The following is a 144,179-nucleotide window of genomic DNA, read 5'->3' as shown; positions in this document are numbered from 1 at the left end:
CCAGAAAAAGGACTCTATAAATCCTATATATCCTTTAAAAAAAAAGTAAAAAATTTCTGAAGTTTTTGAAAAATTGGCTCTTTGGTTATATAAACTTTTATTTTTATAAAGTAGGAGCAAGGAAGCACTTCAATCCTGTAAAAACACCTAAAATTTAAACCAAAAAAAATACAATTTCATATTTTTGTAATTAATTGTTTTTACAAATATTTTAAATGCCTTATATTTGTACTTATATACTTCTATATTCATAAAGTTCTCAATGGTTTATTTAATAAACTATCATTTGTCAATCATTTATGAATATTTTTCCTTTAATCAGTTAAACTAAAAATCAATTAAAGTATTAAACTCGGAAATTAATAAAACCAATCATCGGAACTCAAATCAGAATCAGAATAAGCAATTTGAGTTTTCCTATCAGCACGTAACTCATCATTTTGTATATATTGGCTTATATCTTCTATATTAAACTTTGACTTGTCTTTTATTATTGTTCTATTTGCTGATAGTACAGGATCAGATGATAATAAAAGATGTGTCATAAGATCTTTATTTGTATTTAATCTCGACGATTTTCTTGTGTGCATTAAACGAGCCTTTCTTACATTTTGTATGTGATGTTTCTAATGCTTCTTCAGATAAACAACCTGAAACAATATTATATGTAATGAACTAATATGAAAATATTGAATAAAGTCGCAACCATGTATCAATGTTTTGTGTGCACTACTAGGCATATAGAACCAATTAGAGTTGGACAAATAAATATCTCTCGTGGAATTCAACAACATTTAAAAAGTTTCAACATTAATTAATCTTCCGCAGGACAAAACCCTAAGTATTGTATAAAAATTCTCAATTAACAGTTCATTGTCACCAGTTATTTCAGATGCAATTTTGCTATTTGAAAAAAAATCTGAGCGCGGTATTGCCATCATTTGTAGTATCAAATGCCGTTTTAACCTGATCTATTAATAGTCCTGTTTTGGCTTTAAATTCGTCCTGAATTCCTTTTTTAATAAACAAGTACACTGTTTTGTTATCTTGGTTCACTCGCTATTTTTTAAAAGTTAGCCTATAGCTAATATGTAATATACACTCCAGAAACCGGATCCAACAGTGTAATGTCGAGAGTCCAAATTTGTAATTGTCAACACAAAATACTCCAAAATTTAATAATATTTAAATACTCGTTCAGAATCTCAAGTTATTTGAACATCTGAAAGTGAGTAAAATGAATTAAACATGATGTAACAAATAAACAGCGTTAGTGAAACCAATATAAAAGTGGCATTTTTAGGGGTTCAAAAGAAATCAAAAAAAATACAGTTCTGATCAAAATGTGGTGGATCTGTTTTTTTTATTTTTATAGAGCAGGAGACAAGGTAATAAAAAAAGGAAAACAAAATATACTCTTTTTGGCTATTTTTAGTCAAACTTAGGTAAAATCAATAAAATATAGCTAAACAAAATAATTATAGCTATTTATGTAAAGCAATATATTTCAAAGTTAAAAAAAATGCCATTTAGTCCTATTTATACCCTACACCACCATAGTGGGGAGGGTATTATGCGGTTGTGCAGATGTTTGTAACGACCAAAAATATTAGTCTAACACCCACCTTAAAGTATACCGATCGACTTAGAATCTTTCTGAGTCGATTAAACGATGTCCGTCCATCCGTCCATCTGGTCGGCTGGCTGGCTGTCCATGTAAACCTTGTGCGCAGAGTACAGGTCGCAATTTTGAAGATATTTCGATGAAATTTGGTACATATTTTTTTTCGGCTCAAGGACCAAGCCTATTGAAACTGTCTGAAATCGGTCTATTATTTCACCTAGCCCCCATACAAATGTCCCCACGAAATTGGACTTTATCGGTCATAAATGTTTAATTTATCTATGTATCTCCACAAATTCCGCTCCAAATAAGTTTTATATACACAAAATTCATGTCACCAAATTTTGTTACGATCGGTCCATAATTAGTCATAGCTCCCATATAGACCCGCTTCCGAAAATCACTTTAACGTGCATAAATCCTTTAAAAATGTTGGTATACACACAAAATTCAACATAGTTAACTTTAATATAGACATAAATCACACGACCTGATTTCATGGTGATCGGACCATAATTGGTCATAGCCCCCATATAAGGCCCACTTCCGAAAATCACTCAAAAATATAAATTAATGAAATTTTAAAAGATAATTTTTTTTTGTTCTTTTACTTAGTGTAGGATATTACATGGTCGCGCTTGACCGACCATACTTTCTTACTTGTTTTAAATGAGTATATATGTATATTATACTCAAAATGTGGTGGATTTCTTTTTTATTCTTTAAAGGTAGTATCATTAGGTACTCCAAAAATAAAAAAAAATAAAAAATCGGAGGATACTTTTTTTGGGTATATTCCATCAAAGTTAAAAAAAAAATTTAACCCACAGAAATAATACGTGTATTTTTAATATTTTCTCTAGACCACAATTAAACATCGATACCAAAAATTTTATACTTAAAATATAGCCTATCAAATGCAAAAAAAAATAATAAAATTTTTGGCAACTATTTTTCTAAAACTTAAAAAAACACTTTTTTATCTTAGAGTTTTTATCAATATATTTGTGTTAAATTTGTGTTAGTTATTTAGTTACGAATCTTACACTATAACCTTTTTCTTTTTGGAATAACTTATTTTTCTGGTATTTTTGTACATGTAACGAAGCACCGTGTTTGGGGCCTACGGTGCACACTGGTCGATCCCATAGGCCAAAAATAAAAAAAACAAAGTGAAAAGTTTGCCACCAAATGTGTCATCAATATTTCTTATAAAAACAAGGTTTTAAAATTTATAGTTGTCTTTGTTTTATTCCAACTATACTCTTCAGGAATAGCTTCAAAAGTGAGAGCATGTTGACAGTTGGTTTTTGCAGAGTGCAAAAGTGGAAAATTAAGCGCAACTTTAAATTAATTAAAACCATATAAAAAAATGTTTTTTTGAAATAAATCAAAATAAATATTGAATTGGAAGGTATTAACTTAATTTTAAGATAATTACAATGTGTTTAGCTTCTTGTGTATTTTTTATAAAATTAATATTTGCCCAGTGTCATTTTTAGTGTTCGTTCGACCATATATTTCAATTTCAACTAGAGTTTTAGTTGTGTTTCCCCCTGATGTCTCCAATGGGATTTTTTCTGGTTTATTAGTTAATATTCCAAGATTCTAAAATTGGAAATTTCAGCTGCAGCCTTTTGCATCTCTTTGATTTATGTCCCATACACCAAAGCGGCCTCGTTGTTTTCGATGTCCAACTTTGAATTTTTGTGAGGTGTTTTGTTAGTTTATGTTCGCGTTGCTTTGTTATTGTTATGCATGTAAAGAATTGTGTTTGTTTTTTTCTTTTCCACGGACTTTTAATATTTTTACTTTATGAATTTGGTTCTTATTATAAATTGTTTTTGCAGTAGTCACATCTTCTAATTGCAAACTTTCGCGCTCACATATTTTTGATATTTGGTGCTTAAAATGCTGAAAAAGCTCGAAAAGTGAAGGATGTCGTGAAAAACTATATTAAAAATGAGGGCTACACATTTGAAGAAAGTAATTTAGAAACACGCTCAAATTATAATTGCAAAAAAATTTCAAAATTTTGGCAAAAATGCAATCGTATAAAAACAAAAGTTCAAAATACATATTCTGATTGGCTTGCCTAAAAGGAGTCGATTTTATTAAACTCACATGAGCGGGCGGACCACACCCAGATTTAGTTTGCAATTTTTTTAGTAAGAATTCTTATTGATTTTTAATTTTTTATCAATTTTAAAAATTTTATAGTTTCACTTATATAGGGAGTGGGTGTGGCAGTTGTACAATTACGCCCATTTTTGAAAAAAAAATTTGTAATATCCTTGTTATATATTGTACCAAAAATTATAAATGTACTATTATTTATTACCGAGATATGGAATTTTGATTAACTAGAATGTCATAACCTCGCACTGATCGTTGTGGTGAATTTGGATGCTAAGGTATGATAGGGGGTGGGTATGAGTCATCAAACACTTCCATTTTATCATTAAACAGTTCTGACATATTTATAAAGCCGAGACCGAAATTACAAGTTGATACCTACACTGGAAGTATTTTTGGCCGCCGACTCCATACAGCACCGACCACTGTGCGGTGGTTCGAAATTGTTTTTTTAAAATATCACCTATATTTGCGATAAAATTTCAAATACTATAAAAACAACTTACTTACAGTCATGTCGTTCCTATAAAAGTTACACGCATCCAAAATTGGTTCATGTAAAAATGGCCTTATAGTCCAAATGTACCAATTTTTGATGCATGTAACTTTTATAGGAAGAATTCGCAAAAAAAAATACTTTTTAAATTTTTTTTAGTTCAAATGCATATAACTTTTGATATAGTATCATCAATGTGAAATATTTTTTTTTTGCTAATAAATACTAATAGATTTGATGGTAATTCAAAAATATATTTCTAAACAAAAACGGGAGTGATTTGCATCCGCTATTAGCAAAAATCCAGACTAAGGTAGGTAAAAAAAACTTGAAACTTTAATTTTCAAATGAGAATATCTCGTTAACAATGAGAGATTAAATATAATCCAAGCAATGATATTTTTTCTATGAATATTATATAGCTTGTCAAAAAAAGACCGTCGAAGCCCGTTCAATGACTATATATTACATCATTTAAAGAACTTCTGAAACCCGCCGAAATACTTTTTTTGTTTTTATGGAACTTGAAACTTTAATTTTCAAATGTGAATATCTCGTTAACAATGAGAGATTAAATATAATCCAAGCAATGTATTTTTTAGCGCTCTTGTAGATTAAAAATATTTCAAATTAGATGGAGAGCAAAAATGTGGTATAATTTTTAATTATTCAAATACCCGAGATATCCCACTTTCAGACCTAAATGTTTCTTTAAACACTTAGGTCAAATTCAAAACTTAAACTCAGCTATACCTCCTCTATAGTCGTTGGAAATTTTATTAAAATCATAATATCCCTTTAGAAGTTACAGATTTATTTCCACTTTTTTTAAAGAGATCAACCACTGTGCGGCATACGTTTGAACCATAAAAATAATGCATTAGATCGTCTTAAAATTCCATAATGATCTAGAATACATACGTTTTTTGCAAATAAGTATCAAGTAAAATGAAAATAAAGAACAAACATTTTATAAAACTTTGGTGGTGGTTGGCATAAAAATCGAAAGGATTAAGCAAAACACAAACAATAAAAAGTGAAAAGGACGTGTGACAGGTAGATTGATAAATTGTTAAACAGTAAAACTTACAAGGACTTTAAACGTTTGGCTCAAATGTTTTAATATGTATTTAAAATAAGGGGGAAAAAAATACAACTTACATTGTTTAACAAAGTGTTGAGTACAAAAAAATTTATCCAAATTTATACGGGTGGTTGATTTCGGACTTAAGGTTCTGCGTATTTTTGTAACTAAAACTTTTTTCTTTACGTTTCTTATTTTTTGTGGAGAAACAACAATAAAATTGTGTGTTGTTGTTACTTTTGTTTCAATTTATGTATATTATTTTTAACACTAAAAAAAACACTGATATTGATTTAATTTAATTTTCGATTTTATAGATAATTTCCAATAACAGAAACAAAACTCAACAATAACAAAGATTTTATAGGATTTTTTTCATTAAATCGAATTTAATTTGAGCTTTTTTGTGGTTTCACTTTTATTTTTTTTTCACGATAATTGACAGATTTTCTTGTTTTCCTTTAATTTTTTTTTGTGGGGGGAAATTCTTACAAAAAAAATGTAAAAATTTCTATTTTCACACAAAGATACAGAGATTTTAGTATTTCTTGTTTTTTATTTAACTTTTACACGACGGCACTTTTTGTTGTTTGTTATAATTAACAGTAAAATTCCCGTTTAAAGTGTTTTCGCGTATTCCGTTGTTTGAAAACTGTGCAAATGTTTCGGTTTTTTGCCAGGACTTGGCCCAAGAAAAAAACAGCTGTCTGTATATACAAAGGTTTGGCAAATGCAAACTTGAAAAGAGTTCAGGAAGGAGCATGCGCTTTAGAAAATTATGCGTAAGAGAGCAAAATATTGTTATAGAATAGAACGATAGAGAGAGAGAGAAAAATAGTTAGATATGTATAGGTCTGAGTAGTTACAATTTACGAGTATAACTTTTTTTCTTGTTATTTTTTTTTTTGAAAAATCCAACACAAAACAATACAAAATAAGACGCACAGATTTATGTAACAACTTTTTTTTCGTTTCTTGCTTTTTCAATTGATTTTTAAAAATTCTTACTGCAAAAGAAAAAAAACAAATTCTATTGATTATTTTTTCACGTTTAACCAATAATTTTATTTTAAGAAAACCTTAGTTTGTAATCAGTATTATTTAAAAACTTTACACTTTCTATTTAAAGTTTAGCAATATAGTTTTTCATTTATTGCCAAAATGAATCCTTAAACTTTTTAGTACTTGATTAATTTACTGCTTTTATAGTTTTTTTTTTTTGTCTTCACTTTATGTATTTGTTAGATAAATTATTTTGGTTTTTTTCTTAAGAACTGTCAACCTCAACTGTCACACACTGACTGCGTTTAACGGTATGTATTACAATTAGTTGTCAAAACATAGTTTTCTTCTTAATTGTTTGTGGTTCTCTGTTTACAATTGCACCAACAAATCATGTCTGGTAGTTTTAGTCTCTTTCTCTCTGGTTATGTTCGTTTATGTTAAACCAGTTAACAGTGACATTTTAGTTTATTGGCATTTCTTGTTGTCACAATGATAGATTTTTATGTTAAGATTTGTTTGGTTTGAATTGTGTTTAAAAATATGTAGCATTTCACAAAATGCGCAGTAATTTTTAAATGTTTATCTGTGGTTCTTAAGGATACATACTCGCACAAAATTCTTAATAAAGGTTTTATTTCTTTTCAGCTGTTTGCAGCTTTTCAAAGTCATAATAACTGCCTGTTTCTGTAAAACATAGTATGAATTTCTATGCAAACTTTGGAACGTAAGTATTCTTTATACAAATATTCTAGGCGTATTTTTGTTCGTTTTATAAAAACAGTAGACTGCATCAATCTCAATTTTAAATTTTCACACAATAATTTTAATTTGGTTGTCTATTTGGTGGAAAAAAGTTCGAAAATAAAAGGATAAAAGACATTCTCCGATTTTGGAAGTCCTTTTGCTTAAAAGATATTTACTTTTTATAAAACATTTGTAAATATAAAACTAAGGTCTTTCAAAGCAACCACATTGGTAATTATTCACAAAAATATCCGAGACTTCCACCTTTAGAAAAATTTTAAATTCTATTTTTGGTTCGAAATATTTTGGAATTACCCAAAACTGTAAAGACAAAAAAGTTTTTGATTTCGGAAAAAAAATGTCAAAATTTTTTTTATTTTTCTTTCCGAAAGATTGAAGAAATATATCTAAACTGTTTGGGCCACATTTTGCTAAGAACAATAGGTAATAAGTTACATGGATGAGAGCTTGAGAGTTTTTCACCGATCTTGTTGAAAAATTGTATCTGAATTAGTATTCAGTAGAACTAACCTTGGAACAAATTTTCCGATCGGAAGACATCGATTACAAAAGTTGGTTCACTTGACATGAAATCACCCATATATTTATATAATTTAAAGGGGACATCATAACCTTTCACATGGTTTCACAATCAACCGAATCGGAAGATATGAATAGATTTACTTAAGTATGTAATTGAATCTATTCGAATTTTATCATATTTAAAAAATCGGAAACCGTGAGTTGAATTTTTCAAAAATTAAAAATGGAAATGTCAACTAGCTCCATATTTGAATAAAGTCTAAATGAAGACCATGGAATGATACTTTTCCTAGACATTTCACAATAAAATATTAGTCCTTTTATTTAATTTATTATATTCAAAACTCGTTTCTTGTTTAAAATTCCATATTCCACGTTTTTTCTTTATAAATTTTATTTGGTATTCGGTAAAATTTTTCCCGAATAATGGAATTTTTGGCCTCATATACCCTTAGACTACTTTAAAACTACTTTTTCATTTTTGTCATTGCAAAATATAAAAATTCTTTTTTTCTTCAAAAACTCCGGGAATATGTATCTACAAAGGAGAGAACAACCTCACTACAAGAACAACCAGAAAAGTATCCCGATATATACCATTAAACCACCTTATAAGTATCTTTGATGATAATATGTCCTCTATTTTGCAATTAATAATATTCTCTTATCTCTTATGGAATTGTTTACTCAATCAATTAAATCTGTTGCCTTGAAATCCCAGATACCGAATTACCCCATTCGTGATCTAATGAGGAAATTCGAAACACAATATTAGTGTGGAAGCTCCCATATTCAACCTGAGCCAGAAAGCTCTTGACACCCTGCACTCCCCTTTGCTCTTCCAGGATTGGTTAGTATTGAGTGGTATTTCATTTTATGAAGATATTTGAAGTCACTAGCCCACAACCAGCCTTAAATTGAAGAAGGAAGTTGAAATTCTGTCACAGTTATACAAAACGTTCACGTGCCAGCAAATCTTCCTTAAGTTTTGAGATATTTTCCAATAGTAATTAATCTTTCCCGCACTTCCAATAATAACCCCGAAAATTGTCTTAAAATTTAGTCCGCAATTTCGATGTCACAATTCTTCAACAACTCGTATAGAACCGAGTGACATTTCAGAGAATTCAGCGACGGCTGACCATCAACATAAAGCCCTTGAAGACTGCTTGAAAGTCAAAGCATTCATTTGGGAGTCTAGACATATACGGTACTCGTTTGCATACACCCCAATGCACAGTGGTTTAGAAAGTTTTTTTTTGGAAATAATTCGGTATACGGGAACTATTGGAGATATTGTTACGAAATTTCAGCTTCCTAGCGCTAATTCGAATCATAAATGGATCTTTGGCGATTTTTTTAAAAAATTCCAAGTATTCGAAAGAATTACCGTAGACCGAGTTTACTACGTCCGGTCATTTTACCTAAAGAATTCGTACAGGCAAAATAAGTCAGTTTTTTAGTCCCTACAAAAAGGTGAGGCATTTTGCCTCACCTAACTTCTAGTGAAGAGAACTAGCAACGTCTTGTAAGGAATAACATTTAGATCTTTGGATTTGGTCCACGATGAGAGTTCTTATGAATTATATGCACTTAAAGGTTCTATACATAAAAAGTTCATACAAACGACGTTTTGTATAAAAAATCCAACTATCGATTACATTATCAATAAATCTAGCAAACTAGAGTTTTTCTTTTCCCGAACTTTTTCATTTCCCGAGAAATCGGGATTCATTTTAAAATTTCCAGGGATCGCGGGAATTTCCGCTTAGAACAATTTATTCAATTTTAAGAATGTAGACTTCGTTAAAAATCTAAAAAATGTCTTTGGTTTTAAAATGTTATTGGACACAAATAAAAAAATCCAATAATCACTTAATATAAAAAGATACACTGACTCGATTTCTAACTTTGGTTATAAACAAACCTGTCACCATTTGTCATTTGTATAGGAATTGTTTAAATTTTCATAAGATTTTGTTCTACCTTCGTTAGATTCGAATTAATTTTGTTAATTCGGAAAAAATATTTTTTTTTTAATTTTGAATAGGCAATGTTTTACTTACACAGTACAACACATGATTTTGGGACTCAGTTCTGACAATTGCACGTGAAAGTAGCCCCAAAAATAAGAACTTCTGCATCATTAGTTTTGTCAAGTTGGCTGCCGTAATAATTTAATGACCATACGAATTTTTTTTCCTCAAGGTGGATTATTATCACTTTTTCTATATTTTATATACCGTACGGAATATCTCTTTTCTGGATGAAGCAAAATTGTAGATATTGAATAGTAGAAAAAAAGTACGGAACATACCTACCCGAAAAAGGTGCACCGAGTGCCTTAAAAATCGCAAAAATAGCAATTTTTTAAAATTTTTCACCTTTTTTGCTCAATAACTGGATTACAAATCCAATTATGGACCGATCACCATGAAATTAGGTCGTGTGATTTGCGTCTATATGAATGTTATTTATCGTGAATTTGGTATGTATACCATCGTTTTTAACAGATTTATTCACTTTAAAGTGATTTTCGGAAGCGGGTCTTATATGGGAGCTATGAATAATTATGGACCGATCATAATAAAATTTTTTGAGATGAATTTTGTATATATAAAACTTATTTTGAGCGAAATTTGTGTAGATACAGTCCAATTTCGGGAGGGCATTGGTATGGGGGCTAGGTGAAATAATGAACCGATTTCAGCCAATTTCAACAGGCTTCGTCTTTAGGCCGAACAAATTATATGTAACAAATTTTTTTATGATCGGTCCATAATTTGTCATATCTCCCATATAAGACACGCTTCCGAAAATCACTTTAAAGTGCATAAATCTGTAAAAAATTATGGTATACATACAATATTCATGATAAATAACTTTCATATAGACACAAATCACACGACCTAATTTCATGGTGATCGGTCCATAATTAGATTTTTGCGATTTTTAAGGCACTGGGTGCACGTTTTTCGGGTAGGTATGTTCCGTACTTTTTTTCTACTATTCAATATCTACAACTTTGATTCAGCCACAAAAGAGATATTCCGTACTGTATACGAGATATAACCGTGCTAAAATATAGAAAAAGTGATAAAAATCCACCTTGAGGAAAAAAAATTCGTATGGCCATTATATTATTACGGCAGCCAACTTGACAAAACTAATGATGCAGAAGTTCTTATTCTTAGTCCCAAAGCAATGAACTGAAAAATGTTGTACTGTGTTATTAACCCCTTGTGGACCAAGACCTTTAATCGCTGAAAAAGTTTTATTTTTTTATGAAATAGTGAAAATTTTAACTTTATAGAGGACCTGCAAGGAACCGAACGGGACCCTCATGGATTCGAAAGTGACCTGGTACCGTTGGGTCCGCATCAGCCAAAAGATAAAAAAACTCATAGAATTTTGTTTAATTTTTATTAATATATTGATTAGTTTTGTAACTTTTATAATATTTTCTATAACAAGTCTATTTTATGGTATTTTACGAAACAGTATTTTTTATCATTACAATAAACACCACAATGAGATCATGAAATAATTCACCGTTATTCTGGGAAGCGAATTTGCCAATAGGCAAAAAAAAAATATTTTTCCAAAGATGAAGTGTACTTCAAAGTACTTTTGGACAAAACGGGTCAAAATATGTTTTGTTTTCATTTTGTAAGCTTATTATTGTTCGGGTACTTATAAGTACCGTCGGTCGATAAAGGCTTTAATCAAAAATTTAGTAAAGAACTTTGGGTTAAATATTTTGTCTTGTATGAATCTTCTGCATTTGTTTTGGAGTTTTAAGCTTCTTTTAGAGAAAGTCAAGTTCAAAATACACATAAAACTAAGAAAAATAATTCAAGGGAATTCTAGCTCAATTTCAAGGGATTTCGAGATAGAAAATTTGGTAGAATTCCCGGGATTTCTCGTCCCAGGAATTTCCGTGAAAAACTCTACTAGCAACTCATATACTTTTTACATTAAAATTGGATAATAAGTAGAAAACAGTCGAAAAGTCGAATTTAAAAAAAGAAAACACTCGAAAAGTTGACTTTTTGTTTCAACTTCAATAATTTTATGTACCATGGAATGTAGCGCATACAAAGATTAATTGGATCAATGTTATTTGCAATGTACATATATTTCATTCTATATATTCAGTATGAAAGTATTTCTATTTAAAATTATTTCGTTTGAACATTTTAAAGTGCTGGAAATAATGACCAGGTTATGCACAATTTAAGTTATGTTTACTTTCCTGTAAGTTTAACAGACAAATAAAAATAATTACCCTCAAAACAAAGAAAGTATAAGTTTCCGTTTTGTTGTAAAACAAATATGGAATTCTAAAAACAATAATAACATATGCAAAATATAGTTATATATTATATATACTTATGTACAGTTGCTGTCAAAGCAATAGCAACACGACATTCATTTTGTTATATAATAATATTACGTAAACATTTATTTTTGTGGAAGGAGAACAAAAATTTGGAATCAGTTTTAATTTCCAAAGTACCCCACTTTGGATCCTTGAGGTTTCTCTGTTGCCATGGGAAATTTTAATAAAATCGTACCATACGTTTAGAAGTTACAGATTTATATGCACTTTTTTTCAATTGCCCCAAAATATGTGATAATATTATTTTTACCGGCACTGTCAAAATTATACATTTAGCAGAATTTGTACTTAACAATAAAATCAATGTCTAGTTTTCCTTTTTTTTAAATAAATTTTATATTTAAACCCTCAAATAACCTTAAAACTAAATAAAAGTGAAAATTTATAATCAATTTCACACGTGCACATACCCAAACACTCAACCATCGTACAGGACAACAAATACTTTCGCTCTTAACAACTTGACAGTCCTGCAACCCATGGAACTAAATCAACGATGGAGAATTCGTTTAGTTACTTATCAAGCTACTTGCCAGGCTTTCGAATTTTGATACACCACATACTTCCCTTCGTTATTATACCCTACACCACCATATTGGGGAGGATATAATGCGTTTGAGCAGATGTTTGTAACGCCCAAAAAGTATACCGATCGACTTAGAATCACTTTCTGAGTCGATCAAACGAAGTCCGTCCATCTGGTTGGCTGGCTGGCTGTCCATGTAAACCTTTTGCGCAGAGTACAGGTCGCAATTTTGAAGATATTTCGATCAAATTTGGTATTTTTGAAACTGGCTGAAATCGGTCCATTATTTCACCTAGCCCCCATACAAAAATGTCCTTCCGAAATTGGACTTTATCGGTCATAAATGTTTAATTTATAAATGTATCTCCACAAATTGCGCTCCAAATAAGTCTTATATATACAAAATTCATGTCACCAAATTTTGTTATGATCGGTCCATAATTAGTCATAGCTCCCATATAGACCCGCTTCCGAAAATCACTTTAACGTGCATAAATCGCTTAAAAATGTTGGTATACTCACAAAATTCAACATAGTAAACTTTCATATAGACATAAATCACACGACCTAATTTCATGGTGATCGGTCCATAATTGGTCATAGCTCCCATATAAGGCCCACTTCCGAAAATCACTCACAAATATAAATTATTGAAATTTTAAAAGAAAAATGTTTTTGCTCTTTTACTTAATGTAGGGTATTACATGGTCGGGCTTGTGGATATTTATTTTTTCTATTTTTAGAAATTGTAAGTTTGGCTTGAAATCATGTTCATATTCATATGCCTTTAAAATCATCACTTCGTTGTTAAACGACTGAAACTCTATCTACTAAAATTGCGTTAAAGTTGACAATATATGCTTTTAAAACTGCAGGGTGTATTTAGTTAGTGTGAGTTTTGTATTGTTGTTTTGTTGTTATTGTTTTCGTATGCATTATTGTTGTTTTTCATTTAAATGAAGCCCTTCATTATTTATGTATGCAAAAATAAGCGATGACTATAAATGTGTGTTTGAAATGTCCTGTCATTCAGTTGTCAGTTATTTTACTTTGGCCCTATAAGAGAGTTTTTGTTTTTAAGATAATGTTTGCAGGCATGATATAACAATATAAGGTACACTCAGTAGAAAATAAATTCTCAATTATACAATTCTTGTAACGTCAAACAAAAGAAAATATAAAAAAATATGAAAAAAATCAAAATCAAAATTTGACGTTATAGGGCTAAATATTGAAAACTCTCCCTAGTGATTGTACCTTCTACAATTATTGTATCATGGTTTGCAGGCATATTTGTGTTTGTGTGTTTATTATTATGTTATGTTACTTCCTTCATTTTTAAAACAAACATTATGCTTTAAACACAAATGCTACAGCAGGCTACCGACCACAATCTGTTAAAATTAAAATATACACGTTCGTATGAAGACGATTGTTTTGACGCCATCATAGCTACAAGGCCACTATTGCCGCTGTAGCCAACTTAAGCTAATTTAAAACATATCTAGTGCTATCAACATAATTTTACGATGTTGCTGTCGTTTTTATTATAATTAAGTAGCTGGGGTGACGATTGCTGCCAACGGCATTTGTAGTCATGTAGCTGTGTAGCCTGCTGTAATCTATGTGTTTATAGCATTACTCAGAAGTTCTAGGAGACTGTCCCGAACTTGTGATTTTACCTATCATTTAGGGTGACAACTACCTACGTGAATAGTTATTTTAACACGTACATATCCTTTTTTCGATATAAATTTTTGCGATTTTGATCTTGAAGATGAAGTTTTTTTGATTTTATATATTCACAATTTTTGTTCTTTATGATAAGGGCTACAACTTTTTTGCAAAAATGACACCGAGGCCCCAAATCTTAGGGAGCCCATAGAAAAAGAGCTTGACTTTGTGCAAAACTGGGTGACACGGGTCTTTATTTTTTGGACTTTTATCACGTAGTGGAGTCCGTATATGGTTATATTTCCATGACTCAAAAAATTACACACAGTGTTATTATTAATTCCCAGCAGTTATGCAAATAGTCAATATATCCCTTATAGATAATAATTTTCACTAATATGTGATCACTTGGTTGACATCTATTTATATATTTGTGTCATTTGATACGTATGTGCTGTTTGTAGTGCAGAAAAAACTCAATTGGTTACTTTATATATCCCAGGTAATCAGTCATGTAGACAATTGTCACTTAAGTGTCTCTATTATTGTAACAAAAATTTTAACAAAACCAAACCAAATGTAAAATGTACACTCAAAGTACACGCTTTATGCACATACAATTTTCTTAAAATAAGCGAATTCACTTAATTGTGAATAAATTCGAAAATAATCCATCGATTTTTGTGATCGATATCTCATTTTGTTAATATTACATGTGGCTTTGCAATAAAGCAATAAACCTGAACAATTTCTGCCGTTTTCGATTTTTCATGATTTTTTTAAAACAAAAAAATTTGATATTTTCACATAAAAAATATATTTTTTGCTTCAATTTGTTATTATAACTCCGAAACTACTGAACCGATTAAAACGCAATATACATATATGTGAAAATTTGTATATAGCATGGGGAAAATGTTTTCAAAATTCAATCAATCGAAAGAAGAACATTAACTACTCAATTTTATGTACATAAATCAAACAAAAAAGTTAAATTTTGTGAAAATGAGCGAATTCACATAATTGTGAATAAATTCGAAAAGAATCAATCGATTTTTATGATCGATATCTCATTTTTTTGCTATTATATGTGTCTTTGCGAAAAAGTAATAAACCTGAAAAAGTTCTGCCGTTCTAGATATTTTATGAGTTTTTTAAAACACAAAAATTAGCTATTTTCACGTAAAAAATATTATAACTCCGAAACTACTGAACCGATTAAAACGCAATATATAAACAGATTGATTGCTATGTAAATTTGAACTTTTCTGAGTTTACTTCAATAATATCGGACCAAGCCTTTTTGAGTTATCACAAGTTATGTGGAGAAACATCTAAAAAAATTCTCAATTTTAGAAAAAAAAAATCTATCCATAGAATTGAAAACTTTTACCATTTTTGTACTTAGGTAACCTGATGCATCAAATCTATATAGCGGTTAGTGAAGTCTGTTTTTGCTGTTTACCTGTTTTATTCATAGATAATTTTCGGTGGTGGGTCCCAAGTGGTTTCCCTCGACTAGAATGAATAGTTTGGAGTTCCTGGAGTTATCTTAGAGAATTTTTAAATCTCCGGCACGTTCACCAGATCTTAATGCAATGGAGAACATGTGGGCAAGTTTATTCTAAAAACCATTAGTTTAATTCGGTTGAAGAGCTAATGGGAAAAAAATAAAAATTCGTTCATACTGACCTTATTATTATAACGCACTAGTATTCTACCCAATAGTACCAATCAATACTATTTGTATTTTTGGATAAACAGAATACTTGTTTATCCAATAACACAAATTTCGATTGTCTTTTCAAACTTTTAACATGATATTTCTTTAATCAAATTGTAATCTAAGAACAGTTAATAGGGCCTGTGGTTTATTTTGTTCATACATTTTTGAAAAAATCTAACTAATAATTATCCTTTGCACGTGTATTTTAAGTGCAACAATACTTTTACTAGCTTTAACTATTATGTAATCATTTTTACTCATAATTGGAAGCTGAATTAACCAGGCAGGAGATAGGAACTAGACTTACTCTACATCATTTAAAACCAAATTCTGAAAAATTTAATCCTAGAATTTCAAATTGTTAAAATTTTAATTTTTAATCGTCAATTAGTGTTTATTAGAATCGAAAACAATTTTTTTAATTTATTTTAAATTTCGTTAAAAAAAAATTGAAAATGTAACATTGGGGATTTGGGATATGTATTTATGATTTTTGAAGTTATAATGGGTTATCGATGTCAGAATTTTTTTTTTTTTGCTTTGTAGATGAGGAAGAACAATTTTGGAATAATTAAGGGCCATATTAGTTCATAAGAATTCATTATTAATTTCTAAATTTATTTGAAGATGAAGTTTTTTTGATTTTATATGTTCACAAGTTTTGTTCCTTATGATAAGGGCTAAAACTTTGCTTCAGAGAGTAAATTAAAATTCCGAACTGTTTGATAGATATGAGCCTGAGAAAACGATCACTTTTTTTGCAAAAAGCCCCAAATCTTTGGAGGACTATAAAAAAAAGTGCATGACTTTGGGCAAAACTGGGAGACACGTTTCTTTTTTTTTTGTATTTTATCACGTAGTGGTGTCCCTATATGGTTATATTTCCATGACTCAAAAAATTACACACAGTGTAATCAAAGAAATTTTAAAAATTAATCGATCACTAGAATAATAAAAAAAATTATGAACTTTTATTCGATTAAAATAAAACTCGAACCCTAGTAATAACACACTCATGTGTGATAAATAATGTGAATCAATAAACAAAAATAACAACAAAATAAACACTTATGTATGTAAGGATTAATTTTTTGCAACAAAAAAAAAGTTAATAATACTTCTACACACGTGTGAGTGACTGCATGTGTAAATAAATATTCATGTATGCGTAAATATAACAATTTATACACATTTAACGATTTAATTTTTTATTAAATTTTCTAAAGAGTATAATTTTTTTTATACCCATCAACAAAAATATTGATTCTGTCATACCGCTTTTAACACATCGAATTATTGGTCGTATAACCAAAAAGTAGATATATTCCGGGTTCATATAATTTTGGTGGTGGGTATATAAGATTCGGCACAGCCGAATATAACACTCTTACTTGTTATACCCTTCACCTTCCTGAGAAGGGTATATATAAGTTTATCATTCCGTTTGTAATTTCCACAATATAATTTTTCGACCCTATAAACTTTATAGTATAAAGTATATATATTCTGGATCCTTATAGATAGCGGAGTCAATTAAGCCATGTTCGTCTGTCTGTCCGTCCGTCCGTCTATTTGTTGAAATCAATTTTCTGAAGACGCTAGATATTTTCGGGATCTAAATCTTCAATAATTCTGTCAGACATGCTTTCGAGAAGTTTCCTATTTAGAATCAGAAAAAATTTGTGCTTAACAAAACGTACAACACTAGTATAAAACGAAAAAAAAAATATTTAATTTCAATGTGTAATTTGTTTATATATTAGATCAGGATTAAAAACGTGCATTTAAAATATTATCGTTAAAAAAAAACACATACAAAACATACTTTTTAATTTTGTTTTTAACAAAACGTACTTTTTTTTCTTTATTTTTTAACAAAAGGTTCTTTTTCTGATATTAAAATGGTTTTATATCAAACATCCTTTACATTTAACGTGGTGACTTATGCCAGTTGGATGTTACCATTTCAAGGTTCATTCAGTTTTTTAAGGGGACGAAATAAATAAAACTCATTTTCCCAAAATTTTTAAATTTTCAAATGAGTTCTTTTGTTCTGCGGCTCCTCACTTGTTTTATTTTATTTATTTTTATTAATCATACGCCACGATGAGCAATTTTATTTAGAGTATTTTTATGTTCGTAACACATTAATAACGTGTGAAAACAGACATTTTGTTGTCATTTTATTTTGGACTTCTATGGAAAAATGTGAGTGAAAGCGTTAAATTTTAAATGTTTGGAAAAATATAATTTTTGGCAATAAAATAAGACAGTTACATATGAGGACTTTAATAAAATTGCTGTTAAGTCTGCTTTTACACAGGGCAAGTTTTCTTGCCACAAGTCTGAGTTTATGGGAGCTAGAGGCAAGAAGAAAGAGGAGGGGTACACACTTGATTGTACTGGCAAGTCTTTTCAATTCTCTTATATTTTCTCATTTTCACTATGGCGTCTATTAGGTTTTGACATACAAAATTGAACACAGACTGTGTGTAAACAGACGAGCAAGTTTAAAAGGGAATCGAAGAGACTTGCTTCAAATAAACTTGCTGTGTGTAAAAGCAGACTAAGATTTTCAAATAAAGCCAGCATTTTTCAACAACGTATTCAAATCCATTTGCGAGACTCTTATGTGAAATAAACAATTAACGTTTGTTTAAATTTAAAAGGAAACGAAAGTATAACAACGTACTTAAAATGCACATAAACAATCCAATTTAAATATACTACATACTCTCTTAAATATTGATGTAAATCTCATTTTAAAATATTTAATACGGAATTTTTATGGTCAACAAAGAAATCAGACAAGAACAGCTAAAGTACATGTTCATTTTAAATGAAGGATTCTTAATATGACTGAGACTGGTACACTCCAATAATACAACTGATTGTGTATAGCTGTGAATACAAATCCATGTATGTTAAGACAACTCGTAATGAATGCGTCCTTCTCGCCACCTACAATGATTACTTTTGCAATATTGTATGTACGAGCATCTTAAGACAGCATGGGGTAAACGTTTTACAAACTGAGATAAAATAAATGTCAGTCTAAAGTGGAATAAATGTTGAATGCAATAACAAAAACAAAAACACAATCATAGAAGGGATAAGAAATATGAAAAAAAGCAAAAAATATACATTTAGATCAAGTGAAAATATTTTATATTTTCAGTTATGTCGAATTTGAAATAGCCCTAATTAAAAGATGCTTTTTTGTTAAATGTGTTCGGTTTTAATCGAAACCTAAGTCGCGGTTTTTCAACCGAAACCGAAACCGACAATTATTCTTCGGTTTTTACTTTTAATCTATTTTCAGTAGAAAAATTAAAAATTTAGAAATGAAAAACAAACTTTTTCATCCAAAGAATCATCCGACTATTTCCTGACAATTAAAATTCAAATGAATGTTTATTTATTTAATTTAAAAAAAGAATGCAAATTGTTTTTAACAAAGACTTATTTATTTTTAAATATCCAATAAAAGTAGAAGAAAGAAATAGTACTATTAAGTCTCCCTTTGTGAATTAACAATAATTCAGGATAACATGTCTCTAGTTTCAAGTTTATTGGTTCATTGTAATGTGGATTCTAGCTCATTCGAAACGTATTATTAGAATTAAATAAGTACCATAAATACCCACATTTTGTATTCCCACTCAGCATCATGAATGCCTAATTTCATATTTCTGGGCCGATTATTATTGAAAATGCAAAAAGAAATGTACCAAATATTTAGGTTTATTATTATAAAATATTCCTAAAGTACTATTACAATAAAGAAATAGTACTATAGCCAACTATTATGTACATAAGTAAAATAATTTAATATAATAAAATGTACAACTAGAAGATATAGTACCAATTTTCCACAATTGAACCAACATCAAGTTTGAAATTAAATTAAAAAAGTACCATTTTGAATAACGAAAAAGTACTCCTTAGTTTGGTTTAGTTTTCCTTTTTTGGTATCATAATACCATTGAGCCCCCTATTCTTGATTATTTCTTTACTGAGGAGCATATTAGCCATCTTTAATGTATATAAGCTAACTAATTTAATATATTAAAAAAGTACCAATTTTCCTTTCAAGTTTGAATTTTAAATTTGTTCTTTTCCTATATTATCAACTGATTTTGTTTCTATATCACTTGATATTTAATAAATGATCACAAAACCGACCGAAACCGATAGGTTTTCAATTTTTTAAAACCGAATCCTCGGCTTTGAAATTCTTCGGTTTTTTGGAAACTCTAGTTAAATGTAATTGAAAAAGTTTAATGGAAATAACTTTCTATGAAAAATTCTTGCTATCGATAAATTTTCTACAGAAGCTATTTCGAAAAATAAGTTATCGATATATTTTCTATGGGAAACAGAAATCGTTTAATTGTTTATGGCAAATCCAAGTTATCTGTAAGTTTTATAGACATAATCAGAGTGGTCGATAAATATTGCAGATAAAATTTAAGTTATCGGTATTTTATCTGTAGAACATTATAGTTATCGAATACATTTTCTATGGAATTTTGAAATTATCGTTCAATTTTCCATTGAATGTTATGGTTTTCAATTATTTTATTTTCAAAATTGCAGTTATCGAAAATTGTCTGTGGAAACTTAAAGTTATCGATAAAATCGGAATGTTGGTGTGTTGTCAAAGCTTTGATATGTTTACAAGTAAAGCTTAAATGTTTTTAATACTCATTCGCTCTATAGTTTTATTTATATACATATCTTAATTATCAATAAATTTATTATAAATATTATTTTCTCGATAATTTATAAAAGGTTTCAATAAAAACTGATAAATTATCTACAGAAATTTTCAGTTATCAAATGAAGTTATCAATAAATTTTGTACAGAAAATAAAAGTTATCGGTACATTTTGATACCCTTCGCCATAGAATAAACACATAGAACGGAAGGAGAGAGTAATATATATGGAAAAATTACTCTCTTTTCACATATACGGGTGATACAATAACAAAATACATGCAATACATTCTCATGAATTAGGTTTTTGAAAGCAGACTTAGGTTTTTGGCTCTCAGCTACCTATCTAGATGTTGTCTATGCCCTTCACCATGAGTGGCAAGGGTATATATAAGTTTGTCATTCCGTTTGTAATTTCTACATTTTTCATTTGCGACCCCACAAAGTATATATATTCTGGATCGTTTTAGATAGCGAAGTCGATATATACATGTCCGTCTGTCCGTCTGTATGTTGAAATCAACTTTCCGAAGCCCCCAAATAACTTACATACATGATTCATAGATCAATATAAATCGGCCCACAAACGGATGAGAAATAAGGAAAAAACCTAGACAACCTTGATTTTTGTCCTATTTTTGATATATATCTGGATAACTAAGTCATTAATATGGACAATATGGATATCTAATGATAGATTTTTCAAATTCCATTGCAACGATGTATATAAGGCTATAGTAAGTTGGACCTATAATGGGTCAAAATCGGGAAAAACATTTTTAAATCTGAATTTTTTTTTATCAAAAAAATTTTTTTTTTCATAAATTCTTTTTCGAAAATTTTTTTTTTTTTAATTTAAAAAAATTGGAAAAAACTTAAAAAACAATTTGGTAAAAAAAAATTAATTTTGTTGAAATAAAAATATTTAAAAACAAATATTTTTAAGTATAATTTGGTGCAGGGTATATAAGATTCGGCAAGCTGAATATAGCTCTCTTACTTCTTTTTATATGAAATTAAAGCAATCATTGACCTTTTTGCAAAAAGATGAAACTTAAGAAAAATATAAAACGAAGTCTATTGTTCACAATAACAGTACAAAAATGGAAATTAACCTTTAATAGAACTTGGGGTCCAAATGACCCTCAACTTTTAAAATCACGAAAAACACATTCATTTTGACCCCAAGTACTCTTAAGGGTTAATTTCCATTTTTGTACTGTTATTGTGAATACTAGACTTCATTTTATATTTTTCTTAAGTTTCATCAAAATCGGCCCAAAAATGTATAATATTTCGCTATCTTTCCATGAGAAATTCCAAATATTGAAAAAATTAACCTTTGACCTTCACGATTTAAGGGTTAAAGTTTTCCGATTGTAGTAAAACTTTCAGACTATATTTAAAATTACCTGGACTATATTATTCTGAATAGCTTTTACTTAAAAATCATTACAGTAAGGAAATTCTGGTCATTCCCCAAAATATGGCCAAAAAAATAGTTTTTCTCGAAAATCGCAAAATTTATATCGCAGGTACGGAAAAACTATAGGAGGTATTGACATACTTTTTTCACATTTTTATTCCCTATTATGTTGTCAATAAATCCCCATGTGATGATCAAAAAATTCTGAAATTTGTTTAACAAAATTTTTAAAAATTTGAAATTGGAGTTTTGAAACTGCCGTTAAAAAATTTAATTTTTTTGGTCATACCTGCGAATAGGTTAACGGTATCCTACGAGAACAAAAACTCATACACAAGTAAATATGGATATATTTTAAGTAAAAATAAGCTTTTATTTTAATATTTCTCAAAATATGTTAATTTTGTTCATAAATTTCTTGTTCTAGTGGCCTGAGACACGTTAATGGCATGGCGATTTTTTAATAACTTTAACATTTTTTCACCAATTTTTGTCTTTTATATCTTATTATAACGACAATTACGTACACATTTCGATTCTTTTAAATTAAATTGTAAAAGTCATTATTTAATGGCAAAATTTTTACAAAAACTGAAAAAATTGCATATTTTCCCCTTGTAAATGCACCTCAAAACTTCAGCGTCGTTGCGCCACCAGTTAACGTTATCCTATCATCCTAATATTTTACACAATGTGTTTCAACAATACATAGAACAATTCCAGAGGGGGGGGACGGCCTGTACCTCGAAAGTTTTTTTCGTCCATACAATCTTGGAGCACTCTAATATACATATATAAAAAGAAGTGTACACTTTGAAGTCACCAACTGCGGAAACGGACGACCGATTTCAACCAAAATTTCAGGGTATTATTGGGGATTTTCTTTAGATTTTCCTATATATTCGCATACAAATATCAACAGAATGTCCTACACTTTCCATATTATGATTTTTTATTGCCGCTTGTTTTTATCTATATCAAATAAGTACTTATATAATAACCCCCATATGCATAAATAGTTTATAAATTTATCAAAGGTTTGTAAAACAAATTTTGTATGGAAATTTTGTTTGAGTTACCGAATTATTTACAAAAAAAAATCTAAACCACTGAGCGTTGGTTTTAACATAATATGAACAACAAAATTAATGGTTTTGACTGGTATTAAACGTCTAACGTCCTGTTTTCCAATCCAACACACTACATAGCTGTACTAAATGCAAAAGTTCATTACCAACCTGTATAAAAATAAGTACCTGCTCTACTAAATAAAATAATGTGCTGGGTAACCACCACTCATTACAAAATAATCTATGTGGTAACTAGTTGCCATTACCAAAATTCACACAATTTTTCTGGGATGCAAGACCTACATCGTAATCAACCAATTTTGGGTGGTACATTGATATTATTTTCAGCTGCTTTTTATCAAACATTGACCGTGATTCCACGATCGACACCGGCGACATGTCCAAAAATTGACATTGAACATAAACATGCGTGCTCAGTTGCACAGTAATCAATCCGAAGATCGGTTCTCGGGGCAATTGTTAGAAATCGGAAATGGCAAAATTCGAATCCATAATACAAGTGGATTGATTACTTTGCCCAACAATTTTTGTACAATTCTATAATTAAAAGTAGAACTAATTGAACGCGTTTTCCCAAATATTAAAAATTACAGGAATCACGATTGGTTGAGAGAACCAATCTCACCAAAAAAAATGAGCACGTCAACGCAATCAATTATCACATTCAAGAAAAGTTACCAGGTCTAGTGACATCATAAAAATCTGTTGATACCGCAATCAATCAAGATGGCGCAATCAATTATCCAGTTAAATTTTTGAATTCATTGGAACCGCATGGAAAAAAGCTAGTTGTCTATAAAAATTATCTTTATATATATAATTCTTCTGTACGTGTGTTAGTAACTGAACTCCTCCTTAACAGCTGGGCCGATTTCGGTGAAATTTGTTGTGTGTGTTTGAGTGGGTACCTGGATGGTTTAGATTCACAATTGACCTATATAGGAACAATGGGCATGGCACCTCCCATACAAAGTAAAAATTTATTAATGCATATCTGGGTTACTATTATAGAGGGAGTCTTCAAGCTTTGTGTGAGCTATGACACCTCCAATACAATGTAAAAATTTATTAATGCATATCTGGAGTACTATTATAGTGGGAGTCTTCAAACTTTGTGTGAGCTATGGCAGAACAACGTTTGCCGGGACAGCTAGTATATAATATAATATTTTTTTACTAGAAATAACTCTCTAAGAACTTAAATTTAAATATGTTACAAAGAATATTATCAAATCAACACATAACTAACTTTTCGGGTAATGGCCATAAAAAAGTCACCCGTACTGCTACAAATAAGTGACAATATTCATACGATGATTACATGCCAAGATGATGCCCGATTTTAACATAAATTCATTGTTTTCATTTGTATGTATGGTGATCTAAATAAAATATAAGAATTTACACTGTACACAGATTAAATAAAGAATTTCGAATTGGTGCTACAGATTTCAACACATTGGAAAAGTATTTTAATATTGGCCAAGGTATTATTTTATTTAATACCTTGGCCAATAAGCGTTTAATAAAGAAAAGCAGCTCGATCTGTGATCACTAGGGGGCGGATTTATATGCAAATGCATGTTTTTTCTCGCACGTCCAAATAGACTAATTATCTATCCGAATCACACATTTTGCTGTAAAATGGCATCGATTTGTTAGAGCATATTTTTGCATATTTTGTTGATAATGCATGTTTTGTTATATTTAACTTCAAAATGCATATTTATATTCATATTATCCCAATTTTTAATAAAAATATACATTTTTGGCGTCAATGGGCAATAAATTGTGTCGACATAGAGTTTTTTGTTGAATTTCTTATTGAAATATCATCAAACTTTGCCGACTAACTTCTTTCGACATCGAGAAACTAACTGTATGTCTTCTTAATATCTCTATCAGCAATTAAAAATTACAATTTCAAAATATTTAGCTTCAAAAAGTTGAGTTTTTTAAAGTATCAAAAATTCATTAAATGTATCAAAAACATTCATATTTGTTATCATTGCAATTTCGAGTTATGGGAGATTTTGTTACCGAAATATCCTCAAAACATAATTAAATTAAGTCACAGTCATTATCACATGTCATAAATGACTGCGACTTCATCTAATTAAGTTTTTTGATGATTTTAAAATTCAAGTCGCATGGTTCAGGCTGTAAAGATTAGTATTCATCCCATGATATTATAATTAATATACCCATTGTTTTCTCAGAAGAATCATTCTAATTTTAAAACATTAACTATTTAATTTTTGTATAATTTAATTTAACTACTGGGAACTCTGATGTGTATTTTTTGGACATTGCGCGATCCATAGTTAATTATTTTATATTTTTTTAATTTTTTAGGTCATATTTTGATTTTTTTGAAGCATATTTTAGGCGCATATTTTTCAATAATAAATGCATAAAAATCCGCCCCCTAGTGATCACTTTTAAATAAAAACTCAAAATATCTAAATTCGCTAATAACTTGGCCAATAAGCGTTTAATCAAGAAAAGGAGTCGATCTGTGATCGATAATAACTTGGTGAATAAGCGTTTAAAGGAGCACAACAATGTTAGGTTCTTTGTCTCTCAGCAGCGCATCTATGTATATTTTATTCTATGTCCCATATGAATAAAAATTATCATTCAATAATACGTTTTTTTTTAAACTATTTTTACCCTCAAACCGCTTCTCACAAATCGAATACAAGATTTTTTTTAACTTGGACAAGACAACGTCTGTCGGATCAGCTTGTCAAAAATAAAAATGTCTAATTCAATTTTCGTTGAGTGTATTTCTACGTTGTCATATCAAACACAGATTCATATGTTCTTATGAAGATAGCAAGAAAATAGCAGCACATCATATTCGTACCATGACCAAGGACAACACGATTATGGGGTTGGTTAGAATTATTTAGACAAATGGTAGAAGGATAAGAAGGATTCGCATTGAGCAAAAGTTTTGGTTGCGTACAAGTGCACTTTTTATCAAGACAAAGCATATAATCTGCGGTACTTGAGATAAAGTGGTTTTACACATGCACACATACATATCCAGCAGTTCTGGGTGACTGTCTCGAACTAGTGATTTTACCTATCATGCAGGGTCACCACTAGTTATTTTAATATGTGCTTGTCCTAGGCAGGGGGTCAATTGACCCTACATGGATTAGTTGATAAGGTTTGTTTGGTATTGAATATGGGCAATATCGCTCCATGATTTCGCCTAGCCACCATACATAAGTCCCCCCGGATTACTGTTTGAGCAGTCACAAATATGTTGATTATGCAGGAATCCTGATCAAATTTTGAAAAAATTAATTCCAAGAAATTATACCGTAAAATATGGCGAAAATCGGGCAACATTTGTCCCCAACATTGTCCCCAAACACAAGGACTCCCTCAGAAAATGACTTCAACATTCTTCCAAAAGTGCTGTACAAAATAAACGTTAAAAGTGACAACACTCTAGACACTTAAGTGATAATTGACTTCACGTTAGATTACCTGGGATGTATAAAGTAACCAATTGACTTATGTCTGCACTACGAAGAGTGTGCAGACATACGTGTCAAGTCACTCAAAATTTATATATTGGGGTCAACCAAGTGATCAGATGGTAGTGAAAATTGCTGCCTATTAGGGATACATTGACTACTAGCAGAACAGCTGGGTATGATTTGTATTTATTACAGAATAGAGCATAAAAAGAAACAAATTGCTGATATTGCAATGAATGGGAAATAAAGTTTTGCAATCTTTAACCTTTAATATCCGAAGCAAAGGTTTATGAATCTTAGTATGGCGATCTTCAGAAATTCTCTGTTTACTTTACATATTTCAATTCATGGTTCTACTTTATTTTGTGTAAACATCTTTCATAATAGACTTTATTAAATAGCTGCTACTTTTATCATCATATCTGTACGAATCCATATGATTTACTTGGTTTATCTGGTTGCTCTGTTGGTTGTTTGGTTAGTTTATTCTCATATTGTTATCATTCTCCTCAAAGTTTATTCCTTACACACCAATACATAAATATATATCTTTGTATTAAGTTTTTAAATTTACAGTTGTTGCCAACTAATTAGAAATGCAATTTTTGTTTAATGTATGAACCAGATTTTACCTTACACATTCGCTCCTTCTTATACGCTGTCCAAGAAGATCAAGAACAAACTTTCAAGTACCAACTAGGGTTCATAATTTCCCGGACAATGCTGTCGTTAATGGAATTGCGGGTGTCTAGGTTAAGCCTGGAATGTCGGGTGTCTCTAAATGATACAGCGACCCATTCTAGGATAACACTTATAAGGATCCCTGGACACAGTGATAACCGGGGTAACTGTATAGCCGATGAGTTAGTCAGAAGGTGTGCGATGATGGATGAGGATACGATTGACACCTCTTCTGGCATTTCTCTTGTAAATTGCAAGACAATTGTACATAAGAAACTGTATGAAACTGCACAGAACAGATGGACCAATGAATATAATTGTGTTATTTCATGGTCGATCATAAAGTTTACCAACAATATTTTATTCTGTCGCGAATTCTTTTGCGGGGTCGCAAACTAAATCGTTACCAACCTTCTACGTAAGCTTAGAAAGAGATCTGATTGTTGACCATAATTTGTACATCGCTCAACGCAGCACCTCTCTGCGCTTCGCTTATATTAAAATGTCAAGCCACACTTCCGGCGAAACATAAACATTATAGGGCACTATCATTGCTATCTATGATGAACATAAACTTTTCTTTTCGGAGAACATTGAAGCCATTGAACAATATTGTTACGTTTTAACCTTTTCAAAACGCTGGTTTATTTCCTTTAGTAGTTTAAAAATTGTAACAACTCTTTATTTATTTAAAATGTACAACAACCACAGAATTAAATAGTCACTCAGTGTTTTTTTATACACGTTTATAAATTCTCAGAAATACAGACACTTTATAATGTACACGAATTCACTTGAAAAATACAGCACACTTTAAGGCACTCAGTTGATGTTTATTCGAATAGCGTCTCTGATAAACTGACTAACGACTGCAACCTCTGCCACCATTTATAACACTGCCATCTGCACTCTATATTTCTCTTTAACTGTCTAGAAGTTTCTAATACAAACGGCATCTGTGGTGTACTTTCTACAATGTTCTTTAACTGAATATTCGAATTCGAATATACGGTCACAGCAAACAGCGTTGCCAACTTACGATCAATGGTCAACTGAAAGCTTTTATTCAATGTTAATAATGCCCACAGATATGTTACAGTTTGCTATTACAGCACTGTTATTTGAAAGCATTAGGCTACTTTTAATCAGCCGTTAAACTCGTTATGTTTGAATTCAAGTATAATTTCGTAACAATATACATATTGTTACGTTTTAACCTTTTTAAAACGTTGGTTTATTTCCTTTAAATAAACCGGATACTTTTGATTGCAAATAAAAAGCAGTTTAGTAGTTTAAAATTGTAACAACTCTTTATTTATTTAAATGTACAACAACAACAGTTTAAATGTCACTCAACCCCATTTTCTCAATATCTGACAGTTCTCATACAAAAAAAATGTTAATTGGAGGTTTATCGCAGAGACCGAAAGTAACGGGTTCACTTTCATTTCAATGGTAAATTCTCATTCGCAGCCATTTAAAAATAATTTTTTCTGATATATCACTGAGAGAGTGATTTATTCGAGAACATTTTTGGTTTTGAGGTTGAGAGAAACAGAAAAGAAGCAAACACAAATAATCTGGATGAGTGATTTATAATTTATTTTTTTCGTAAAGGTCAGCTTGTGACTTTTATTTGCGAACAATAAAATAATATGAATTGTTTATCTCACACCAGACCATTAAAAAACAACAAAAACGAATAAAGGTCATACCAAACCATTAAATAAAAATAATTTTATAACTGTTTCAGTGATTTATTTTTATCACAAAAATATAAATCACAATTTGGGTTTTTTGATATATGGACGAGTTATTTTCGATCTCTGGTTTATCGATATGGACATGTTTATAAACATGATGAATGTTGCTGGCAGTTGCTACAGACCGTTAAATTCAAATCGCTAATGCAAATTCGTAGCAATATGTATGCGGCACTGCTTCTAATTAGCTGATCACTACTGTTTAGTATAAGGAGGGGTGATGATATGTGAATATATGTATAGAAAAACCACTTATTTACAGAAAAAAATACATGATAAAATTGTAGATATACAAATAAACATAGGGAAAGAAGGGTAATGCTACCAATATACATATGTATATACAAACATATTCTAAGAAGTAATTTCTCCAAATAATAATAAAGGTGAACTCTTCTAATTCATACAACATGTAGTTTTATAGTGACATAAAATAATGCAAACAACATCATACATAGAAACTTACCAAAATTATTAATATTTCAAAACATTTTAAAAAAAATTTAAATTTAACAAATTTTTTTAAATAAAAACAATTTTTTTCCCAAACCACAAATATTTGTTTATATATTTTTTTAGTCAAAACGGGTTTACAAATAACGAAACTTTTGCACATTTCTTAACTTTTTAATAAAACAATTAACTTTAATATGTATATGTCACTTGTAGAAATGATCATTAAGTATTGATTTATTAAACATTTGTATTGATGATGTCTGGCGTCACATGAACTTATTAGGTTCGCTTGACGCCCGTAATCGTGGAAATTCAAAACCACAACAGTGCGAACATCCAACACGTTTAAATTTCAAAAATACACTAACAAATTTACTAACTTGATGAACAAATTCGAAATTTTGCATAATGTTTTCAAAATATAAGACAAGTTTAGAGGAAATTTGTAATCAAAAAAGTATTTGGTACACCATTTCAATGGAAAGTTGAAAATAATTAATTTTGTATGGAAAAATTCTAATTTCGTTTCAGATGTTAAGATTTCCCTAATTAAATTAAATTAAAATTTGTCATTCTAGATAACAAAATGTAAAAAAACTTGGCACACGGTCAAAGAGAATCTCGCAATTCCTAAAAATTGGATCGAAAATCCTAAAAATGGTATTTTTAAAATTTTGCTCATAGGGCCCACATTTCCTTCGGGGCTGGGAAAATACTCTGGGGATAAATAGGAAACACATCAAGGTTTCCAGAGCAGTTTTTTGTTTTTTGATCCCAGCTTTAGGATTTTAGAAAATGTGGTCCAAAGTTGAAATTTTGATAAAAAAAAAAAAGTTCAAATTCTGAAGGGTGTAGGGGCGACATATTCGAAAAATAGAACATGTTTTTTATACCAAAATGTTCTCCGTAAAGATACCTTACAGAGAAATATAAAATTGTTATATGTTCTCAAAGAACATTTTTTTTAAATAAAAAAAGATTAAGTCACCTTTTCGCCCAAAAAGCAGCAAAAATCTACTATTTTTTTTAATTGAAAATCATTTATTTTTGGATCCATAATTAGAAATTTAGTTGTCTAACTAACAAAGAAAATTTTAGTACATTCAGTCCAAAATTATGCCCTATATTTTTAAAAAAGCGGACCAAAGAATGGCAAACTTTTAAAATTTAAATTTTGAAATGGTTATAACTCGGAAATTATAAGAGATAAATAGCACACGCATGTTTCCGAAAATATAAAAATCTTTCAAATCGGATGAGAAACAAAAAAATGGCACGTGTTTAAAAATTTTACATGTCGAAGATACCTTACTCTGAGCCCCCATAGCGCCACCCCTGGAGCATTTGTAGGGTCCATATTAATAATTTAAACACGATTACTCCCTTTATCCTGATCGGACCATCCGTTTAGAAATGTCAGATTTATTTCCAAAAAAATTTTGATTCTGCCCCACTGTGTATCCGGTAAAAAGTTAAGAGGTCGTAAAGTTTTAAGCCAACTTTTTGGTGATTTAACAAAGTTAGACGCAAAACCAACTGATAAAATCTGATATCATTATGCTTCGATTAATACTTATGTAACTGGTGTACCCCCATTAAAAACAGAGAGTGGTCGAGAAAAGTTGAAAGAATTAGCATGAATTTAAAAACAAAAAAATGGTTGTCGTTAATGTTTTACGACAGTTTCGTCCTAGATTAAAGAAAGAGTTTAATCTAATACGAAACTGTCGTGGGCGTAAAATGTGTAATATATTAAACTAGATATTTTGATGTTAAAAAATATATTTTTTTGTGAATTTGTTTTAAAACCAAATCGTTACATGGATTCGATTTAAAAAACTGTGAAAAAAACAATTAATTTTTAACATTGAATTACTGCTAGTATTGTTATCAAAATTATCTGCTAGTTATTTACTGGATTCGAAATTAAAATACCAATTTTTTTAAAAAAATGTTTGCAATTTTTATATATATAATTCTTCTGTACATGTTTTAGTAACTGAACTCCTCCTTAACGGCTGAGCCGATTTCGATGAAATTTATTGTGTGTGTTTGAGTGGGTCCCTGGATGGTTCAGATTCACAATTGACCTATATAGGAGCAATGGGCATGGCACCTCCCATACAAAGTAAAAATTTATTATTGCATATCTGGAGTACTATTATAGTGGGAGTCTTCAAACTTTATGTGAGCTATGGCAGAACAACGTTTGCCGGGACAGCTAGTTAGAATATATAATTTTTGAAAAATTGTCATCCAACCTATGTTCAAATTTACTCTTAGATACAAACATATATGCTATTTTGGTGAAACCCAGTAGATCTTCGAATTATTATCTCTTATCAGAAGTTAACAAGAAAAACAGTAACATTTATTTGGTCTTTTCATAATACATTACAGTATTTTCAATATGTTTATTATTCGGAACGTGTATCAATGTGAGCACAGTATATAATTACACAAAAATAAAAAACAATTAATAAAATTGTCATCATCACCAAAAACTCAACTTTGGATTTTACAAATACATAATAAATCATATAATTAAACTAGAAAAATTATAAAAAAAAATTTAGCAAATACACAATTGCCACTAAAAGAAATATGAAATAGTAGTGTCTGGAGGGGCAGTACCAACTCACAACTCAGTGTGGGCGTATTCAGTCTCTTTTTCTTTCGGTACAATGAAGAGACCTTCGGCTGTAGTCCATCTTGTACCATGAGAAGGGTTACTAATGCCCACAACTTCCATTTGACCAGAGATAGGGCGACCAAATGAACGACCAGACATAGAAAGGTAAGCACCGGTATCAATGTGACGCAAACGTATATGAGCATCACGCACCCACTCATTATTGCTGCAAATCAACTCCCAGTGGTCACCGGAGTCTCCAACACCATTATCACCATAAGCCGAAACTTCTTGTTCTCCCGATAGTGGTGACGAGAAGAAATGTGAGTGTAGATTTCTCTTTGTACTTAAATGCTCAAAACGTATGGTGTCACCACATTTGATGGGTTCGCCTCTATCACAATATTTATTCGTAGGTGCTTTAATTACCCAATGGCTATTGACATCTTCCTTTAGTTCAATGCCTGTAACAGACTGTTGTCCCGAACCAGAACCATACTTAACATCATGTGAATGTAAACGCATGCCATAATCAGAGTTTAGGAGTTTGATTATGGAACCGCAAGTCACAAAATTGGTTTTAGCTCCTGCAATTACAATAATAGTTTTACAAATTTAGTTTAGATTACAATCTATTCTACACCATCATTATTTTTATACAGGGGGCGGCTAAATGACCAATCACAGCCGGCCACATTTGTTTGCTTCAGTACTTACCAAAAGCCTCTGGCAATTTGCATAAAACTGCAAATAATGTTAATGATATTAAGTAATTTTTTTCGTATTTCATCTTCGTTTTGTCTTTTACAGGATATTAACACGTATTTAAATTACTTTATTTTATGATTATTGTTTATGCAAAATCTAATTGAAAAATTCACGTAAAATATCAACGTCTATGAAAAATATTAAAGAGAGACACGCAAACAATTGTCAAAATGCTCTATTGACAGAAGAGATAATAACAAAAAAAAACTGATGCAGTGTTGTAAAATGTTAGGAAATAAATTGGCTTAAAGCGTTACCAGATGAATAATTGGAAGAAAGTCAAATATATATATAGAGAAGAAATTGATAGGAAGGATTGCATTTGCAGGAAAGTATGGATAAGAATTCACGATTTTCACACAAATTGCACAGCACAATTGCAAATTCCTAAGCAAGTATATTGACTGAAATTAATTAAACACAATTATTATCGATAATTAACAATTTTAAGTGTAATCTATACAGATAAAATATGTGATAGGAGAGATTTTGTTTTATAAAGTTTTATTCGGTCGACGTCTGCTATGATACTTATCTATTTACACACAGCAAGTTTACTTGAAGCAAGTCTCTTCGATTCCCTTTTAAACTTGCTCGACTGTTTACACACAGCAAGTCTGTGTTCAATTTTGTATGTCAAAATCTAATAAACGCCATAGTGAAAATGAGAAAACAAAAGAGAATTGAAGAGACTTGCCAGTACAAGCAAGTGTGTACCCCTCTTCTTTCTTCTTGCCTCTCTCTCCTATAAACTCTAGACTTGCGCAAGAAAACTTGCCCTGTGTAAAAGCAGACTAATGCATTAAACACATTCAAGACAGCAGGCTACCAACTTCAATCTGTCAAAAATAAAATGCACACGTTTATATGGAGAAGATTATTTTAACGACAGCGCAGCTACACGGCCACACGACTACTCATGCCGATGTAGCCGAATTAGGCTAATTTCTATTTTTGTCAACTACAAAACAGAAATAGTGTTGCTAATATAATAAACAAATGTAAATCAAATTAGTGCTTAAAAAAATATATTTTTTTACTTAATTAAGAGAAGTTTCTGATAACCATATTGAAATAAATTAATAACAGGTACATAATTATTTATAACCATATATATATTTTTACTCAAAATAATTGTTTCAATCTTAATTACTTTGGAATTTTGTACGGTTATTTTTTATTAAAGTGGCACAACTGAATTATAAATCAGCTGTTTTCTTTGTAGCTGTCGTCTTTAAAATAATTCAGTAGCTGCCACACGACTACAACTGTAACCAGCAGAATTTGTGTTCGTGTAGTCGTGTAGCCTGCTGTCTTGAATGTGTTTAATGCATAAGAGATTAATCAAAATAGTGCTGCTTGTTTTTTACATGCAATTCATTGAGTAAGAGATTTGAAAAGAGTAAATGAGCAGGAAACCCTATTTTATATTATTAATTCTTGACTAGAGTATCCAAAACCAAAAACCGATCAATCGGTTTTTTCATCTTTTTAAACTCCACCGGTTTCGGTTTTTTTAACTTTTCGGTTTTTTGACAAACCGGTTTTTGTATGACGGTTAACCGGTTTTAATGAAATATATTTTCTAAAGCTCATTGAAACATATTTATGAAAAATTTTGATACCATTTTTAAAAATATTGATTTATTTTATAGAAAATTGTAGCATTTGACAACATTTCGTAAAAGATATAAAATAATTTCATAAAGAATTAAAAGATGCTAAACTTCCATTAAATAAAAATTTAATACAAACGGCTTAACCGTTTTTTTTGAAGAAAAACACCGAAACCGCTTAACCGGTTTTTTTTAAAAGACAATAATAGAAACCGGTTTTTTCAAAAACACACTTTTTCGGTTAAACCAGAATCCGGTTTTTTAAATTTGCCGGTTTTTAGGACACTCTATTCTTGAAATAGTCAATAACGCTGGCAACATAATGGAACATTATTTCCATCTTTGAATTTATGTTCAAAAATTATTTTTTTGTATTTTTATATTTGTTTTAACCGGTTTTTAAAATTTGGTACTAAAATCAATAAATGTTACGTTTTGTAGTATTTTTTTGCAGTACATATATACATTGTAATATCAAATATTTGATACTAATACTGATATACTACTTTTGAACTATTACAATAATTTTGAGATTTTTGGAACTTATTTTTTATAATTTCATTTTAAATTTATTTTGGCTCATTAAGTCTATAATTACTCTCGAATAATCGAAACTGTACTCTATGGAATCCAAACAAAACAGAATTGCTACATGATAACTACTACAAATTGTTGTTATCGGTTCACTCTTGTATCATTGCATTATTTATCTGGTCTAGACACGAAGAAATATTCAGACACTTTTCCAAAAAGTGTTTACAAGTCTGGCAACACAATTGAACTATGTCGTAAATATTAACGCTTTACAACACTGTAAGTACTTTTTAGTACTTTCAACAGCTGATCGCCTTAAATAAAGGAAATTTAATTTTCGCAATTTTTCATTTTCATCGCCCAATTTATTAACACAGTGAAAATTCAATTATTACAAAAATTAATGGAGTACAAGAGATTATTTATATTCACAATACTATTGGCGACATGTTTTTTAATTGGCGTGACATGGGTAAGTGCTTAATACGCCTACAAAATATTTATTTAAATGTTTGTAAATTGATACCAACAATTATTATAGGCTGACAATGCCACACAAACAAATGGAACTGAGATAAAGACACAAAAGCCAGCTTTGGTTAGCAGCACTGTTGGACCACCAATAACCAAGGTATTAAGTAAATCCGAACTACCAGTGGCAAATACAACGACAGCACCCAAATGGTAAGTTGTTTATGTTTATTTATTATTGTACTTGGTGTTGTTGTTGCAAGTTAGTATTTCATTTAGAAAAGTGTTAATTTCATTTGTTGACACAAGTTTTTGTTTGTTAAGCTTGTTTATTTTGTAATTTATTTAATTTGTGACAAATTAATTTATGTTGTTTTTTAATTCTAGCGTATGTGATGGTGCTTTATTACCACGTTTGGGAGAAAACGGTAAGGCTTTGGAAATCTGCCCCGAATGTAAATGTAAACATGAAGCCCGCAATACTACATTAACAAAGGCAAGTTGAAATAATCCAAATTTGGCATTTAAATTCTGGGGTGCAAAGTTATTAAATATGTAGGCATTAAAAATTGAAAATAATGTTGATTAAAAATTGTGTTGGATATTTTCATATCAAGTAATTAATTCGAAATCCTATATCTTAGTAAAACAAATTTTAAGTAGAGCAAAAAAAGGTTTATTTCGCTTATTCGTATGGAATATTAAAATCTTTCTTCTACAATATATTTTTGAAGCCGCTACTAAATTCTACTTATAATTTATTTTTACAGTTTTGCATTATAGACACAATAAGCACTAAACAACTAAAAATTCATACACTAGAAAATATTGCTAGAATTTTACATGAATTAAAATATTTTTCAAGTTTAAAACATAATTATATTTGCATTCAAGTCAAATTCTAACCAAATGTTCAACTTGTTGAATTTTTTGAGCTTTGGTGTTTATTGGGATATACGAAAATTTAAAATATTTTCAAACAAAAAATCCCCCAACAATAAATGTCAGTGAATTTATCAAAAATTGGGTAGTTTAGCACAATTCTTACTAAAATATTAATTTTGTATTTCCGTATAACTTCTTAAAAAATATTTGATTTAAATTCAAATGAAATATATATTTTTACTGGATAACAAGGTATATTCAATAAGGTGAAGTTACGAGCACAGCTGCTAGTTTGGTATTGAAATTCAGCAAAAGCTATAAATGTGATGTATTTTCACCAAACAATTTCCAATATTGCTTAAGGTGTTTATAGACGGCAATACTGAGTATTAACACTTTTCAAATTCAAAATATTATTGAAATCATTCGGTATTTCAAAAAATCGTTTCGAAAAAACATTTATTGTTTACACGTTAGTATTACAAATATTTTATTTCTTTGTTGATTGATATTTTTCTGAAAACGTTATTTTTATTTTATGTTTTCTTGACATTTTTGTTTGCCTTATTTGTATTTAAAAATACATACCCGATACATATGAAAATAAAAAGTTTTTGAATTATTTTAAACAAATATTGAATACCAACCGTAAATCAGAAAAATCATTCGTATTTTTTGAAAATCTAATACAAATTTTGTTTAGACGATGAAATTGTATTATGATACTTGAATTTTTGACAAATATTAATACAGTATTGCCGTCTATTTTGCCTTTATTTTGTTTTTGCAAATATTATTGTTTTTGTTTGCTTGAACAAATTTATTTAAACAATTTTCAGTTTTTTTATTATTTTCATTTTAAATATTTCAAACACAACATAAATAGACAAACAAAAATCAGCTGTGCTGATATGCAATATGCAAATATAAACTATTACAGAGTACTAGATTTAATAAAAAACGAAATTTAAATGAAAAAATAATCTTTATTGAATATTGTATAGCATTACCAAAAATACACATTTACCAAATGTCTTATTGGTTTCGTAATTAAATTTTCAAATTCAATTTACGAATTCCTTAGTTCTTTTAACGTGTTGAATACTAATTTGATAATTAATTTCTTATGGAATCAATTCCTTATTGAATCACCCAAGTTTTCTTTAATTCAAGTCCATTACAAGAAAGCTTAACATTTGTTGAATGATTAAATTTTTCTTCAATTTAATACTTTGGCTGACTTCATAAACGCATTTTGCAACGCAACACTGCAATGCATAGTGTTCATAAACGCAATAGATTTTGTTTTGGCAATGTCGCAAGTTCATTATTGCATGGCAATGCTTGTCCAACCGCAGCATCTGTCAAATTTGTGAACTGTTTTTATTTATGATTCTTTACAAAACATTTATGCGTTCATGAATGTCACAAAGTATTGCTTTGCTTATGAAGTCGGCCTTTTTTTCAATTCATTTTGTAAATGATTCAAGAAAAATTTAATCAGTCAAATGATTTCTAGTTATATTTACTTGTGCTTGAGGTCAGCTTTATAAAATAGTATTTGTTTTTATTTCCAATATTTCGCTACTTCTCATCATCATCTCCTATGTATATTTTATAAAACTGGCCTTAAGCTCAATTAACTATAACTAAAATTAATAAAAAAAAAGGTAGACAAATTAGACTAAAAACTAATGAATTTGATATGTTGGGAATGATTATATGAAAACTATTTCTGAAATTTTGTAATTCTCAATTAAGATTTTAGTGACAAGAGGGTAATTTTTTCCAAAAATATTTCTCTCTCCTTCCGCTCTATATATATTTCTTTATGAACCTGTCTCAAAAACATGACCAGAAAAAAACAATTTCAGTTTTTTTTACGAAAACATTCAAAAATTATTTTAAACTGATTGATTTTCATACAAAAATTTGTAAAGTGTTATGGGTTGTCTTTTTGATTCAGTCCCAAAATCCTTGCTGTGATAATAAAGGCTCAATAAATATTAACTATTTTTATTTAATTTCCAGGTCGTTGTAATTATAGTGATTTGGATTATATCCATTCTAGTGATATACATGCTCTTCCTAATGTGTCTGGATCCACTGTTAAACAAACGAGTCAAAGCCAACTATCAGGAGCACACCAATGAAGATGTACATACAAAACGTTATGCTAGCGTTAAATATAGTATTTTAGTAGATGATAATAAAGATTCTGACTGATTTTTTTCGTTTTTTGTTAATTTTGTTGCAAAATTCACACTTTTGTTATTTATTATTTGTTAAATTTTCTTATTTCTTATTTTTATTTCCTTAACATTTGCAGTTACCACTTTTGCTATCATTTCAAATTTCGCTTTCATTAATTAACCACTGGTGTCATCAATTATTTTCGATTCATTTCTTTTTTAATTTTGCTTTAATAGACTACTTTAGTGCCAGTATTACTACTAAAAACATTTATTTTTTTGTAATAATCGCTTAATGTACATTTTTTATTTTCCAATTTTCTCTTTCTCTTATTTAGGATGATACCACTACTGCTTCTCCTTCTATGCCTTCTACAGCAAATCAAGAACTTAATGCCCGGGCCAATGTTCTTAATAGGGTGGGCCATCAACAGGACAAATGGAAGAGACAAGTGCGTGAACAGCGTCGTCACATCTACGATAGACGTACCATGCTTAATTAAACTAAATACGTTATAAACTAAATTAATATGGAAGGAATTATTTCCTAAAATGTTGGTGGCGGTTTGGTCACAAGTATTTAGTGACGCAGCAATTAGTAAACAAAATCATTTTATTGTGTATAATTAATATTATATTATTAGAAAAGTTAATAGTTTCATTAATATTTATCATACAAGTTTTCTGTCTTTCTCCTGTTTTCAGTTGCTTTTTTTGGATTTTGTCCCGTAATTAAATTTTTATTTTTCATTTCTTTTTATTTTGGGCCTCATCTGGTTTAGGATCTCACATTTGAATGTACGAAATTAGTATTGATTTTACATACCATATTTCCCTTTTCTTTTAATTTGAACATTCGTATTTTCATACATATTCATGCATACCAATATTAGCCACATACTTTATTAATATTTAATTAGAATTAAAATCATAATTTATCAAGTAGAGAACAAAATTTAATAAACAAAAAATACAATTCTATTTAATCAAAATTATTCGTATAGGCATTTTTAAAAGAAAGAAGGACAACTGCAGCAATACTGTTTGTGTGACTTTAAATGTCTTTAAGAAAATACTGGAGGGTTATTTTGCAACTGAATTCTAAAAGAATAAAATGTAGAGCATTAAACTTCAAATGTTTTCTTTTGAATCGTAATTTTCTTACTGATTTTTAGAGAGGAATGTGACACATTCCTAGTGTCAATATCAAGTTGTATTCCAGGTCTAAATCGACCATATTTGTAGAAGATGCAAGGTATTGAACGATTTAGCACACAAGGTTTACATACATTAATTTTATACATACGTTTAAGTTTCTGTAAGCTAAGTTCTTCAAAATGTTCATTATTCCATCTCAATTACTATACTTCATCACACTTTGAAAATCTTTCCATAAAAATGTTTTAAAAACAATTTATACGGAAAATGACAAAGTGAGGTAAAGTGATTTACAAATAATCACGTTCACACGACAATTGGATCTACGCTCTGGAGCGACCCGATTAGCAATCGGTCAAAGATTTGTCAACTCAGAAACAGCTGTATCAACCGGAAGTTTTTCTCCCCAGGGAAGAACTTCCAACAACAGCGGAACTGTTACAACAACAACAACAAATAATCTGTACCAAAGTATATAAAGTAGTTTTCCGGTTTAACGAACAGGCCACTTTTCATGAAAATTTTGATTTTAATACGAAATGTTTGAATAAGTAAAAATTCACTGTTTTCTTCAAAAAAAGTTTATAGTTATTTCGTTTCTTCTCGTAGTTCAAAATGTGCTAAGTCCCAAAAAAGGACTTCAGGTTTTAAAAAATATTTAAAACAAAAGATTTTACAAAGTTTTTTAATCTCCTGTAAAATAAAGTGGACTTAGCGCTCTTGCACATTAAGCCAACGATATAGCGAGCAACAAATATATTTTGTACTTAAGGTAGGGTCACACATGACAAATATTTGACGAAAAAGACGTAACCACTAACTAGAATATATTTGAATTCGTATATTTATTTCAAACACTTATTTTACTTAGGATGAATCAAAATAAAAAATTTAGTTTTATTTTTTTATTTGATTGCTGCTTGGTCTTACAAAACACTTGTAAGAGTAAACACTTCAAACAAATTTGTGTTAAAAAATGTGGTTATGCTTTTTTGAGTAAATATTTGTCATGTGTGACCCTACCTTTAGTTTAACGAACAAATAAAAATAAAACAAGTAAGAGAGCTATACTCGGCTGTGCCGAATCTTATATACCCTTCACCAAATTATACTTTAAAATAAATTTGTTTAAATAGGTCAAAATCGGGAAAAATATTTTTTAACCCCAATTTTTTTATGAAAAAAAAAATTGGGGTTAAAAAATATTTTTCCCGATTTTGACCTATTGTAGGTCCAACTTACTATAGCCTTATCTACATCGTTGCAATGGACTTTGAAATATCTATCATTAGATATCCATATTGTCTATATTAATGACGTAGTAATCCAGATATAGATCAAAAATAGGTTAAAAATCGAGGTTGTCCCGGTTTTTTGCTCATATCTCCGTTATTTATGGACCGATTTTGCTGATTTTAAATAGCTTCTTCTCGAAAGCATGTCTGACAGAATTATTGAAGATTTGGATACCGAAGATATCTGGGGTCTTCAGAAAATTGATTTCAACAGACAGACGGACATGGCTTAATCGACTCCGCTATCTATAAGGATCCAGAATATATATACTTTATAGGGTCGGAAATGAAAAATGTAGAAATTACAAACGGAATGACAAACTTATATATACCCTTCTCACGAAGCTTCGTGAGAAGGTGAAGGGTATAATTAAAGATAAGTGTAAATATGGCTTTTAAAATAAAGCGAAGAGCAACTTTCGTCCAATTAAAAAGAAGTTGAAGCATTTAAAAGAAAGCTACACCAATTTATTATACCAAAAGATATCATTTTCTATGCCGATGAAACTCAGGTTTTTCAGAATGATTGATTGGAACAAATTATGGACCTACACCGTAGTAATTGAAGATGATGATAAGGTTGATGATGCTGATGCAAAAATAAAACATGAGTATGCTGTTAAATACTTTAAAAGCTGTATTAAATGGGAACAGCAAAGGTTTTTCCAGTGCTAAAAGACAATTTTCTTATTCAATATCCTAACACCCCTTTCACACTAGGCAATTTAGTTGCGCAAATCTCTTGCCCAACAACAAAACAGCATGCAAAATATTATTCTCCTTAACCCGACATGTCTGGCATCTACAAACACAAGAGACTTGCGCAACTAAATTGCCTAGTGTGAAAGGGGTCTAAGCATTTTTGGACATCGTTTTTGCAAACTTTCCTAATATACCATCGACCTTTATTTGTCCTGTAGATAACTATCATCCGACTCTTTTGACTTGTCTTGATATTTTGCTACTGAAAAACTTTGGGAAGGCCCAAGAATAAAAATTCGAATGACTTTATTTTCTATCCTTATGATCTTAAGACTTTAATGTGGTATCTAATTTTTTCATTACGGAGAATGGTTGAGAAATCCCCTAATTGTCCAGGGTTAGTTATTATGTAACTCCTTTCGAAAAGAAATGCGTTCGAATTTGTATGCTTTATACATTGTATTTCGAAAGTGTTTCGATTCGAATCGAATTACATAATAACCTCCAGGTCTGATTGGATTTCCTTTATCTATTCTCAGACTGTGTGCTATCGAAATCTATGCTCCACTTCGGTCAAAAAGTCATTCCGCCTAATCCGAAACATTTCAAATCAAACGTATTATCGAGCAAAAGATAGTGGAGAACATGTGTCACGAAATTAATACCGATATGAAACCGAAATCGTTGTATAATTTCGAAAAAAATATTACTTTAATTTTAGAGCATGTATCAGCTCAATGAGTGAACGATTTCTACAGTATGCTTACGACATTTTAGAATAAAATTAAATTTTTTGAGTTCTATTAAAAACTTGTTTCTCCATTAATCTTTAATCATCCTTATTCTACTTGGCGTCGTCAATATTGAGTCAAAAAATGGTATATGTTACGCCGATATCGATAACAATTGGTAACTTTTGACAGCGTGTTGTACTTTAACCCGACTTATAAAAGTATAAAATTCTGTCAAAAGTTGCCAATTGTTATTGATTTCGGAGAAACACATACCATTTTTTGACTCAATATTGACGACGCCAAGTAGAATAAGGGTGAATATTAGTTTCTTTGTTCGGACAAACCTCGACCGAATACTGATATTAGGCATATTTTTGCCTTATATGAAACCGAATATTCTGCCTAACTGGAAATGGTTAAGAAAACACCTTAAGCTAAATAATTTTGAGAGTTGTCAACTTGAGGAAATGTCTTTGGTTTACATTACTATTGACAACATGCTAAAAGATTATTTTAGAAATAACGATACTACTTAAATTTAAATAAAAGTGCACCAGTTGATGTAAAATTTATAATTTTTAAATTGTATTTCAAAAAAATCACACTCGATTGAAGTGTTTTTTACAAAAATCCAAGCTTTCCACACAAATTACATTTTAATAAAATTAATAACCCTTAACCATAGTGGCCAATTGCCAGTTTTCGGTGACACTGAATGGACCTTGGACAACACTGCCTTCTTTTGAGCAAACAGCCACCGTGTATTTGGACATTGAGCGGCAGTCACGGTAATACATAACTTCCATACATTTACGCAACTGAAATAGAATTATGCAAATAGAATGAATTGGAACAAAAGTAAAACTAACATTTAACTTACTACTTCAGAAGCTTTTTCTTGCGACAACAGTTGACCTTCGACAATTTGTTCACGCACCAAAGGTAAAGCTAAATGTTTGCCAAAACCAGTAGCCACCACATCGTCTTCATAGGCACGACCACGCAAATCAACATGACCCAAGAAGGGCACACCTTCATTGTCTACGCCACCTACAACTATTTCCAACCACAAAGGATTGATACGACTGCGGCGATTGTAGAATACGCGAGTCAACCAGTTATACAAGGATTTCGGTTTCATATCGATACTATCTTCGTGGCACATGTCCTCCACCATCTTTTGATCGATACTACGTTTGAGAGATTGGAAATCGGCAAAGTCACCACCAGCACCTATAATGGTCTTTTCATTTATTTTAAATACACGTTGGACATCTTGATACCTGGCCAAAGAGCCATAAGACACCAAATTATCGGCGGCAATCATGACACCACCATCGAATTTAATGCCCACCACAGAGGTACCAGTGGTAATGGGAGTACTATTTAGGAAAAAAAAGAAAAATTATGTTAATTGGAATACAATTGTATGCGTTTTAAACACTTACGAGCTGCGTTGTGTTCCAAAGAGACCGGGTGCTGTGTATTCCTTGCATTGTTCTTTATTCACCATGGCATTGTAGCCTCCTGTGAAGTTATAGAATTGACCGGGAGCTGGTCCATTACCCCAGAATTGTTGTTGGAATATTTGTTGACCGTTATACATGTTTATTTTATGATTTTTATTGGTATTTTAATTTATTTCCTAAATAAAACTCGCAAAATTTCAGAAAAATTGCAAGTTGTTCAATGACTGAAGTGTTGTATTTTACGAATGACAAACAAAATTTGTGTTACACACGGTTGTATTGTGAGTGGAGTAGATATCTATACCAGAGATATCAATCTGGCAACTTTATACTCCTGCTCCGGTATACATCAGCGGCTCATATCCTCACGCATGTGTAATTCTTATGGGAATGTTTGGCTGATGACCCCCCAAATCTAAATCGAAAAAACTTCATATTAAAAAAAATGGTTTTGCTGATGTCAGCCGCTCATGGCACCCTCAACTCAATTGTAGAGTTGTATTTACTAGTCAAGATTAAAACCGGATGTAGATTATTCATTTGTTGGAAGTAAATCCCTGCACCCAATTTTGTGTTATTTCTGACATATAGATGTCACTAAATGTATATTAAATGTGAACAAATTTTAAATATTCGATGTCGAATAAAATGTATCGAATGAATTCCAACAAACAACACAAGTTTTTAACATTGGGTCTTTTAATATTTGGCAAACACATACCCTTTGCAGTCCTTTGGATATCTTCGTTTTTATTCTTTTAAATTTTGAAAACTGGGCTGTAACATAAACACTCGTATTTTATGAAGCTGTATTCGGATCATATTGTTTTAAGATGCGCTACATAATACAATGTTCTCAAAAATACATTACTGATCCAAATGCAATTTTCATACGAATTTTAGGATATGTCACATCAAATTTTAAATTTTTTAAATAATCTTAAAAAGTGTTAAATTGGTCAAATTCAATTTTTTATTTAACGAGAAGTTCTACCATTTTTAATAATTTTTTTTATATAATTTGAAAGTTAATTTTTAAGCTTAAGTTCATTTTTATCATTATTTATTTGTAATAATTCAAAGAATATTCTAATTAAAAATTAACTTTCAAATTACATAAAATAAAAAGTTCGAATAATTACCAAAAATCTATAAAATATTTTTTTTTTATATTTAACACTACCAAAATCCATTTATTTTTAAAAATATGAGTCTTTTAATGTTTTCGTACAAACAGAGTACAAATATAAACAAACCGTTATCAAGAATTCGAATTTTATTTATTTATAAAATCTTATAAAGATAAATATGTATATCCACTTTAAACTAAGTGAAAATACATACTTTTTAAAGTGCATTCTTAATGCAATTGCATTTTTCAAATTCATTTTTTTAATTTTATCACTGGAGAATTTTGAAAAATGTGTTATGTTATTAAAATTTGGAATTTTTAATAATTAACCCTCTATTGCCTGAGCATACCATTGCCTGAGCATACCATCGCAAAGATGCCAATAAATGCAAATATAACTGATTTTTCATTTAAATTATTTAAAAAAGCTTTCAAAGTTTTTGAAATGAAATATCATTTATATTTGCACTTATTGGCATTTTGCGATGAGTGCCTTGAGGCATGCTTAAGCATTAGAGGGTTAATTTAAAATAAAGTTTTGTGACACATGTATTATCTATTTTTAATATACATAGAGTAGTGGTCAAAACATTTGGAACTGAGATCGCAGTTTAAGTTTTTATTGATTAATTTTTGTCCAAATCACATTTCGTTACTAAAATTTATATCTTTCATGCCATCATACATTGTTTTTGTAAAACAACAAAAAAATTAATTTTAGAAGATGTATTCAAAATGCAGCTGTTCAAAAGATTTGCAACTCTTAGAGCTAGTTTCTGGGATAAAGATAATCTACATTCTTCGCTTAAACCTAGATTAAACTAAAAATTGTGTTTCTCACTTTATTTTTATGCTATATAATCTTTATATGCTATATAATCTAGGTTTAACGCAGCATCATTGGTGATTTAAACCTAAGTATAAAATACCAAAGCACAAAAAGATGAAAAATAAAATAAACAATTCAGCACAGCAGCTCTTTGTTTTGATTTGCTTTATTAACATCAATATAATTTTTAATACATTTTATGTACTTTAATGTCACTTTTTCTTTTACAAAGTTAAAATTTACACAAAAAGTTATGTACGCGGTTGCTTTTTCTTATAAAATTTAAAGTATTGCCATATTTATATGAAAAATTTTGAGGAATAAACATGTGATTTGACTGAAAAGTATGGCAATGCTAACAAAATTAATCCACTAGTGAGAAACACAATCATTGGTTAAATTCCGGCAAAATATGTTTCTGGTTTAATATAACAGCGTGTTAAGCTGAGTTTAACAGACAAGTAAAAAACTAGCTCTTAGTAATCTTACTCTTAATTATACTATTAATGCCCGTAACTTCAACAAATATATATCTACGGTGTAAAATACCCAGCAGATAAATTTACCTAAAAGGTAACTTGACATTAATTTCAAATCATTATCTACGGGTAAAAATTACCAAATATTTTTACTCCATAAGTAACTAAGCACTAATAGATATCTATTTGTTGAAATTACGAGCATAACAGTAAGAAATGTTAGGAAATAACGGTAATCGCATTCCTTTTATTTATTCGTGATTTAGATCATTGCATTTTATTAAAAAATTCATCATAATTATTTAGCTATAAGAGTTTTAATAAGATATTGGAAACATTATCATCGTTAGAATTACTTTTGTGAAAAATGTCAGGATTCAGATTTCAAGTTCAATGTTTTGATATTTATATTATAAGGATATCATCTAGGTGATTTAAAATTTAATATATGATTCGTTTTCGTATAAGTTTTCCATGAAATTATGATATAGTTTTCGCTATCATAATTTACAATAAAAACGATAGCAAAATGTAGAATGGCGATTTTCAGAAAACACATTTAAAACAACGAACGGAGAAACGGACATGTTCTTTTCGTATAGGATCGGAATTGTAAATGGTAAAGGGTAAACAAATAATAAAAATAAACAAATTTCTACAACTTATTATTAAAAAGAAAACACAATTATCTATACGAGTATAAACATTTATTTGATTTTTAAATTTCAATACCAAATTAATAAAAACCACACATCTTTTAGCATACATACAAATATATAATTTATTTAACTAATTAAAACTATTGGCAATTTATAGAAACGAAACATTAATACTTTCAATTATAAGGGAATGTTTAAAACTAAAGATTCAATTGGAAATTAAAGGAGTATAAATTTAAGATCGATTAAACATACATAATACATATATATTTGTTTGCAATAAAGTAAACCAATATCCCCTATAATATTTACGAATATTTATAAATACATAGTAAAAAAAAAATAGTAATAATAATAAAATGCTTAACTAAACTTTATGGAAATTTTTTACAAAAATATCTTGTTGCTCTAGTCTCTAAAAAAAATACACAACAGCTTAAAACCGTTTTAAATTTTGAATTGAAAATAATAACAGCTACATATCACACACAAAAACCACATTTCGAAAAAAGCAACGCCTTCAATAATTTCCCATTACAGCTTATGAATTGCAACAGCAACAAAATACCGACTTGTTTGCCATATTTTTGGCAGGCTTACTATAAATATAGGGACCTCGCATAAAAACATCCAATAGCTGACGATGAGATCTGGAATATATAAAACATAAGAAAAAAATTATTAAAAATTGACATAATTTTAGGAGTTTAACTAAAATAAACTTACGTCATGGTTATTTCCAAATCACTGACAACTTCTCCATCACAATTCCAAGATGAATATAGTTTGTCTGGCGTTGTAGTTTCTTGTTCGGCATAAGTTTCGTTTATTGGCTGGCAAGATCCACGAACACTATTGTAATCATGTGGCCAAGTATTCGATTTTGTTTTAAACATAAACTGACGTGTGCGATAAACTTCAACAAATGGTAAATTGCGCTGCAAATAGAATATTAAAATGCATTTTAAATTGATTTAAATTTGAATTTAAAGTTAGTTCCTCAAAACCGATCCGATAAGAAGGGATTTTTGGAAACTCGAACGTTTAGGGGGTAAAAACCAGGTAAATTCGGTAACCTTATATCTTCAAAACTAATAAAGATACAAAAAAACTTAAAATTGCATGTTACTCCATTTAAAAAATAAGCTGACAGGTGTTCCGTACTTCTTCGAAATTCGAACCTTTTAGGGGAGAAAACGGGTAAAAACTGTATTTCAGTACTTTTTTTGGCATATTTTAAACCAATAAACATAGAAACAAATTTTAAATCGTATTCTTTACTTATCAAAAAATAAAAAATATAAGTTTGGTACTTTTTGGAAATCCAAACCCTTAAGGGATAAAAATTATGTTTATTTTTTGTACTTTTTCATAAAATATTGTTACGAAATTGTACTTGAATTCAAATATAACGATTTTCACGGCTGATTTAAAGTTGCATAATGCTTTCAAATGGCAGTGCTCAAAATTTAACATATGTATATGTGGGTATTATTAACATTGAATAAAAGCTTTCAGTTGACCATTGATCGTAAGTATGGCAACGCTGTTTGCTGCGACCGTATATTCGAATTCGAATATTCAGTTAAAGAACATTGTAGAAAGTACACCACAGATGGCGTATGTATTAGAAAGCTCTAGAAAATACGAACTTTGACAGTTAAAGAGCAATCTAGAGTGCAGATGGCAGTGTTATAAATAGTGGCAGAGGTTGCAGTCGTTAGTGAGTTTATCAGAGACGCGTTTCGAATAAACATCAACTGAGTGCTGTGTTTTTCAAGTGAATTCGTGTACATTATAAAGTGTGTCTGTATTTCTGCGAATTTATTTAATTCTGTTGTTGTACATTTTAAATAAATAAAGAGTTGTTACAATTTTCAAACTACTAAACGGCTTTTATTTGCAATCAAAAGTATCCGGTTTATTTAAAGGAAATAAACCAACGTTTTGAAAAGGTTAAAACGTAACAATATGTTTTTCTATAATTTGACATAGACATACGAATATTTTATTATGAACTCGCACCACGATGCAGATTTTTATTTGAATAAAATTTTACCACCGCAACGGGGATAAAAAAGATACCAAAAAGGGGATAAAATCAGGAAAATAAATGTTATATGAAATTATTAAGTCAATTTTGATAATTGTTTTAACATTGACTCCTGGATTCATACAAAAATTAACTAACAGGGTGTTATTTGGAACTCGAGTGAATAGGTGTATAATAGGCCAAATCCGGGTAAACAGTTTGGTACTGTTTTGAAAATATATTATTTCTTGGGCACATTAACAGAGATTTCAATCGTTTTTAAATTTCATGCTTTAGGGAGGGGTGTTCAAGGACCATTTCTCCTAATGGTACTTTTTTAATATTTTAAATTATTTCACTTATCGACATTAAAGTTAGCCGATTTGCATCTGAGTGAAGTTAGTGTTAGGAATAGGGGATAATATTTAGGTACCAACATGTGAGAACTGAACTATAGGTACTTATTTGTTCTTCTAATGGTACTTTTTTGAAATTTCTATAACAATGGACTTGGAAATATGAAATTAAGCATATATGGTCCTAAGTGAGTGAGAATTCTAGGGGGAGACTTTTTGGTACTTTTTCTTTATTCGAATGGTACTTTTTGTAATTTCTTCACCAATGAACCTAGAAACATGAAATAAAGGTTATATGGACCCGAGTGAGTGGGAAACTACAAGTGGATGCTTTTTGGTACTTTTTCTATATTCTAATGGTACTTTTTGAATATTCTGTAACAATGGACTTAGAAACATGAAATTATTCATATATGGTCCTAAGTGAGTGATAATTCTAGGAGAAGACTTTTCGGTACTTTTTCTTTATTCTAGTGGTACTTTTTTGAAATTTCTATAACAATGGACTTGGAAACATGAAATTAAGCATCTAGAATTCTCATTCCTAAGTGAATGAGAATTCTAGAGGTAGACTTTTTGGTACTTTTTCTTTATTCGAATAGTACTTTTTGTAATTTCTTCACCAATGAACCTAGTGGGGGCTTATTGGTACTTTTTATATACCTATTCAAATGGTACTTTTTGTATTTTCTGTAATAATGGACATAGAAATACCGATCGGTTTCGGTTTTGTGATAATTTATTAAATATTAAGTTTTATAGAAACAAAATTAGTTGATAATATTGGAAATGCTATACAAATTTAAAATTCAAACATGACGGGTTATGGTTTAGTGAACGCGAATTCAAAAGTGATAATCAATGATACTATTTCTTTATTGCAATGGTACTTTTTGAATATTTTATAATAATAAACCTAAAAATGTAAAGTTAGACACACATGATTCTGAATGAATTTGAATTCACGAAAGGTGACTTTAGTGGTAAGCATTTTCTATAATAATGAACCCCGAAATATGAAATTAGACATTTACAATTAGATGCACAATGGGAGACTTAATAGTACTATTTCTTTCTTCTAATTGGGGTGGCGAAGCGCACCGGGTCAGCTAGTATTACAAAAATTTTAAAGCTTATCTATACTTACCACATCTCCACTGCGACCCATTGTATTGACCACCAAACGTATGTTATTGAAAAGATTCGTTTTACGTACTAACACCACATCCAAGTGGCCATCGCCTAAATGGCAATATCTGGAAATACCATTTGGGCTGCGTGTGCAGGCACACGTAATATTGGCTCCTGTAATCATGAAAAATTCTCCACGTATAACACGCCACTTTTTAGCGTCAGCCCTTGACGATTCAATAACATTATTTTCTTCAAGTTGTTCAACTGGCTGCTGTTTCTGTTGTTGATCTTGTTGCTGTTGCATATTAATGGACGATGATGAACTACTGGGAGAACAAGGTTTAATATTTGGCTCCTGGCTATCGATTAAATCTTTAATTTGTGTTTGTTTTTCCATGGGTTTCGTATAGTTTTTATCACAGATATTACGATCAAAATTACGGGAATGTTCATCAATTTCAAGGGGATTTTGTTTCGGTTTCATTGTATTATTGTCATCATTAGTTTGTCTGGCATATATGGATAAATTAGATGAGGTTGGTTTCTCATTATCGTCACCGGGAGATGTGTAGGCATCGCTTCTGCACCTTTGACAATTGGCATGACATATAATGTCATTATAAGGGGGAGAAATAGTAGTAGTTGATGAAGTAGCATCCAATTCATCATCATTTAAAAGTAAATGTATTTCGGCTTCATAGCCGCGGTTCAAAAGAAATGTTCTAACTCCTGTGTACTCATAACGTTTTGTACCCATCCATCTGTATTTCTCACTTTTAGCGGCTACATCGCCCAAATAGCCATAACCCATAACGCTGGTACAGAAACGTACGATACCATCACGATTTCTGACACTACAAATATCCAGACCTCGACGTTGACCCAAAACTAAATGTATTGCAGCTGTTTGGGCATCAGATGTGCCATGTAAACTATAAACTATGGTGTCTGTACTGCCAGCCGGTATTATGCCCACTGGTAGAGCGGGTTTTGGAATGTATTCCGGTTGACGTAAATCTAAACCTTGATCTCTCATTGCTCTGCCTATCAAACCATTGATCATCTCTGCCACCGTACCATCGCCACCAACACAGCAGACTGCATCGTATGGCGTTAGATCGTGAGTCATCAAAATGTCTCGTATTTGATTAGCCCGCTGGGTAATAATACATGAAGCATCTATACCTGACAACTGTATAAGTTGCTTGCAGTGCCTTTCATAAATTTGCAGACCCATTTTGCGACCACCATAGGGATTTATGAAAACTAATAAACGTTTTACACGTTTAGCGTCATCTTTGCGCAGTAACTTATGTAAATGATCATACCATTTGGCCACAATATACGGATCATTGTTGTGCAAGGTCAAGCGTCGTGTATGCCAACGATTGCAGTCCGTTGGTGAAGCCACAATACGTTCTCCATAGTAAATGGATAAATATTGTTCTGTTGGTGTAGTTACTTGTTGCTTTTGCAATTCTTCGGCAGACTCGAGTGGTTTGTGCGCATTTCGTATACTGGCAGATTTTGTGGTGCCCTTTGAGACTCTGATCACATCGTGTAAATGCAAAACATTACTTAGGCAACCATAGGCAGCTTTCTGTGAGAGCTGTTCTTTCTCATATTCGACTTCTGCAGGGGATAAAGATAAATTTTATATCATGAGTAATTCGCATGAATAAATGTTTTATTAGGTGAGAGAGGAAGTATTATTTAATATAAAGATATGTAGTAAGGATGCAGATACTAATTAAATATATTTTCAAACATCTTTTCAGTAGAGCAAAACTGTTTTTATGTGAAAACTAATTTTACACATCAATCTACTTAAACATTTCGGAATCAAGGCCCATTGAAAATAATTTTGTAAGTTAATTGACGATTTATCACCGTGGAAAAACAATACAACTGTGTCTGTCAGTTGCCTTCAAGGGTCAACGTATTCCGCATATTGTACGAATGAAATCGTTGTTCGCTCCAAAACAAAAGTCTTCCGAAATTGGTTGTGGCAGAAAATATCGATCGATGATAGAAAAATCATCAACACAATAATTGTGATTTATAGCTGGAAAAAATTAAAAAAAATGTCTGCCAAAAATCATTCTGATCGTTAATGATCGTTTAATACGGATTCATAAGTTAGAAGTGAACCCAACGCACAATGCTTTGTCTCATAGACAAAAATAAAAAAAAAAGTTTTGGTCTCAAAATATAATAAAATATACGTATATATGTTGATCGATAACTAACAACACAGCTCAAATAAATTTGTAAGAATTGGTTTTAGTTGACTCGCTTAGACTTCACCAGAGGTCGCTAAAGTCAGTGAAATTTAAGAAAAAATTAATGAATAAAAAAATGAATTGAATAGCTCCAAGAAAATAATTCTCAAAAATTCATTTTTGTAAAAATTAGTTTAAATTTTTGTTATTTGAGTTCTTTGGTGTTTTTGAAAATCCGCAGTAATAAAATTTTTATTAAAAATTTCGACTAAAATTTTTTTTATAGCTCAAAAAAATAAATTTTTTAAAAAAAATTCGAAAATTACAAATGTTTGTTGGAATTTTAAAAAAAAACGTATAAAATCGTACATTTTTTTATTTCGTTTTTTCTTAGTATATAGTGTTGTTAAAAAGGCTGTGAAAAGATTAGTACCAACTTTTTGCCACAACTTAAAAAAATGCATTTTAAAATAGGTCTAAATTCTCAATTTTTACTTAAATTTAGTGTATTATAGAGTAATAATGTTAAATTTATGTTTCAAGATATATGAAATAATATTAATATCTTAAATTTAATTAAAGAAATAGTCAAAACGTATTATATGGGAATCAAATTGTGCATCAAATCTTAACCGGAGTGCTTATAATTTTGAGCAAGATGAGGTAATACTCTATATACCCATCTATTTTTGTGACATATCTCTGTCAATATTTTTCTTATGGATTCCAATTCAACAACAATCTTAAAATTTACAAAATATTGCCATTTTGTAATATATTTTTGTGCACTGCATTGCCGACTACTGCATTACCGAAAATCGGAGAACACAACAAGATGAAGTTAATTACTGTGAGTTATGAATTTGAAGCCATTAGTGAGATTTTGGAAAATGTAAGATATACATACATATTATATATCAACGTATAGGAAATTTTGTCTTCTTTTCAAGAATATATTAAATTTTTAAGAAGTAAAAATTTGATAGAAGACTTTTGTCAAAAATATGGGAATCAAAAATGGTAGCTGATTTTTTATAAAATTTTAATATAATAAAAGTTTTGTTTATGGATCGTTTTTATCGAAATTTGAAATTTATATTGACATTTTTGGTCCAAATGCAAAAGGTATGAAAGAAATTTGTGAATTCTTATTGAAAATCCCAGAATTCAAAAAAAAGATTCGACAACCAGAAAGGATAATATCTACAGTTCTTTGTATATTTCCAGAAAAACCCAAAAGAATAACAGTTTACTATTGTTACTCCACAATATTGGACATAAAGCCAACAAATTGCAAATAATGCCAAGGAATGTTTGAAGCAAACAATGATCTCTATTCATATTAATATTTAACCACCCCAAAAAGATCATACGAAAACCACTTTATCTCTCACCCAATATCAATATTTATCTTCATATATTTATATTTATGTAAATTATACAAACTATACTATACAAACCTTTTTGTATGGCTGCTGTTGTAGCTGTTGCTGGGGTCGTTGCTATTGAAACCGCTGAGGCTGATGATTTCTTTTCATTATTTCCATCATTTGTTGTTTGACAGCGTTTCACATCTAAACGCTCCCACACAATATGATCATAGTTGAGCAGTACTTTATAACGTTTTTTCTTAATTTGAAAATTATTTAAAAGTATGTCATCGGTTTTACTGTGGGTATAAACCATTTTGGATTTGATCATCACTTCATCACTTGCAAAAATTTTCTGTTCCACAATGAATTTTGTTCACGATTTCGATCATACAATTACAATGTGTGCGTGTTTCTGTCTCTTGCAGTTTAAACTTATTCAGGTCTCACAATCACCGTCTCACCATCTCACAGATGAAAAAAAGTTTAAAGTGCTAAAAATAAAAAAATGTAAAAAACACGACATTATTACGAGTTTTTTAGAATCTGTTTTTTTTTCTTTTCTTTAAGTATTTAACAAAACTGGTTTTTCATATTAATTTCTAGCTAAAGTTGTACTTTTTGTTTGTCTTCTTAACGATTTTTTTTGAAATGAAACCAACAACAGTAACAAATCTCAAATTGTATTCACCAGCCAAGCCAATTCAGCGTTCATTTTTAATGACTTGTGGTGATTATATAGAATTCCAAGCCATCAAAGTTTAAACAGTCATTAAGTTGAAAATACAAATAAAACGATCGTTAACTGGTTTCCACTACAGTCAGATAAACAATACGAGTACAAAGTTCTACAAGGTACTCATTTAATTCTGGTTTTTTAGTTGTATGAACTTTTTTCGATCATTCCAAACATACTGGAAGTGATAGCATGTTCATTGCATTAATCTGTTTGAGACATAAAGAAATAATTGTTATTCAAAGGCGTTGTTTCTTTTATCTCCAGATAGAGTTGTCGAAAATGTAATAAATTTTCGGTTAAGTTCTGGAATTCATATCTATTTAACTGGGACATTGGGTGTATAACTTAATAATGCGGGATCTGTTCAATTTTTTAGCTATTATTTGAAATATTTGTACAATATAAATTTATTCAAAATATTGGCTATTTTTAGACGACAAACAGCGAAACAAATAGTAGACGGACGGGACAAAACTTCCCAAACACTTCTTTCTAAATAGTTTTTAACAGGTATTGCAGCATGTGGTCGAACGTTGTTTGATGGAATGGTTTCATATTGTGGGCGTTTTTCGGCCAATGCTCGCTTCAAACGAATCGGTTGCAATCGGTAAAGATTCCCTTTGCTGGTTTGGTCAGATCTCAGCAGCTCATAATTTTTTTTAGATTTTCGTAGATGGTTGCAAGACTTGGGAATACCTTATGGGCAACGGCTTGCATATTCATTTGCATTTGGCAGATGTTAGGGAACGAAATCTCATTTGTGGTGGGATCAATTAGAATTTTTCCATTTCCGATGCCCAACAATAGTTTTGAGAATGTTTCGGTAGAAGGGTATTGCTGCAAATGCACACACATGTTCGTTGATAGCGTTAGGCTTATGTAGCTTTATTTCCAGTGAAATAAATTTGAAGGAATTTCGCAACATCATTGGGAAGCGGAAACAATGATCCAATTCTGTGGTACATTTGGCATTGAACTTTAAAGGTGGGCCATTTGAAAGCATGAGTTGCACTTTTGGATATTTTGAAGGAAGTTCTTGGAAATAGTATTGGCGTCGGAGATTCCTTAGGGAATTCAAAACGCTGCAATATAATAATAAAATGCCGGCTACTTTAAATCGATTCTTTCTCTTGATCGAGCTTTTTGGGAGCGATTGGCTTCTAGTCTTTCGAGATGCTGTTGAGATGACTCTGCAGCACTCGATGAATATGCACTGCGATGCATTTGCTGAAGCCGTGATTCTCGTTATCTTCCTGTTTCTGCGACTATAAACGTAGATGCCCTTTCGAAAACAAATTTTATTTGAATAAAACCGTTATTTTTTTATTAAAAGTGGAATGCGGAGAGTTATTCCAAATATTATTTTTATACCCTTCACCTTCGTGAGAAGGGTATATATAAGTTGGTCATTCCGTTTGTAATTTCCACAATATAATTTTCCGACCCTACAAAGTATATATTCCGGATCCTTATAGATAGCGGAGTCGATTAAGCCATGTCCGTCTGTCTGTTGAAATCAATTTTCTGAAGACTCCAGATATCTTCGGACATGCTTTCTAGAAGTTTCCTATTTAAAATCAGTAAAATCGGTCCACAAATGGCTGAGATATGAGATTTTTGACCTATATCTGGATTACTAAGTATATCTGGATTACTAAGTATATGACCTATATCTGGATTACTAAGTATATCTAATATATCAAAGACCTTTGCAACGACGTATATAAGACCATAGAAAGTTGGACCTACAATGGGTCAAAATCGGAAAAAATATTTTTTAACCCGAATTTTTTTTCACTCTATAAAAAACAAATTTTTTATTAAATTTAAAAAAAAAATTTTTAAATTTAAAAAAATAATTTTTAAATAATTCGCAAAAATGTTTAAAATTAAAAAAACAACTGGAAAAATAAATAAATTTTGTTTACCTAAAAATATTTAAAATTTGTATTTTGAAGTATAATTTTGTGAAGGGTATATAAGATTCGGCACAGCCGAATATAGCTCTCTTACTTGTTATTAATTTTATATGGAAAGTTCTTATTTATGCAATTAATATGCAAGAGTAAACAAAATTGTGTTGGAAAGTATTCCTATCTTCGCTTACTCCAAATCATTTGCAGAGTACACCACTGCGAATTAAAATTTTTAGAATGATGTTAAGCAAAATGAAAGTTGTCATTGTTTGAACGTTGAAAAACAAATTTTTTTTGTTGAGAAAAAAATAGTTTGGACAAAATAAATTTTTTTGAAAAATGTTTTATACTTTTTTTTTGTCTAATATTTGATCAGTGTGAACGTACCTTTACAAACAAAATTCTCAATTTAGATTTCCCCTTGTTTATTACAATAAATTCTTAAATAATTTACAACAAAACTACCCAAAATTAGTTTTATATTTTTAAACATTTTCTAAAATTAACGAAATAGTATGTATTTCAAAATAAATTTTCATTAGATCTTTTTCGCAAAATATTTTTGCAATTAAATGCCAAAAATTAATTTCAACATTTATCATTAGCAATTAAAAATCACAGACATTAAATTAAAAACAGCAATTAAAAATCACAAATTCTAATAAAAATTGAATATGAGAAAAACTGAAAATATTCAAAAACATTTTCTATTCACGGCAACACACTGTAAAAATCACACCCTATAAATATAACAAAAACATCATGTAAAATTGTGATTTAATTAAAAGATAATGTAATTTTAAACAGTTTAAAACAAAATACTGAATAAAATAGGTGTAAACACTTTATACATTTGTTTTTTTTTATAAATTCCATTATAAATGTAAAAAATAATTAATCATCAGATAAAAAGTTTTTTTTTTATTTTAATAGATGCCTAATGACTGACTGCATGTATGAACCGGGTACGTATAATAATAAAACACGCATATAGTTAATCTACAAGTATAATAAATTTAATTAACTATTAAACAAATTTATAAAAAAAGATTCATATTATTATTTATTCATATAACATTACTATGGGAGAAAGTGTTTCAGAAATTAAAGTATCCATAATATGTTTGCTAAAATTTCGTATAAGTCAGTGGTCGGCATAAAAAATAATATGGAATTTTATTTATAATAACGCTATATACTTTCTTACTATTTTGTAATCTGAGCTTTGACATTCATATTGTTGACATGTAAATAACTGATCATGTTCTCCCTCTGGTGGCTATGAGTGCCGACCACTGCTTTAGGTACATAAAACTTAACAGTGCTGCTAATTCTTATATAAATAAATATCAAATGTCGTTCGTTGGTATTGCATCAGTTGAGAACGACTGGACCGATTTGGAAAAGTTAGCAGTAACGATGCAATTTGGCGCATTTTTTTCATTTGCCATTCACGAAAGACATCCAACTGTTGTTCATTTAGCCGTACATCTGGAAAATAGTCAAAGAGTGTACTTTACTGAGACGAATCTCAGTGGCCCTCATCTGCCCACAATATCTTATACATCAAATTGTAGATTTTTTACCCCTCTTTAAATTTAAAAATATTGTGGCCGCGGGTTTTTGCATATGGATGTGATTTACATAGACATCGGGCGAAAAATAATGAAAAATCGCATTTTGTCAACATACCATTTTTTGAGTACTTTATTCAATTATCGTACAAATTAGAGCTAAAAAAAAGAACAACAGTAAGAACGAAAAATCAAGTGTTTTGAAGAGAAAACAATATATTTAGCAATGATTTTGGGCCTAAATGGTACTTTTGGTAGATAGGCCAAAAGCTGGTGGTTGCAATATACCGTGGAGATTTTTCCAAAATGTCGATCATTCATAAAAAATAACAGGAATCGATAAGGACATTTTGCAAAGATTTGTGCACATCTTCTTTAAGCTATAAATTCTGGAGTTGAAACTGATGCCGTAAAGTTTGAGGAATATGCTGTATAGTCAGTCAGAAAACTTGTTGAGGAGTATCCCTGGCTCTACCTCCCTCCATCGGTACACAATGCATTAGTGTCAATAGGTGAATTATCGGATGAAGCAGCTGAAGCGAAAAATAAGGATATAAAACAGTTTAGATTGCAACATATACGAAAAATATCGTGCCTTGCTACAAATATAGATCTTTTAAATAGGATATTTTTAACTTCAGATCCATTTATTTCTGGAGCCCGAAACTTACTAACACAGAAAACAAGTAGTTAAAATCAAAGGCCCATAATCATAGTCAGAAATAAAGAATACTTTAAGAGAATTAAACTCGACTTTACTCTAGAGTGGACTTTAGGTCAATCATAGACAAGTTAAAGTATACTTCTGACGTTGAAGTCGACTTTAAATATAAAACTAGCTGAAGCTGTTATTAACTCGTTTAATAACAGCATCAGCTGTTCTTCACCAAGTAAAAAAGTTCGGCAGAAAGTAAAAAATGTTTAAGTTACAAGATATTGGTAGAGATTTTGCAATTATTGAACAGTTATCAATAAAATTAGTACCAAAATATTCTAATTATGATATTCATATTATATATTTTATTTTTCCACAACAGACAACTTTTTTTCTTTAGTTGTCCCTGTTACTTTTATTGTTTACCTTTTTTGTTCTTTTTTTAATTTTGTATGTCAGCTGTTCAGCGTTGCCACTTGTATGTATTTTGTTGTATATTGTATGAAAACATTTTCTACATTTGCGGTGGCACCCAGTTAAAGTCGGTTCAATTTAAAACATACTTTAATTTTGACTATAGTTGCAAAATAATTAAAAGCAGGTTTTTATTTTAAAGTTGTTTCTAAAAAGAACCGACTTTAGTGTTTGACTATGATTATGGGCCAAAAAGTTTTAAATTTGCTTAATACTTGATATATGTATATTAATATATTTTACTTATTTATTTCCTTATACTTATCACTTAATAATACTGTGTGTAATTTTTTAAGTCATGGAAATATAACCATATACGAACACCACTACGTGATAAAAGAGAAAGAAAAATACCCGTGTATCCCAGTTTTGCCCAAAGTCATGCACTTTTTTATTCTCTGAGGCAAAGTTGTAGCTCTTATCAAAAATTATATAATATCTCATATTGCATTATATAACTTTGTATAAATCTTTAATTTAGATTTTTTTTCAGTGTATATTTCATATTATATATTAAAATGGAATAAAAATTTACAAAAATTGTTTAAAACGAACGAATTTTCATAATTTATTTCAAAAATTCTTAAAATAAATCTATAAGCCAATTAACCCTTAAAAGATCAAATGGATACTGTGACTACAGTTGTTAATATTTTTTCAAACTTTAAGTTCCTCGGACTCGCTATGAGCTGACAAATTTTTAAGACCCTAACTTTGGAGATATTGATTTTTGATCGCTTCTCCATATAGGGGAAACCACTGTGCGAATGTATTACTACGAGTTGATCGATCGCCACCTACAAAATGACCAAATTTTAAAAATTAGCCGGAATGATGAATTTGCACGAACGCTTCTATACTCCGAAATGCCAAATGGTGAATTGTGTGACATTGGGACGCGAAAAACAATATGATGTCGATTCAATGTTCCACTGTTGAATCGTCAAAATTTCACGAGACAGGTCCAAAATTCCCAAAAATTACTCCCCAGGAGGTTATCAATAATCTAAAATTGGAAATTATCGAACTTTTAGCTGCAGTAAAATCATTTTTACTGAAAATATACAGCTAGTTTGGAGATTCCAGCACGACAATCACCCCAAATACAGTTATATCGTTGTAAACGAATGGCTACACTCCAATCAGGTACGTATTTTGTATTGGAAAATCAAAAAAGAAGTCCTTTAAGAAAGGACATTTAAGGATAAATATATTCTACGAAAATGTTTGCCGGAAACTTTTAGTGGAGGTCACCAAAGGTACTAAAGTTGTAAATAAATAAAGCTCTTTACGTTAATTAGCAAATTTAAAAATCTGTTTATGATCCGAATGAGCTGATATTTAAAATATAATTAAGCGTAAAGAGCGTATTTAGAACTTTATATTTAGAATCTTTGGTGACCTCCACTAAAATTTTCTGGCTAACATTTTCGTAGAATATTTTAATCCTTACATGTCCTTTTTTAAAGGACTTTTTTTGATTTTCTCGAAAAAGGGTCTCGAAAAAGGGTTCCACAAAAAATTATCCCCATAAAATTCCACGAACTTACATTTTTTTTTTAGTTAGAATAATGCTCCCTTTGTTCAAACAATTAAAACTTTCACCCACTGTAAAAAAAATTCAGACCAGCTGGACTATAAGTTTATTCTACAAAAATTATGTACTCAACATGCCCTTTCAGAATTATAGGATCGCTATTCTGTTCCAAACAAAAAGTCTCAATTTGTTGGAGAGTGAAATTTCTTAAACGAAGTCTCTCAGCGGGAGCTAGGTTTTGATTATAGACCAATACTTTCTTTTGGTAATTTTCTTAGAATTTTGTGTAGATTCCGATGTTGCTATACGCCTGTTTCACTTCCGAACACTTCCGAACAAATTAGACCAACCTAATATATATTAATTACTGAAAAAAAAAATTTCTTAAGAATTTTTTGACCTATTTAATTAAATATTTGGAAAAGTTTCCTTTGCAAATATATCATCAACTGTATGTTTGCTGAGCTGATATTTCTAAATCTAAATGGTCTCAATTCCAATAAAACTTATGAATTTTGTATCGATATATGCCAATATGACCCAATTCTAATCATGTTTATTTAATGAATAATTCACATATTTAAAGACTTAATTTTTTAAAAATTCCTGTGTAGTTTCACTAACTGTAGAGATTTGTGTTACTGATTTCTTTTCTTGCATCGCTTCACAATGAATATTTTATTTTGCAAACAATTGCTAAATTTAATATAAATAATTAATATACAACGTATCTACTTTAAGTAAATAATGACACATACGTTATTGCGGCTGCTAACTTTTATTATCGTCAGACAAGGTTATCAATGAGAACTGTCTAGTTTCTTTTTCCATACATTATAAACAAATAAACAAACAAAAAATAACAAACATTTCAAATCTAATTTCATGCTAAACTAATTCATACTAATGAGTACAAACTTGATCTAGATCGTCAATAAAATGTAAGATTTGGACTATTATTTTCAATTCTATAACACCGACATAATGACCAGACAATTGTGCCCCCCTTACAGCTGTTCATATCTGAGCAAATTTAATCTGAGCCATTGTGTTAGCATGTGCTTCTAAATATAAGAATTGGATATGATTTGAGACTAAATCAAACTTTATGAGTAGACATGAACATGAATATTTCTTTTATGTATTTAAAATCGTGATACAAGTTCAAGATCACAGTTTTTAGTTGGTTTATTGTTTATAGAAGATGGCGAATGCGTTAGTTAACTAACCTTCAGTTTATACATAATAATGCTGTGATAAACTTAGAAACAGTTTCTTCGCATTGTCGTCTAAATAACAAAGATACACATTGAAAACATTTCCGCTTCTATTGTTTTAATGTCGAAAAAGAAAAATACATAAAAACCACCGAAAATGTGTACCTACATACATAAAAGAAGTTTATTTATTTGATAAAAATCAATCAATATTTGTTTAAATACAGACCTATTTGCTATGTAAATAGCCTAGTTTATTATGACTTTTAGTACTTAAAATTTGGGGGTAGTCTGCTATTAGCAGAGTTGGGGGTAGTGCACTAAATGTTGAGTGCAATCAACATTTTACTAGCACTAAATATTATTTTAAAAAATATATTTTAAACTAATTTTCATCAGCTTTAGTGGTAGTGAAGCGTATATTTTTATCACTAATATTTTTTAGTGATAGTGATATTTTTTTAACTATAAATCAATTGAGTGGTAGTGGAGAATTAAGCACTAAACTCAAAAAGTTAAAAAAATTAACAATAACTAAAAAAAGCTTCAATAATTTTCTTGCACTAATATATTCAAAATTAGTGATCATGAAGTTATTCCAGTTTAAACTAGAATATTAAATATATACACTGATGAACAAAATTCACCGCCATTTCCCCTTTAGGATGTGTAAAGGACCGCCACGCTACGTATTTGTAAATTAGGTTAATTTAAAAAGACTTGTTTTAACTGAAGTATAATAAAAATGAATTATTGTTTTTATTGAAAAAATAAAATTTTGTGTTTCAATTATATTTATAACGTGGTAGTCCTTTAAACATTCTAAAGGGAAATGGCGGTGACTTTTGTCCATCAGTGTATATATAATGAAAAAAAATTTGACTTAAAAAACTAAATAAAAATAATGACTTGAAGAAATTATAGGACATTACAAGATTTAATTTGTTAAAAGATATATTAAAAATGGAAAATACAGACTTTGATAGCGATGACAGTATAATGGACCCTATATATGCATTGCAAGATACACCAACTACATCTCATGCTTTAAAAAGAAAGGGAAATGTCATCTATATATATAAAAGTGAATGTGTGTCTGTATGTATGTATGTTTATTATTTTTAGTTTGGGATCTATAGACGGCTAAACGGCTGAACCGATTTGCTTGAAATTTTTACAGTATATTTATGTATGTCTGGAAGGAGCTATAGGCTACTTTTTGTTTTGAAATTTTAAGTGGGCGTGGTACCTCCCATACAAAGTTAATTTTTAAAATCAAATATTTAGGAAACTATAATAGCTATAGTCCTCAAATTTTGCATGAGCAATTCCACTGTTTGTTTAAATATTTGCGGCAAAAATGGGAGTAGTAGCCACTGAGGGCGTGGCACCTCCCATATGATGATTATTTAAAAAATCTAATATATGGGATACAATAAGAGATAGAATCCATACATTTTGTACGGATATTCTACCATCAATTTTAATATTTAGGACAAGAATGGGCGGACTGAAATAGTGGGCGTGGCACTTCCCAAACAATCTAAATATTAAAATTCATATCTATCTGTATAATTGTAGTATGTAAAGCGTTAAAATTTTGTATGAACTACTTATTTAGGCCAAAAATGGGCAAAATAGCAATAGTGGGCGTGGCACCTCCCATAGATGTGATGAAAAATTATATATAGGGACAGCTATAGCAGCTATCAATATTAATATTTAGTACAGAAATGCGCGGACTACCAAAAATATTAAGTAAATGCTAAAATTTGTATGTATACATTTGAAACCCTTATATATGTATATATAAAAGTCAATGTGTGTTTGTTTGTTTGTATGATTGTTTGCGTATTTGTAATGGCACTCGACTTACAGTAAGGCAATTAATGAACAATCTAATCGGAGCGACCTTTATAACTGGGAATTATAACTTCGGAAATGCCATTTGATTTTATTCGATTGCAGTTTCCTATTTGCTTAGTATTTGCAATGACAATTGATAAAGCTCAACGTCAGTGTTTGCAAGTTTGCGGACTAAATCTAGAAAATCCATGTTTTTCACATGAACAGAAACTAATTTTAGATAGACTAAATATATTGTAAATCTTTACGGTACGGGTAGCGAAGCACACCGGGTTTTAGCTAGTTACTTATAAAAACAAAAAAAAGTTGTATCACCATCAATATTATTAATTAAAAAATTTTAACTACACTATCACTATTATTGAGTGAGGCTTATATTTTTCAACTCATCACTAAACATTAAAAAACTTTGTGAACTATTTTACACTAGTTAAAAATTAGTACACTACCCCCAACTCTGGCTATTAGGTCGTAAAATATTTTTTAGTTTAAATTAACTTTAACTTTGTGTTTCAAACAAAAAAGTTATAAACTAATAAGACTTTTTGAACTGTATTTATTGTTTTGTCATAAAATAACACTTTTTTGCTTGCAGCACAACAATTAGTTTAAACTAAAATAATGTTTTAGGACATTATGACAAAACCTAATAGCAGACCGTTTGAATCCCCCAATTTTATGAATTACACAGGTCAACAGCAAAAAAGGCTTCACTAACCACTATATAGATTTGATGCATCATGGTTACTTAAGTACAAAAATGGTAAAATTTTTAAATTCTATGGATAGATTTTTTTTTAAATTTTTTTTTCTAAAATTATGAATTTTTTTAGATGTTTCTCCACATAATTTATGATAACTCAAAAAGGATTAGTCCGATATTATTGAAGTAAACTTAGAAAAGTTCAATATATATTTTTTACTTCAATTTGTTATTATAACTCCGAAACTACTTAGCCGATTAAAACGCAATATATAAACAGATTGAAGGTTATGTAAATTTGAACTTTTCTAAGTGTACTTCAATAACATCGCACGAACCATTTTTGAGTTATCATAAATTATGTAAAGAAATATCTAAAAAAATTCACAATTTTAAAAAAAAAATTTTGTTTAAAAAATCTGTCAATAGAAATCCTTGTTTTAAAACTTCAAATTGTTCAATCACCCAAGAACTTCTTTTAATTCGCGCACATCGAAAATTAATGGTGAGGTCAATGTTTTTAAAGTTTGAAGAAGTGGTTGATTATGTTTCGGAAAATATATTACGAAAATAGGCAATTTGCAAAATTGTAAGATGGACTATTTTCCAAAACAATATATCGATTTTCTATGATAAATACTAATGTTTGTTTTCACTGCTTTTCTCTATCAAAACATACAGTGAGCCTCAAAAGTGAGTATACACCAAAAACTATTTGATTTTTTTAAGATAATAAAAATCGTAAAATTTATCTGTAGATTAAAATTTAAAAGTTTCGGGTTGTTGGAGAATGGGCTGAAAAATAGATTCGGTTGTGAAAAAAAAAGATTTAAGTCGGACTATAATGATTTTCGTGACCTTAAAAAAATCTAATAATTTTTGGTGTATACTCACTTTTGAGGCTCACTGTAAGTAGAAAGTAGTGTGAACCTTTTAATAGACTAACCCCCATATGCATAAACAGTTTATAAATTTATCAAAGGTTTATAAAACTGATTTTGTATGGAAATTTTATTTAATAAACCTTTGATAAATTTATAAACTGTTTATGCATATGGGGGTAAATGTATGAGATAATTATATTGTATCATCGGGTTTTATATAGAACAAATATGTAAATGCAGGTAATAAAGTCTATAGGGATGTGGAATTTCCAACTGGGTTGATATGAGAACATATTCATTTGTATTAATTTGAGAAATATATAATTTTGCTGAGTATTATTTTTTTTAGTTTTTTATAAAGAACAATTTCAAATTCGTACTAACTTTACCCCTCACCTTCAATATAAAAAAGGTACAATTGTTTATTTATTTTCAACATTTGACTTCATAACTTTTTATCTGTGGTTTGCGATTGTAAAATTGTACATACGAACACAATTGTGCTTATTTATCATTAAATTTACTTAATTCTACTTTGCGAAAGTGTGTGAACATACAGTTGAGATCACAAGATTAGACTCATTATTTGAGAACACATACTAGCGGAAATACATTGTGGAATTCTGTAATAACTAATTTCCAGGGGTATCGATTTTCAATTCTATAGAATTGCATTAGTTGAACATTTAAAAAGTTTGTATATAGCTTTAAATAAAATAAGTATAGAGTAAGTTCGGGTAATGTGGTATAGGCGGGTAATGTGGTATAGCTGTTTTTCTCTAAAACTAAGAGCATAGGAGTAGCGGTACCAAGCTTAAGAGTTTTATGATCTCAGAAAATTCACATTGGGTGAGTGTACTTCATTTTTGCAGGTCATGTTAATAGTCAGTTGTAAAAAATCAGCATTATCTTATGGTAGACTTTTTTTTGTGATCTGTTAAAAATTAATTTTTTTCTACAATCACGTGTTTTAAACATTATTAATTTAATTTTAAAGTCAAATGGGAATATTTAGCTATTGAAGAACATATGTAACAATATAGTAAACCATAAACCACGTGGTCGGCTAATGTGGTATAGCTAAAGAATTTGAAGCAAATAATATGCCAAAGAAATGTGAAGTATGAAAATGGGCAGCGGAAGATTTTAAGAACGCTATCTGAGCTATTAGAAACAACAAATGAAAAATTGTTTCGCATCAGTCATTCAATGTCTCCTACTAAGCGAAGAATGTATTGAGGAGCTTCTGGTAAGCTTGGTCAGCCGCCAAATTTAACCGCATCCATTAAAGATGATTTAAATAAAACGCAACTCATTTACAAATTAAAATACTATATATCGGTTATGCGGTTTGGTATACAATATTAAAAGAACATGGTGTACCACATTACCCGCCAATTTTTTCAATGACTTGTTTATGGGTGTTTTCTCTTTTTCCCAAATTTCTCTGAAACTTGAACTTAAAAGACTTTTTTACTTTCATGGATGTAAACCTAAAAAACCAGCTGAAAACTGTTCCAATCGAATTAAAATTCTAAAAATTATAGTCAAATAAAAAATAGGTATACCACATTACCCGAACTTACTCTAAAATACCCATGTTATTACATTACATTAACTCGTTAAAATTCTAAATTAATTAATTTTACCACTATCTCCATGATCTCTACTGTATGTTAAAATTCAAAATAAAAATGTTGCTCTATTTTTGCGTATAAAAAAATATTAAACAATAGAAAAAGAACTGTTCAAATATCAAAATAATAACACAAACATATTTTTTACCCGGCCGAGTACAATTTGACGTTAGTACGAGTGCATTTAGAAATAACAACAATAAAGAACTTGAGTACATGTATACTGACATAATAGAAAATTAAATTCATTTGTCTTATCTAAAAACTAGAGAAGAAATAAATTTATACGGTAAATTATGTATATGAAAAATCAATAAAAGTATTTATGGTATACAGAAATATATTTTAACCAATTTTGACCCATTACAGGTCCGATTACTATGGCGTTGAAAATGTCGTTGGGGGCTACGGAAAGTTGATTTCAACACACAGGCGGACATGGCTATATCGACGATCCAGAATATATATACTTTATGGGGTCGCAAATGAAAATTGTAGAAATTACAAACGGAATGACGAACTTATATAAGTATACCCTTGCCACCGATGGTGAAGGGTATGAAAAAATCATTATGAAATACGACTCTTAACTCTTTGCGGTTAGGTGGTAAGTTTACTAACCACATTTTCCATAGTCTTTAAAACAGAGTTTATTGTCATCTATTGTCATTTAGCTAAACAATTATATTTTTTGAAGTCATCGTTTATGATTTTTTGCAAAACTTTGCCGTCCAGGTGCTCTGGTTAGATAAATATATTAATTTGAAAATATTGTAAAAATCAGTATTTTTCTAATATGTTCATCGATATCAGTGTTGCTTTGATATTTCGGTTGTTTGGTCAGAAAATTTAGACAAAAATATTCGATTTCAAAAAAATTTATACGAAACAAAAATTTGTATCATAGTTATTTTTAATGCCAACCGCCACGGTGGTTAGTAAACTAACCACTTCACTCCACAAAAAACCTTGGAATGAGGTGGTTTTTTCATGTGTTGATTAATTTTTTCTTACTTATTATAATAAACTTAGGTTTTTGACAATAGACTTAGGTTTTTGGTTCTCAGTTACCTATCTAGTTGTCATCTATGTATTCTACATGTTGTTCTAGATTTTGTCAGAAAAAAGCGAATTAAATTCAAAGCTTTTAAAATGTTTGTTAACATACAAGATCTAATCCTTTCAAATGATTTGTTAGAGAGTTAGGTGGTGATAAACTCAACAATTTGTGTATTTTATGCTTCACAATGGAGTGAAAATACCTGCGGCCATTACATGATTCTGGATAGTGAATTATCACAATGAATGGTGGTAGATATTTTCCCTGATCTACGATCGTCTCTGGTACAATCCTTATATTCCTGATATAAAGATGAGCATTCAAATTTACAACGAAAACTCAAAATTGCGAGATCGTGTGGGTTATGTGCTATACTCCGGGAATCTCAATTTCTACAAAACATGATTGTTTCCGGATCTCTGTGTTCAGGCAGACATCGAAAGTAATTTTCTCAACTACCGTGAAGGTGTATTCTGACAGCCAAACAACCGTTGCTACCTTGGAATACTCCAATCCTGAGAGAATGAAAACAGTCCTTGACTGCCGCATTTCTCTTAGCACTTTAACATAAAGATAATTAGGTGCCAAGGTACAGAAGAATGTCCAGATGGAGTTGTCAGATTGTGCACTACCTCACGGGTTCCGATAGATTGGGCGACATGAGCAGCCACTGGACATTGAATGATTCTCTGTTGTAGTTACGGAGATGAGATCTTTGAACATTTTCTATTCCACTGTTCTCGGGGAAACGAATTATCTTCATACCCAAATGAACTTTTACTGGATTTAAAATACGTGGATATATCTTTATTTTTCTGCAAACTTTGGCTTAGGACTGAGAAGATGGCAATTATGAGATGAGTCAACAGGAATGGATTCATGGATTCAATACCTTCGATAATTAAGAGGCATATCTCTGTCCTGTTGTCTGTTACTGGATGATGAATGACTGTCGAAACTTAAACACTTCTTATTTAACTGTACTTAATTGGCGGGGGAAGGAATTGTCTTCATTGCCAGATAGACTTGTCAGATTGTGCACTACCTTATGAGTTCCACAATATTTCAAATGACAGGGTATATTTTCTTAAAGCGTAAAACTGAAGTGATGGATCGATTATGAGATGGATCAACAGGAATGATTGCACCATAACCAGGAAATTATAGTCACATTTGGATATAAGGCGTACACTCATTACTCATTATTTTCGATAATTAGGAAGTACATCTGTGTTTCTGTTGTCTGTGATAACTGTGAAATCGGGAGCTACTGGACATTGGAGAGTAAACGAATTGTTTTCGTAGAATTGACTGTATTCGATGAGCTGTTTATACTACAGGATATGAGTTTTGAAACGAACTTGGATTGGATATACATATGTTGTGCCATAAACCTGCTATGATCCTTTGAAGCAACATTATTTTGTTTAGCAATTAAGTATGATAAGTAATCTGGATGACTATATTTTCATATGATAATTAAATTATTTCTTTTAACTAACACTTATTTTTTAATTACCCTGTTACAAAAACACTTTAGTTTATCGATATTTATCTATTAAACATAATAAAATTCTTGTGCATTACATAAATAACATTTATAAATTAATAATTTTTTGTACATGGAAGAATTATTTTTCTGGTAATTACTTAAGGACTGTGTTCGTTTAGTTTTACCACATACATAAATATTGATTTTGACTAATCTTTATACACTTATTTACTTTCAGGTTATATGGGAAAGGAAATAATAAATATATAATTTTTAGTTTTTTAAACTCTTTTGTTGGAGCTGCCAAGGTTTGAGAGTTTGTTGTATACTCAAGTAACTTAATTAAATATGTACGAAATTATTAAAACGAGGAATTAAGCTACCAGGAAACATCACGTCCAACATATCCATTGTTATCGGAGTTCTGTGTGTAATATCAAACACCAATTCACAAATTTTCATCATAAAACAAGTAAGAGAGCTATATTCGGATGTGCCGAATCTTAAGGTAGGATCACACGATTGCCGCAATGCACCAATTTAATACAATTTTTTTTGTGCTGAATTGGGACCCAATAAAGAAATTGTCCCATTCAAATTCTCTGCAGTCACATGATTTCCTCATTTTATATAAATTTGATTGTCGTAAATTCGCGCAAAGCGAGTTTACGACAATCAAACTAAAACACGATTGTTCTAGTTTACGGCAACAGCTGTGAAACATAAATGTAAAAAATCTATTTGTTCAAAAATTATTTATTAACAAAAAAAAAAGAAAAAGATAAAAAAATGAATAAAGAAATGTTAAAAGATGTATGTGGGGCAGGTAGTGGCTCACAAAAAGAATATTTCATTTACAAAAATTAATATTGGCGCTAATTGTCTTCTTTAATTGCCGCACTAGAACACAATAAATATTGGTGTATTTTTAACTTGTTTATTGGTGCATGTTGCCTATCAAGCATTCACATGATTGCCGCACCAGGGTTGCATTTGATTGGGCCAAATAAGCACAATATTGTTGTGGTTTGGCATATGAGCCAATAAGTTGTGAAATCACACGATTGACGTATAAAATAGAAAAATAATTGGTGCATTGCGGCAATAGTGTGATCCTACCTTTATATACCCTTTTTTAGGCCTACCTGTATATGTAATTAGAATGTTATTACTTTCCATAAATGTCCAAATTGAACGTGGACCGTCCTTATGCATATATTCTTATTTACAATTACATACAATAATTAAATATTGTGATTATGTTTGACATGCGCCATGAAATAAATAAATTATACTTAAACATAAATATTGAATATGTATTCACGTATGTATATCATATTTAATAAATACTTACAGAACTTCTTAAGTTTTTTTTTTAAACGAAATCAATAAAGTTTCAACATTTTCATGAATTTTTAAACTGTTAATGATGAAGTTGGTAGTAGTCCAACTAACAGAATTTATTACTACGTTTTTATTTCCAATACATAAATAATTTCGTGACATGTCAAAGTCTAAAAAAATTCCATATCAGACTGTATCAATATAATTATTATATTTACTCGTTTATATGTACATAATTACAAGTGTTTATTATTTTAATGTATTCTCAACAAGATGTTGTTTATAGCCGGCTTAGAATTGTAAAAACAAGTTTTCTATATTTAAATTCAACATTTGAATAAAGAAAAAAAATTATACTTTTAAAATTGTTTTCTTTTTCTATCTACACCATTTTTCATTGAAATTGTGAAAATTCCATATGAAATTGAAAAAATTCTAAATTAAATTAAGAATTTAAATTTCGAATCAAGAAAATTCCAAATAAAATTCAGAATTTTCTCAATTTTAGTAATATTTTTCTCAATTTCATATTGAAATTCTCAATATTAATTGGAATTTTCTGAATATAATTTATAATGTTCTCAATTTCAATTAATTCAGAAATTTGTATAAATTTTAATAAGAAAGAATTAGTAGTTTTAATTGAAATTCAAAGTAGAAATTAAAATAACGATGATGATCAATAACACAGGGCAACAAAATCGAAAAAAATTTAGAGGCTTTTTAAACCACTACACAATTTTGATGTATTGTGGTTCCAGTACTACAATTATGGTTCAATTTTTTTTTACAAAAATGTTTACGTAAAATTGTGAATTTGTTTAGTCTTTTTAGTGCGATATTATTAAAGTACACTTAGAAAAAAAATTGAAATTTACATAACCTTTAATCCGTATATATTTTCCGATTTAATCGGCTCAGTAGTTTCGGAGTTATAATATAATATAATCTCAACAATTTATGCCGTTCTTGATATTTTATGATTTTTAAAAAAAAAAAAAATTGCTATTTTCATGTAAAAAATATATTTTTTGCTTCAATTTGTTATTATAACTCCGAAACTACTGAGCCGATTGAAATGCAACATATATGTGAAAATTTGTACATAGCATGGGGAAAATATTTTCAAAATTCAATCAATGGAAAGAAAAACATTAATTACTCAATTTTATGTATATCAAACAAAAAAGTAAAATTTTGTGAAAATGAGCGAATTCGCTTAATTGTGAATAAATTCGAAAAGAATCAATCGATTTGTATGATCGATATCTCATTTTGTTGCTATTATATGTGGGTTTGTGATAAAGTAATAAACCTGAACAAGTTCTGCCGTTTTCGATTTTTCATGAGTTTTTTTAAACACACAAATTTGGTATTTTCATGTAAAAAATATATTTTATGCTTCAATTTGTTATTATAACTCCGAAACTACTGAGCCGATTAAAACGCAATATATAAACAGTACAAAGGTTATGTAAATTTGAACTTTTCCAAGTTTATTACAGTAATATCGGACTAACCCTTTTTGAGTTATCATAAATTATGTGGAGAAACATCTTCAAAAATTCGCTTTTCCATAGAATTTAAAATTTGGACCATATTTGTACTACTGGAACCACAATACATCAAAATTGTGTAGTGGTTTAAAAAGCCTCTAAAATTTTTTTGATTTTGTTGCCCTGTGTAATAGATCAATCACACTGTGTAATAAAAAAATGTTAACCTTAATCATTCCAACGTGACTAGAAAGTACACAGAGAAAACAGATTCGTGATAGCAACCGAATTTTTTGCCAATCGAATGATTCGGTTGCACACGTAGAATTTTTCAGTTCTAACAACAGAAAGTCAGTTGATAAAGAAGAATTTCAGTTGAGGCAACCAAACTTTAGTTACCCCTTCCAAAATATTGTAGCCACAACTGTAAAATTCGGTCACTAAGATAGAATCATTCGATTGGCAACAAATTCGGTTGCTATCACGAATCTGTTTTCTCTGTGTAGATCATGTGAAAAAGAAAACTAAGTTGTGATTTTTATGTGCAATTTAAAAAAAATCTTTATTTTTATTTCGACAACAGTGGAAAGTATAAAATTTCTTGCATGATCTCTGGGCAGACATGTTTTTCAATCGCATCTATAGTTATTTAATTAATATCTAAATTTCCATGAAATTTAGATAAGAAATTGTTTAATATATTAAAAAAGAAACTAATTAGCTATTAAACAAATTCCAAGAACATGTACATGAGGGATATAACTATAACTAAATTCAAATAACTAGCACAACAGAAAGTGTAAATTAGTTTAGTCTTCAAAACTTGCAAAGCACCCGATGTACAAGAACTTTATTGATATTGATTTTGAAATTTATTATTTATTACAGTTAATGTTTGCAAATCATGCTGTCTATTTTATAGCAGCTGTAGATTGTTGAAATAAATTAAGGCAATAAAAATTATGTTTAAATAAGAAGAAAATACATTCAAGAATTATAGATTTTGTTTGCTTTTTTGTTTGTGCATTGTACATATATATAGTCACCTAAAATGGAAAAGGGCCTATCATAACTTTTCAAAATTTTACTGGAGAAACAAAAAAATAAATAAAATTAAAAGTGTTGTGGTTACAAATATGATTTTCATTATTTAATAAAGTCGTTATTTTTAAATATAGGAAGCTAAAATTAAAACAAGTAAGAGAGCTATATTCGGCTGTGCCGAATCTTATATACCCTTCACCAAATTATACTTCCAAAAACAAATTTTAAATATTTTTTGGTAAACAAAATTTATTTTTTTTTTCAAAGTTGTTTTTTTAATTTTTTGGAATAATTTTTTTCGAATTTTTATTTAAAATTTTTTTTTAAAATTTTAAATTTTTTTTTTTACATTTTAAAATATTTTTTTTTCGATTTTGAACTTACTATGGTCTTATATACTTACGTCGTTGCAAAGGTCTTTGAAATATCTATCATTAGATATTCATATTGTCTATATTAATGACTTAGTAATCCAGATATAGGTCAAAAATCGAGGTTGTCCTGGTTTTTTCCTCATATCTCAGCCATATGTGGACCGATTTTGCTGATTTTAAATAGGAAACTTCTCGAAAGCATGTCTGACAGAATTATTGAAGATATGGATCCCGAAGATATCTGGGGTCTTAAGAAAATTGATTTCAACAGACAGACGGACATCGCTTAAACGACTCCGCTATTTATAAGGATCCAGAATATATATACTTTATAGGGTCGGAAAATTATATTGTGGAAATTACAAACGGAATGACAAACTTATATATACCCTTCTCACGAAGGTGAAGGGTATAAAAAATACAATTAAATAGTAAAAGTGAAATTTTACGAAATTTATTTGATTCAATGGAACATTTATTTATGCACATGAGCTGGTATAAACAATTAGAATTCTACATATTTTAGAACATACGTCTATAAAGGGGCCCTATATTTTATCAGATAGGTACTATCGAAGAAAAACTTACATACATATTTTTTATAAATTTATAGGGTGATTTAAAAAAAGAAAATTCACTGTATTTAAATCCAGTTTTGTTATGTTCACATAATTCAAATATTAATCAAAATAAACGTGACCACTAAATTAAGCTTTCTTAATACATATTTGTTTTAGTTTTACAGTTGATTTTTTTGCGGCATTTCATATGTCGCAATACCTTACAAATGGCGCGCCATGGCGTATAGCAACTCAATGTCAAAAGTAACCAAATGTTTTTGAAGTGAATTTGTTTATTTACATTCATTCATATTGCAAACAAGTCAATGTTTCTAACAACTTTGATTATAACAACAACACGATTTATTGATTACAATTAGATATTGTTAGTTTTCAATTATAAATTTCTCTTTACTATTTGAAAGTGAATAAATAACAAACAAAAAGTGTGTTTTCTAGATAAGCAAAATACGTTTTGATTTTCACTTTCGTTGAAAATTAAACTCTGTTTATTTGACTGTAATAAAGAAGCATAATTTCATAAATAGAACTTTGAAAATTGCAAATTATATACTTTATATAACAATATACTAACATTTTACGAATTGGAAAGTAAGTTATTGTATAAGACGGTTCGAAAGGAAAATAATTCCAATTTGTATGCTTTATACATGGAAATTCGAAAATGTTTTCTTTCGAATCGAATTACATACTCCAGTTCTTCGACTTTCATGCAAATACATGTTTAGAGTCAGTAATCTCGAAAACAAGAGCTAACCTAAAAAAACTGTTAACAACACTAAACTCAGCTAACTCAAATTTGTTTAATCCACCGGGTGCACCGCTTGACAGTTTTTTCAACTAGCACAGTGTTATCGTTGCTAGGGTATACATTAGAGTGACAATCAGTTGTATGGAAAAAAATTTTTGTTAAAATTTTAAAGAGTGCCGGGTGGAATATTGTGACACTAGGCCTAAATGTTAAGTGCTGAAAATTTGAGCCAAATCGGGCAACGATTTCTGGACGCGCATCGAGGTCAAAGTTCAGATATATGCAAAATTTTACTGTTAATATGGAATAAATAGGTGAAACTCGTTAACTTTCTGCATTGTTTTCTAGAAATGTGTAGATTTATTTATATTAATGAATATTACATTAAAAAAAAATTTTGGAAATTAACCCTGTATCTCCTTTGGTTCAAAATGACCCAAAAACTGTATTATCGCTAAAATTTGAGAAAAATGCAAATTTTTCAGTTTTTGAAAAAATTTTGCTACTAAATAAATACTTTTGCAATTGAATGCAAAAGAATCGAAATATTTACGTAATTATCGTTGTAATGAGATATAAATGACAAAATTTGATTAAAAAATTTTAAAGTTATTACAAATTCGCCAGACCATTAACGTGTTTCAGGCCACTTGAACAAAAAATTTAGGAAAAAAATTAAGATATTTCGAGAAAAATTTAAATAAAAGCTCATTTTTACTTAAAATATGTCCATATTTACTTGTATATGAGTTTTTGTCTTCGTAGGGTACCGTTAACCTATTTGGAGGGATGGCCAAAAAAATAATTTTTTTTAACGGCTGTTTCAAAACTCTATTTTCAAATTTTTAAAAATTTTGTTAAACAAATTTCAGATTTTTTCGATCATCACATTGGGGTTTATTGAGATCAAAATAGGGAATAAAAATATGGAAAAATTATGTCAATACCTCTTACAGTTTTTCCGTACCTGCGATTTAAATTTTGCGTTTTTCAAGAAAAACAAATTTTTTGTCCATATTTAGGGGAATGAGTCCAATTTCCTTACTGTTATAAATTTTAAGTAAAACCTATTCACAATATTATAGTCCTTGTAATTTTAAATATGTTCTGAAAGTTTTACTAAAATCGGAAAACGATAACCTTTGAATCGTGAAGGTCAAAGGTCAAATTTTTCAATATTTGGAATTTCTAATGAAAAGATAGCGAAATGTTACATATTTTTGGGCCGATTTTCATGAAACTTGAGGAAAATATAACATAAAGTCCAGAATTTAAAATAACAGCACAAAAATGGAAATTAAGCCTTAGCAGCACTTGGGGTCCAAATTATTCTCAACTTTTAAAATCAAGAAAAACACAACCATTTTGACCCCAAGTCCTCTTAAAGGTTAAAATTAATTTTTGCACTGTTGTTGTAAATGCTAGACCCCAGTATATATTTTCCTCAAGTTTCATGAAAATCGGCCCAAAAATATGTAACATTTCGCTATCTTTTCATTAGAAATTCCAAATATTGAAAAATTTGGCATTTGACCTTCACGATTCAAAGGTTATCGTTTTCCGATTTTAGTAAAACTTTCAGAACATATTTAAAATTACAAGGACTATAATATTATCAATAGGTTTTACTTAAAATTTATAACAGTAAGGAAATTGGACTCATTCGCCTAAATATGGACAAAAAATTAGTTTTTCTTGAAAAACGCAAAATTTCAATCGCAGGTACGGAAAAACTGTAAGAGGTATTGACATAATTTTTTCATATTTTTATTCCCTATTTTGATCTCAATAAACCCCAATGTGATGATCGAAAAAAACTGAAATTTGTTTAACAAAATTTTTAAAAATTTGAAAATGGAGTTTTGAAACAGCCGTTAAAAAAAATTATTTTTTTTGGCCATACCTGCGAATAGTTTAACGGTATCCTACGAAGACAAAAACTCATATACAAGTAAATATGGACATATTTTAAGTAAAAATGAGCTTTTATTTTAATTTTTCTCGAAATATCTAAATTTTGTTTCTAAATTTTTTGTTCAAGTGGTCTGAAACACGGTAATGGTCTGGCGAATTTGTAATAACTTTAACATTTTTTAATCAAATTTTGTCATTTATATCTCATTACAACGATAATTACGTACATATTTCGATTCTTTTGCATTCAATTGCAAAAGTATTTATTTAGTAGCAAATTTTTTCAAAAACTGAAAAATTTGCATTTTTCTGTAATTTTGGCGATAATACAGTTTTTGGGTCATTTTGAACCAAAGGAGATACAGGGTTAATTTCCAAAACTTTTTTTTAATGTAATATTCATTAATATAAATAAATCTACATATTTCTAGAAAACAATGCAGAATGTTAACGAGTTTCACCTATTTATTCCATATTAACAGTAAAATTTTGCATATGTCTGAACTTTGACCTCGATGCGCGTCCAGAAATCGTTGCCCGATTTGGCTCAAATATTCAGCACTTAACATTTAGGCCTAGTGTCACAATATTCCACCCGGCACTCTTCAAAATTTTAACAAAAATTTTTTTCCATACAACTGATTGTTACTCTAATGTACATGTTTAGAGTCAGTAATTCAAAATCAGATTATCTCGAAAACAAGAGCTAACCTTTTCATTTGCAACAAAAATCCAGAACTTAAGCTACGTATACACGGTTGTCATATTCTTACAATATTGTCAGAAAATGTTCAATAAATGGTTAACACCCATATGTTTCAACATAAGTTCTAATGGTTGTGTTAACCATTTTATGAGCATGTTCGGACAATATTGTAAGAATATGACAACCGTGTATATGTAGCTTTAGAAGCAAACGAGCGAAACAATTTACGTCAAATTTAAAAAAAAAACACTTGATGTGTTTCAGCCGCCGTGAAATTTAGTCGACGCAGGTCTCTGGTGGCAAGCCATTTACAGTTGTGGCAAAATAACCCAATCATTTGTGACATCAAGCACGATAAACACAGAAATATATAATAAGGAGTGTTTACAAAAATGGCTTTTACCTTTCTTAACACCTTCATATTTCTGGCCCGATTTGGCACCATGTCACTATGGAAAAAAGGCCATTGAGTGGTATTCAAACAATTATGTAAATTTTGTACCACCGGAGGCAAATCCGCTCAACTGTCCAGAACTTCATCCTGAACAAAATAATTAAAGAACACATGAAAGGTATCCCAGTACATGTTCGATTTTAAGCATAAGTTGACCACCTTGTCCAAAAATTTAACGGAAGCACCTATAAAATCCTAAATGGGAGGATTTCCGGAAAAAGCGGATACATTTATAAATACATACTTATATTAAGAACATAATTAAATTCTGAAAACAACAAACATAAGTTTCATTTAAGTATTTCAGTATTTTGTTGGATGGCCCTTGATTTTTTCACTGCTTTACATCGACGATGCATTGAAACAATTAATAAATCGTCTCATTTAAAATATTTGTTCATTCCCAACTCTAACCACATCTGATAAGGCTTCTTTTGTGGTAGAATTTTGAGTCCGTATTTTGTGGTCTAGGTTTTCTATGGAATTGAGATCTTACATACATACCTGATTGTGTAACCACACGGTAAAACTATAACAATTTCTTATCGCCTTCTTGAATCCAGTAAAGAATTATAGGTATATAGTCCTATGCTGTTCCTAATAATGTGTGTTTGCTCCCTATAGCTTCCCTAGAACTAGTTCAGATTCAAACAAAAAGAATTGATTAAAGAACTGGTCCCAGAACCAGTTCTGGAGGTGACAATTTAAAAATCTTTGGTCGCATCTCCAAACTAGTATGAATACTGGCTTTATGCATTAATTTTAGAACTAGTTGTAGAACTAATAGAGTTTATCCTGGGAATTTTATAGTGTGCATTTTCTCTATTAGTTGCTGTTTATTTTTATATCCTTCACCTTCGTGAGAAGGGTATATACAGTGGCTCCAAGCGAAACTCGTACACTTTAGCAACATTTGTAAACTATCATATAACATTAAATAAAAAAAAACCTTAACAAATAAAATTATATATATTTAATTACTTCATTTTATAACTTATTTAACAGAAAATAAAAACTTAATTTATAATTCAATAAAACTTTTTTTTTAACAAAAACTTAAATAACACTATTTTCATGACAAAATTAAACTCGTACACCCCACTTAAAATAAAGATTATTTTGTTATTTAGCAATCTTAATATTTGGTGAGCATGCCTTTGTTTTTATCACCATTTTCAATCTATTTGGCATGCTTTGAACTAGTTTTTCACAAAAACTTGGTTCAATTTTTTACCATTCGTCCTGAATAGTTCTTTTTGCAACTTATGGTGTGATTTCGAATTTTTCGGTCAAGATAGCTCCATAGATTTTCGATCGGGCTGGTGTATCATTGACATGCGGGCAATTATAAAGCAACCATGATCGCACATTGTAAGCCATATGCTTTGAATCGTTGTCTTGGTAAAAATAAAAGTCTTCACCAAGACAAAGTTTCTCTTTACAGCGAGGCAAACTTTCCTTTAAGATATTGAGATACATATGCTGATCCATGATACCCTCAATAAAATGCAATACACCAGGCCCACTCACAGAGAAAATTTTGTTGTTAGCAATTTTTGGTTTATTTTCAATGGCTTCTGTCTACTATTTCCGATATTTCTCGGAGTGACTTGTTCCTCTTATAATGCTGAATTATTAATTTTCTAATTTCAACAGGCGTTTGTCCTCTCTGTTTTCCCATATTATTATTTTTTTTTAACTTCAAAAACACTACTAAATAAATTACAATAAAAACTGTTATACCAATTTAAAATTACAGAACTTTTTTAAGTTACTTTTCACGATACAACCTCAAGTTAGATTCAAATTTAAAGAATGTTACTATATAAAGTAAAACTGAGTTTGGCATTGACATTAAAAGTTGCCACTTGTTAAAACATTAATCTTTATTTTAATAAATAAAGATAGATTAAAATCTTTGATTCTGACATTTAAAAACGCACACAGTTAATTAGTGTGCGTTTTAGTTTTACATTTATTATTTAAATAAATTATTTTAATGCTGTGTACGATTTTCGCTTGGAGCCACTGTACATATAAGTTTGTCATGCCGTTTGTAATTTCCACAATATAATTTTCCGACCCTATAAAGTATATATATTCTGGATCCTTACAGATAGCGGAATCGATTAAACCATGTCCGTCTGTCTGTTGAAATCAATTTTCTGAAGATACCAGAATTTTTTGGGATTCAAATCATCAATAATTCTGTGATACATGTTTTCGAGATGTTTCCTATTTAAAATCAGCAAAAGCGGTCCACAAATGGCTGAGATATGAGGAAAAAACCAGGAACCTCGATTTTTGAACTATATCTGGATTACTAAGTCAATAATATAGACAATATGGATATCTAATGATAGATATTTGAAAGACCTTTGCAACGTCGTATATAAGACCATAGTAAGTTGGACCGGAAAACTGGGAAAAATAATTTTTTAACCCGATTTTTTTTCACCAAAAATTTTTTTCCAAAAAATGAAAAAAACAACTTTGGAAAAAAAAAATAAATTTTGTTTACCTAAAAATATTTAAAATTTTTATTTTGAAGTATAATTTGGTGAAGGGTATATAAGATTCGGCACAGCCGAATATAGCTCTCTTACTTGTTTATTTTAAAGTCCATATTTACGATTATTTAGTATATAAAACTCGTAGCGCTGGTTATGAGAATACATCTCGTTAATTTTAAAAACTAATCGCACTTCAATTGAAAATTATTACTTCTATTTTCAAAATAAATTTCGTAATAAATTAGGAAATTAAATAAAAAATTCTCGTTTTCTTTTTTATTTATTACGACACGAAATCATTTTCATAATTTTATGTTTTCCTTGGTTTCGTTACGCCGCATTTGCTTACCACATACGGTATGATTGTCTGTCTATCTACTTGCCAAATATCCGTGTATCCGTTTTCTCCATTTGACTACGACAACAATTTAGTGACTGGTATTAGACAGGTACCAAGAGAAAACAAAATACAAAAACAAAAAAGCAAGTTTTATTGTTGTTGTGGTTGTTGGTTACTGTTGTTGTTTTTATTTATATTTATTTATTTAGTATTAGTTTCAAGTTTTCAAATTTGTTCCGTTGTTTTTTTTAATTCAAATGTATTAAACAATTTGCCAAGTATTATTGCAACGTTGTTTTTTTTATTATTATACTTAATACAAAAACAAATTATTTTAGAATGTAAAACGTAAGAAATAAAACTATAAAAAACTGCATAGGTACATACATTTATTTATTTATTTTAGCTGCCACTGTGTGTGTGCAATTGCAATGTTCTTTTATAATAAAAATGTGTATTGAATGGAAAACAATTAAAAAATACTTTACATGTATTTTACATTAAATTTTATGATTTTTTTTTACTTTTAAAACATTTTACTAAGGCCACTTTAAACAATTGTTGTAGTTGTTTTATTTTTTATTCTTAATTTACAACAAGCAATTATTTACTGCTTTTGTATCCATTAACACATTCGCTATTTTTCTCTTTTGTTAATATTTTTATTAATGATTTATTTCTTTTTTTTTTGTAAACAGATTTTGTTGTTGTTGTTTCGTTGACCTTTTAAATTAATTTGCACACACCGAAATTAAAGCGAAATTGTATTTTTCCCTTATTTTAATAATTGCCCATCGTCATTCGATATTTACAGAACCCGTATTCCAACCGTTAAAAAATCACCACCGAACATTTCAATCTGAGAGCAAGAATAAAACTAATTTGTAGAAATAAGTTTTCTCTTGTTTACCCTCATATTTGAGTAAAAGATATGGAAACATTGAGTGTTGCCGGATGGTGGGATTGTTTTTGTTGGGATTATAATAAACCGTTAAGCTAAACATTATTATGAAATTGCATTTATACTAGAGCAAGGCGAATTTATAGAAGGTGACGACAGATTCTATAGATATCTATAGATTCGCCTTGTACTAGAGTTTAAAAAAAACGAAGAATTTTAAAACCGAAACCGATCGGTATTTTTTACTGAATCCAACTCTACACATTAAAATCTATGTAACCATTGTTAAAAAACCATACAAAAGCACAGTAGTTTTTTTAACCTACTTTTTAGGCCATAATTAATTTCAGCCAAAGTTTTGGACCTATATGACTGAAATTTGGAATTTAGGAGTTTTTAATGAGCACGTACAGCTGGGTTTTTTGATTTTTGTAATAGTGAATATTTTTAGGGTTGCCAACATATGAAAAATAGTCAAAAAAAACTGAATATATCGAAAACTATCTGAAATTTTTTTTTTTTTTTAAAATTTGGCACGATGGAAATACACAAAATAACAAATGGCGTATAAGCCATTCAGACAAAATCTTTCTTGAAAAAGTCGTTAATTGTCCGTGAGCCTTGTGCCACCTAACGATAAAATTTACTAAAAGTTTGTATATTTTGCTTTAACGAAGCTATATCTTGTTTTGAAACATTATTTAAATAAATTTCACTGATAATCTTGCTTCGATGCAGAATTTTGGTGGAACGGCGAACCGACTATTAAAGTTAAAATATGTGGTGACATTCCAGATGGCTGTAAAGAGTTAAGAAACTGATAGCTTGTGATAAATAATCCTTTAGAAAATGTTCCTTCTGTGCGCAAAAAAAACAATTGAACACTTTCGACATATTTTCAGTATTAACCACTGAGTTTTTACTAATAAGTCTGATTTCGAATTCGATAGTTTAAAAAAAATTTACTTTCGAATTAGCAAGGAAAATTAGTCCAGGAACCAATTGAGCATTTTAATCTACATAAAAAATATTTGTTTGTAAAAAAAATACTAAAAAGAGGAATCAATCCATCTAAAAATTTTTTTAGAAGGACTACAATTCCGTTTACTCTAGGTCTCCACGTAGCAATATTTATTGACGCAATTGTCAATATTGATTGCGCCCATAAAATTTGCGATGTGTATACCCCAATTTCCATATGTAGCAATCCAATTTTGCAATGAGTGCTCTACTGATTGCTTGAGCAATTATTGCTAAGCAATAAGCTGTCAGTTTAGTTGTCATTAATGAAAAATTTCTTTCTATGATTCGATGTGATTAATGCATACACCACTGTATATCATGTAACGGTATTGTAAAATAAATCTTTATAAAACGGCAAATCTGGCAGGTCTAATTGAGAGACATAATAAAATAGTGGGAAAGAGAGAGAGAAACGATTTATTAAAAATGCAATTGAAGAGAATTGTAAAAGTTTAACCCTAAATAATGTCAATAAAACTCCCCAGTAACAAAGAACATTTAGGATATTCTGAGTTAGTTTATGAATGAATTAATTTATAAATCCAAATAAACATTAAATATTATTTACATACATATTTTATCTAAATATACGTTTTGTTTAAAACCTTTCAACTAACTCATCTTCAATGCAAACAAAATGTGCTAAAGTTGGAGCTCACTAGTTTACCATCTGGCTACTAATTTTGTGAGTAAAAAGTTCATCGAAATGCGCACTCATAAATAAAAACATTTAAAAAAAGAAATTGAGAAGTAGTGCTACTTTGGAAAAAGCCGGGCATACCATTATGTTTAGGTTTAATTGAAATGCTATTGTACGGCGTGAATCTTAATTAATGGTCGGTTGGTCAATTAGGAAACAATGCATGTAAAACAATTTTTAGTGATTTTTTATAAGTGAACTTTAAATGATTATAAATAAAAATAAGACCAACGAAAGGAATTATAAACAAACTTAAAATAAATAAGAGAAAATATGTATGCTCTGCTACTTTTGTTTTTCATGTTTAAATTTTGAACTGGGTATCAAACGGAAAATTAAAAAGTATAAAAAATTATATAAAAACAGCTTAATTTGCTAAAATATTAATTTTGAATTAAATAATTTCCGCCATTCATTCCATAAATCCAATCTCAAAATCTAATTCTTTAGCTTCATTTAAATATAATTTGTTCGTTAATCCATAACAGAATTAATTCAACCTTTTAATGATTCAATTTTTGTTAATTCAAATCTAATACAAAATTAATTAATACATATGTATGTATGTATATTTTTCCAGCTATGTTTTTAAAATTAATTGAAAAATATGGTTTAAAGCCTTTGTGTAATAGATTTGAATTGAAGAACATTTGAACCATTCAATAAATTCTTTAAGTTTTTTTATAATGAATTTGAGTTATATATATATATATATATATATATATATATATATATATATATATATATATATTTATATATAAAAAAATGGATGTTTGTATGTATGTGGGTATGTATATATTGTTACGAAATTGTACTTGAATTCAAATATAACGATTTTAACGGCTGATTTAAAAGTAGCATAATGCTTTCAAATAGCAGTGCTGTAATAGCAAACTGTAACATATCTGTGGGCATTATTAACATTGAATAAAAGCTTTCAGTTGACCATTGATCGTAAGTATGGCAACGCTGTTTGCTGCGACCGTATATTCGAATTCGAATATTCAGTTAAAGAACATTGTAGAAAGTACACCACAGATGGCGTATGTATTAGAAAGCTCTAGACAGTTAAAGAGCAATCTAGAGTGCAGATGGCAGTGTTATAAATAGTGGCAGAGGTTGCAGTCGTTAGTCAGTTTATCAGAGACGCTATTCGAATAAACATCAACTGAGTGCCTTAAAGTGTGCTGTATTTTTCAAGTGAATTCGTGTACATTATAAAGTGTGTCTGTATTTCTGCGAATTTATAAACGTGTATAAAAAACATTGAGTGACTATTTAATTCTGTGGTTGTTGTACATTTTAAATAAATAAAGAATTGTTACAATTTTCAAACTACTAAACGGCTTTTATTTGCAATCAAAAGTATCCGGTTTATTTAAAGGAAATAAACAAACGTTTTGAAAAGGTTAAAACATAACAGTATTTTAGAAATTGTATTTCAGAAACTCCATTTGTATTTCAGAAATACCAGTGGAAATTTCTGAATTACAAATATAAAATTCTAAAATCCAAATGGAAATTTCTGAAATATAATTGGAAAATTCTGAAATACAATTAGAAAATTCTGAAATATAATTGGAAATTTATGAAATTCAATTGGAAATTTCTGGAATATAATTAGAAAATTCTCAGATATAATGGGAATATTCTGAAATACAATTACAAAATTCTGAAATATAATTGGAAATTTATGAAATTAAATTTTAATTTTCTGAAATATAATTCAAAATTTTTTAAATTCATTCAATTGAACATTTCTGAAATACAATTAGAAACTTCTGAAATGCAATTCGAAATGGTGTAGTTCTAATTCTCTGAAAATTCAACTAGATAAGACATGTTCGATTTTTTAAAAAATATTTTTAGTATATTACTCTATTAGGCCCATTAACGGTATAAATCAAGATCAGCGAAACAGCTTGCATTTTTATAATTTCTTTGGTGTTGATAGCTCTCATAATTAGAAGCACAAAAACGTTAATATTTTTCCCTGCTCTCTTTTAGTTTAAGAGTTATATGAATTTAAAGTCAATACATATAATAGTATATTTCTCATATATTTGGAAAACAAACTGATCGTTATGGGTATCATTGAATAGTGCTTCACAATACCTTTAATATGATATATAATATGGTACAGTTTATTAATATTGTGAACCAAAAATTCCTTTTTGATTTTATATGACAGTACTTCAGAAAAATTTGATATACAGAAAAAGTGATTTTAGCGAAGCCGGTGTTCGATACACCCCAGAACTAAAAGTCCCTTCACCCGGCCGAAGGCCGGCAATACAGAAAATGTGAATATTAACAGAAAAAAAATTATGAAAATAAAAACTGTTACGCGGATCTTGATTTGTTCCCCATTAACAATAAAAATTTAAATATTTAATTCATATTTTTTTAAATTATTTTTTTATTTTTAATGAGGATCAAAAGTTTTGTCATATGAATTTTATAATTTTTGAATTTTTTATTTCCAATACTCAAATGATAAAGTTTGCTTTCAGTTTTTTATGTATATATTATATACTACATTAATGAGACCTAATTATGTGAAAAACTCATCAGCTTTAAACATTTTTAGGTAATAAATAATTTTAAATGTTATTTAACCACTGTATCACAATTTCGCCAGTACAAAATCAAACCCAAAACTTGGCAACTCTGTAATAGAAATTGATACTAAAAATTACAACTCTGTGTATTAGCTTGTTATTTTTTTAATCACTTAACTTTGGCAAAGAAAATTATAGCTCCACTAATTTTCATTAATTTTTCAATTATTTTCTAAAGTTTAATAAATTTCATTTGCAAATATGGATGATGGAGATTTCGATAATGATGAGTAAGTAGAAATTCAATAAATTGTTTAAGTGGGTATTGCTTAAATAGTTAAATGAAATTGCTACAAAACCACCACGTTGTTTTTCGTAATTTTCATACCAGCCAGATCAAACAAGTGATTGACTTTCATTTTTTTTCCTTTTAAATAGTGTTGGCGGTGATGAATTCGATGATGTTGATGAGGAAGACAATATCGATGATATTAATCAAGAGGAGGAAGTAGACAATATTGAAATTATAGCACCTGGAAATGCTGGCGGCGGTGTACCAAAATCGAAACGTATCACAACCAAATACATGACAAAATATGAAAGAGCGCGTGTCTTGGGTACGCGAGCATTGCAAATTGCTATGTGTGCTCCTATAATGGTGGAATTGGAAGGTGAAACAGATCCTTTGCAAATTGCCATGAAAGAATTGAAACAGAAAAAGATTCCCATTATTATAAGACGATTTTTACCCGATCATTCCTATGAAGATTGGAGTATAGATGAATTAATTATTGTCGATCATTAAATGTTGGGTGGATCAAAAGTCGTCGCTTAGATATTAAGATTAGTTTGTATTTTAAATAAAAAAAAAACTAAAATTTTTAACGAATTTGAAGTAATTTTTATTTTTTATAGGGGCATTCTTACATACTAATACATTCGACAAGTTTGTCCTTAGAAACTTGCAAATTTTACAAATATGTCTACTATACGGGAGAATATATGCGCTAAAAAAATTTAAGGAAGATGATGAGCAATCACGGTGCTTGTCGTATCGTATACAATGCCCATCTCTCCTTTGGAACGGATATCTGACGTTCAACAACTTATATTTCCCTCACTGAGAGGTGTCGTGATGGAACTTATCCATAATCTGTTAAGTATTTAGTCGTATTCCAGAAATAAGCGGTACCAACTTATTAATAATTTAATTCAAGATGAAACAAGTATGAAAGTATAGTATAGTCGATCAAGCCCGACCATAAAATACCCTACGCTGAATAAATGAGAAAAAAATTTTTTCATTTAAAATATCAATAATTTATTTTCGTGATTGATTTTAGGAATTGGTCTTTATATAGGAGCTATGAATAATTATGGAACGATCGCCATGAAATTATGTCGTGTGATTTATTTTTATATAAAACATATTTTTGTTAAATTTTATTTTTCATGAGCTTTATGCTCGTTAAAGTGATATTCGAAAGTGGGCCTTATATGGGAGCTATGACTAATTAAATAATCCGAACTAGAAGTACCGTTACCTTTGAATTGGTTGTTCTTATTATAGCAGCAGTGATTGACAGTCATTCCGATGCGTAGAACCGCCTGTCGCGGGAATGCTTGAATTGGTAGACTACCTTGCTTGAAATCGACCGAAATTCATCACGGGACAAAAGGAAAAATTTTGATAAAAAAATTAATTTTCCAACCTTTAATCTCTTCTGAATTCGATGATATTTGGTATACATGATTTCCATGGATATAACAAGTTTGTTAATTTTTTTTAAGGCATAATTTTTCCTTTTTAAATAAAACAACTTAATTTTTCTTTTATGTAGACATTTGAACAAAATCTTTTAAAAATATAGACAATCTTTATTGCAGAAAATAAATAGAAAAACGCTAAATAAAATATTGTATAGATACAAGAGACTACGACTAGCTCCAAGCATAACCATATTCTTTATCATAACACACGCGCTCCAACAGTGTAACAGCCAGATGTCCGGTACGACACATATTCTCAACGACACACGCTTGCAGACCACAATCAGAAAGATTTTCTTTACCAAACACTTCGCCAGCCTCATTGTCATCATCCAACTGCTTTTGTTGCTCATCGTCTTCATTTTTTAATTGACTCTGACCCGCAGAATCCTCCAGTAGTTTTTGTGTGGCCTTGCTAAAGGCCAAAGTGTTGGTGGTCGAGGCCAACGTGGCGCTAAAAGTATCCTTTGTCTCACCCAACAGCTGACACACATAGGGCAGAAATGAGGGCATAATTACGCCCTTCACTTCTATGCTGAAATAGTCTACAGCATCCATGCGCACCTTATTTGAACGGGTACTTAAGTGCTGCATGGTGGCTTTGGGAAAAGCAACGGGGGCGAATAATGTAGGCGGCACACCGGCTAAACGTCCAACTGAGCTTATAGTACTTTTGGCATTCAACAAGAAGCTAAAGAAACCCTGGCACTCCACACCTTCAATTAAAACCAAAGAATTGTCACTGAAATCCTCAGACATTTCCTGAGCCTTAACTTTACGCTGATGGGCTGTCTGGATTTTACGTATTTCTTTAGCATCCACCTCTAAACTTTCCAGCCAATCATCATCTTCGTCGTCATCGTCTTCAGTTTTTTCTCCATTCTCGTTAACGCCATCATTTGCTTCTACTTTTATGGCATCACCATTCACTAAAGTATTATTACTGTTACTGTCTTCCCCATCTACAGATTTGTTGTGACCTCCACCGTTATCCTTTTTGAGTGGCATACTATATTCAATTCCTTCTTGCCTTAAGGCCTGACGCATACCTCTCGTTGTGGGCGACATGAGAGCATGAATTTCTGCTCTGCCGCCTGTACCAGCTGCCCGAAATAACACTGTAAAGATATTGGCACACAAATAGAAATATGCACATTGTCTAGCTCTTAAAAGTTGAAAAAGCCCCCTAAAACTATAATCCCAATCTTCTGCCAAAGCTTTGCGTTCCCTTTCGCCCAAATTAATGCCTGTATTCTCTCGAGAGTTGCGGGGAAACAAAGTCATCCAAGGTATGTGCGGATGTTGCCAATAGTAGGTGGCCTGATTGAACCTGGTGGCTGGTGAAATGTCCAAACCACAGCCCTCATTTTGCGTGTCTATGCAACGCACAAAACTTGTAAGACCACTGGCCAATTGGCTGGTCTTTAGTTGGGTGGCTGGTAGTTCGGAACGGCAAAAGAAACGTACTCTCGTTTTCAAGCACCAGTCCATGGGCAAATGTTTAGTTATATTCTGTTCCTCTACAGCTTCATCGTCCTCAACACCAGCTTCCGATGTTTGTTGTAGGAGTTTCGAAAAAGCCTTGGCATCAAATGGTTGTAACACAAGTTTAGCGGGTGCAGGACGGGTAGGAGTTTCTTTTATAAATGCTTCGCGTACAGGCAAGGCTGGGGAATTAATGAAACCCATTAAAGAATCTTCACTTTCCTCTTTTATATCTGTTTTGGGTTTCTTTGAATTGTCTCCAGGTCTAAACAAGAAATGCAATAAACATAAACACATATTATCCACTACAAACTAAATACTTTCGATTGTCCTTTTTACATACTTGGCAAATGGATTTTTACGTTTTTGGGCCATTTTAGCCTCCAATAAGGCTGCTTTATCTGTTTCCGTAACCACATCTCGTACATTATTGTTGTTATTATTATTATTGTTACAATTAAAACGTGCTGCCAATTGTTTCTTCCGTTGTTTCAGTCTCTGCAAACGCATGAGCTAGAACAGCAAACAAACAACGTAACAATAAATTAATTATCAATTTTTTTAATTAATTAATGTTTTGTTTACCAACCTCATCTGGTCTTTTCCAATTTGGTGCTGCTACCTCCTTTGTAGCCATTTTTGTTTATTAAATAATACTTATATTGTAATAAATTTAATATATTTTGATTCACTATAAAATTTTCTACTATTTTTTGCACAAAAAGAACTTATTTTTAGGGCGCGTAAAAATTGTTTTGCTCTACTTCTGCTAAAATTGATGCAGACAGAGAATTCTTTTGTTTTGATTAGACGACAGCTGTCAGTTTTCTCTCTAATTAATAGTGATGCCACTCTATAGGTGGTTTAATAAATGCACATACCGGATAATCCGAAATGGGAATACGAGAAAAAGTAATTTTTGTGTGCAAATTTTAGGAAATTAATTGAAAATAATGGAACGAAGTGATTTTGTTGATGTTCGTCTCTTGAAATTGGTTTTTCGAAGACTCCAGAAAACACTATGCGCTGCTTAAAAACGCTATAATTTATGTACTAATTCGCTAAAGCGATTCACGACGACATCGGCAAAAATTTAATTTTAAAAGAAAACTGTTACTATACTCATGTATACGGACAAGTACTTTCTTATTTGTTTTTATTTTGTAAAATGAAATAACCGTAAACTAGTCGTATTAGTTACGGTTGTTTTTTTAAATTTTATTATAAAAAGTGCCAATACTTTATTCGAACGTAATAAACAAGTTTAGATATTATATTTTATTTTAAAAATTGGTTGAGTGTTAAATTTATAAGAAACTTCGAAAAAAATCTCGGTTAATCTTTACAAGTTAAAAATATTCTGTCAGTTCGGTAATAATAGGTAACTGAGTATCGTTACCTTAATATAGAAAGGTCGTGTTTTCTTTGAAGTCGAGATTTTTTGGCTAAAAATGATAAATATGATATATTTAACGAAATAAACGAAAATCTGGGCATACAAAACCAAGCAACAAATTATATAATTTCCAGTCTGTATTGATATATTTTCATTTAATTAAAGATTTGAAAATTATATACAAATGAAATTAGAAAAGTACATATTAGTTTTTTAAAATTAGTGTAGCTAATGAAATTTTATTCACTTCATATCTATCAAACCATAGATAAATACACGGAAACACTCCTGTTAAAGACCTAACTCAGTTTTAAAAAATTTAAAATTTATTTTTTAATAAAATTTAAAAATGTCTTTCATTCCATAAATCCAATCCCAAAATCTAATTCTCTTTACTTAATTCAAAGGCTTTTGTAATGGAATTAATTCATAATAAAATTCATTCAACCTTTGATTGATTCAATTTTTGGTAATTCAAATCTAATAGAAAAAGTGATTAAATATATTTTTTATTCATTTAGGTTTGTTATGGTTTTAGCTTTTAATAAATTACAAAATGAATTGAAAAAAATTCCTTAAGCCTCTTTATATTAGATTTGTAATTTGTAAAACAATTTTATCATTCAATATTTTTAAAGATATTTTGTAATGGACTTGAATTAAAGAAAATTAGAATGATTCAATAAGGAATTAATTCTCCAAAACATGTATTCAATGAAGTACAAATGAATTAAGTCTATGAGTTAATTCATGATGAATTCATTAACGGTATGTATGGTTTAGAGATAAAATTGACCTTTGATTAATTCTTCGAAATCGATTTAGAAACCTTACAATACACTGTATTACGATGAGCACTGCTTTATCGTCAAAACAAGTAAGCAATATAGCGCCATCTAGTACTCAGTAGCATAAAATATGTGACTACACTGTGGCATCCCTCAAAGTATACTACATATATTTTCATTAATTCATTTGTAGATTTGTAATAGAACGAAAAAACCTATACACTCTGCAACTTGTTGTGCTGGCGAGTTTATCAACGTTTCCGGAGAAAAATCAATAGACGAAACGAAAATATACAGAGATAACGAATAAAAATAATGTTTCTGCAGCTAAAAGGTAAATTAATAAAAATAAAGCAAATAAATTGCAAAAATAACACATTATAGATATTAATTGAGAGATATTTTATAATTTTCTTATTATTCAAACTATAAATAATTGTTTTTTATTCGAAAGGTACCCCCAATATGGCCAGCAAATTTCTTTGTTTGCTTATGGCCTTAACAGCTGGCCACAGTGTTGTGGCCTATACACCAATTTCTAAGGAAAGTATTTTTGCTGATGTCCTTCTGACCGAGTTGCTTAACCGCATGGACAAGGAAAATGATCCACTAAGCAACTATTTCGATATGGATAGCGATTTGCCCAAAGGTTTAGACATGGTTTCACGCTCCTCCAGTCAAAATATACCAGAAGACTATGAATATCGTAATGTATTCCCAGGTGGTCCAAATCCCTCCATACGGGATCAAGAATTTTTGCAGCACAGCTCTTTGTGGGGTCACCAGTATGTGTCGGGCGGTATGGGTGAGGCACCCAATCATTTTCCAACACTCATTAAAACCGATGCCAGCCTCCCCGCCTACTGCAATCCACCCAATCCCTGTCCCTTTGGCTATGAAGAAGATGAAGGCTGCATTTCAAAATTTGAAAATACCGCTCTTTTCAGTCGTGAATATCAGGCCGCCCAAGATTGTACCTGTGACAGTGAACATATGTTTGATTGTGCTGGCCAAGACACCAGCTCTGGCAATAGTGAAATGGCTTCGACCATGGAGAAATTCCTAATGCATCAATTCCAAAATGACAATGGCATTGACAACACCAATGCTCCCGTTAAGAAATTGTATGGTATTGCTGCTGCTCCAGCTGCTGTAAATCCATTTTTGGAAGGCGATAAACTACCGATTGCAGCCAAAAAGGGCAATCATGTTAAAGTTTAATCACACCAAAATATTGAGTTTTCAACATAGATTTTATCGCTTTGCCCCACCATAAATGGATGTGTTGAAAATTTGTTTAAAATCAATATTGTATATAGGAAATATTTGTGTAGTTGTTTCGAGTTTAAAGCATATTTTATGTAGTATATTCAATATAACCCTGCCCTCTTTTTCCAAATAAAAAATTAACTACACCTCCCTCCCTCTCCCCTCCTCCACAAAAGTATTAGCACCAATACACATATTAAAGGAACTAATGCATACATATCGTACTGATTGTATGTATGTATTGTATATTGTAAATGTGTTTGTTTTATTATTAGAAAAAAATGTATGTAATTTAAGTTGGATTTTAATTAAACAAAATAATGTTATCGTAAAACTTTCAACTCAATAATAAAAGTATTATGGAATATTTATTGATCTTGGTTGCACCAAAATGTGTGAAGAGATTTTATTTAATCAAAGGAGAAATAATTGAAGAATATTAGAAATTAGAAGAGGAAAAACAAACATATATGTATGTTTCTCTATATCCATCCATAGAATCCATAAAAATTCCAACATTGGCCAATTCTTTAAGGGCCTTAAAGAAATAACAGCCCAACAGCCCAACATCTTCAATAGGTGAATGAGGAACATTCACACAACAAGTGATTACAGTATTCACTGTCTATTTACAGCAGTGGTTCTCACAACGTTTGCTTCACTGCTTCCTGTAGCTCGTTTCTGTATATCTCGCATCGGAAAACTTCTCACATGCAGTGTGAAACAAAAAATTCCATCGTTTCTCGATGTGCGAGAAAAAAGTGTTTCTGTATTTGAATGCGAAAACAGACAACACAGATTCTGTTCTTACTGGAATATTTCCAGTAATTAAGTATCAAATGCAAGACAAACGTCAACGAAAGAATGGAATTATAATAAAACCAAAACAGTGAAAGGCTAAAAAAATTTAAAATGCCAAAATATAACAATTGTGTTTTATTGCATTTAAATATAAAACAAAAAGTAAAGTGTGGCGCTTAAAACTGCTGAATTTAAAAAAATAATTTAGAAACACATTTTTGTGTACTTACATGTGTATATATAATTATTTTATTCAAACTCTGTGCTACTTACATTTTCGGCTGATTTGGGTTCAATATTTATACATACTAAGTTAAAAATATCTATATTTTTTAAAATTTTGTTTTTCTCACACCAATTTCAAATGTGACTTGTTTTGACAGTTCTTGTGGGAAACTTTTCGCAAAATATTGTTACAGAAACACTTTTTCTCACATCCTTCCAATAATTGCTGGGAAATTATTTAAATGACAGATAATTCTCGCAAACTCAAGATACAGAAACACTTGTGCGAGAAAAAACATATTTTGTTTCATTTTACACTGTTTCTGTTGCAATTCAATCGTTTCATGCGGAAAGTTTTTCGATTCAAGAAATACAGAAACGGGCTACTGACTTATTTCACTGAAAGCACATTCTTATATATAAATCACCAACAATTCCTATTGTAAGGCCGTTTAGTAGTTTGAAAATTGTAACATCTCTTTATTTCTTTAAAACTAGTTGATTCGCCCGGTAGCATTTATTAATGTTAGTTCTTCAAGTTTCTCCAACCCACGCACACCAGTATGTTGTTATTTATTTGCAAATAAAATATCTAAATTTGTACTGCATACTTTAGGGTGCTTTTTTATTACAGTTGACTGGACTCACAAAAAAGAATTTTTTTCTTTACAAACCATCTCCTGAAAATTTCGAATCGAATAAAAAAAAATCAGCCAAATCGCTCCAGCCGTTCTCCCTTGATGACATTACATACATGGACCATTTCATTTGTATACCCTCCACCACCATCAGTGGTGAATGAGGGTATATATAAGTTTGTCATTCCGTGTGTAACATTGAGAAATATTCATCTGAGTCCCAACAAAGTATATATATTATTGATCCTTATGAAATTCTAAGTCGATTGAGCCATGTCCGTCTGTCTGTTTGTCCGTTTGTGTAAAACACGCTCACGTCCAAAATACGCAAACAAACTTAGTAGAGTTGCAAGAAAAATCGGTGCAGTGGAACCAAAGTTATGAATTAAAAAGTGGGACAACCTAAAAAAAAATTGATAATTTTCACATATTTTTGGTCATATTTGTAAATATATTGCAGCTAATATCATAAAATTTTGCACTCGTTACTTTTATGATAAAAGGAGTAACTCTAGTGAAAATTATAAGAATCGGTCCATGATTTCTCCTAGCCCCCATACCAATTTATTCCCGAAATATGGTTCTATGGTCTATAAATGCCTACAGAATAGGAATATCCATAAAAAATTCAGCAAAAATAAGTTTCGTGGTAAAAATAATTATATTATATTGACCATAGCCCCCATATAAAGTACAGTTCCGAAAATCTCTTAAATAAGCATAAATGTCTTATAAATGTTGCTATCAAGTTGAAATTCGACATAAATAATCCCCATATATAACAAAATCGCTGTACCTAATTCTATGAAGATCGGCCGATAATTGGTTATAGCTCCCATATAAGGACCACTTCCGAAAAACACATTAACCTACATAAATATCTAAAAAATATCAATATCAAAACAAAATTTCACACAGATCCGTAATTTATATTTAGAAATCATACTACAGGATTTTGTGAATATCGGTCCATATTTTACCATAGCTCCCATATAAGGTCCACTTCCAAAAATCAGTTAAGTATCATAAATCTCGAATTTTAGCATGATAAAGTTATTTTATTATGCTAAAATTCGACAAAAATAAAACTCATATACATAGATATCACTGTACCAAATTTTATGCAGATTGGCCAATAATTGGTCATAGCTCCCCTATAAGGCCCATTTCCGAATAAGATATTAACCTTAAAAAATATTTAAAACATATCGATATCAAAATTAAATTATGCACAGATCAGTAATTTGTATCCAGTAATCATACTTACGGATTTTGTGAATATCGGTCCATATTTAACCATAGCTCCCATATAAGGTCCACTCCCGAAAATCACTAAAATCCTCATAAATTTCTTACAAATATAGTTATCAGGTTGAAATTCGAAACAAATTTATTCAATATATACAAAAATCGATATACCAAATTTTATGATGATAGGCCCATAATTGGTCATAGCCTCCATATAAGAACCACTTCAGGAAAACACATTAATCTGCACAAATATTCCAAAAAATCTATACTGAGCCAAAATTTTACACCGATCAGTAATTTGTATCCAAGAATCGTACTACAAGATTTTTTAAATATTGGTCCATAATTCGGCATAGCTCCCATATAAGGTCAACTCTTGTTAATAACGTTGTTTATATGAAATTCTACAAAAATGGCCCTCAAATATTTACAACCATAATAGGTCATAGCATCTATATATTAAACCAAAATAGTACACAGATCAGTAATTTGTATTCAAAAATCATAATACTGAATTTTGTGAATATTGGTCCATAATTGGCCACAGCTCTCATATAAATACATAAAAATCATTTTTATTTATTTAAGATTTTTAAGATTCGGCACTGCCGAATATAGTACTCTTACTTGTTATATATATAGATGAACACCAACCACAGAATTAAATAGTCACTCAATTTTTTTTATACACGTTTATAATGTACACGAATTCACTTGAAAAATACAGCACACTTTAAGGCACTCAGTTGATGTTTATTCGAATAGCGTCTCTCACGACTGCAACCTCTGCCACTATTTATAACACTGCACTCTAGATTATTCTTTAACTGTCAAAGCTCGTATTTTCGAAGCCTAGAGCATACGCCATCTCTGGTGATTTTTCTACAATGTTCTTTAACTGTCAAAGCTAGCAAACATTCAGCGTTGCCATACTTAAGATCAATTATCAACTCAAAGCTTTTATTTAATGTTAATAATGCCCACAGATATGTTACAGTTTGAGAGGCACTGCTTTCAAATAGCATTATGCAGCTGTTAAAATCGTTATATTTGAATTCAAGTACAATTTCGTAACAATATATTAAAATACAGTTGTTATACCCTACATAGAGCTGAGACATTTCGTTTTGTCAAACTAAAAATAACAAATCATAGTTCTGATATAATAACAAAATACATTGACTGACATGAAATTTGTTGTTGCAAAAGTTAGGTTTTTGACAATTATGTCTTGTCTCTATGCCTTATATCTCAGCCATTTATGGGTAGATTTTCTCGATTTTAAATAGCAACTTAAGTTGGACTGTAGCGGATATATTGATCATGTCTGTAAGTTAATTGGGGGCTTCGAAAAGTTGATTTCAACATATCTATGTATATCGACTCCGGTATCTATAACGATGCAGAATATAAACCATTTCCAATTGTATTTCGGAAGTTTCTAATTGTATTTCAGAAATGTCTAATTGTATTTCTGAAAATTCCAATTATATTTCAGAATTTTCTAATTGTATTTCAGAAATTTCTAATTGTATTTCAGAATTTTCCAGTTCTATTTCAGAATTTTCTAAATGTATTTCAGAAATTTCCATTTGTATTTCAGAAAATTTGTAATAGCAATACAAATGGAAATTTCTAAAATACAAATAGAATATTCTGAAATACAATTGGAAAATTCTGAAATACAAATGGAATTTTATGTAATACAATTAAAAAATTCTGAAGTATAATTGGAAATTTCTGAAACTCAATTAGAAAATTCTGAAGTATAATTTGGATTTTCTGAGAAATTTCTGAAATACAAATAGAAAATTCTGAAATACAATTGGAAATGGTGTTATTTCCGATCTATGTGTATTTATCTATGTTTATAATCATTATTATTATACAGATTACCTAAAATCCTAAATAAGGCAGAATAAAAATTCATTAAACATCATTTTGAGTAAATTTAAAATTTATTTAAATATTCTAAACGTAAAAAAATCATAGTACATAAATTTTCTTTATTAATTACAAATAATTACAATTTATTTAACTAAATAATTTAATAATTGTTTTCCTTGCATTCAATTGACATTCTAATGAGTATTTTATTTAAGGATCATTACACTGGTATTGTTGGCAACTATACAGCAACAATTTGTTTTATTTATTTTTGCAAAAAAAAAAAAAACTAATTAATTACAATATAAAAAATACATATATAAATTTGCAACTGCCTTATTAAATAATATTTATAATAAACTATTATTACATATAAAACAAACTGCAGTTACATAAAATATATTTATTTATAAACTAAAAAAAATATACCCTTAAGGATGGAGACTTTGTTGGGCTCTAATCCTTTAAGGGTAAGATCGTTTAACGGCAGTGTGATTAGCTTAATTATATTTGAGTACAATTGTTGAATTGATCGTATTTATGATGTAAATATAACAAAAATATTCGTTGTGTGATTTTATGTTATCATTAATTAAAAAAAAAACTTTTTAAGCTATTTACAATTTTATAATTAAAAAAAAACATTTATATATTTTATAAACTAATATTTAAATTTAAAAATTTTAAATAAAAAAGGCAGTAGTTGATGATAATAATAAAAAAATAATAAAAAGAAACAGGCAGCAAAATATTGATTAACGTTTTTGGAAACGAAAATATTTTAGTAACATACAAATTGGAAGACCTTAATAGTTGTGACCACTATAAACGAACTTAACAATTATTTAATAATAGTAAAAAAAAATTATAAATTTCTTTATAAAACTAAATTTTTTTTTATAAATTAAAGTAGTTTTTTTTTCACTGTGTTTTTGTCCTTTACAGACAGCTGTTTGTCTTTACATACGTCCTGTATTGTTGCTGTTAGTACCCCAGGTAACTTGTGGTGGATTTCTAGTGGTCAATCTTAGGGAGTTGCCATCATCTTCTTCATTCACATGTTCGTAGCCCTGATTAATGGTGCCACCACCATTGGAACCATAGATTTGCTGGAAGATAAGAAATAGACAATTTATTATGAGCAAAATTTTAAAAATTTTGAATATACATATGTAGATAAAAAATAAATTGTTGTAAGTTCATTTAAGTACTAAGTACTGCTAAGCACAAGCAATAACGTCGGTAGAACAATAGCAGAGCGATTGCTGATTGCTTTAGGTGGAGAAAACGTTCGTCACAAATACAAAATTTTCAACACGAGAAGTTTTATGAAAAACTGAGGTGTATTTTGCTTATATTTTGTGTTGAATGATTTTTTTCACTAATTTTTATTTTTTTTTTATTTTTGGTACATTCTTAAATAAATTAAATATGTATGAACTAATCGCACCGAATCATAGAAAGAAGAAATTTTACATTAATGACAACTGAACTGACAGCTTATTGCTTAGCAATAATTGCACAGGCAATCAGTAGAGCAATAATTGCGCAATGGATTGCTACATATGGCAATTTGCCGTCTACACTCGCAAATTTCATTGACGCAATCAAAGACCCCTTTCACACTAGGCAATTTAGTTGCGCAAGTCTCTTGTCCAACAATAAAACAGCATGTACAATTTTCTTCTCCTTAACCCGACATTACCTCTGGCTTGACTTGAGAGACTTGCGCAACTAAATTGCCTAGTGTGAAAGGGGTAAAATTTGACAATTGCAGCAATAAATATTGCTACGTGGAGACTTAGGGTAAATTTCACATGGTTTTCACGATAGGGCTGAATAATATTAGTAACTAAGACAAACTCACCTCTGCGGGAACACCATTTACATTGAAAACATCTTTTATATTAATGCCAGCATTGGAGATACGACCACTGCGAACATTAGGAATACCACCATTATTGTTCAACTAAAATCAGAAAAATTTAATTAATAACACATTTTATTTCCAAAAACAAATTCTTTAAAAAACCCACAGTTGAAACAGCAGCAATGCCATATTCATTTTTGGCTCCCAAAGTTTGCATTGCTGATTTTCTTCTTTCGGCCATAACGGAATTTTTGCGAACTTCCAAAGCCCGAATAGTTTCGGCGCGCATGGTCAAACGTCTCGTTAAGATGGGAGTAGCTAGAGAAATAAAGTCACAAAGTTAAAACTCAATAAATCTATATTTAAAACTCGTAACAGAACTTACAGGGATTATTTTCCGCTTCGGCGGTTAATTTCATAAAACGCTTCTTAAAGGCCACATCCAAAGTACCAATTTGACGGCGGGGTTGACGTGCCTTTTCCAGATTTTGTATAGTTTTACGTCTAGCAATACGATCGGGTCCGCTGCCGGAGTCATTGTCATAATCTCCATCTATGCCCTGCAGTCGTTGTAGATTTTTAACTATATCCACAGCATGCTAAATTAACGAAATACATTTCAAATATTAACCCCTTTTTGTAAAATTGTTTCTAAATCTAATATTCTACCTTGTCTATCAGTGCATCTTGTGAAAGATCTTCCGATTTCTTTTTAAAGAAATTCAATTCTGTTGAAGCCAAAATATGTGACAAAGTACCGAAACGATGGAACAACATGGCCGTAAATTGTATGACCAAAATCAAGGCAAAGAAGAACACAAACACCAAACCAATCGGTTCCAATTGCAGATATTCCTTCGAAATATGGACCTAGTTTCATATAATATAAAGAGACAACAAATTTAATGAATTAATTAAATGCTAACCATTATTATTTTAGAGTAGAAAAGTTAGTTACAACAGATTTAATACAAAAATATTTTTGAATGAGACCATGAAAATATAAAATTTAATAATTTTACATATGTGCCATGTGTATGTGATATTTAATGCTTGTTTTTTTTTACTTTTTTTAAATGGTGCTGACAGAGATTCACTCCCAGATTCCTTAGATGTAGTATTTAGATTTGATATGAGTTTGTGGAAACCACCACACAGAGTAGTTTTGTAATGTAAAATGACTGAGAGAAAAGATTTGTTTTGTAGGAGGAGCTGGGGATTGGAGCGTGTTAAGCTCAAAGAAAATGTTGTTTGTTTTTATGTTTTAATAAAGAATAGATGAATATGATGGACCTTATTTCTGTTCAGAGAGACATGATGAATGTTTAATAATTAAACAAATGATTTGTTTAGTCAGAGTTTAAACAAAAAGCAAGCATAAATCTAATTTATTAACATGCTTTGAACCTGAGTTTACAATTTGTGTCATTAACTAAAGTTTGTTGTTTTAACATAACATGTTTTCAAATTTGTTGGTTTAATTTAGAAAAAAATTCAAAAATTTTTATTTTCAAAAAAAGAATAGAAGAAAATTTAACAATATTTTGTTGATAAATTGGATTTAATACAATTATTTACCCCCTGTCTATACCTGATAAATTTTTATCATGATAAACGTCAAAATGGTTGTCAACTAAAAAATTATCAAGTATTATTGCTTCGTTATGACAAAATTGTTAGTGCTTTTATACAGACAACCTTGTCTTGACAACAAACGTCATTAATTGTTATGATAAATATTTGTCAAGTATAGACATGTGGTTACAATCATTTCTTCTATATTTTATGAGGGCTAGTTTTAAGCATCTTAGTTAAATATGGTTTAGTTAAACTTGAAATTAAAACTTTCTAAAACTGTAGGAAAATTTTAGCAAAATTTCAATAATTTATAGAAAAAATTTAGTTTAAATATTCAAAACAATTTCTTCCAATGGACAATGTTAAAACTCTATAGTTTTTAAAAATGGAAATCGAAATAACTAGAACTTTTAGTTAACGTAAATAATGTCGTCAAAATATATGCGCCAATTTTAAAATGTTATTTTAATTTGATTATTCCATTTCCAAGCATCGTAGACAATTAATCGACTTGAAGCATTTTTATAAACGTAAATATGGCAAGACATAAGACATAACATGACAAAATATTTTTATGTTTTAATGCAGGTGTTATATACATATTATTTTTTTTTTAAATATTTAGATGGTTTTATAATTTAATCAATTTTAAAGTATTTATGTCAAATGTTATAACAAATGTAATCCTTTACCCCCTGTCTATTCTTGACAAATATTTATCATAACAATTAATGATGTTTGTTGTCGAGACAAAGTTGTCTGAGCAAAGTGAACCCCTGTCTATACCTGATAAATTTGTATCATGACAAACGTCAAACTGGTTGTCAAGATAAAAAATCATCACCCTCTGTCTATACTTGACAAATATTCATCATACCAATAAATAACATTTGTTGTCAAGACAATGTTGTCTAAGCAAAATCACTAACAATTTTATCATAACGAAGCAATAATACTAATAAATGGATACTATACGTTGACTACAAACGTCATTTATTGCTATGATAAATATTTGTCATGTATAGACAGGTGATCACTAACAGTTTTGTCATAACGCAGCAATAATACTAATAAATGGGGACTGTACCTGATCATTTTATATCTTGACAACCATTTTGACGTTTATCATGACAAAAATTTATCAGGTATAGACATAGATTTATATTTTAATTCTTGAAATACAACTGTGTGTATTTTGCAGTACAATGAGTGACAATAGAATGACAACTAATAAAAATGGATTGAAAATCTTCTGATATAATAGTAAAGATTCCTTTCTGTCTAAACTAAGACGAATCCGAGAATACCTAGGTAATATTCTTGACAGTAAATTAAATTTAACAGCTAGTATATCGAAATTTGACACGGCAATCTTTCCGTCTAAACTGAGACGAATCCGAGAATACCTAGGTAATATTCTTGACAGTAAATTAAATTTAACAGCTAGTATATCGAAATTTGACACGGCAATCTATGCTTGTCGAAGGTACTTAGAATTCCAATCCTATGACCGGCTATGAGATAAATAACCGAATTTTTGTCAGCTCAATTAAAAGCAGAAGAAACAGAGAATGAAACAGAAAAATGTTTATTTAACACCAAATGTATTTCAGAATTTTCAACATGTATTTCAGAAATACATATGAAAATTCCGGAAATTCAAATAGAAAATTCTGAAATGTATATAAACGTTCTCTTACGAAACGAATTACTATTATTTTTTTAGATTTCACTTAGTCGAACATGTTAAATATTTTATTAAAAGTATATACATTATTGAGTTTTCACCGATTCATACATTTTATTGATCTTTGGCTTAATTCAATATCTAAAAAATTTCCGGAAATGTAAAAAAGTTTTAAATATTTCCCGGGAGTGGAAAAATTGGGAACACTACTTTGTAAACAAATATAAGTTAGAAGCCAAATGTAGAGTTGAGATATTAAATAGTAATACAAAGAGGATCAACATCGTATGATTTTTACAGTGGTCATCTGAAATAGGCTCTTCTAAGACTCCACCGCTACAATGTGAGCTATTAAACAAATCACATATCTGAATGAAGAATAATTACCTTTAAGCTGTAATTTCCTGCAAATCAATAGTTGTAATGCTAGAGAATTATTAACTAAGAAGTTAATGAAAATGATTTAAGAATCTTCTGAATACATTGTGGTAATTTCTGACTTATGTTACTAAGCTTTAAGGAATAATATCGCGTCTCTTTTGTTTTGAGGAGGACGATTGTATTGTCATGTCTGTTGAAATAAATTTTCTGAAGACCCCAGATATCTTCGGGATCGAAATCTTCAATAATTCTGTCAAACATGCTTACGAGAAGTTTCCTATTTAAATTCAGCAAAATCGGTCCACTAATGGCTGAGATATGAGGAAAAAACCAGGACAAACTCATTTTTGACCTATATTTGGATTACTAAGTCATTAATATAGACAATATGGATATCTAATGATAGATATTTCAAAGACCTTTGCAACGACGTATATAAGACTATAGTAAGTTGGACCTACAATGTGTCAAAATCGGAAAAAATATTTTTTAACCCGAAAATTTAAAAAAAAAAATTTAAAATAATAATTCGAAAATTTTTTTTTCCAAAAAATGAAAAAAACAACTTTGGAAAAAAAATAAATTTTGTTTTCCCAAAAAAAATTTAAAATTTGTATTTTGAGGTATAATTTGGTGAAGGGTATATAAGATTCGGCACAGCCGAATATATCTCTCTTACTTGTATTAAAAGTATTTAAATTTAATAAATCGTTTTCATTTAAGATTTTTGTATGGGCTGGAGTTATTCTAGTTGGAAAAATTTCAGAACTTTGTCTTCAATTTAAAAATTAAATATAATAGTTAGAGCGTAATATCTCGAATACATAAATTTAAAATACATATAATGTAGGTAAATTTTGAGTATAAACAGTGCACCAGGGTATGAACAACATAAATAAATGTCAAAGAATTATAAAAATTAAATGCTAATTTTAAGGTTATTAGTGTTTTAGTTTTCATTATATTGTCAATCACTGTAAATACAAATGTCAATTTATACACAGTTGCATTAAAACCACTGTTGATTTGCTACTAGCAAATGCAACCATGTTTGCTGTCAGAGATATAATTTCATATTAAATGATTTGAATTTATTAAACAATGGTCCAACAAATTAAAACAATATGTAGTGTAAGTATAAATTATTTAACAAAAAAAAAAAAAAAAAAACATTCAAACATTATTTATTAACAAATGTACACAGATATAAATGTAAATAAACAAATATGTAAGTTATAAATACAAACACAATAACAGTGTTAGTTTTCTGTTAAAACAAAAACAAAATAAACACCCAAAAACAAATGCAACGCAACGGATATTGAACACAGTATTTGAGGGATATTTAAAAGGGGGAAATGGAAATAACAGTGTATGTCAAATATTATGAACAGAAATTTTTAATATGAATTTATTAAAAATTTTAATACCTAGTAAGTAACAAAATGTGTGTGTTTTTTATGGGTTTTAAATACAAAAGATACCCAGTATAATTTTTAAGAATGTATGTAGAACGGGGATAAATAAATAGTTAAATATTTGGTGGTAGTTAAAATACACAGTTAAACAAAAAAAATGTAAGTAAAAATAGTAGTAAGTAGTAAGGCGAGCAAGGATAATTTGTATTGTATTTTTTTTTTGATTGTGTATTATGTGGGAGGAAGAATTAAATAGGAAGAACACAGGTTTATTTAACACAACAAAACACAAGAAAAACAATTTTATTATAATTTTTTTGTATAAAAACCTCGGAAGTTTCTTCTATGTAGGTTATATTGGTTTTGACACCCAGTGGCCAAACAATGTGTATTTTATCCTTGTTCAATTGCAGTAGAAATACAATCAAGACAAACAAGGCATTGGCCATGAAAAAGGCGAAGACCGACTTGTTCCTCAAATCAATTAGATCAGCGGCAATACGAGCCTGATTTCAATTGTATGCAATATATTACGAGTATAATATGATTTGTTTATAGAGTTTCAATAATGAGTTTGATTTTTTTAAACGCATATCGCAGTCAGCAGCACATCACCGCACAAAGCAATTTTTTACGATTTTTTGTTTTTAAATAATTTGATAAATTTTGTAATTTTTTTGGTAAATTTAATGCCAGAAATAAAAAGAAAAAGAGAAAAAAATAATAGGTTAGTATGGTTGTTCAAAAGGGATTTCGCCAAGAAAACGTCAATTGTTCCTAAATATTGTTATAACTGTAATTTATGTATGAGTGGTCCCTATAGTTGACGTTTATCTCGTTGAAATCCCTTGTAAAAATTTACCTCTTGTGTGGATTCATCGTACGTAATATTTGTGCGTACACCAAAGGGCCATTTAACGTGAATATTGTCCTTGTTCAATTGCAATAAGAACACAATTAATACGAATAGAGCATTTACCATAAAGAAGAAAAATACCGACGAGTTACGCAATTCTTTAAGATCTCTAGCAATTCTGGCCTAAAAAAGTGTAAAAGTTTTAATTAAAGGTTAGTTGTGTGTTTTAAATGGTGATAATTAAGCCTAATTATGTTTTTTTTTGTTTTATTGATGGATTTGTTGTAATGATTCCTTCCAAGATGAGGTGGTGAGGATTGTATTTTTGGATTCCATAGTACATGATGATTGGTTCTTAAAGAGTCTTTAAAAGTACAACTTTATATAGCGGATGTTAATATTGAAAGTTGTGGTTTTATCCAGGATAGTTCGATCAATATTTTTAATGTTATAGCGTTTCAAAGTGGGACCATTATATAAATTTTAAACATGTAGTCCGATTTTTATAAAACTTGGATTATTAGATAGAAATATGCTAAACATTCAGAATATTGAAAAAGGTGTAATCCATAGTCGAGCTTGTACTAAATTAACTACACCATTTTTAATTGAAATTGAGAACATTATACATGATATTGAGAATTTCCATTTTAAATTGAGAAAATTCCAAATGAAATTGAGAAATTCAAATTGAAATTTAGAAAATTCCAAATGAAATTGGGAAAATTCCAATTGAAATTAAGAAAATTCCAAATAAAATTGTGAACCAAATTATTTCAATAAGGTTAAGCATTGGTGAAAATTTCACGTAGACGACTGTGGCAAGGAGCATTTCCACATGCCAGAACGAGTTAAGATAACTAATTGCCCAACTTATGTTATCTATCAAGAACTCTTTTGACCCATTCGTTTGTGCTTTCGGCAGTGAACGAACCTCTGCGACTATCCATTTGAATAATTAGGTGGATGTTGTGGCCACGGGAAGTAGGTATCGAACGGTTCGGGATCTAACACGAGACCAACCATGTTTTCTACGACAAAATAAATTAGAATTGGTCTCTCTTTCAAGATCACCACATCATTCCACATCTGATATAATCGTTAATTTAGTTTTTTTAATATAAAATAATTTATATGTATAAAGTTTCTCAATTTTATTTAGAATTTTCTCAATTTCATTTGGAATTTTCTCAATTTCAAATGGAAATTCTCAATTTCATTTGGTATTTTCTCAATTTCAAATGGAAATTCTCAATTTCATTAGGTATTTTCTCAATTTCATATTGAAATTCTCAATTTAAATTGGAATTTTTTTCAATTTAAAATGGAAATTCTCAATTTCATTTGGAATTTTCTCAATTTAATGTTGAAATTTTCAACCATAGAGAAACATAGAGCGGAAACTAGAAAAAAAATTATTCAAAATAATGACACATACGAATGTTGTTTTTGTTTTCATATAGTTTTTTCTACTAATACATTATCACCACTTAGGTTTTTGACAACTGAGTTAGGTCTTTGACAGGAGAGTTTCCGATTTATATGTATTCTCTATGTTTTCAACTTTAATGTTGTTTCTCTATGGTTGAAATTTTCAATTTTAATTGGAATTTTCTTAATTTCAATTGGAATTTTCCTAATTTCATTTCGAATTTTCTAAATTTCAATTTGAATTTCTCAATTTCATTTGGAATTTTCTCAATTTCAATGAAAAATGGTGCAGTTCAAATCTTTTGCTCACTTAGTTCAGTGTTTAACTGTGAACTAAATCTAAGCATTATTTTTTAGTTCACAGAGAGAAAATTTTAATCGTTTTTAAGAAATTGTTAAATATTTATATTATAATCCACCTCGGATGCATTCGCTTCCAGTTCTTCTACAAATAACTAGTTCAAAAGAATTTATTACGAATTAATTCCCAGACTTAATTCCTTAGTACTTCGAACATATTGAATTAATTGGAGAATTTATTTTGTAAAACTTTAATAATTTAAAGGTTTAATGAATTCTGTTATAAATTAATTCCATTATTAATCAATTCAACGATGAAAGAATTCTATTTAAATAAGAACCTTTGAATAAAGCTAAATATTTAGAGTTTGGGAATGGAATTGTGAAACAAATGGCTGAGATTTTTTAATTCCGCTCTGATTACAATTCCATTTGAAGTGAAAATTCTTTTCTAAAAATTTCAGTTCTAATGGAGATGGTGACTATTTCAGATATCGGCCCGATATCAACCTGTTGTTAATAGTACTGAAATGTGGAGAAGTTAAGAAAATATCAGCAGAAACAGAAATTTTCAACAAGCTGTAAAATAATTTCTAAATATTAATAAAATTGGTATACGCAGTATAAATCCACATGTTTATAGAAATTCCCCACATAGAATTTCCTTGTTAACCCCTAAACAAACAGCTCACCTGTTCAACGGGATCATTATCGATGGGGAATAAATATTTGTCTATCAAATCCTTCCAGAATTGCAACTCAGCGCTGGACAAAAAGTCTACCTCACCCTTACGTAATTCAGCATCTTCGATCCAATAGGGATTTGTAAGGAAATCTCTTTCTTGTTTCGGCTCCACCGAAGTATCAGTATCGGATTCTTCAGATTCATCACCAGACTTTTCGGCCACGGAGGACAGTAAATGATGGTCCTTGGAACCACTTGAAGTAGTACGTCTACGACCATGACGATGAGAATGTTGTTCATGAGGATTAATCGTCTGTTCAATGCTATCGATACGAGTTTTAATTGTATCCAATGATTCGGCTATAGTGGTAAGTTGTTGTTTTTCATCGGAAGTTTTTCCATGGGTACAGAAGATGCAACGGAATAGCCCAGCTAAGGAGAATTCCACGGAACCTTCCTCATCGGCATTGCTACCCACGCCGCCCTGCAAAAAGCCTAACATACTTTTTTGTTTTGCTTGTTTGGTCGCCTCTTCGGCAGCCTTCTTTTCGGCTTCCATTTCTTTTTTGGTTTTTTTGGCCACCACTTCGCGCGTACCCCAGGATACCACATTCAAGTTAATGATCGAATACAAGATCAACAACAAGTACATAGAAGGTATGGAAAGTAAATAGATAAGACCCGCTGATATACACCAAAACTCCTGCGGATGCAGACACGCCGCTATAAAGAACGACCCCACCATGGATATCAAGAAAATGGCTGAAGGAGAACCTATACCATCCTCGCCTAACTGCAGCGCCGTACCCACAATGACAGCCATCATAATGAGCGCATATGCTGTCGACAAGACTTGAGCTACAAACAGTTGTATATTGGATTTACAGGTGAAACAGATAAACATGAAACCCAGAATGGGTATGATATTGTAATGGAAGGAAGTCCAATTGTCTATACGGAAGGCAGCCACAAAAGCACCCACCAACATAAGGAAAATCGTACCGGGACCCAGAATAGTGCCACCAATCAACATCATTTGGTAGAAAATGTAGAGCAGTGAGATGTTGTCGTTAATCTTAATCGTACGCTTGGCATCGCCCAGCAAATCCATAATGTTGGCAATGGTGGAGGGTACCCAACGACGGCGTTGATTGTAGAATTCATTGAAACCTTCGGGACAGTGAGTGTAGGCATCGGAGGCAGCTGAATATTCGACACGATAGCCACGCTGCAACAGCAAAGTACACAACCAACGATCTTCTCCCTGATCGTATTGTACATAATGGCGAGCTTCATCTGACTGGGTGGTATATTTCTTCATAACGTTATCGTCCATCAAGGCCTTGCCACGGAAAAGCGAGAAACAACCGGGACTACAAAGTACACAACCAATCATATGTTCGGTGGCCTTTTGCAGCCAATGACCAATAGCATACTCGAACAGTTGATACCACACCATAGGACCGGAACCGACCGGATGAATACGTCCACAAGCAGCACCTAAATTCTTGTTCTTCTTCATCAAATCCACCAGCAAAGTGACAGCATTTGGCTTGAAATCAATATCACCATCCAAAGTCAAAAGGTAGGTATTTTCGGCTATAGTATCCTTACGATCCACAGATATTGGCAGCTCCATGAGACGATGACCCAAAAGATAGTACATGTACATGACCTGGGACCAACGCTTACGATGACGAATACGATCTTTGTCTTTCAAATGAGTAATGAACTTTGTTTTACCGGGCAGAGTCCATACCAAACGACCGCCATAGGGTGTGGGATATTTCTTGGGTGGACGCAAACGTATTCTGGTCTGATGGATTTCGGAAGCCGCATCATCCATTGTAGCTACCAAGAGTTTTACGAAACGATTTACTTGGATATCGTCATCACTGTGATCGGAAATTTCAAAAGCATCATCGAAGAAAGTGTGAGCTGAAAAGCAATAAAAATTAATGAGTTTTCTTTAAAACTGTAATTAGTTTTATACTTACTTTCAAATTCATAATAATCGGGATCCACAATTCTCAAATACTTTTGAGCCACTCTACGAGCACACTGATCTTCATCCATACGCATAATGCTCTTTAAAAACTCTATCATCTCATCTTTGGTTTCATGCCACATAGTACAGCATGAATATATTCTGGTAATATGATCGGACGACTTGATGGTGGGCTTGCTTTGTATGGCCGAGCCATCTGTGTGAACCGATATGGTTTCATAGTATTCATCTCCTTTCTCCTTTTCAATTTCCGAAAGATCCTGGAAAATATTTCACAAATTTTAATTTATTTCTATAACTTAATCATAATAATAATTCTAACCTCTGTTTTGACATCAGCTTGATCATCTCTTCGTCTGTTCATGGCCATAGATTGATCTATCAGCAGAGAACAGTACATGGGTTTAACAAACAATTTTTCCGTGGTAGCTAAACGTTCACATTTTGGTGTCCATATGTGCAAGCCAATCCAGGTCTGCGACAATAACCATAAAATCCAAGCCCAGGCCATTTGATTGGTAACAAAATCATTGAATCTAAAGTTCGAAGGACTTGTAAAGAACAAATAATCCGGTATAGTGTCGTGGAAGAAGCAGGGATCATCAATGCGAATACCGCAGGCCGCTATCAACAAAGACACAGCAATGGGTACAGTCAAACTGACTGGGAAGGCATAACTGAAGCCTTGTATTAAAATCTTGCAAGCGAATTTGCCAAAAATATAACAAAGATAAGCGCCGAAAATCTGTATCAGCAAAACATAAATCACTGTATTATAGGCAGCCTCAATATCAATACTATCAATATTAGCCGCATCAATGGTATCGGGCAAACTGTTAGTTAACGAGGTGGCCAATTCATCTACCGAGATTTTGTGTGGTCCAAAGGCATCGCTGAATAAACCGAAAATATTACCAGGCTCCTCACCTTGTATCCAATAGATCAACAACACCGAACAAAGGAACAAAGATATCTTCCATATGGACAAAAACATGTGACTGAAATATCTGGTGTATTTCAAATCATCTTTAGCCCGGCCCATGGATCTTATTAAAGCAAATGAAGATTGTGAGGTAACATAGTTCTCCCACCAACCACAAGAGACCATTAGACAAGCTACCGGTATAACCCACAGCTCTTTACGATTCTCCAATAGAGGCCAAATAACGAAACCTGTTACTTGAGCAGCTACCGCTATTAAATCGATTAACATCTTGGCAAAACGTTTGCCCTCCTTGCTGGTGCGTGACATCAAACCCAAGACACCGGGTACAACACACAAACAATTTGTCAACATGGCGCCTTGGATGGCATCCAATTGCGGCAAAACGACAAACATCAGCAGTGCCGTGCCAAAAGTATTGAAAGTTTCCATAATGAACATGAACAGGAAGTGACCTGTCTTGGGAACTTTAAAGGTTTTGAAGAAACAAATACGCGCCGAACGTATTAGAGAACCCACTTCGGGTATAGAGAAGGCTATAATCAAAGCCCAGATCCATGCTATGCGCTCTTCTTCGGGTAATTTGACCATAAATGTTTTATCACGACCCTGTTTGGAAATGATATTCACGATTAGTTAATAATTTTTAAATTGTGATTTTTCTGTGAAACTTACAAAATCTTTATTACAATATTCTATTCTCTTATCTTTACGGATTTGTGATGTCATAAATAATACACAGCCTTTTGCCACCACACCGCCCAACAACACGATTATAAATGTGAAGATATAGGCGAAGATTTTTAAAATTTTTACAGTTAATTCTAGACATTCTTGATTTGCCGTTGAGCCCGTTTCTATTTTAATGGGTGGATCTCTGAATACATCCCAGCCTTTTGTTTCCTGTATAGTACGTTGGCTGAAAAGGATAAAAATATATAGAAAAGGAGAATTAATAACACTAGTTTACACGGTTTTTAAAGATTAGAGTTTAACAATAATGGAAGAAAATAATATCATCGGCTATGATTCTAGTACAAGATTTTTTCAACTTCGGAAAAAATATTAAAAAAATCCAAGAAGTCAAACTTTTGAGATATTTATTAAGAAAGGTCAAAATCGATATTTAACAAATATAATTACACAGGGCAACAAAATCGAAAAAATTTTGGAGGCTTTTTAACCACTAGATTTTTTTTTAAAATTTTTTTTCTAAAATTGTGAATTATGATAACTCAAAAACGGTTAGTCCGATATTATTGAAGTAAAATTAAAAAAGTTGAAATTTACATAATCTTTAATCCGGTTATATATTGCGTTTTAATCGGCTCAGTAGTTTCGGAGTTATATAAACAAATTGAGCAAAAAATATATTTTTTACGTGAAAGTAGCAAATTTTTGTGTTTTAAAAAACTCATGAAAAATCGAAAACGGCTGAACTGTTACGGTTTATTACTTTGTAGCAAAGCCGCATGTAATGCAACAAAATAAGATATCGAAGGTAAAAATCGATTGATTCTTTTCGAATTTGTTCACAATTAAGTAAATTCTGTCATTTTCACAAAATTTAACTTTTTTGTTTGATATACATAAAATTGATAATGTTCTTCTTTCGATTGATTGAATGTTGAAAACTTTTTCCCCATGCTATGTACAAATTTTTACATATATATTGCGTTTTAATCGGCTCAGTAGTTTCGGAGTTATAATAACAAATTGAAGCAAAAATTTATTTTTTATGTAAAAATATAAAATTTTTTTGTTTTATAAAAATCATAAAAAATCTAAATCGGCAGAAATTGTTTAGATTTATTACTTTATCGCAAAGCCACATGTAATAGGAACAAAATGAGATATCGGTCATAAAAATCGATGGATTATTTTCGAATTTATTCAAAATGAAGTGAATTCGCTTATTTTTCGAAAATTGTATGTGCGTACAAGTGTGTACTTTGAGTGTACATTTCCATGTGTTTTGTTTTTGTTAAAATTTTTGTTACATTAACAAAACACATGTAAAATTTACACTCAAAGAACTTGTAAGCATAGAGAATAGACATAGTGCGGAAACTCTCCTGTCAAAGACCTAACTCAGTTGTCAGTGGTGAGAATTTATTAGTAGAAAAAACTATGTGAAAACAAAAACAACACTCGTATGTGTAACTTTTTTGAGTAATTTTTTTGTTTGAGTTTTTTTTCTAGTTTCCGCTCTATGTATATTTCTCTATGCTTGTAAGTACATACAATTTTCAGAAAATGAGTGAATTCACTTAATTGTGAATAAATTCGAAAACAATCAATCGATTTTTATCATCAGTATCTCATTTTGTTGCTATTATATGTGGGTCTGTGATAAAGCAATAAACCTTAACAATTTCTGCCGTTTTCGATTTTTCATGATTTTTATAAAACAAATTTCGAAATTTTCAGGAGATGGTTTACGGCTGGTTTAAAACCGGCTTTTTTGAGTCCAGTAAACTCTAATAAAAAAAGCCCCTAAAGTATGCAGTACAAATTTAGATATTTTATTTGCAAATAAATAAATAGGGTTGGAAAAACTTGACAAACTAATATTAGTAAATGATACCGGGCGAAGCCGTGGCGGTCAGTTGTGAATAAATTCGAAAAAAATCATTCGATTTTTATGATCGATATCTCATTTTGTTGCTATTACTTGTGAGTTTGTGATAAAGTAATAAACCTGAACAAGTTCTGCCGTTATCGATTTTCCATACGTTTTTTTTAAAACAAAAAATTTGCTATTTTCACGTAAAAAATAATTTTTTTTTCTTCAATTTATTATTATAACTCCTAAACTACTGAGTCGATTAAAACGCAATATATAAACAGATTATAGGTTATGTAAATTTGAACTCTTCCAAGTTTATTTCAGTAATATCGGACTAACCCTTTTTGAGTTATCATAAATTATGTGAAGAAACATCTAAAAAAATTCCCAATTTTAGAAAAAAAAAATTTAAAAAAAACTTCTCCATAGAATTTAAAATTTGGACCATATTTGTACCACTGGAACCACAATACATCAAAATTGTGTAGTGGTTTAAAAAGAGTCTAAAATTTTTTCGATTTTGTTGCCCTGTGTTATAGATTGTTTCTACTAAACAAAATTAATATTCAGCATGGAAGTACTCCTTGGAGTTGTGAGGAAAATGAAGCACTATCCAAATGTAAAGTTTCTTGACATTCGGATAAGAACTGAATTTTTGCCCCCATTCCAACTACGAGCTCATTTAGCACTGACTATGATACATTTCATTAAGATATCTACAATCGTTCACGAGCTACCGAATAATTTCAAAAATAAAAAGTTTCTAAACTACTGTATACCGGAACAGATCAATAATTATTGACAAACTACTGATCAAAAGTATGAGAAAGAGGGGGAAGTCAGTAGAGTTTAAAATTCCAGAAGGAACATATATCTTATGAAATAGTAAAATGTTTGCATTATATTGCAAACATTTATTTTCTATTTAAACAATTTTGTAAAATATGGCCATGTTAATTTATGACCTTACGGGAAATTACTATTTAATTGTTGTTAGTAAAGGCTACTCTAATATATAGTATGTATAACTACTATATTTAAAAGAGCTTGTACAGCTTGTATTTTAATAAAATCTCAACTTCCGTCATTCTTGTGTTATAATTATAGAACAGAAATAAATTGTTTTGAAAAGAAAAAAAAACATATTTAAATAATATTATTAAGCCACACCTAATTAACACAAAGCAACAATAATAAAAACTACATATTTACATAGTTGTGGTTGTATTTCAGTTTTTGTTTATTAAGAAATGACTGATTACTAGAAATAAGATTAAATACGCGTAAAATTTTGGCCAAATGCTGCTTAAATTGATATGTTCGACTGATAATGACCATAGAAGTGTTTATAAATAGATCATTACATACGTAGGTACAATTTCTTAACGAATATTAATTAAGTTTTATTTATAATTTTATAATATTGTAAGATCCGGGTTCAATTTTAAATAATAACAAAAGTTTGATCAAGTCTTTATAAAAAGGAAATAAAATTGCCATCATTTTTATATAAAAGCCAATCTATAAGTCTGCAAATGCCAGAGAATACCACTGATTCCAAATTGAAATTTAAAAATCTGACTACTTTAGGATATGAAACGCTATTAGTATGTAGGATTTTAACATTCGAGAACTTCAAAAAGCTCTGAAAAGGATCTAACATACATAAAAGTGCTTAGGAAATTATGTTTATATTTATTAAGTGACCATTGCTAATCTTTCATTCATAATAGTGTAATGGGATAAAATTAAAGGCACCTCTTCCGATTCTTAAGAAAATGTCGATGATAAAATTTCATTCATACATTCGATTTTAACTTCCAAGAAGTTATGTTGTAAGTAATGTTTGTACCGTTTGTGTTTATATCTAGCGCCTTCTCATGCCATAGGAAATATGAAGGAGCTGTTAGTTGATCGATATTAACTAGGAAATATACAATAAGACAATACAACGCACTCAACGATGATCGTACAAGAATTTCTGTGAACTAATCAATAGCGTTAGGTCTAGCAGGTTGTAGGTATAGCTGAGATCTTTCCAATTATATATACTTTCACTAGTATTTACAAAATAATTAAGAAAATATTTGGACATCTAAAATGGGTCCCCTCGGTGTCAACAATTTTTAAATTTGTTTTCAAAAAGTATAAATTCTTAATACATCTTCTTAGAAATTTTGTAGATAACTTAAAAAGAAAAATCGCCTTTTATAACATTTTTAAATTCAAATGCATATAACATTGGAGTCAGTCACGGGTTTTAAACAATTCAAAAATGTTGCAAATTTAATTTTCAAATGTCCTAATGACAGAGGTCTGAAAATATGAACATATGTATTTTTAAAACCATGGGGAATATCGCCTATCATAGGAACCTCACCTGTCACAACATAACAATCTAAAGCATATTTTAAATATAGTGCAGAAAGCTACTTTCAGTAGAGAAATTGGGTTAAAACCGAATATGTTATATTAGTTATAGGTGATGCTTGATGTTGCATCTCCCTTAAAAGACCCTTAAAAATATGAGAACATAAGTACTATTGTTACGAAGTTGCATTAACGTTTTGAATTTAACGTTCTGTAACCGCTGCTTGCAACATTCATTATGTTTATAAACATTTCCAGTGCTCGAAACTTCTACATATCAACAATGTTGATAACATTGTTTGTGGGTAAGGCAGCATTAACTATTAAAGCTAATAGCTCTAGAAATAGAACATTCTAGTTTTGTCCGTTATAAGATAATTCATGAAACTACTAAAAGATGTATATACATGGTAGCAGCGGGTTGCAGTTAGAATTAACACCAAATGCATTACCAGTGTATTCTTGTACATTATAAAGTGTGTTATTTAAGTGTGTGTAAGTATAAAAACACAGAGTGATTTTTTCAACTATTGTTGTGTAAATTTGAATAAATAAAGACTTGTTATACAATTTTAAACTACTAAACTGCTTTTATTTGCAATCAAAAGTATCCGGTTTATTTAATGGAATTAAACCACCGTTTATAAAAGGTAAAATCGTAACAGTAGGAAGCAGCCAAGTCTATCAGCAGATTGATATCTATGGGCCATCAGCAAATTGTACATATCTTGCAATATCACTGTGGCAAGATGTGATAAAATCGCAATGGGATATATAGACATCGACTTTAATATGTACAAGAACTCAGAGAGGGAGCAATGAGAGCTGTTAGATCCAGGAATAAATCTGTATATCAATGGCTCCAATACATTCGCCTTCCTAATCATAACAATGGTTGAAATAAAATATTAACTAATTCATTGTTTCCCTAACCATTATTAGATCTTACGGGAAGGCTATAGAGTAAGATTATCTATTATGGAGATCCACTATAGATAAAGATATAGAGCAATGAAGCTTTACTATTAATAGAGTAAACCTAAATAATGCAAAACCCTTTCGGGAGTTGAAACAGATTTCAGAGAAGTTAAAGTATATACCGGTAAATGTTATGATGAATCTTTGTCTTTAACATATAGATATTATGAATGATCTCAAAGTTTTAAGTACATTATATTGCTCACATCTTCCCGTTCTCTGACAATTGATTGATTAAAAAAAAACAGTAAGTACATTTTGCTTGCACGTTTTTTGAAAATCGAATGAGATTCTTCATCGATTTGCATCAATTAATCGATATTTTATAAATATGTACACAGAGAAAACAGATTCGTTGTGGCAACTGAATTTGTCGCCAATCGAATTTTGTCGGTTGCAATTACTATCTCTTAATTCGATTGAAATAACTGAATTATATAGTACACGTAACTGTATTCAAACACAATTCGGTGAAAAGGACTGAAAATATTAGTAGCTATAATCAATAAATTTTCAAACATTCCATTCCATTTCATTCCGTTTATTTAAATTTATTTAAAATATAAAGAAACACAAAATATAATTTAATACATATTTGTATATTATAACATGACAGCACGTTCCAGGTGTCCATACATAAAAGATGAATTGAACGATAGACCAAGACAAATAATGTTGTGCAACCACGACTGAAAACTGAATTTCTTATGCATGATATGTCTTATGCATGATATGGATGGGTTTTAAATAATATCCGGATGATTAGGGTTTGAATTATTCTTCGTTATCTTGATTGTATGCATTTTTGGGGAATTACCTTTCATCTTTGATTCCTTTACACCTAAAACAATATCAATATGTCTTTAATGAAATTAAGAAAGATTCTTCTACAAAATATGTATGTATGTAGTATTCATTCACATACTTATTTTGTATCCGGATATCAGTTAAAATAATTATGAAACTTACTTTCCCTTGTATTAACCCGCTAATATTAATTATTTAAATCGACTTTTCTGGTTTTTATTTTCTTTTAGACAAATAATATTGTATTTTAGAATTTAGTTTAATATTTATTTTGAACAAATGTCAAAACTATTTACCATTTTTTATTTTGTATCGCTTGTAAACACCGAATTTGGTTTTCTTACGTCTTAATCGAATTTTTCGATCACAATCATTAATATTGTTGATTTAATTCGATTGTCATTTCCGAATCTATCGAATAAAGCTTAGTAAAGACACAAACCGGTTAAATATTCTTATTTTACAGTTGCTAGAACCTCAATTTAATTATGATTATGATTTTTCAATTCTAAACATAGAAAAACTGTAAAATGTATACTTTTTTAATAATTACAATAAATTTTCAGTTTACGTTATTAAATGTTTATAATAAATACCGAATTCCGACCAATCTGTTTTCTGTGTGTATATTCCGAAATTTGCATGTATTAAGAATTTCGAACATATGATCGATTGTTTCTACTAAAAAAATTGAGATTCAGTTTGGAAGTGGTCTACCAAATACGGATCTATAAAGACAATGGGAATCGTCTTAATGATTTCTTTTTATTTCAGCTCGTCAAATATAAATTATTTTCCATCTCTCACAATAACTGAAGGTATGGTTGATGTGTTTAACTGAATAGAAAACATAATTCGAAAATTGGTTCAAATATTACACAGTTCTCTGTCACAACAGATTCGTGATAGCAACCGAATTTGTTGCCAATCGAATGATTCGGTTGCACACATAGAATTTGTCAGTTCTACCAACAGAAAGTCAGTTGATAAAGAAGAATTTCAGTTGAAGCAACCAAGCTTTAGTTATCCCTTCCAAAATATTGTAGTCATAACTGTAAAATTCGGTCACTAAGATAGAACCATTCGATTGGCAACAAATTCGGTTGCTAGCACGAATCTGTTTTCTCTGTGTAGGTTTGATTTAGGTCATATAGTTAAAACCTTTTTAATACAGGTTCCAACCTTAAACTTATAAGTAAGTGTGGGAATATCATCATACGTCAACCAATTTTCGAAATCACTAAACATTTTATAATTATTCATTGGCATTTGACATTCAATCATTAGAGTTCAATGCTACCAATCATTGAATATACTCTTACATTTACAAGCTGTTCAAACAGCTTCCAAATTTTAAACATACATATGTTCAAATGTAATTAAGAAAATGGTCCCAAAATGTCATAACCTCAAATATCAAACAAAACTAAATATTTATAAAATTTTCTTGGGGTCAGTGTTAAACTTGTAATCAGGCTATTAAATTAATTAAATTTAAATATCCATTTCATATTCACAATCATGAACATGAACATGGGATGGGTCCGTACAAATTTCATAAGAATAAATAATTATTTAAAAGATTGGCGCGTAACACGTCTGTAAAATAAAGATAGATGTGTAGCAATAAAATTGCTTGGATTTTTATTAAGTCATAAATCAAATTGAAACAAATTAAACAGAAACTGCTGCTGCTGCTGTTGTTAGTTACTTCAGTATCAAATGGCACTCGTAACAACAATCATTTATTAAAATATTGTTGACAATTTGTTTTACGAGTTTGTATATGATTTAAATTTATGTTTACTGAAGAAGATGATGCGGATAATATGTTTCAGTATGTTTTTTAAAGTGTTTTTTTTCATAGCTTACTTGTTCCTGGCTCGGTTAAATAAGCTACATAGGCCATGAAAGAAATTTCGCATAAATTATAATTTTTATGTGTAGTTTTATTTAAAAAACACGCCAACATTGTATGAAAATGTTGTAGATTGAGAGAGATATTAGAAAAATTAATGAAAAATAACTATAAATGTATACATTTGTATGTACATATTAATTTCATCTTGTTTGTAATAATGCAAGGGTCTTCATAGTCAGCATTGGAAAATGATGTTTTCTTAAGTTGGGAAATTAATGAAATTTTATTTTAAATAAAAATTTACTCAATGAAAAGTTTTTGGGAATATCATGTGGACGAATACAAAAATTAATTCTAACATATTTAAAGAATTTCGGAAGAAACACACACTTTATAATAGCGGTATTCACTGTTAAATGCGAATGGTCATAGCAAATGCAAAATTTTACCGTAATCCAATAACAAAATACACACAAAAACATTTGCATTTGCAATGATGCAATACCATACGCACTTAATACTGAACTCCGCTAATGTTAATTCTAACAGCGCCTATGATAAACTGACTGATTACAACCCGCTGCTACTATCCAGCAAAAATTTTGTAAATTCTGGTAATGATTTGTAGTTACTCATGTATTACAAAGTAATGAGTGGTATTTATTATTCACCTTATTCTAAATAAATAATAATAAATATATTTACGTATAAACACAGTGCCATCTTCTAGTAATTTCATAAATTATTTTATAACGGACAAAACTACAATATTCTATTTCTAGACCTTTAAGCTGATTTAATGTTAATTAGGGTATTCATCGTTCGATTAATCGAATAATTTCTCACAAATTATTATTGGAACAATTTCAAAATGACCATTTTCGAATAACGAATAATTCGAACAATTTTATGTAGAATAATCGAGTACATTTATATTTAAATTTATTATATTGTTTAAAACTTTTCATAATTCCAAATTTAAATAAGTAATAATGACTTAAAAAATTGTATTCTTTCTGAAATTTGACAATTTACTAATTATAATGGGATTCTTTCGATCACTGTAGATGAGTGGTCCGATGGCTACTTCTATAAATATATAAATATTACTGCAAGAAGTAACAATTCTAAAAAATGTTTAATTATAGACGGCAATACTGAGTATTAACACTTTTCAAATTTAAAATATTATTGAAATCTTTAGGTATGTCAAGAAATCGTTTCGAAAAATACATTTCTTGTTTACACGATAGTATTAAAAATAAAGTTAGCAGAAAAATATCAATCAACAAACAAATAAAATATTTGTAATACTATCGTGTAAACAAGAAATGTATTTTTCGAAACGATTTCTTGACATACCTAAAGATTTCAATAATATTTTAAATTTGAAAAGTGTTAATACTCAGTATTGCCGTCTATAAATACCTTTAGTAAAAAAAGGCTGACTATTAGCAGAATCGCAATTAATAATCAAAATATTAACTTAGATTAAAGTGGTGTTTAAAGTGATGGCGAATGTGATTTTGAAACGGTCGTCGAAAGTGATGTAAAAAACATAATGTCTTTTTCAGAAAAGAGGTGGGATTTTGTCATTCCGTTTGTAATATTGTTCGTACAACCAAAAATTATATATATCCTTGGTTCTCATAAGTGTTTAAGATGATCTAGCTACATATGTCCGTCCGTCTGTTTTTTTCTTGAAATATCGATTTCGAGAGACAGGTACTGTAAAAACTCAACATTTGGTAGGAATATCTCGTAAAACTACTCAAAGACAAGATAAGTTAATAGTAATATAAGAGAGTTTAAGTAATTCCACAAACAAAAAAAAATTTAAAAACTATTTAAAACAATTAACAAAAAATTTTAATTTTGTTTAAATAAAAATATTAAAAAAATAATATTTTATGTATAATTTGGAGTTTTAGGAGTTTTGACATAAAAATATAATTATGAATTCATTCCTTTAAGTTTCTACGCATACTTAAATCGTTAGCTAATAAATATGGATGCATGAATGTGTATTTTTTTTATTTGAAATGTATTGTATTATTTCTACTCACCTTCCGCCATAAATATCTTGTGTCAATGGTGAACTCTCATCATCTGTAAAGTTGTCATCGCTATCGCCCGTACCCGGTGGGGCCAGAGGGCGATGTCTTATGTTAGACATCTCTCTCTATATCCCACGGTTACACACACACACACTGACTTGCTCACACCCAAACGGCCGAATCAACCAAGCTCAACAGTGGTTAAAAATGCGAATTCGAAAAATTATCAATTTTGTTGCTGTTGTTGTTGGTGGTGGTTTGATAGAAAAATAAAAACAATATTGAAATTCCACAACAAAAAATAGTTATTGGCTCTGAAAAAGAAGAAAAAAAAGAAAACATAAACAACTGATTGAAATTATATAAGAGTTAGAAAGAGTGAGAAGGAGAGAGAGAGTGATCGTTAGTGAGGGGGGATACAGGCAGGGGTGTTACAACTAAAAATAATATAAAATGCATTAAGATTAAACTAAAAATTATGGTCTGTAGTATGTAAATTAATGTTAAACCAAAATCAAAAATAATTGAAAAAATATCTCAAGTGTTTGCAACACTAGTTTATTATTATTTCAGAATATGTGTATTTTTTTTGCGCTACTTTTGGTTGTTGGTTCTCGTGTAGCAACGCATTTAAATGTGTTTGAGCTGCTGATAAACAGATTTAAAATTTATTATTACGAATATTTATTATACAATTGCCATAGTTTTTATTTTTAGTTTTACGAGTATTTTGCCATTGCTGCTGCTGCTGATGGTGGTTGTTGGTGCCTTTGTTCAAATCAGGTTCTTTCAATTCGAAACCACTAACAGAGTTCGTGTTCTTCTGTTTTGTCTGTCCAAAAGTTTATCTTTTTAAGCTTTTGTAATGGCTTAAAGTGAAAAAATTTGTAATGTCGTGCCATGTAGACAGACGACTGGTTGACTGGGTGTTATTTTAAAGCTTAATTTTTGTTGTTGTTGTTTGCTGTAGTTGCGGTTGTGCCTTGCAACACGATACATTCCCTTTTCTGTTCAAGGACTTAATAGTTCTAGTGATTGAGTATTATTGCACAGAATGCATGTTCACTTAATGCATTCATTTAAACCTCTAGTTTTAATTTATTCTAGGGGGGAGCATGACTGCAAAAAACCTTTGGCTGCTGTTGAACTCGCATTAAAAGTAACAGCAACGGATACATACAGTGGTGCAGTTTGCTTAATTACACATTTAAATTGCAGAACTCCAATTCTTATTAGTAAAAGTAATTGGCTTCGAATTTTTATAGCATTTTGATCAACTGTAATTACTAATTTTATTTTAACTAAAAAATTTCCAATTATATTTCAGAATTTTCTAATAGAATTTCAGAATTTTCCATTTGTAGAAATTTCTAATTGTATTTCAGAATTTTCCATTTATATTTCAGAAAATTATAATAGCAATACAAATGGAAATTTGAAACACAAATAGAATTAGAAAGCTCTGAAATATAATTGGAAACTTCTGAAATTCAATTGGAAATGGTGTAGTTATTTGAAAAATTTTACTTGTTTTTGGCTTAATTTAATATTAATAAATTCCAGAGAATTTTTAGTTTTATTTTATATTTCCCGGAATGGAAAAAGTCCGTGAAATTAGGAATCCTACTGGAAAAGCTTAATTTCTATTTTACAAGTTTTGTGCTGATCTGATCTTTAATTTAGGTTAACGTCTGTCTGTACCAGAAAAAAACTTTTATTTATATTCTTTATACATAATTTGGAAATTCCTCATTTAAGTACATAGTTTTTAATCGCAATCTTATAAAGTAGTTTGAAATAAAACGTATTTCTTGCCAACTAAATATTTGTCATAAAGTCAGGTTAATGAACTTAAATGAGTATTATTTGTAAACAAATTAGAATAATAAGTGTTATATTCGGCTGTGCTGAATCTTTTATACCCACCATCAATATGAGACAATAAAATATTTTTCTAATATAGGGTTTATGGACCGATCCTCACAAAAGTTGCTAGAAAGATTTAGATTTATCTAAGACTTGATTATGTCCAATTTCATTGCGATATTAGTTATTGTAAGACAATTATGAAGATTCAATTAACTTTCTGAGGGGGACCTTGTATGGGGACTACGGAAAAATGTTGCCCGAATTTCGCCATATTTTACAATATAATTTCAGAGTACGTAAAAAATAATTTGTGCAACATTTTATAAGGATTTCAGCATAATTAATATATTATGATAGTATTTATGACTGGACAAGCACCGATATTGCTCAATACCAAAAAACCTTATCAACAGAGACTATGTAATTAAAATCAGGCCAGTTCACTTTTCAGATTGTTCATATTTGCGAATGGCATCTAATTCCCATCTATAGCTAGGGAAGTCCAAAAATTATTAAGCAGTTGAATTAGAATTTAGTTACTACCCTGTTGATTTAGATTTCAACTCTGTGTAAATAGATAAAATATGAACAGCTTAGTTCACTAAGTTCATATTTTAGAGTTCCCTATGGGAGTAAAAAGTGTTCATATTTTGAGGTGTTCATATATTGGGGTGTTCATATTATCGCGAGTGCACTGTATGTATATCAGAATTACTAAGTAATTAATATAGTCAATATTGATATCTAATGATATCTAATGACAGATATATCAAAGTCCTTTTCAACGACGTATATAAAGCCATAGTAAGTCGGAACTACAATGGGTCAAAATCGGGAAAAATATTTTTAACTCGAATTTTTTTTTATAATACAATTTTTTTTACTAATAAATTTAAAAAATTAAAAAAAATAAAAATTTAATTTTGAAAAAAATTTTTTTTTTTGCAAATTTTGAAAATTATTTTTTTTTTTAATTTTGTTTAACTAAATTTTAAATTTTTATTTTAAATTATAATTTGTTGAAGGGTATATAAGATTCGGCACAGCCGAATATAGCTCTCTTACTTGTTTGAAAGTATGTAGTTTATTTTTATACCATTATTTTGGCGGTCGCACTATTTACAATTAAATTTAATAAAAATATTATATTCATGAATCATTTAGGGTTTTTGTTGTTTATTTTAAAAGTCATTGATAAACTCATTTGGGAATTTGTTTAAAAAAAAAACATAAAATACAATACGTCAGAGTCAGAGAAGTTTGAATGTCGCAAAAAGATTTGTATTTATCATTTACTTAAAATTTATTGCACACATCATGCTGGCTGTAGCTTAGTGGTTAAAGCATTTGTTCAGTAATCACAGTATGCCAGGTTCGATTCCCGGTTGGGGTATGAAAATTATTACATTTTTTTTTAAGTTAAAATAAAGTTTTTAATTAAATTAATTTATTTTTAAAGAGCTAAATTCTGTTTAATGTGATTTAGTGGTTAGCGTTAGAAAGTATAGTGGGATAAGCTAAAAAGCGTGTTAAAAACATATTTGTTTATCAATCGGTGTAACCTTTGACCTTTAAAATTTATCTTGGTTTTTTAACTAAACTATAAAAATAATAGAATATTTTATGTTTCAGAATTCTTATTTTTAGATTATCATATCGCAATTTAACTGGAAATTGCTCTAAAATCTATTAATTTTGTCTTATTGTTATTGTTACAAATGAATTTATATTTAATTTTTAAAACTTTTGTTTTATATTGAAAGATTTAACTAAAATGAAATAAGATAACAATTAAAATCTTAATATTTATGACACATGTGTTAAGATTTAGCAAACAAAAACAAAAATAAATAATAAAAAGCTGGTGGTGCCTCTAACTGCCTGGTATTGGCATTAATTAATAGTTTCAATTCAAAAAATAGTAGTTTGCCTTGAAAGTATGATTAGTTTTTTATAAGCTTTTTCTTATTTTCTGTTTCAACTTGCAAAAAATACAAAATAACACAAACTGGCCATTAAAGGGAGTGTTTAGTAAGAAAATAATTTAACCATTAACACAGAAAAAATAAAATAAAACAGATTACTCTGACTATTCCTAATGGGTGTGATGTTACAAACAGACTATTCACTGCAATTCATCATGAATATTTTTGTGTATCTGTGGACATCAATATTAAGGGTGGTTTTCATAGCATCCTACTTCTTTGTGTTTTTGTAAATGATGTAACAAGTATTCAAAGCATCCCTTACTTTATTACATAAAAATACTAAAGAAATTTAATATAAAATATACAAATGTTAGATGTAAATCACAAGGACCGTGTGGCCTAATGGATAAGGCGTCGGACTTCGAATCCGAAGATTGCAGGTTCGAGTCCTGTCACGGTCGAAGATTAATTTTTTTATTTTTTATTTATTTTATATAAATTTTGTTGAGAAATCTTAAAAAAACTAAAAATAAAGTCCATTTAATGTTAAAATTATGTATCAAGAAAAGAAACAAGTTATTTAATATTTTTTTGGTTTATAAATATTTATTTTATTCATGAGCAATTTTGAACGGTTACCAACAACCATCATAATAAAATGTATTGACGTTTGATTTTAACTGCTTTTAGTTTAAATTATTATAAATATTTGCTGTATTCATTGTTAAATGTCAAATGGTTTTTACACTTTTTATACAATAATTTAAAATTTTTTCTTCTACTTGGTGATGACTGATGGCAACATTTGTTAATAATTAATTTAACAACAATCATCATTTTGTTAATTTAAAATAACATTTTTAGATTCGCATAAACAAAGATAGAGCTTTATTATATCAAAAATCTACAAAAATTTACAATTTTTGCCAAAATGATTACATCTAAAAGGTTTTTCAAATACAAGTTGGTAAATTTGAGAGATTAAATGTTTAATTTTCTGCTTTATGATTCATACATAGAATGTTTTGCAATCGAACCTATACTTTTTAATATACATATATATATTGTTACGTTTTTACCTTTTAAAAACGGTGGTTTATTTCCTTTAAATAAATCGGCTATTTTTGATTGCAAATAAAGGCAGTTTAGTAGTATAAAATTTGTAACAACTCTTTATTTATGCAAATGTACACAACAACAGTTTAAATGCTCTGCAGGGAATGCCAATAAAGTGAATTTTTAGTGATTTACTAGTGACATTGCCTACCATTTGTACCCCAGTCAATGTAATCTTCTATTGACATTTAACATTAGCTTCCCAGCAGTTAAGCAAGTAGTCAATGTATCCCTTAAAGACAGTAATTGTCACAAATGTTTTATCATTTGACACGTATGTGCGCTTAGTAGTGCAGAGATATTTTTCGGTTACTTTATACATCCCAAGTAATCCAGCATAAAGACATAGTCTCTTATGTGTCTCTAAGTAATCTGGAGTGTAGTCACTAAAAGCATTTTGTGAGTAATTCGTACTAATTGGTTTTATATAAATTATTTTGATATAGAGTATATATAAGTTTGTCATCCGTTTATAATTTCCACAATATAATTTTCCGACCCTTTAAAGTATATATATATTCTGGATCCTTATAGATAGCGGAGTCGATTAAGCCATGTCCGTCTGTCTGGTGAAATCAATTTTCTGAAGACCCCAGATATCTTCGCGATCCAAATAATTCTGTCAGACATGCTTTCGAGAAGTTTCCTATTTAAAATCAGCAAAATCGGTCCACAAATGGTTGAGATATGAGGAAAAAACCAGGACAACCTCGATTTTTGACCTTTATCTGGATTACTAAGTCATTAATATCGACAATATGGTTATCAAATGATAGATATTCCAAAGACCTTTGCAACGACGTATATAAGACCATAGTAAGTTGGACCTACAATGGGTCAGAATTGGCAAAATTATTTTTTAACCCAATTTTTTTTTTTACCAAAAGAAAAATTAAAAAAACCAAAAAATTTGGTTTTAAATTTAAAAAAACAAAAATTTTTAAAATTAAAAAATAATTTTAAAAATTAAAAAAAAAATTAAAATAACAATTCGAAAAAATATTTTCTCAAAAAATTAAAAAAACAACTTTGTAAAAATAAATTAATTTTGTTTACCTAAAACTATTCAAAATTTGTATTTTGAAGTATAATTTGGTGAAGGGTATATAAGATTCGGCACAGTATACTGATATCCCATGTAACATAGCATGAAGTCAATAGTCACTTTAGTGTCTCTATGTAACCTACTGTGAAGTCACTTTAAATGTTTATTTTGTACTGAACTTTAGAAATTAGACACACTAGTTGATGTTCTCACCATATACACTGCATTACCATCCTGATGTTTCCAGAACCATCTATTGATGTTTCTTGAAAGTTATATTTCTACTATTATCAACTCAAAGCTTTTATTCAATGTTTTAATGTCCCACAGCTATGTTAATAACGCTCACAGTTATGATAACTGCTGTTAATTGGCCAGTAAACAACTTTGTCCAGAATTAGAAGTCTCCAGAAATAGAAATGTTGAGAAACATGATGCAACTTGAAACCAACCCTTAGAAACCGTTATGCTTGAACTGAAATACAATTTCTTAACAATATTTATAACCAGTTTTTTTCTGTGCATTATTTGCTTTTACAAAAGTTATGTAAGATGAAATAAACATGGATTTTGATTCAATTTTGTAAAATATTTACCCCCGTATTCATAAAAAAAATTTAAATTTAAACAATGTTTTAAAGCAAAATTTCCATACAAAATTTGATTTTAAAAAGTTGTTTAAATTTAAAATTCGGCCTTTAACATTAAGACTGTAGTCATATAAATTATTTAGTAATAAACTTATAATCTTTAAAAATAGTACATATTGCAATTAAACTATAAATTCTTTTAATAAGTTTTAGTTTTCTAAAGTTATTTATTCCCAATTTAAATATTATTGATAAATTTACTCATATTTATTACTATTTTATTTCACTAACTATGAAAAGCATATTTTGTTGAACATTAAAAGCAAACCATAAATACCGCCCATATTTTCTATGTTTTGTTATAAATACTTTGTTACATTACATTAACAAAACAAAATTAACTTTCTAAAAATTATTAAAATTTAACAATATTTTCAACAACCAAAAAAGGAATGGCTAAATAATTTGAAGCTAAATAAGAAACGAAATTTTAATTAAAATGAATGTAAAAAATAGCCAACAATTGCTGAGCACTAGCTTTTATTTATCTAGACCAGGTGGGTGGAATTTTTGGACAATAGAAAAAATTGTTTTCCAATTCAATATAAGATTTAAGATAATTACCATAGATAACAAAAAAATTTATAACACTAACATTACAACACCCAATACGATTGAAAACTTATAAAACCTTCCTTAATTCCATGACAATAAAAGCCACCAACCAGTTGAATTGAACGTTACCGAACGTTATTAGTCATGATTTTAATGGATTTTTTAAATAAATAAAAAAATGCAACTAAGAAAGTTATAATTGGTGAGACCGACTGTAAAATCGGCCTTCATGGGACAAAAATAATTCAGTATTTTGAAGTAGGGACCAAATAGGACTGGTATTCCATTCAAATATTTTGCAGTTTTCGCTTAATTGATCTCCGCATTATTGATTCACTCTTTTAATTGATCAATAACAAAAGCGATAGAAAAATTTTAATTAAGGAATACGAGGAAATTCCCGTTTTATTGTGTTTCATTTAATTGCATTGCATCTTTATTGATTTATAAATTGTAACGCCATTTTGAAAACCAACGCAACAAATTGCGCTTAATTGTTAAACAAAAATTCGAAAAATTCACAAAAATTAAATGTTCTTTCTGACGCGAAAAGAAGCTACCGCTGGCTTCGGATTCGAAACGGTTAAAAGATAGCGGTTAAGCTAATTGGGATGATTTCGGTAACAGTATTTTAGAGATAGTTAGAGCCAACCATAAGTAGAAGTTATACAGATGATTCATATGGATTCAATAATAGAAAAGTCGATGACTATTAAGGGGTCTAGCAAAATAATTTGAACTGGAGCTCTTTCTTTATGGTTTAATCAAACGCGGGAATCTGGTGCGTGATTTCACGCATATTGAAAAGGCAAAAAAATTTGCTGTCTAAATGAAAGTGGATTTTAAACCCTCATCTGGATGGCTTCCCCATTGTCTAACAGATGAGTCATAAACATAAAAAAGTTCAAGGAGAAGGTTCTCACACGTCACGTTTACTTGAGCTAGTCTTGAGTTTATAGAAGAGAGAGGAAGAAAAAGAAGAAACCATTTCCAATCTCCTCTCCCTCTCATCTACAAACTCAAGACTTACGCAAGTAGATTTGAACCAACAAATGCAGCAAATACTTTTTTGAAGCGGTTTTTCCGAATATGTAAGATCGAGCCAAATTAATTGCTTAATTTGTTTTCGCCGCAATTCAACTAGATATTAAGTAATTTCACATTTTGGTAACTTCAAATTAAGTTATATTGCTTAATTTCGTCGAAATTAACTTGAAATTACAATGAACATCTCTGTCCTACTGCAAATACTCCATATTTTAACAACCGTGTACAGAACAATAATAAATAATTGGGGGTATGCCTTAAAATTACGGGATTTACAATAGATGGGGTATCTTTTGAACGCGGTTTTTGTTTTTAATAACTTATATGTCATTTTGAAGGGTACATATCTGTCATTTATTCACTCTTAGTTATTGAGTTTTTTCATGCTTCGAAAATGTCGCCAACAAAGCCTCATATGCGGGAAGTTTTGCTTTACTTCTTTAATTTAAAAAAAGTGCGGCTGAAGCCAACCGATTGCTCACCGAAGCTTATGGTGAATGTGTTCCATCGGATTCAACGTGCCAGAGATTGTTTATGAGGTTCAGAAGTAGTGATTTTGATACGGAAGACAAAGCTCGGTATTGTAGGCAATGGAGCAATTGGAGGCATTACCCATGAAGATTGTTGTCAAACTCAACAAGAGCTTGCAAAAACATTGAGAGCTACTCAATCAGCAATTTCAAAATGTTTTCCAGCAGCAGGATTCATCAAAAAACAGGGAAATTCGAATTGAACTGAGAGACCTTGAAAGACGATTTTGTCATAATTTTTGCATCGAATCAATACATGCGATGAAAAATGGATCCATTACAATAACACGAAGGGTAAGAGATCGATGAATAACGTTCTCTCTGGCATACGCTTCACTTCAGAACAGAGTATTCGAAATTGACTTGATTCGTTCTTGTCCTCAAAAGATGAGTATTTCTTTTGGCGCGGAATCCATGTTTCCAGGAAGATGGAAAAATGTCATAGCTAATGGCCAATACTTTGAATAAATTTATGTTGTACAAATTTTTCAAAATAAAAGCTAATTTTTTTTAAACAATCCCACTTTTTTAAGTCATACACCCAATAAATAGTCAATGCTGCCATGTCCGTCTGTATGTTGAAATCAACTTTCTAAAGCCACCAAATAACTTACATACATGATCAATATCTCGGTTACCGAATCAACGATTCGGTTGCTATATAAATTCGGGAAAATCGGTCCACAGATGCCTGAGATATAAAGCTAAAAATCAAGACTATCTCTATTTTGTAACTATATCTGTATTACTAAGTCATTAGTATAGACAATCAGCCCAATTATGAATAATAATTCCTCGGGAGTTTTTTCCCTTTTCTCATTTTTCCTATTCAAATTCAATGGGAAAAAACTCCCGGGGAACAAACTCCCGCTGAATTTTTTATTCATAATTGGGCTGAATATGTATACCTAATGATAGATATTTCAAAGACATTTCCAAAGTATATTTTCCATGAAAAAATTTAACAAAAAATATTTTCAATCTTTATTTTAAAGCAGACATACTTTCATGAAGGGTATCTAAGATCCGGCCAGACGAATATAGCTCTCTTACATGTTTACATTCAAATAAATGATAAGTCGAAAAGTAAAAAAACTCGACTATTCAAATATTTAGAAAAGTCGACTATTTATAATAAGACAAATGTCGGAAAGTCGAAACCCTAATAAGAACCTATATAAATATCTAGGAGGTTATTACAAACATCAGCATAAAAACAAGTATTTAGAAGGGTATACATTTTATAAATAAAATTATTTAAAAGAGACTTGTCATATATATAATGGTGTATGTAAGGCTGGTAAAATGTTTAAAGATGACATTTAAAATTGGCCCATTTATTTGAACACACAAACACAATTCAACAAGTAAATATGTACTAACATTCATAGGTACATATAGAGCAACTATTTAAACTTTACAATTCAGTAAATAACCAACCATTAAACGTAGTTTAAACGTAATGTTTAACTGTATCTAAGTGTACTGTGCAACTACCACATTAACAATTTTTTATTTTTTATTGGTTGACACGTTCAACAATCTTTGTTGTTGCTAAGACGACTTAATAAAATCAGGCTTAAATAATGATTTCTGGCTGTTACTTATTTTCGTATAAAAATGGTTAAAATAACAATTGTCGCATTCAAGTAACATATTTTCCTGTTTAAATACTGGCAGTTGTACATGAAACCGGTTCAGTGTTTTTTCTTTCTTCTGTTTTTTTATTGTATTATTATTTTGCGGTAAACAAATTTAAATTCAACAATTGTTTGTCTTCCAATAGTTCAAAGATAATGAAGAAAAAAAAGAAACAAAAATTAAAATAAAATCAAATGAAATACGAATTATAAACTATTTTTTGTGTGTGTTTTATTTCCTTTGAAAAAGATTCTGTGTGAAAGAAGTCATGCAAACAGAATTTTTAATTAGTTTTGTGAACTAAACACGAATATTTCCTATTTAAATTAATGTAAGAGAGGTTATGATTTGTATTCTATGGTGATAGGGGTAGTTTATCTAAATGGTAAATATATATTTGTTTAATAGTTTTAAGGAACAAACAAATTAATTAGAGAAATTACTGGAAAACATCTTAGGGCCTGATTCAGAAACATGAGTGGAAAACTAATTTTAAAATGTTTGAATGAAAAATACTCAAACGACTTAAAAATGAGGGATTTTTTTCTTCAAAATTTTAGATTTTAATTTGAAAAATTTGTACAATATAAATTTATTCAAAGTATTAGCCATTGCACAGCGGTTTATAAACTTTTTTTTTTGGAAATGATTCGGTATCTTGGGAACTATTGGAAATTGCACGCAAAAAATATGCAAATTTGTCAAAGGGGGCAAGGTTTGTGGAACATCTGAGGAGTAAATAAAGGCCATTTTAATATAAGTATTTGATATTGTTGAAAACATTATGACTTGAGAATTGATAATTTAGTAAAACTAAATAATTTTATAAAATTTTGGGACTTCATTTACCTTAAAAACAAACAATAATTATAATATGGTGATTTTCCACGAATAAAAATATAAAATTTGAATTAATGTAAAATTCTAACAGTTAAAGATATCATAAAAAAAATTTTAACTAAGATAGATGTAAATGTCCTTAAATCAATGCAATTAGAATTTATGACATTCTTTATTTTCAAATACCAAAATTCTTAAAACGGGGCAAATGTGTTCCAAAAACTGAATTTTTTTTCGAAAAGTGCCCACTGTGACGTCATTTACCGTGTGATAATAGAAACACTTAGTAAGTGTTTAAAAAACATATGGTGTTATACAAATATGTAGCATTTTTGTGCATTGGTACTTTGCCTTTATAGAATTTTTTAATCAAACCGAATTTTTTTTTTTTGTAATTTTATATTGGCCATGTTCGGATAGTTCTGGGGGGTGATATGTCCGTTAAAGTGAACCAATTTTTTTGTACACGGTTTTGCATTAAGTTATCTTTTCGTATCATATAAAAATTCTATATAGTCCCGAAGAACATTTTTTTCTACAAAAGAAAAAATATATGGACTTTTTTGGGAAAAATCGTAAAATATACGGCCCTTTTTACAAGTTCCAACTTTGGATGCGTATAACTTTTTATAGGGAAGAGATAACTGTTAGCAAGTTGCTTTAATTTTATTTAGAATTTTATCGCCAATATAGCAGATATTTTAAAAATAAATTTCGACCCTCCGTAGGCCCGCCATATATAAAAAACCATAAAAAGATCGAGCAAAATTTTAAAAAAATAAATTAATAAACCTGAATATCTCTTCAACTAATAGAGATAACCTACAGTTCTAAGCATATTTTAGATCTTCTCAATGACTATTTATATTTAAAATTTCAGCTCATTCGGATCATAAATTGATTTCTGGCGATTTTTTTAAAACATTTAAGATCCGAGTTGAAAAATTTTGAGGTGCTACGCACTGGCCCCCATTAGCGCTAGGAAGCTGAACAAACGTAAATCCACTCAGAACCACCTCAGCTCAAACCATGTGAAAAATATCTCCAATAGTTCCCAAGATACCGAATTATTTCAAAAAAAAAATGTTTCTAAACCACTGTGCGTTAGCTGTGACCTTTTCGACATCTTTCTGGCAACAAAAGAATTATTTCCATAAAAAAAGTTTCTAAACCACTGTGCGTTAGCTATGACCTTTTCGCCATTTTTCTGGCAACAAAAGAACTGCTCATATTTTGAGGCCATGAACGAATCCAGCCAATTTCGGTTCTGAAGTGGAGCGTATCCCACAGAGAACATTCTGCATCGATCGTAACAAATAGTAGTCGGACGGGACAAGGTCTGTCCAGTCGCGAGTCAAAATATCCCAACCATTTCATTCTAAATAGTTTTTAACAGGTATTGCAACATGTGGTCGAGCGTTGTCATGATGGAATATTTCGGTTTCATGTCTGGCCTTATATTCTGGGCGTTTTTCGGCCAATGATCACTTTAAACGAAACAGTTGCATTCGGTACAGGTTCCCTGTAATTTTCTGGTCACATTTCAGCAGCTCATAATAGATATGATCCTTTTGGACCCAACTAATACAGAGTATTACCTTAGCGCCATGGATATTTGACTTTGTTTTCGATTCGTCTGGTTGGCCAGGCTTCATATACGATCTCTTACGCTTCGGGTTGTCGTAATGGATCCATTTTTAATTGCAAGTAATGATTTGGTGCAAAAAGGATTTTCTTTTATAGTGTTCAAGCAGCATTTCGGACATGCAAAATCGTTCAAGGTTTCTCAGCTTCAATTCGTATGTTACCCAATTTCCCTGCTTTTGGGTGAATCCTGCTGCTCGCAAACGTTTTGAAATTGCTGATTGAGTAGCTCTCAATGATTTTGCAAGCTTTTGTTGAGTTTGACATTAATCTTCATGCAGTAATGCCTACAATTCTTGGTCTTCACACTATTTTGACTGGCCTGGGCGACAACACACATTCCATCGCACGTTGAAAGCGATGGAACACATTCACCATAAGCTTCGTTGAGCAATCGGTGTGATTCTGCGGCACGTTTTTTCCAAATTAAAGAGGTAAAGCAAAACTCGACATAATTGAAGCAAAATAACTTTGATTTTTACAATGACAGATATATAACATTTAAAATGACATCTATGGCAAATCCCGCAGTTGTAAGTTGTTTTCCTGTCGTTTTTCTGAGTCAGGTCCTGAGATACTTTCTATCATAATGAAATACAAATAAAGCGAAAACTAAAAAAACTCAAAATATTGACACTTACGATTATTGCTTTTATTTTCACATAGTTTTTTTTATTAATAACATATCACCACTAAGGTTATAGAAACTGAGTTAGGTCTTTGACAGGAGAGTTTCCGCTCTATGTATTTTTCTCTATGCTTCCTACTTTTACACATTTAATTAGTGAGTTGGGTTTCTTGCTAATTTTGTAATTAATTTACAAATTTTCCTTAATTTGTGATTTCTTCTCTCCTTTTTCATAATTTAAAGCAATTAAGCTGGGTTTTGTAAAACTAAATAATAAGTAAATTTATTCGTTTTGCAACATATTACTTATATGAAACTCTAAACCCAATTTCAAATCAATAAACTATAATTATAATTAATTAATTAAAGCAAACATGCGAAACCAAAACAGCAGGAATTGCTTAAATAATACTTTAGTAAAAAAAACAAGACTTTTAAACTATTTTTTTTTTTTTGTTAAGACGTCATCCATACAAATCAAGAAATTTCTGTCTAAAATACCAGCTAACAAACTAAAAACTTATGAAAGAAACTATAAAAGTGAAAGTAAAACTAAAACAAAAATATTTTTTTTTATACCAAAAGAGCTGAAATAAAATGTGAGTTTTTATTTTCATTTCAAAAAAGCATTAAAGCGCAAAAAAGAAATAAAGCAAAGAAAAAAAGCAAATGTTGAACTATTTAATACAACTCTATAGCTACAAATTCAAAAGAAACTTGTAAAATTGAACAGACGGACGGATAAATACAACACTAACTATTAGTACTAGTAAGCTACTTATTTGAATTGACCAAGCGAGCTTTTAAAACTCTTAAATTTATTCTACCTTTTTGTTAAAAACATAAATAAAACAAAAGCAAAATAATTTAAACAATTTATTTCGGTTTCGTTTTTTCTTTTCTTAATTTCAAACACGAGAATGAGAATGAATGTGCTAAATTAATTTCATTAAAGTCTTTGTTTAAAAGTGAGACCAGTTTCATTTAGACTTGTATTAAATACAAAACAAACTGGCTGACCGATCACTGGCCATACAAAAAAACTGAAAACTTGCAAAATACTTCAGTTCAGTTTTTTTTTTTCATTATACATATTATTTTTTTATTATTATTATAATTTAAATCTATGGTGGGTACATTTGCTTAAATAAAAACTTGATTTTTGTTTTGTTGTTTAATTTATTTTTTTTGGTTAACTCGTACCAGTATCTTTAGAATCGGGCTTGGGTTTGTGCAAAATGTTATGATTACAAAACTTGTTTCATAATTTGTGTTTTATTGGAATTTATTTTGAATATTTATACCCTACACCATCATAGTTTGGAGGGAATTATGAGTTTGTGCTGATGTTTCTAACGCCCATCGATCGACTTACAATCACTTATATAGTCGATTTAACGAAGTCCCACTTCCTGAGTCTATTTAAGGATGTCCATCCGTCCGTCTGTCCATGTAAACTTTGTGCGCAAAGTACAGTTAGGAATTATGAAGATATTTCTACAAAATTTAGTCCATGTATTTCGTTAGGTCCAAGAACGAAGCCTATTGAAATTAATTGAAATCGGTCTATTATTTCACCTAGCTACCATTCAAATGCCCTCACGAAATAAGATTTTATAGGATACAAATTTTGCTCCAAATAAATTATATACATGCAGAAGTCATGTCACCTAATTTCGTGACGATCAGACCATAATTTATCATAGCTCCCATATGAGGATCACTTCCGAAAATCACTTTACGGAGCATACATGTCTTAAAAATGTTGCTATCTGAATTATATTTATCAAAAATAAGTTCCATATAAAAAATTACACACAGTATATAGAATGTTAGAATTCGTTTGTGACCAGGTCACTTCAATTGTTTTTCGGGTATCATAATTTTTCTGAAGGTTTTTGCGTAAATAAAAATAATGGCGTCCTTTTTTTTTTGAAAATTGTCACTCCTTGCGGTGGTTTGGCGCACCTAAAGACACGAATTTTGAGCACATTTTTCTGTAGATCGAAAACGGTTGAATATATTGCAAATTTGATTTCACCAGTCAAAAATTATTAGAATTGAAGTTTGAATCCTTAAAAATGGTTCCAAAAACCCACAATAGTGGGCGCAAATCTCATAAAAAAATTATTTTAGATTTTTTAAACATTCACGAAGAAAAAAGGTAACAACAATATTTCCTTTCTATCACAACCCGTTAAAAAATTAAGAAATAAATTTTTTAAAGCTGCCTAAAAGTATGCTTCAGTTTATAATAATTTAACACTTAATTCCTTTAGTTTTTTCCTACTAACTTATATTGACTAACCCAAACGGTATTAGGAATCATTCCTAGGAAGTTTATATGTTCTAGAAAGTTGTTTATTGAGATCTTAGGTATATTTTTGTAGTTGATTGTGTCCTTGAATTTTGAACAGTTTGCTACTTTTGGAACTGAAAAGGAGAAAAAAGGTAAAAAAATCTATTTTTTTTTAGTTTTTTTGCGATTTTGATCTTGAAGATGAAGTTTTTTTGATTTCATATGTTGACAATTTTTTGTTCTTTATGACAAGGGCTACAACTTTTCCTCAGAGAATAAATCAAAATTCCGAACTGTTTGCAAGATATGAGCCTATGGAAATTATCACTTTTTTGCAAAAAAAAGGCCCATAAAAAAACTACATGACTTTGGGCAAAACTGGGAAAAACTGAGGTTTTTTTTTGGTCTTTTATGTCGCAATGGTGCCAGTATTGCATTAAACACATTCAAGACAACAGGCTACACGACTACACGAACACAAATTCTGCTGGTTACAGTTGTAGTCGTGTGTCAGCTACTGAATTATTTTAAAGACGATAGCTACAAAGTAAACAGCTGATCCAGAAATCACTTGAATATGTGCAAATATTTCACAAGTATGCATTAATATCTAGATAACTTAAATAAATTTTATATACACAACAATACAATAACTTGCTATTGGACTCGGTTTAGGGTATTATATGATCGGGCTTGGCCGACTATAATTATATTTTCTACTATTGGCATATTAATTAATTTTCATATGCAATTGTTTTTTAAAATAGAAATTTTATATCCTCATTGTTGAAACCGTTATTTGTTATAATTTGAAACTTGTTTTATATTTAAAGTAAGTACTTTGACTTTTAATTGTGTTGTATTTAGCTCGCGAAAACATTTTTCTAGAATATTTTTCTACAATAAAACAAAAGACTTGAGAAATAAATGTTAACTTAATGCGACGTTTTAAACAAAACTGGATTTGTTTTGGTTTTAAAGAACTCATTTTATGAAATTAAAAGTAAGAAATTCGAATGAAGAAAACTAAAAACTAAAGAGCCTTTGTGGCTCTAAATTCAAAGCTTATTAAGTCAAAATAATGTTGCACTTTTCACCTCATACAATAAAAACTTAAAGTTAGCACTAACTATAGGTTATAATTTTAAAAATTTTAACCAAAATAAATGTTGTGGTTTAATTAACTTTAACTTAGTGGTAGGAAAAATATTGTGAATATTTCAGTAAAAATTATCAATATTAAGACCTATAGTTAGTTAGTGCTTAAAATAAGTTTTTACTGTTAGTGGACCCTAAGAGAAAATTAAAATAGACAATTTGCACTAATAACTAAGGGATGAACTAGGGTAGAGGAACTGAAAAAAGTGGAAATAAATCTATAACTTCTAAACCAATAGTCAAAATCTAATGGCTAGAGAGGAGATTGAGTTTAAGTTGTGAACACAAAGGAAGGTCTAAGACAAAAGGCCCCAAATTTGATGACAAATGTTTGTTGTCGAATCAATTTGAAAGATTATTATATATGTGCAATATAATAGAAGAGATCTAAATTTAAATTTTTATTTTGGTTTATGCCAAATCTTTCCCGATTTAATTTATCTTATCTTTTTACACTAGTTTTCTTTTTCCCTGCAAAAATGATACACATATTCGTAATTACCAAATTACCAAAAAGTACCAAAATGAAATTGTACCTAATTTTCAAATTTTTTGTACTAATTTAAAGCTTAAAATAAATTATTGTAGTAGTGTTTATTTTATATTTTATTTGAGCTAACCCAATAAGCATTTTTACTGAAATTCAAGTTGAATGCAAGTGTAATTCAAGCCTTGAATTATAGTCAAACAATTGAATTACAGTTATATTACACTTTATTTCAATAGCATTCTCCAGTAAAAAGGAAACTTAAATTCAAGCCACATGTTTTTTGTTTGAAAAATATGTAATTTTTCAAGCTTATAACATAATTACATTTGCATTCAAGTCAAATTCCAACAAAATGTTCAAGTGCTTGAATTTTGGGGCTTTGATGCTTATTGGGATGTTTAAAAAGTACTATTTTTAATACCCTTCACCTTCGTGAGAAGGGTATATATATGTTTTTCATTCCGTTTATAATTTCCACAATATAATTTTCCGACCCTATAAAGTATATATATTCTGGATCCTTATAGATTGCGGAGTCGATTAAGCCATGTCTGTCCGTCTGTCTGTCTGTTGAAATCAATTTTTTGAAAAACCTAGATATCTTCGGGATCCAAATCTTCAATAATTCTGTCAGACATGCTTTCGAGAAGTTTCCTATTTAAAATCAGCAAAATCGGTCCACAAATGGCTGAGATATGAGGAAAAAACCAGGACAACCTCGATTTTTTACCTATTTTTAACCTATATCTAGATTACTAAGTCATTAATATAGACAATATGGATATTTAATGATAGATATTTCAAAGGCCTTTGCAACGACGTATATAAGACCATGCATAGTAAGTTGGACCTACAATGGGTCAAAATCGGAAAAAATATTTTTTAACCCGATTTTAAAAATTTAAAAAGAAAATTTATAAAAAAAATTTGAAAATAACAATTCGAAAAAAATGTTTCCAAAAAATGAGAAAAAAAACTTTGGAAAAAAAAATTTTTGTTTACCCAAAAATATTTAAAATTTGAATTTTGAAGTATAATTTGGTGAAGGGTATATAAGATTCACAGTCGAATATAGCTCTCTTACTTGTCTAAATATCAATTTGATTTTATTTCTTAATTGTAAATGGTTTTTTTTCAATTTAGTCAATTTCAACTTAATTTTTCATTACTTTAAATTTTTTTTTTAAATTATTAAAAACAATGCTTTACTTTTGCTTTTAAGACATAAACATGTTTTTAAGAGACAACTAAACAGATCACCACATCCGATTAAATTCTTATTAAAAGTTGACAACAAAATACAGTTATTAAAGGACAGATGTCAAGACAAAAATTCAATATAAATTAAACTCAGTAAAAATGAGTATGCTGGCAACAAGGTAGAATTATTGAAAGTAGGAAATAAGTATACAATTCATTCTAGGCCATTTACCACACAGTTTATTGTAAGTGCATAAATGTTTCTTTTCTTTTTTTATAAAAAAAATATTTCTTACTTAGTCCTCGTTAAGTCAAATAACAACTGTTAACCAGACAAACCGGAAAATTAAACAAAATATCTATAGGTAGGTATATAAAATACCAAAAATAAACATAAAGTTATTGTCATTTAAAAGTTTAGTTGCAAATACCCCGCCTCAATCAAAAAACAAGTCATAATTATCAACAACATAAAATATGTATGCAAAAGGTTACAAGATTTTGTTAAATGTCTTTTTATTTATTTAAATAATAAATTTAAAACTTACTTACCTTAAGGGAAATGACTAATTTTTCGGCTGTTGTTGGTTTAAGTTGTTGCTGCAGTTTTTTTTTCTCTGTTGTTTGGATTCAGCAAAAAAAATCCTTTGTTGCAAAACGCTAAAATATTGAGCATAAAAACATAATTTAAACCAATTTTTCTTATTAAACAATTAAAAAAATAAACAGAAACAGTTAAATATTTGTTGTTTTATTTAAATTGTGATTACAAAATAAAGATGACAATGTTTATTGAAAATGTTGAGTCATGGTGTTTTAAAGAAATTGCTGGGCGAAAATTGAAGGCTTTTCTTTATAAATAATGAGTTAAAGGTCTTAAAGAAATGACTCAGTTGCTTAAGATTTACCAAGGGGAATACCAATCATTTAATAAAATAAATTTGTATTTGTAAAACAAATATTTCAAGTATTTGATTTTATAATTTATTTATTAATTTAAGTATTAAAACAGTCTAGTCATTTTGTTTAATGATTTAACACTTTCAATTTTGTTCAAGGTTTTTATTTTTCATTTATATTAGAAATTATTATTATTTGTTTATTAGTTACAAAACAAAAAAGCAATAATAACAATTATTTATTATTAAACATTAAACTGTTTATTTATTTACATATAAATGTAACTATAAATGTAAATGTACATATAAATGTACATATAAATGTAACTGTATTTAGACCCAAATAAACAATTAATTATTACTGGCAATTGTAAACAATTCAGCAAATGTTGTGGCTCATTTTACCAAAATTTACAAATGCTAAATGTGTCGTCTCTGTTATGCTAATTTTGTGTAAAATGAGTTGATTAAATAAACCTCTCTAGCTGGTTTTCGCTCAATTTTTTTTTACCGTTAAGAGCTTAATAAACAATTGTACAATAACTTTTAAATGCTAACTGCATAATTACTTATTATACTCTCTTTCGCTGAGTTCTCATTAAGAATGTTATTTATACTCTTTGAAGAAATCAAAGCAAAATACTCCGACTCTTTGCATACTTATGCTGCACAATGGGGCAGCAACAATATATACATCTGCCATTTCTAACTGGCTGATCCGATTGATCTAAAATTTCACATAGGCATAGCAGAGGAGTATTCGGAATTAAGTTTTGGCGACAGGTCCAACAGACCTCAGGAGCTTTGCTGTGGGGTTTTAAATTAGGCCATTTGAGACATGTAATATTTTTGTGGTTCGTCCAAAATCAAAGACTTTAATATTTCAAAATTTCACCATACCTTGGATTTGTGTAAATTGTTTTTGCTCAATATTCGCCAATTTAAATTAAAATTTAACCTATGAGTAAAACAATAAATACAAAAATCACATGAATAAAGCTTCAAAGCAATATCTTCTACAAGTTCAAAATAAATCGATTTTTAATTGGAAAATTTCCAAATTTTAAATTAAATCATTTTTTTTTTGCCAAATAGTTTCTTAAGGAACTTATAAAGTTTTTAAATGTTTTTGAAAGGTATCTCAATGATGATATAGAACATGTACTAATAAGTAGAGTTTGGGTTTATTGCCGCTCTTTTCAGCTATGATGTATTCCAAATCATTCGTATTATACTTTTACCAGCCCACAGTAGGGGATCGGCTGGTCCTATCGGGTCTTGGGCATAGACAAGGAGTATTCGAGTTTAAGTTATTAAAATGGACCCTACAAATGCTCCAGGGGCAGCGCTATGGGGGCTCAAAGTAGGGTACCTTCGATATGTAAAATGTTGAAACAAGTGCCATTTTTTTGTTTCCCGATTTCAAAGATTTTTTTTTATATTTGGAAAGCGCTTGGCTAGGTCTTGTGCTATTTATCTCTTTTATTTTCCGAGTTATATTGAAGTTTTAAAATTTTATATAACAATTTTATGTTTTTCTGTAAGTCAAATTTACGGAGAATATTTTGGTATAATAAACATGTCCTATATTTCGAATATATCGCCCTTACGCGCTTCGGAATTTTACCTATTTTTTTTGATTAAAATGTCAACTTTGGGCCACATGTTCTAAAATCCCAAAGCTGGGATCAGGAAACGGAATGCAGTTTTGGGTACCTTGTTATGTTTTCTATTTACAACCAAAGTATTTGCCCAACCCCGAAGGAAATATGAGCAAAATTCTAAAAAATACTTTTTTTGGGATTTTCGCTCCAATTTTTAGGAATTACAGGATTCCCTTTGACCTTTTGACATGGTTTTTTACACTTTGTTATTTAGAATGATAAATTTAAAAATCGTTGAAAATTTCACTGAGTTTTGTTAATAAATAAAGATTTTATTACATTTTACATATTTATTGAGTTTCAAAAACTAAAATTTTTATCAAAATTTTAATAGGATTGCAAATATTACGAACATTTATTTCGAACTATTTTTTTTTATTGTTTAGATAAGTTAATTTTTGGTGTTACAAAAAAATTTCAAGTTAATATTTCAATTAGATTCAAAAATATGCCACTTTAAAACTCCGTCCTTCAAAAATATTGATTCTGTCCCACTGTGCAGCACTAAAACATATTGATTTTTTACACAATATCGGATACAATTTATGACCGATTTCAATAAAATTTGTCCTGTCAGTTAAACAATAAATACGAATATCATATGATAAAAGTTTCAAAACAAGTAGATGAAACTACTGTTGAAACAGTAAAAAAGGAATCGATTTTCAATTTGACAACTAAGAGAATTTATATTTTCAATTTTTTTTCCGAAAATCCGCTATTACTCTTTGCTTACTAAAAAGTTTCTCAGGGAACTTATAAAATTGTTATATTTAAAAAGAAAAACGATCCAATATGAAGAGATTTTTGGAAATTCTAAACGTTCGAATTTCCAAAAAGGGTAAAAACGTGTAAAGTCGGTAACCCATATCTTCAACACTAATAAAGATACAAAAAACTTAAAATTGCATGTTACTCCTCTTAAAAGAGCTGGAAGAAGTTTGGTAC

The 144,179-nt window shown here is 29.8% G+C and overlaps 8 protein-coding genes and 1 non-coding gene across 12 annotated transcripts; 4 read left to right on the top strand and 5 right to left on the bottom strand.

Moving 5' to 3' along the window:
- Positions 1–31,951: 31,951 nt before the first annotated feature.
- Positions 31,952–33,148, bottom strand: LOC135960690 (stromal cell-derived factor 2). The gene is made up of 2 exons (XM_065512054.1): positions 32,944–33,148; positions 31,952–32,813 (listed from the first exon to the last, which is right to left on the bottom strand). The coding sequence occupies exons 1-2, from the start codon at positions 33,014–33,016 to the stop codon at positions 32,233–32,235; spliced, it is 654 nt and encodes a 217-aa protein (XP_065368126.1). The 5' UTR covers positions 33,017–33,148; the 3' UTR covers positions 31,952–32,232.
- Positions 33,149–35,455: 2,307 nt separating this feature from the next.
- On the top strand, positions 35,456–39,684 carry LOC135949031 (uncharacterized protein CG1161). The gene is made up of 5 exons (XM_065498488.1): positions 35,456–35,616; positions 35,686–35,828; positions 36,003–36,111; positions 38,532–38,657; positions 39,031–39,684. Exons 1-5 carry the CDS (start codon positions 35,548–35,550, stop codon positions 39,193–39,195), a joined length of 612 nt encoding a protein of 203 aa, XP_065354560.1. The 5' UTR covers positions 35,456–35,547; the 3' UTR covers positions 39,196–39,684.
- A 3,460-nt stretch (positions 39,685–43,144) lies between these two features.
- Prosbeta7 (proteasome subunit beta type-4) lies at positions 43,145–44,280 on the bottom strand. Its single transcript, XM_065512028.1, has 3 exons — positions 44,030–44,280; positions 43,462–43,963; positions 43,145–43,399 (listed from the first exon to the last, which is right to left on the bottom strand). Exons 1-3 carry the CDS (start codon positions 44,185–44,187, stop codon positions 43,247–43,249), a joined length of 813 nt encoding a protein of 270 aa, XP_065368100.1. The 5' UTR covers positions 44,188–44,280; the 3' UTR covers positions 43,145–43,246.
- A 2,895-nt stretch (positions 44,281–47,175) lies between these two features.
- Cerk (Ceramide kinase) lies at positions 47,176–82,390 on the bottom strand. Of its 2 annotated transcripts, none has more exons than XM_065512008.1 (5): positions 81,922–82,390; positions 54,354–54,757; positions 50,685–52,303; positions 47,876–48,087; positions 47,176–47,799 (listed from the first exon to the last, which is right to left on the bottom strand). In XM_065512008.1, the coding sequence occupies exons 2-5, from the start codon at positions 54,592–54,594 to the stop codon at positions 47,691–47,693; spliced, it is 2,181 nt and encodes a 726-aa protein (XP_065368080.1). In that variant the 5' UTR covers positions 54,595–54,757; positions 81,922–82,390; the 3' UTR covers positions 47,176–47,690. The 2 variants fall into 2 exon arrangements, with proteins under 2 accessions (XP_065368080.1, XP_065368088.1); XM_065512016.1 differs by having other exon boundaries at positions 82,281–82,369.
- Positions 82,391–86,886: 4,496 nt separating this feature from the next.
- RpII18 (RNA polymerase II subunit RpII18) lies at positions 86,887–87,608 on the top strand. The gene is made up of 2 exons (XM_065498487.1): positions 86,887–87,009; positions 87,158–87,608. Exons 1-2 carry the CDS (start codon positions 86,981–86,983, stop codon positions 87,522–87,524), a joined length of 396 nt encoding a protein of 131 aa, XP_065354559.1. The 5' UTR covers positions 86,887–86,980; the 3' UTR covers positions 87,525–87,608.
- A 936-nt stretch (positions 87,609–88,544) lies between these two features.
- hd (humpty dumpty) lies at positions 88,545–90,746 on the bottom strand. The gene is made up of 3 exons (XM_065511996.1): positions 90,564–90,746; positions 90,318–90,487; positions 88,545–90,239 (listed from the first exon to the last, which is right to left on the bottom strand). The coding sequence occupies exons 1-3, from the start codon at positions 90,609–90,611 to the stop codon at positions 88,661–88,663; spliced, it is 1,797 nt and encodes a 598-aa protein (XP_065368068.1). The 5' UTR covers positions 90,612–90,746; the 3' UTR covers positions 88,545–88,660.
- A 494-nt stretch (positions 90,747–91,240) lies between these two features.
- Positions 91,241–93,798, top strand: 7B2 (Secretogranin_V domain-containing protein 7B2). 2 transcript variants are annotated; one of them, XM_065498485.1, is made up of 3 exons: positions 91,241–91,355; positions 92,352–92,492; positions 92,613–93,798. In XM_065498485.1, exons 2-3 carry the CDS (start codon positions 92,474–92,476, stop codon positions 93,377–93,379), a joined length of 786 nt encoding a protein of 261 aa, XP_065354557.1. In that variant the 5' UTR covers positions 91,241–91,355; positions 92,352–92,473; the 3' UTR covers positions 93,380–93,798. The 2 variants fall into 2 exon arrangements, with proteins under 2 accessions (XP_065354557.1, XP_065354558.1); XM_065498486.1 differs by having other exon boundaries at positions 91,328–91,345.
- A 5,168-nt stretch (positions 93,799–98,966) lies between these two features.
- On the bottom strand, positions 98,967–122,282 carry kkv (hyaluronan synthase-like protein kkv). 2 transcript variants are annotated; one of them, XM_065511985.1, is made up of 11 exons: positions 122,038–122,282; positions 112,062–112,305; positions 110,766–111,995; positions 110,433–110,703; positions 108,443–110,373; positions 105,493–105,669; positions 100,769–100,969; positions 100,485–100,698; positions 100,266–100,417; positions 100,097–100,198; positions 98,967–99,338 (listed from the first exon to the last, which is right to left on the bottom strand). In XM_065511985.1, exons 1-11 carry the CDS (start codon positions 122,145–122,147, stop codon positions 99,189–99,191), a joined length of 4,782 nt encoding a protein of 1,593 aa, XP_065368057.1. In that variant the 5' UTR covers positions 122,148–122,282; the 3' UTR covers positions 98,967–99,188. The 2 variants fall into 2 exon arrangements, with proteins under 2 accessions (XP_065368057.1, XP_065368049.1); XM_065511977.1 differs by lacking the exon at positions 105,493–105,669 and adding an exon at positions 106,026–106,202 and having other exon boundaries at positions 98,968–99,338; positions 122,038–122,281.
- Positions 122,283–126,213: 3,931 nt separating this feature from the next.
- TRNAR-UCG (transfer RNA arginine (anticodon UCG)) lies at positions 126,214–126,286 on the top strand. Its single transcript has one exon. It is a non-coding gene; the product is annotated as a tRNA-Arg (tRNA).
- The last annotated feature ends 17,893 nt before the right edge of the window (positions 126,287–144,179 follow it).

Source organism: Calliphora vicina, chromosome 1 (genome assembly GCF_958450345.1).
Source record: "Calliphora vicina chromosome 1, idCalVici1.1, whole genome shotgun sequence".
Taxonomy (NCBI): domain Eukaryota; kingdom Metazoa; phylum Arthropoda; class Insecta; order Diptera; family Calliphoridae; genus Calliphora; species Calliphora vicina.
The sequence above is the reverse complement of the archived record's forward strand: the minus strand, read 5'-3'. Positions and strand labels throughout refer to the sequence as shown.

Excerpts from the sequence above, each read along its gene's own strand:
- LOC135960690 (XM_065512054.1), bottom strand. The coding sequence starts at position 33,016 with ATGAAATACGAAAAAAATTACTTAATATCATTAACATTATTTGCAGTT. Across the intron at positions 32,814-32,943 it reads CAAATTGCCAGAGGCTTTTG|GAGCTAAAACCAATTTTGTG; the intron begins GTAAGTACTGAA and ends TTGTAATTGCAG.
- LOC135949031 (XM_065498488.1), top strand. The coding sequence starts at position 35,548 with ATGGAGTACAAGAGATTATTTATATTCACAATACTATTGGCGACATGT. Across the intron at positions 35,617-35,685 it reads TTTTAATTGGCGTGACATGG|GCTGACAATGCCACACAAAC; the intron begins GTAAGTGCTTAA and ends CAATTATTATAG. Across the intron at positions 35,829-36,002 it reads ACAACGACAGCACCCAAATG|CGTATGTGATGGTGCTTTAT; the intron begins GTAAGTTGTTTA and ends TTTTAATTCTAG.
- Prosbeta7 (XM_065512028.1), bottom strand. The coding sequence starts at position 44,187 with ATGTATAACGGTCAACAAATATTCCAACAACAATTCTGGGGTAATGGA. Across the intron at positions 43,964-44,029 it reads TTTGGAACACAACGCAGCTC|TACTCCCATTACCACTGGTA; the intron begins GTAAGTGTTTAA and ends TTTCCTAAATAG. Across the intron at positions 43,400-43,461 it reads AAGAAAAAGCTTCTGAAGTA|TTGCGTAAATGTATGGAAGT; the intron begins GTAAGTTAAATG and ends ATTCTATTTCAG.
- Cerk (XM_065512008.1), bottom strand. The coding sequence starts at position 54,594 with ATGATCAAATCCAAAATGGTTTATACCCACAGTAAAACCGATGACATA. Across the intron at positions 52,304-54,353 it reads AACAGCAGCCATACAAAAAG|AAGTCGAATATGAGAAAGAA; the intron begins GTTTGTATAGTA and ends TATCCCCTGCAG. Across the intron at positions 47,800-47,875 it reads GATTTGGAAATAACCATGAC|ATCTCATCGTCAGCTATTGG; the intron begins GTAAGTTTATTT and ends TATATATTCCAG.
- RpII18 (XM_065498487.1), top strand. The coding sequence starts at position 86,981 with ATGGATGATGGAGATTTCGATAATGATGA. Across the intron at positions 87,010-87,157 it reads GGAGATTTCGATAATGATGA|TGTTGGCGGTGATGAATTCG; the intron begins GTAAGTAGAAAT and ends CCTTTTAAATAG.
- hd (XM_065511996.1), bottom strand. The coding sequence starts at position 90,611 with ATGGCTACAAAGGAGGTAGCAGCACCAAATTGGAAAAGACCAGATGAG. Across the intron at positions 90,488-90,563 it reads ATTGGAAAAGACCAGATGAG|CTCATGCGTTTGCAGAGACT; the intron begins GTTGGTAAACAA and ends TTGCTGTTCTAG. Across the intron at positions 90,240-90,317 it reads CGTAAAAATCCATTTGCCAA|ACCTGGAGACAATTCAAAGA; the intron begins GTATGTAAAAAG and ends TTTCTTGTTTAG.
- kkv (XM_065511985.1), bottom strand. The coding sequence starts at position 122,147 with ATGTCTAACATAAGACATCGCCCTCTGGCCCCACCGGGTACGGGCGAT. Across the intron at positions 112,306-122,037 it reads CAAGATATTTATGGCGGAAG|CCAACGTACTATACAGGAAA; the intron begins GTGAGTAGAAAT and ends TATCCTTTTCAG. Across the intron at positions 100,418-100,484 it reads CGAAGCGGAAAATAATCCCT|CTACTCCCATCTTAACGAGA; the intron begins GTAAGTTCTGTT and ends TTATTTCTCTAG.